The sequence below is a fragment of the Brachionichthys hirsutus genome, chromosome 11 (genome assembly GCF_040956055.1).
Source record: "Brachionichthys hirsutus isolate HB-005 chromosome 11, CSIRO-AGI_Bhir_v1, whole genome shotgun sequence".
Classification (NCBI taxonomy): Eukaryota; Metazoa; Chordata; class Actinopteri; order Lophiiformes; family Brachionichthyidae; genus Brachionichthys; species Brachionichthys hirsutus.
This window is the reverse complement of record NC_090907.1, coordinates 9542776-9646289: the sequence shown is the minus strand read 5'-3', so window position 1 is coordinate 9646289 and position 103514 is coordinate 9542776. Positions and strand designations below refer to the sequence as shown.

The 103514-nt window shown below is 39.8% G+C and overlaps 1 protein-coding gene across 1 annotated transcript; it reads right to left on the bottom strand.

The window, feature by feature from the left end:
* Nucleotides 1–6490: 6490 nt before the first annotated feature.
* Nucleotides 6491–102592, bottom strand: tenm4 (teneurin transmembrane protein 4). Its single transcript, XM_068745576.1, has 29 exons — nucleotides 102370–102592; nucleotides 101059–101331; nucleotides 84571–84792; nucleotides 77840–78089; nucleotides 75437–75535; nucleotides 74275–74510; nucleotides 67590–67754; nucleotides 65674–65888; nucleotides 64869–65079; nucleotides 61099–61200; nucleotides 60361–60555; nucleotides 58680–58880; nucleotides 55542–55727; nucleotides 50975–51121; nucleotides 49987–50203; nucleotides 44989–45108; nucleotides 41706–41967; nucleotides 40173–40440; nucleotides 39855–39998; nucleotides 36966–37215; nucleotides 33543–33775; nucleotides 32621–32775; nucleotides 25437–26314; nucleotides 21651–21823; nucleotides 18757–18992; nucleotides 15112–15408; nucleotides 12572–14186; nucleotides 10532–10674; nucleotides 6491–7249 (listed from the first exon to the last, which is right to left on the bottom strand). The coding sequence occupies exons 1-29, from the start codon at nucleotides 102590–102592 to the stop codon at nucleotides 6491–6493; spliced, it is 8475 nt and encodes a 2824-aa protein (XP_068601677.1).
* Between the last annotated feature and the right edge of the window lie 922 nt (nucleotides 102593–103514).

Below are 103514 nucleotides of genomic sequence, written 5' to 3'. Positions count from 1 at the left end.
GGAGGATAAGTCGCATTTTTGGGGAAAATTTATTTGATAAAATCCAACACCAAACAACATATAGCACAAAGAACATGCTAACACGTTTACCAAAATATCAGGTTTTATTCCGAATCACGAAATCCAAGGAAATCTTCATCCTCGGTGTCACTTTTGAACAACTCCCCCAACTCGGCAGGTAGACAAGACGCCGCTTCCTCTTCTACGTCGCTTACATCAGACTCGTCGTCAGTTGCAGTTCCAATTATTCCAGCCTTTCTGAATCCCGACAGGATGGTTGCGGTTGTCACTGAAGCCCATGCTTTGTCGATCCATTCAATGACTTCCAGGAAAGTTGCATGGCGCATTCTCCCGGTTGCCGTGAAGCTGTGCTCTCCATCCGTCATCCACTGCTCCCACAGGTTACGCAAAACTGACTTAAAGCTCCTATTCACGGAGATATCAAGTGGCTGGAGTATTTTGGTTAAGCCTCCAGGGATGATGGCAGGTATGGAGTTGAGAACTTTTAATTTATTTTTTAACTGTGGTGTGATGTGCGCTCTCATGCTATCCATCACAAGCAGAGCTTTGCGTGCTCTAAAGAAGCCATCCGGTCGCTTATTGTAGCACTTTGTGAGCCACAAGTTCATCATTTCTTGATCAATCCACCCTTTCTCGTTCACGGCGATTTCAACTGAGGAGGATTGGATTTTTGGCATGGTTTTTCGTTTGAAAATGACCATCGGTGGCAGTTTTGATCCGTCTCCACAACATGCCAGCACCACTGTGAAGTGTGATCTCTCATGACCAGTTGTAACGATATTCACACTTTTTTGCCCTTTCTCTGCAACACTTCGGCCCATGGGGATGTCAAAAGTGAGGGGGACCTCGTCCATGTTAATAATATGATCCGGTGTCACGTTGTGATCACTTACATGCTTTTCAATGAACGCGCGGAAACTGTCAACCTTGGCTTGGAAGTCCGCTGGCAGTTTTTGGGACAGTGTCGTCCTAGCTCTGATAGAGAGGCGTTTGCGTTGCATGAAGCGGTAACACCAAGAAGGTCCTCCCGCAAAGCCGTTTATATTCACCTCCCTGGCAACCACTTGGGCGCGGAGACGCAACTGCACCGTTGACAAACCTCTCCCAGCAGCACGTTGTTCAAGCACCCATGCGTGAACTCGTTCCTCCAACTGTGGCCACCTAGCTTGTCGCCCGCGATTAGCTTTCTTTGTTTTCTTCATTTCAGTAAGCATAACCTCCGCTTTTCGCCAGTCCCTTACAAGTTTTTCGCTCACTCCAAACTTTCTTTCTGCTGCTCGATTGCCGTTTTCGGCTCCATATTTCACTATCTGAAGCTTGTAAGCCGCGGAATATGACTTTCTTTTCGGCGACATTTTCAATCAGCCCTTCTAATTGGTGTTTTTAGATAACAGGTGTGACAGATAACTATGAACCTCCAGAAACCGCGACCGCAGGGACGACAGATTCTGACGGGTCACAGAGTTCCCTGTAACACCTGTTATAGAAATGTGTAGGCTACTGTCTCTGCGCTCACAGATTTTGTAAAAAAAGCATATATAAGTCGCTCCGATTTATAAGTCGCACCCCCGACCAAACTATGAAAAAAACCGCGACTTATAATCCGGAAAATACGGTATTTGTGACTGACTCTGGGTTTTATGTCAAACTGAAAACAGATATAATTTCAATTAATAATCATAAATGTAATAATTTTTGCCTTGAGAAAGCCAATTAAAATAACACACAACCTTTTCTTCTAATTATATATATATATATATTTATATGGCCTGCTGCTGCTTTACAGGATTCTATTATATATATTAAATGTAAATTTTCCCTGTTTTAGCCCTGACAACAGAGCATCTCTAACGAACCTCACCTTTGTAGACCGTCTTTCTCTCTGGCAGTGATTGTCTTTATTTCATCAGCTTCTCATGATGGATCAGATACAGATACAGATGTAGATTAGATTTTAAACGTCATGTTCTTTATCATAAATAATGCATCGAACATGCTTATTTTCTGAATATGATAAAACACATTTGAACTTTAATATCGCTGCTGTCCCGCTAATCACTGAAGAGGCCATGGCTGATTATTATACCATAGATAGAAATTACACTCGCCTATTTTTCCACGGACACAAAGTGCTACATGATAAGCTGTCCAAACACATTAAGTGTTAGCTGACCTTTCAGTCAACCCAAACACTTCGAATGGGTCTGATCATTTGCTACGGACAGATATGACCTTGGGTAAAATTAGACTAATAAAAGCATTTGTTATGCTGTCAATATGATTTGCATAATGTGGAAATGCATTTTTATTCCTGAACCCAGGAGGCGTGTGAGTGATTTGAAAATGCAGCAGTGACATTTCTCTGCGTCCTTTGTTCGCACCTGTCAGGGGAAATGTGACGGGAGACGGCAGCTGCAGCTGTGGCGTCTGCCTCCCGTGAGTTCAGCAACACCGCCAGGACCCCGCTGGAGTCCAGTAGACATCAACCACACACACACACACACACACTCACACACTAACTCTCTATATTTCTGGAACAAAAAGCAGCAGACAAAAATTCAATGCTTCACTAATGGGGTTAATTTCTTATGGCATCAATTTGAACATAATCCACAGAGGTAAACGTGTAAATAGAAACTGAGCTGTCATATATCATAGTTTCACATATTTCTATAAAGAATGACAAAAGGATGAAAAACACAACTGACTTACTGTACTGGTACTTTAAATTATTTCTCCCCAAAGGTGTTTTTCTTTTTCTTGTGTCTGTGTGTGGCAACGCTTCTTGTGGACATGCAAATTTCTTCATAACATATTTTTGCAACACTTGTCAAAAATCCCACTTCCAGCACGAAACGACAGACTGGGATTTTGTGATGTCAGGTTTGACGTGGCTCCGCTCCACTCCACCGATTATTGATTACCTCGGTGGTTTATCGCTGTAAAAAATGGTCTCAAGAATGACAGTCATGTAATCAATCTCTCTCAAACTAGACAAGAAAATGTGAGATTATTTCCCTACCATGGGGTCCAGGCTTTCTCACGCAGCTCTTATGTGTCATGTTTGGAAATGAAGGCCTCTCATATTACAAGCAAGCAGAGCTGTGCTGCTTAAAGGGTTAATACTGCACATTTGCCGTTAAGAAAATGCAGACCTCATTGTATAAGAGGCAACACTGGCCTTTGCATTTTGAAAACGATTGCCCCAGTTTCATTTCCAATAGTGTGTCTGTTACTCCTGTGTTTCATCGTCGCGGTGGTTGTCCAAATGAAACCTAAACCTCACTCGGCCTCACTTCTCTACGGCCAGTTGGTTTATCATTCCTTGCCCCATTAACTTTTATGATTGGTCCGCCATTTGCATAAATGGTACAGAGGGGAACATGGACCTGAATGATTAACGACAAAATCTGAGGCAGTCCTGTCCGTTCAGGCATATGGTGCAATCAGGCTACACAGCAGATGTGGACCATCACACCACAAAGTTATTTTATGGCTGTCGGGAAAACTTGTTCAAATACTTTGAGACATGGTGGTGCTTTTTTTTTTTGTCAGCTACATCACTGATTGTCAGGAAAATAAATGCAGTCGTTTGTATTTTAATTACAATACAGGCAATATTTCAGTGCTCGAACCGAGAGTCAACGTGTCAAAGTGTTTCTAAAACGGCACACAGGATTTTTCTGAGAGAATGGGTGGCTTTACATCAGCAGGAATAAAATTTGTGCTATGTTCAAAAGCAAACACCTTTTTTGTGGTGTTTATCTAACACTTGGGTTCAGTGTTCAAATGATCAGTGAGAAAAACAGTGTGAAAGCAACGCAAAGATGTCGCTTTGCATCACACTCAGCGCAGGTAATTGGAAAATATCCACGCATGGTTTTTATAAATGTTTCACTTCCTGTCAGTTGAATTCAGGCTAAAACCAGGATTTTTCTCTCACATTAGCTCCTTTCTGGCTCATATGACCCGGGTACCTTTTGTGTACCCAGTTTGAAATGTATCTGTTTGTTTGTGCAGCACCATGTTACTCGTTGTGATTTTAATACATTTAGGATTGAAACTGGTGGCAATTTGTGTTTAACTAAATAAGGACACATATTCGTATTGGCTTTATAAATGTCTTGTGTAATGTGCTGCAGGGAAATAATTTATTACGGTATGCTAGTTATACACTAAACATTAAAACGTTTAAATCTAAGTGTTGTAGTAAAGTGCATGTACAATAATGATTTTTTGCAGTATAAAAATACCTTTCTGCATCACAATAAAACAATATATAACAAAACACAACAAATAAACACAAAATATTCCCTTTATTTTTTTCCTACCTACACAGATGTAGCTCTAAGAGGTATCTACATTTGCATTTTATTTACAGCTTACTTTGATGTCTCCGTATTTACATGGCCAAAGAGAAGCGCAAAGAACACAGTGTTGAGAACAAACCAAAACTCAAGATGACTCCATAACTTTAGAAAAAGATACACGCTAATGACACAACATTTATGAGTGCAATATTCCACAATGCAAATATCCTTCATTCATATAATATTGAACACACATATTTTTTGGGGGGAACCCCCCCCCCCCAAATAAAACATCACTGCACCAACCAACCAGCAGAATAACAAATGAAACTGCAGTTTGCAGATTGGGACACTCAGTCATGCTGCCACCCCTACGTATGCAAACAAGCTCATATTTGGATGAGGAAATGGTAAGAAAGTCAGTGTGGCATAGTTCAAAAAGTACCAGAAGTCATATCAATGTCACATTTTCCAAAATAGTCTCGACTCCTCTCAGGCATTCACATGATGACATTTTGAAACAAGCTGATCTGTCCTTTGCAGTCTCCACTATGGAGAGCGGAGACATGAGCTCAAATGTGTCCACATGGGATATTTCCAAGGTTGGTGTGTATAAGAAGCTGTTTTTTTTTTTTTTGTCTATAAATGGGAACCAATACAACAACAGTTCCAATACATTTGATCCAGCCAAGGGACAGAGTGAAGCCCTATTCTGGAGAATGAAAGCACTTTCGATGCTGACCTGTGGACAGCCCTTTAGGGCAAAGGCAATTTTGTATCTTTCATTTCACACATAACACAATGTGAGGCCCATCAATCTCAGCATCCAGCATGTTAATGTATTATGTATCACTGACTGGTGTGTTTTGTATTTGCAGACTTACCTATATATATATATATATATAAAAAAACATTTTTAACCAAAGCTTTATTTGATTGGACATTATGGTGAGAAATACTGCCTGAAGCTCATTGATAAACAAACACTGTCTTTCATATGCAACTGATATCAGTAAAGGATAGTTTGCCTGATGAAAAACACAGTAACTAAACCACCTTTCATAGTTTGTGTTGAAACATCCTTAAGTATTGTTCAAGTACAACAATTAACAATAAAGGGGACAATAGTTCACATTTTTTTTAATTCACATTTGTTATACTGCTAATTCATGTAGCTATTTATAGAACAAAAAAATAAAGTGAAATTAAAAATCATTCCTTTAAAATACCATTTGTTGTTTAATACAGATATTAATGCCACAGTATTTTCTTACAGGGTTGGCTCTTCAGTATTTTTTCATAATGGAGTTGTTTCAGCACAGTCAGACATAAAATTAAATCTGTTTTCATTCTTTTGCAGAAAAAAAAGAATCAGTTAAACAATAAAATACATTTGAAAAAAATAAAAAAATAACCTCATATCCCTTTGTTGGCTTTACCATACAATTTAAGATAAAGATTTTGTTGATAATGCAGTTCATAAGAAGGTCATCAACAGGCACAGTCTGAGCACACTGAAGCCTTTCAAGCTCCACAATTGAGTATCCATCCTCTTATCACAAATTACAAGATATCGCACAAATGAAGGTGCTTTGACAAGTTCATCTGGGGTTTTGATGAAGGGCTCTCGCTCACATTATTAATGCATGACTGAGGCTATGAGGGTTTCAAGTATAAAAACAAGTGATCAAAAGAGAAGGAATCTCCTTGGCTGAGGTGCAGAAAAGGCAGAATGGAGCAAGCTTGTGAATAACAATCTGGAAGTCTGGCAGCAGAGAGTCAGCGACCAAAACGCATTACCAACGCTCCTCTTGGATCCCTTTGAAAAGAATCGGCAAAAGTAACAAGGAAATGGAGTCACAAAAGTGAGTCACGCACATCACAAATATTCGTCCTGTAGCAGTCGCACTTGGAGGGCAAAGACTGTAAAAGAATCTTTAAAACGAGAAGGGCACTCCTCAAACAATACAGTGTAACTGATTGCAACCATGTGTGTGTGTTTTTGTTGTTGTTGTTTTTTCATTTTTTCACAGTACATTAAAAACCAAGTTGAGCACAGTCAAAGAAAAAAAAGAAAAGTGGTCATGTACATAACTGTCTTTGGCAAGAAGTCTTATGTTCTATGTCAAAGTCTGTCACTCGAGAGCCACGTGTTCATGTCACCTTCGGCCCATTTCGCTCTGTCTCATGAAATGAATGTTGTTGACACTGTCTGCCAGCTCAGGGTACTGGTCAATGGAAACCACGTAGTATCCATCGTAGCCCTGCACCTTCCCCGTGCCCAGCAGCTGCTGCTTCTCTCCTTCAGTCCAGATTCGCAAGCCCTCCTCTCCGTCCCTCAGTCTCTGGCGCTCCCGGGCCCAGGCCTGGGTGACTGCTCTCTGCCGGGCCAGCTCCATCACGCGAGCTTTCTCCTCGTCCACACTGCTGCCGTAACGTGCATTCAGACACAGCGCGCCGTACTGTAGCTGGATGTCAGTGATGCGCCTAGTCCTGCCGCTGAGAACAGTGTTGACTTGGGACACAGTGACATTGACGCCGGTCTCGAGGGTCCGCCGGCCCACCGTCATGCCAATGAGAGACAGGTCTCCCTCCACTGAGCCCAGTTTCACAAAGTAGTGCGTGTCCACGCCAACGATGGTGAAGTGGAGGTCTTCAAGGTAGAACGCGTTGTTCAGAACAGCAGCCATGCGTCTGCCATCCTCGTTGGCTAGGCTGACGATGTCAGTGGTGATGCGACCTTCCCGGATTGCAAACTTCACCCCCTTGCCAAATATGGAGCCCGCAGAGGCGAAGACCTTGTCGCCTTCTGTTTGAGGACAGCCAGCACTTTTGGCTCCGTAGATCTGGCCAAAGCGCTCCAGCTTCACAAAGGCCTTCAGCTGCCGCTGGACTTCGCACTGAACACCCAGCAAAGACTGCAATAGAAAGACAATGCTGCTTAGTCACACAGCCCTTACAGCATCTACTGGAGGCCAGCTTTGTGTCTGTTGTTCTCTGAGCAAGGAAGTATATAAATAATATCCTTTGAATTGACTTTCTTCTAAAGATCTGTCAAAACATTCCGACCACGGTTTCTTAAATGTATTCGCCTCCGCATGGAGGCTGTTTTCTCATGTTTTTAAAAGTGGATTCATTCTACATTTGTGTTAAAGCAAGAGAATAATGTACTACTGCGACTGAAATCTAGACTAAATATAAGAGTTAAAAAACAAACAAACAAACGGCAACAACCTGTGGCTACAGGCTGGGGATTGGGCGGGGCCGTGACAAGCTGATCTGCCAGCTCTTTGATTTGACACAGCATCAAATCCTGCACAAAGAGGGAGCATATGATGGGAGGGGGCAGCTGTGTTGTTGGTCCCCTTGGGAGGCCTGGGGGGGGGGGCACTTCACACCATGCCACTCCATGTTTGTTTACCGTGCCAACAGTGTGACCAGGTCAGCTGTCCCAGGAGTGGTGGGGGAAGGGGGGGGGGGGGGGGCAAGGTCCTCCACTTCACTGAAACAACCTCTCGGGACAAATCCAGAGAGGCATCATTCACATAGCATGCGGTTCAATCAGCCTCCAGCACAACTCAGACTGAGAGATCAAGCCTCATCCGTCTGCCCTCTCACGACATTTTTCAATCTGTGTGCAGATTCAGCAGCATGGCAAAATAGGGCCTTAAATGAAGAGGGATAGGAAGGGAGGCACACTTTTCTCTTGCATAAAACAAATTGCCATTCGCACAGAACATGCAGACAGGTAGTTTTTAAAGCTATATATGCTTCAATAAATAGCATATTTAATTCGGCATTTCTGGCCATCTGTCGTGAGGGTCAGTCTGCCGGTCACAAGCAAATCCTCGTCTCCTCCTGTATAAAGATTAAAAACCGCGTATCTCAATATGCTCTTGCATAACTTCCATTATTTAGTCTAAGAGTGTGCTCAAAGAAGCGGTGCCTCGCATAAAAAAGAACTTTTAAAGCAGGGTTATCCTTTCAGGCCTCAGGTAGATGATTTCTACCAGTGTAACAGTGCATCTTGGGAAATTATTGAATGGCTAGGTTTCAAAAGAGGCTTTAGTGGTAAGAACTGTTTATAAAACTAGTGTCTTAGTATGCGCTAGTATTGATACCCTTAAAAAAAAAGATAAATTAGAACAAAATATAATCTTACCAATTTTTTCAAAAACGGTTAAACAACGACTGATTTAGTCAGAATTGCAACCGTACGTCTGCTGATTTATTCTTTTTAATCTACAGCACTATTCCAAGACATACAATCTCGGCGCTTTGAAATAGAAATGACTGGGTGTCTTTGGATTCAACTCAATATGTCTCCTGCTGCAGCTCCTTTGTAGATCGGCACCTTAATGGTTGAGCTCAGAAATGTTCAGTGGAATGTCAGGCGCACGCAGCGCGCGCAAGTCAAACCCAGCGGGCTCTGACAGTAACCTCTCCAAATGGTCCAGTCTAAATGAGAACATAACTGGGATTCCCGCTATTATAGTTTTAATCTTTGTTCGTGACCAGTTTCATTTTCATGACATATTATTGCTCAACTATGGTGTGGTGGGATGCCTTTCAGCCTCATTAAACACACATATAAAAAAACATGTGGATCTTTCCATATGATACTTTGGTCAATATTTTAATTTAATAATAACTTACTGCCCACTAGGCGTTTGTGTTGGTAACCGTGCATCCCTTTCTGTTGTTATGTTTCTAGTGTATGTGTAGTTCCTCATTAATACATCAGCAGTGTGCAGGTGTGAGGTTTGAGAATAGGCTAAAAATGCACTGACCAGGTTACACTGCTTTATTTCTCCATCTTCTTCTGTGCATGTATTGAAATGCTGTAAACAGGAAGTGCTTTCCAATGAGTATGTTGGATACTTGCGTGCCAGGATCTTCTATCACTGTACGAATATACCTGTGTGTGTGAGTGGGTGAATGTAGCACCTTTGGAAAGGTGCGCTGAAGAATGAGAGGAGTAGAGAAGCGCATAAAAATTCATTTGCATTTATATGAAGAGTTGGAGGTGTGTCTTTGCATTTTAACTCCAGTGGCACCAATGCTGCTGTGCGGAGGCGTGGGCACGATTATTTGAGCTTTAGAATGTAGCCTATTAATTGTAAAACTATTTATAAATATATTTAATTGATCTCATTTTCATAGCTTTAACGTCTGCTCCCTGACGTCTCGGGCTGGGCAAGGAACTGAAAATATATGAAAAATGACATTTAGCGACACAAGCTGTATTTATCTTGCTCATACTAATTAAACCCATTAATACTTTCATGCATTCCTTCACTCATTAATTGTCCTTAAAAGCAGACGTGCATTTGGTGTGTTATACGCAATATAAAAACAATAATCATTGTTTAGTAACTGACTGTTTTCTCACCTATGTTTCTTTGAATAAGGAAAGAGAAATACCAGCAAAGAATTCATGATTGTATAAATTCCTAATCTACTATATTTACCTTTAACCACTAAATACACTCTTAATTTCCATGCTACCTTTTACTGACATGAAAACCATATCTTACTGTAGAACTCTCAACATAAAACAGCATGTTTAAAACATAGTCAAGAACTCCACTTAGTTTTACATTGTGACCATTATGACGGAAACATGGATGTGAATCTTGCATTGCAGAGGAATGTACTACAATGTAAGATTAGCGACAAATTTAGATCAACCTTTAATGTATCATCGCAGTATCTTTAAAGCTTACAAATAAGCTAGAGGGAAAAGTATCACTCAATGCACATCTGGCCTCCTGATGGGTGGCAGCCGAGCTGTAACCAAAACTGAAGACAACAGTGACCTCTTCAATAATTCAGGGTGAGTCGGAGGCATCTTAAAGGGGCTGATAAATGTGGGAATCACAGCATGTCTACTACTTCTCAGACCTTAGCTAACGGTGTTACATTGAGATAAAATCAATGGCCAGTGGTAGAGGGAAAGTGATTCTCCCTAATGGCAGGACAATTACAAGAGCTGTTTAGCCTGACCCGGTTCCCCAAGATGAGGACCAGGCGCAAAGACTTGGATTATTGGCCTGTGTTTTTTTCCGCCCTGATAGCTGGTAGTTCCTCTGGGAGTCTGGCTGCACAGATAATGTGTATTGGATAATGATGCTGGAGACGAACAGTGCAGAGGTAAAATAAGGTGATAACTGGTAAGGTGAAAAGTAGGATGAGTTTACCTTGGTGCTGTCCCACTCCTGTGTCTTGATCTGGGTGCGGACTAACTCGTATGATGGTTCCATGGACTCTGTGGCTGGTTTGCGATATCCGGGAATGACGTTGTACAGTTGGAAACCAAAAGTTATCAACCAGCTGTTAACATCTGTGGCGAAAAGATCAAGGCATTGAAAGAGAGAAACAAAACAAAAACACAAACATTATGTTGATCAAATTTAGCAGTTAAGTGGTTGTCTCCTTAAAAATCGTATCCCTTGCTCCATGCATTTGACTCCTACAGGTGCCACATTGATGATACTGGATCCCATAAAACCCAAGTGAAATCTGAGAGTGTCGGCAGAGTTTGACAAATAAAAACTTCAATTTCATGTTTAAAAGGAGCCACAAATTCAAACAAGAGAGTTTGAAGACTGCGTTCTTCTGCAATACTTCTAATAAGATGCTGCAAAAGGAAAAACGAAATGAGCTTCCTGCGTAGGTTGGCTGGGCTCTCCCTTAGAGACAGGGTGAGAAGCTCCGTAATCTGGGAGGAGCGCAGAGTAGAGCCGCTGCTCCTCCTTCGCGTTGAGAGGAGCCAGATGAGGTGGCTCGGGCATCTATTCAGGATGCCTCCCGGACGCCTCCCTGGTGCGGTGTTCAGGGAACATCCAACAGGGAGGAGACCACGGGGAAGACCCAGCACACGCTGGAGAGACGATGTCTCTCGGCTGGCCTGGGAACGCCTCGGAAGAGCTAGAAGTGGCCGGGGAGAGGGAAGTCTGGGCTTCCCTGCTTAGGCTGCTGCCCCCGCGACCCGACCCCCCGATAAGCGGTTTGAAGATGGATGGACGGATGAACAATGGACGACCCATTATTATTTAGTGAAAGGAATAGAAATGTCAATGCCATCAATCACACCTGAGGTCGACCCACTGTAGTTTATCTAAACATCTGTTTAGCATTCAAATGCTAGTCGGCCAGATACAGTGGACGGATAGGCTGCCTAGGAATAACAGCCTAGACCACGACTGATTATTTTCCCTTCTCAAAAAATCAATGAGCAAAGGACAAATATTATTAAGCAACCACAAGGCAAATCTACACAGAGCATGAATCAAGCCATTTGTGAATGAGCTCCGGTTGAGTTCAGTTGGTTTAACCACAGACTATTCGCTGAACATCCTTAACAATGTTGTTTTCCTTCTAGCCAAAAAAACCCAGGTTGATTCATCCGGTGCTGACTGAGGAACCATTGTTTCATTTTCCACTGGTATGCTTTTCACTGCCATTTTCCTCCTCCTACCACACGGCAAAACAAAACAATGTGATATTTCTTGGAAGGGTTCAACAACAGAGGAGGCTTTGCTGTATGACATTGCTCTCTTTGAGTACTTTCAGAACGATATCCACTGGGCGCACACACCAGAGCAAAAACAATAACCTGAGCATCCCATTGAGTAAGCTCTTTAAAGCCTCTCCAATACACTGCTTTTCAATTTAATTTTGGCAGTGTTTGCTCTTCCATTTGTAGCTTGCATTTGAATAAAAAAAATTAAACAAATAAATACAAAACACCAAAATTTGAAAACCTGAAATAAGCATAGTTTGCTGAACTGCAAACAGCTGCAGTTTCACAGGGTTGAGATATGGAGTCTTATCCCACACACACACTTTTAATCTTTGCATGATAAATACAGTAAGTTAATATTTGCATCATTGATTGCACTAGACTAGAGGGACTCTCTAAACATCTGCAAACTGTTATTTACAGCATATACAGTTATTTACTTACTAAACAACAACTGCTATTTTAACTAATTGTTTTTGGTTAGTTAGTTAGTCTTCTTGCTCGTCTTGCAGCTTACAGCGCTCTCTCTGATAAATACCTAATAGAAAATATTGGTTTTGTCTGTGCAACTTGCCTCTTAGACGATAGCGACTATGATTTGCATCTAGAGATTTTTGAAACTATCCCCTATTCCTCTTTATATTAATGTTAGGAGATTTTACTTCCTCCAGTTTGTCTGATCTCTGTCAAATAGAGGTTTACTAAGTCAACTTACCAGTCATGTAGCATTTTATCTCCTCATTGTTGCTGAGCGGATTGTTATTCTTGAACATGTACAAGTTGAATGGCACGATGTGGTTGCTGTTCAGACGTTTCCATATGTCATGGTCAGGTGTTGTCCATCGGCCAGCGAGGACATCATAGTCCCGTCGGCCCATGTGGACCAGTCTACTGAGAGGCTCATACAAGCCTCCCCGGTAGCCGATTATGAGCTGGAGGCTGGGGTTGGTGTCAAGGTACACCTCGCCGAAGGCCGTATGGAGGATTTGCTTTATCATTAGGCCTGAGCCGCTGAACACAGCCAGAGGGGAGCCAATGTTGTCACAGGCCACATAAAACTCATCCCCGCTGCTTAGCTCCATGGCGAACAGGTGGCCCTGCAGGTCGTAATACAGCGATGTGATCTCAGAGCTGGAGTGATTGTACATATGGGTGACCCGAGTGGGGCTGGATAAGTCGGCGTAGAAGAACTGCAGGTAGTGGCTCATGCTACTTCTGCTGGACACCCTCCTTCCCAGGCCATCATAACGATATCTGATGCTCCAGCCACTCACTTTGTTGTACACCTTAACCAGCAGGCCTGCTGAGTTGTACTCAAAGTAGTCGTTCCCCCGCTGTTTGAGAAAGCCATCCTCATCCATTCTGTACTGGACATCTCCCAAACGAGTAATGCAGTCTCTGACGTCGTAGCGCAGTGGGGTGAGGCGGGCGCTGTTTCCTGGGCTGAGAAGGTGTAAGTTGCCATTCAGGTCATAGCTGTACCTCCACAGAGGTTTGTCATTGATGGACACGACCTGAAGTTGACCATCGGCGTCATACTCATATGTGTATCGCGTGGTGTTGGCATAAGGCCCGACCTTGAGCTCCTTGGCCACCACTCTGCCCATATTATCATACTGCACCATCATCCAGTACATGAGTGAGCGAAAGATCTCATACTGGACCTCCTTCACTCGTCCATAAGCATCAAAGTGCTTGGTGTGGGTCATCACTGCTGTGGTGATTATTTGATTGATGTCATAATAGATGACTCCAAATTTTCCAAACTGCTCTGTTTTGCCAGACACGTCGTCATAGCGATACAAGTCAATTGGCAGTGGGGTTTCATTTATGACAGCCTGCATACTAGTGACTCGGAAGCTGTTGTCGTAGACATAGTCAAATCTGGCATTGACCATGCCCTCTTCGCTGAATCTGAAAATCTGCCTGTCGATCAGTGGGCCAATCTGACGGTAGCGGATGGTGCAGGTGAAGCCCTCGCTCTGCAGGTTGACGGTCTTCAGCATGCCTGCCACCTCGTCATAGGAGAAGCCGATACGTGTGGTGTCGTAGAGAATCTCCAGCAGCTTGGAAAGCTTTCCGTATTTGTAGGTGACCCTGCGGCCTGTGCCCAGATAGGTGGTCTGCAGCAACTGGCCGTCCTCACTGTAGTCTTGGAGCACTGATGCGTTACCTTCCGGTGGCCGGTAGGTATTTCTGTAGTAGCCGATTGAGCGGGAGGTCTCTAGCGTCTGTCGAGCCACATTAGGCATTGTAACAGAGTACAGTCTGTCGTTTTTGTCAAACTCAAATATATACTGCCTCTGGCTGTAGAGCAGAAGTACCATGGACTGCAAAGAGAAACAGAAAGCAGCACTTTGAGGAATTTAAATACAGTGCAAGACTCATTTTAAGCATCACAAAGAAACATTTGATCAATACACGTTTGCTCTTCTTTGAGGACACTTTGAGGTTAAATTCAAACTATACTTTCATTAAAAAAAAAAATATATATATATATACCTCTCTTTATATTCTAGACTTTACATTTGCATGAACAATTAATTGTTCAACAATTGCATGAACAATTAACAACAAAATGACTGACTATACCATAAACAGATATTGCTGCAATTATTATTCAGACCAGATCTCATTTCCATCTTGAAAGTATAGTCATTGATATTGTATTGCCAATACAATATTCCTCTGACATTTTCAAGATTTCCCGAAGAGATGATTTTGCAAACATGCTGCCTCTTGTTTCTTATTTGTGGGCTCTTTTGAGCTCAATGCATGGGGGGGTGGGAGGGACTGATATTTTTAATGTTGCAAATCACAAAAAAAGGCAATTCACACCCTTCTTGTAAATTGTTGATAGACTATTAACAAGATGACTGGCTGCCATTTTCATATTATATGTCTAGGAAGGAGAATCACAGCTTTTCACCTTCTCATAGCAAATCTTGCCTTCAATTAGTTGGTAGGACGTGACACTTCACTCTGTTCCTCTCATCGGAGCTATTTCAGGTTGAACTTTCCTGTCACACTCCGCTAACAAAGCATAACATCTGCAGCGCACCAGGAAGCGTTTAATTATATTTCTCCTGATAGCTGTGCCACAGCCTGATAATCCAGCACCGACATGGCAACAGCATATTATAAGTTAACTTTTAAATGCATTTAAAAGTTAACACAACCACTTCTGCTAACTTTATCTGCACAAAATGTACCTTCAGCGCCATAAATAAACATGACAAAATCAACAATTCGTACCTTCTCAAGATAAGTGTAGGTCCACGATTTGCCATCAGCAAATATCTGGGAGGTGATTCTGCCGTTTTGGTCATACTCCATGCGTACAGACATGGTTCCTCTTTGGATACCTGCCACGTGCCCTCCAGGAGAATAGGTGACATTGACTCCATTCAGACGACTGCTTGGTGCCCAGAGAGTTGGCCGTCCAGCGTGGTCATAATGGATCCGTAACGTGAACTTCCTGTGGTCATCGTAGACCTTTTCCGTCCTGGTAATCCGATCAAAGTCCAGTGACAACAAGTTTCTGTTATGAACCTATAAACATGAAGAGCAGGTAGTTAAACACATTGAATTTCAACATATAAAATTTAAAGAGGAAAAATAAAATGACAGAGAGGAGCTGGAAAAACACGTGATAGCTCTCCCATCTTTGAATTTAAACAAAGCAGCGCTATCTTTGAACTGCAGGCGCTACTGAAGTGATGTAATTGTGTCAATAACCATATTTCTTTGTTTTGTGTAAAAAAGAAATGACCGGAGTCATGCAAGAAACATTAGAGAGCATACTTGATTATCAAATTCGCTTTTTTGCTGCTTACAGAAAGGAATCAGAAGGGGAAGATGACTGGCATTTTATTTTTTCCATTTATTAAATGTCTTCAACTGTATGTGAGAGCAATGATTAGATGAAATATGACTTGTTTTTTTTGCCTCTTTTGAAAGTGTGAGGCTGCACGCAGTGACACTTGGATTCACTCTGGTCGGAGCAGAAAGGCAGAGCAGTTTAATCCTTAAGGCCGCGTTCAGGTCAGCAGAGAGTCAAGCCCGCTGCCAGGCTTCACTTCGGAGGCAGCCAAAGTGCTGCAGCCAAACTAACTAACAAGTCTGACATTAGATTTTTCAGTCGGCAGACTTTTAAGCAGAAGCTCAAATCAAGAGGAGGGCAGAGTCTTAGGTGTCAGTTTGTATGAGTTTATCTCCACACAAACTGCTACTCAAAACAACATCTGGAAGATTTTGGAATATGGAGGCTTCTGGTATCAATTAAAGCCTGTTCCGGATTCTGTATGATTTAAAATGTTTGTTTTTCTGTTTGATTTAATTCTTATTAATGTCGACAGTTTCTGTTCAAACATGTTTCTCTTTCATTTAGTAAAAAGGCTTGGCACGACTTTAAAACATCTTACTGGAGAAAGCTGCTTCTGGCTACTTTCCAGACACATGCCAAGGTACAAATCGCAGCGGGGGCCTGCTGCAAAACCTCACATTGGGAAAAGCATGCTTAGGCCTCTCATGTGTAAAGCAACAATTACACCATTAATGTCACTGTGATACCTAATCAAGGGGATTATTTTAATACACTTAAAGCAACAGATTGATGAGGAACAGGTTCCTTGAAGTTTGGACAGACATAACGAATTTGAGCCCCAAGAGTGATTGGAGGTTTTGATTTTTTTATGAATTTAAGAAAAATCGAGCCAGGAGGCACTTCAGATAGTTGCTGGTTTTTCATTTGTTCATCACAGAACTAAATTAGATGAATACATAATTTAGTTAGTACTTGCTAGGGTACCTTAATTCCTACAGAAAAAGGTCAGGGTGTTACATAATGAGTCATCATCTGCTCTGTCATTTTCCTGAAACACTGAAGAGCATTAGAGATGGCAGGGAACCGGTTACAGGGAAAAGAAAGAGTTCCTCAAGCCAGGCTTCTGCTTGCCAAAGACTCAACACAGTGGGGGAAAAAAAAGAAAACATAATATAGCAGAGATCCCGTGAGAACGGAAACCCATTCAAAAGGAATTATTTTAAACTGTACTTTGCCTGTGAAAGGAAATGCTCAAAGGCAGTACATTACAGTGCATCTGCCCTCACATGCTACAATTCAAACTATCCTCAACATACAATGTCACTGAAACATCTTATCTCTTAATAGGTAGCATCAGCTTTTGTGTCAAATTACAACTATTGAAAATGCCTTTTATCAGCGAGAACGACTGATTCAGCCATTTCATTGCTACCTTCAATAATTAAACAGTTATGTTAACGCTTATGTTACAATCAAAGACACAAATTCTACCTTTTTATTCATTCAGAAATCATTTGAACACACATAGCGCCACATTAGGAGACATTATGTTGATAACAAAATGCTAATAAGGGATATTGGTTTTTATCTCTGCTTTAAAGTGGTTGACAATTATTGTCATGGCAGAGTGACAGGCTCCTGAGGAGGAGGATTTGGAAACAAGCAGATATTCTGTGACTCAGCAACAAGAATCAAGAATGTTGGGAGAAGCTGGGGGCGGGGGGGGGGCTCAAGTGGCATGTGCCACTGTGGATGGGGCAAAACGAGGATCAACAGTGACCTGTAATAAACATGTGCACGTGTCTTCTGTACTCGTGTACACAGTACAACAAACAAATGGAACCTAGACAACAACCGCCTGAGCACTTTTGCTATTATCCAAAAATCATTGCTCATTCCAAGAAGACATGCATTCAGAGCCACACAGCTGTCTCTCTTGCTCCATTTCTCATGCATCCCTCTGTTCTGTATGGGAGTCCCTCACACTCCCTCCCCACTTCCACACAGTCCTCCAGCCACCCACGTAATATCACTTGACATGCCACTCAAGGTCGCTCAATGATTGCAGCGCCGATCATCCCCTCTGTTCTTGCCATTAGGCTGCTCCCATTTCCTGTCGTACCCCTGGGGCCATTGTCTGTAACATAACTTAGAAGCTTTTTCTTCCATAGGGACAACAGGGCCATTAAATGAACAGCCAGTGACAGACAAACCGGCACCTCGCCATTAGCTGTCACCTCCCAGAGAATGTGGTAGACGTTGTGACCAAAGTTGTTCTTTGACTAAGTAAAAAAACACACACAAGATAATCAACAAATATATTTGTTATGGTAACTCACAGAATTATAAATGTTTCATTGTCAAATATCAGATTTCTTTTCATTTTGAACATTTTGATGTTTTGCATCTGTATCATCACAAAAAAAAAATCGTACGGTAATTTCCGAATTACAAGTTATTCTACACGGATTGTGTGGATTTAAGTAAGTAGCCAGATGATGCTGTATAACAATTAGTGGGATATTTCAAATTTGTCTGTTGCCATGGTTATCAGTGTCCAAATCGGCACTTAGATCCTCTAAAGATGAAATTTCCCCCAAAAATGGTCAAACAAATTCATCAGTATCTGACATATGCTATCATCCCATAAGCATGTAAAGTCTTGTTGAGTCTTGGAGCTAGCACGTATGTACACACACACACACACACACACCGCAAATCTGTATCTGAAACAAGAGATGACACTGGAGATGAAACAGGATGTATGACACATGGATTTTTTTATATTTATATTTTAAGAAGCCCGCACTTATATGGACATTCACTGAAACTCCTCCAGTCCCGAATGCTAAAATAATCTTCAAAATAATGTTAAACAGTGTAAGTTTCCATGTGACTTCTTATCTATAACATGTATTAATGTATGTAGAGTATGTGCATGTGGGCTTTAACAATTAAGCCATTCTCTTGGGAGCTTTGAAAACCTTTCAAATAAAACCTCAGGAAGTCCTAAAATGTTCTCTATCCTCTGATAGGTACTGTTTTGAGTGTGCATAAGCATGAGGCACGCTCACCCTTAGTCTGCGTCCGTACACGGTGATCTGCCCGCGAGCCTGCTCCTTCCTCTGTCTCCACTCCACCAGGTTAAGGCCATTGTCGATGGCCAGCGTTATGTTCCTCTTGCTGACTGTGGGGATGATCGTTCCAGCCAGCAGATGGGGCTCAGTGTGAAGGGACACCTCCATGCCGTTTGCCAACACTAGTCGCAGTGAGCCGTCCAGCCCAATGAAATAGCTGTTCCGTACTTGATCTGAGGATTTAAAATGGGGATTGTGCAAAAGGATCATACCAGAGATTTGAAGAAGTGAAACAATCAGAATCCGAAGAGATGAGAAGTAACTAAATCTAGCGTTCATCTCGGTGAGATACAAACATGGCTGCTCAGCAAAAAAAAAAAAAAAAAACCAAGAAGCTGTATTTAACAAAAACCCTGCAATAATGTGAGGCCTGTGACAACAAAGATCGATAGTAAGAGATTTCACAGAGCCAATAAAACAAAGTTTTACAGCTGTTGCAGCAGCCTCAAGATATGGGGGGGGGAAGAAAACTATCAAAGCTGCAAGCTTGCCTTTGGCCATGGAGAAGGCAGAGTTAACACACACACACACACACACACACACACTGTCTGCTACTGTCCCTAGGTAACGACAGCCTGTATTCCAGCTCCAGACCAATGACTAATGTTTCCACTGAACATCTCATGTACATTCATCAGAGAAAGCCTCCTTCTTGGCGCTTGTCCAGAGACAGTGCTCATTAAGAACGTTGGAAAATTAATGATTTGTCAAACATCACATTTATTAGCTAAATTAATTTTTGCTGGAAAAAAAATACAAACACTAATTCCCTCATGGTAGCCTGTCAAATGAGAAATGGGAATTGATTTATTTTACACACAGAATAACAATAAACATAATGTGAGTAGGTGACGTTTACATTTGTTTTGTGTTGTGCCTGATAAGACAAGAGAAATGGACTGGGGCAGGCTGACCTTGCACTGGCCCTTACCTCGCTCCATCATACAGACACGGCAGGGGTCACCCAAAGGCCTCGAGGGCAGACCTCAGTAAAGGAGGCCTCTGAGACCAGATGAAGCTGGCAACACTGCTGAATAGCAGACTTCCTACTAATGCATGCACACAGCTCAGCAGAGGAAGGATTTGCATTGCATTGACATTTAAATGGCCTCTAGCCCGCTTAAAAGAAAACAAGTCAGGAATGAGCAAAAGTGTAAATGTTTGACATTTGCATCTCTATTTTCATTACTATGTTATATATATATATGTATATATCATTGATTCATTAATTCACTATTATTCTTTGCTTTGTAACCTTGGAATTAGGTGATCACATAACAAGTGAAAGCACGCCCTTCAAGATTCTTTCCCCTTCTGCATGAGCGTCAAACACACCTCAATGTTCTTAATAATACTGTAATTATCAACAAAGTTTTGTTGTAGTTGTTGCAAGTCCAGAAGTGTAGAGTCATCAAGTGATAAAGGGAGGAGAAAAACACTGAATGACCAGAATGGAGTCTCGAAGGTAGTGCATCCACGTGATATGTGATCACCCAATAGCAAGCGTACAAAGCAGACAACAGAGAATTAATTACTGACAGAGTTCCAGGCGCCACTGTGCTCACAAACAGATATCCAAGACAAGGTCACAACGTGGCGGTGATCAATCCAATAAGCAACTGCGAGAAACCAGGGACTGTTATCTCCTGTTTCAGACATAGCGTTGTGGTGTGTACATTATCGCATCTCTGTGTGTGTGTGTGTGAGTGTGTATATGTGTAGCGGGCCTTAAAAAAAAAAAAATCAAGGGAGGTCCAGAAAGTTCAAAAGTATGAACGTGTAATCAATGGAATAATTGGGCAGGATACGCCTGCCGGTGTAAGACAAATCAGGTGGACCAAGACACATCATCAGTTCCGCCCTCTGCTTTCATCTCTGTCACTAAATTCCCTAAACCGAGAGGAAATCGGAGAGCCACCAACTTAGTAATTTGTAAGCGATGTCCTTCTGACAGAAGGTCAATACATGCTTCCATTCTGGTAAACGGAGTCGCACTACAACATTTTATACAGAAGACTAACAAGAGTCATATTGTAGGCAAAGATGTGAGAAGTTACATCTTCATTTGAAAGTCAACTCACCCAAGTCAACGAAAAATACATGATATTTAATTAATCCTTAAATATAGATAACTAGATTGTTGTTGTTGTTTCTTAGTTGCTAAGGATTTAAGATCCAGCAGCCTGAACCTCCGAAAAATACAATCAGAAATGGATTAAACATGATAAAAAAAAAAGGAAACAACAATATCCTGGTTATTCTGAATAACTGACTCACTGTCAGCTCAATGGAACCATCCTGCATCGTCCTGTTAAAACCATTCTGTTTAGCTGGCGAGGCTCACTTCCTCCGGTAAAATACAAACAGGGTTATAGATCAGTCCTTTAACCGACGCTAGTTTCTTGAAATATCGCACAAATATTTTACTAGTCCATGCAACGCAGCTTCCAGAATCAGGTCACACACACACCATTTCCACAATCAGGTGGGGATTCTGTTCCTATTTAACTTTCATAATCGTGAGTACAACAGCTACACATGCAGCTGAATTACTGTGAACCCAAGTCAAATAGAGGATTTTGCCAGAATATTTCTCTTATAATATTTTTATGAAAAATGTAAATACGAGAATCCCTTTAATAACATAACAACTCAAAATAAAATCATAATAAAGGTGCTTATAAAATATTTACACACAAAAATAAATGGCCAGATCTTTTTTCTGTTGGTATGTACCAGAAAAAAAACAAGCCTTTTAACACTTGGATCGACACAAAATACTTTAAAAATCACAGGTTCCTGTTGTGAGCTCGAGTAAAAAATCCACTCACCCTGCATAAGTGTGTAGAAGGTTTCAGAGGCTGACAGGTTTGTGGTGACGGTTATATCCTCTCTGTTAGAACCCTCTGTCTGGATGTGGACGGAACTGTCAGAGCCCGTTCGGTAGCTGCTCACTCGGCCGGTGGGGTATGTGACGTTGGTTAGACGCCCGTAACTGTCATACCTACAAAGAAATAAATTAATGTGAGTCAAAGAGGGCAAACAAAAGCATGACATCTGAAACTGTTGAAACAGTGAGCAAGAGCAGGATCACAAACGGTGCTGTAGTATTAAAAAAAAGAAAACGTCTGCTGAGACTTGAGATTTGTGGAATGAAATGGAAGCATAATAAATGCAGGTCAGGTATGCATAAATGGATGTGGTTCCATGCGTCTAATGAGTTGTGCCATCATCTAAGATTCATTGTAGCAGGAATTACAAGTAGAATTTGGGATTTATTTTTTACTTCTGCCGAGGCGAGGCGGAGGTTCTGTAATCGCCAGCGTTTGTCTGTCTGAAAACCCCATTTACAGATTCAAAAAATCTGTTAAAAATACACTTTTGCTTTTCATGGTTGGTGTAAAAAGATACCAAGAACAATTTAGAACCTTTTGGTGACGCTCCAGATCACCATGTGGACGGTGTGAATCCAATTAGGAGGGGAATGAGCTGCTTGGCGGAGGTGTGCGCTCTCTGAGTGCTTTTCTAGTTTCAAAAATATAATTTTATTTTTCCATCTTGGTGTCACAAATTGTGGAAATGTGTCAAGGCAACCAGTTCACACAGCTGCAAATCCATCAATGTTGGCAGCCTGAGGGTAACATGCTAAACTATTAGCTTTAATCAGTGAAGCACAATCAATACAACTTTTGTGAAGCAGAAATGTCTGCTGCAAATCGCTATTCATGAACTGAGACTCATGAGCAAACATAAGAGTCAAGCAAGTTTGAACTTGCTTGTCCTTCTGACAAGAAGATGGGGAAAGTGGCATTAACATAAATGTTACTCAATTTGTGAGTGAAATCACCAAGGACAGAAACATAAAAAATAAAATAAAATAATCACCAAGGGGGAAAAAAAAACTGTCATGCCAGAGGAAAAAAAAAAATCTAATATATTTTCCACATATGGAAAACTACTGCTTATCTTAAGAGATTAGAGATAACAACTAATCTCATTATGCAGTCTAAGAAACATGAGCACTGAGGTGCGACTACTTGGAGAAATGCAGCATCTCTCCGGCCTAAAAATCAGTCAGTTTATCACAGGAGTGGCCAGATTGTTTCATTTCGCTCGGAGAGCACATCAGCATAGAACAATTTGAAATCTTTCAGACTGCCCGTGTTCTAGAATGCGGTGATTGAATGCTACATTACCTGGAATGAAGACTTTTATCTGCACACTGAATACAGATTGGAAAGCCCTTTTCAGTGTTGCTGCCTGCCATAATAAAAGCTCTAATAAATTAGCTGGTGCCTGCTGGTTTTCTGATATTTCCTCAGTGCTGCCATCTCAAATATCCAATATGGAAAGGAAGAGTGGGAGAGGACTTTCAACGGAAACAAGACCGCAAGGGCTTTTTTGAAATGCTCCTCTTAGACAGGATGTTTGACTTTATTTGTACTGTAATACATGCTACTGTGTGACTGTACTTGTACTCTAACATTCTATCTAATAAATATATTCATCATCTTCCAGAGATAAAATGTAATCTGATATTATCTGTACTGTGATCAATAGATCAAACTCTTTCACTTAAGAACATACTAGATAGCATTGTAATGTATATTTAAAGCATCTGACTTCTTCTGATGACGTTTATATTTTCTCAACATATTTCCCCTGTGTTCATTATACAATGAAAGTTTCTGCAGAAAACACACATTATTTGCTTCACCCCTGTATAAAAGTCCACAAGATAGAAACGTCATTCTCGACCTGAGCGCTCTTTTTCAGTTAAAACCCCGGGCTCCAGCCTTTCCTCAGGCTTTACCACTGAGTTCTAATGGGTTGCCAGCTTGAACTCAGCTGTCGACCGGCTGACTTTTGCTGGACAAATGGGGCATGTAGGGGCAGGATGCTCAGCAAAAATAGAGGACCGCATTCCAACTGGATGGACAGAAGTTCATTCAATTTGAATCACCTCTGTGTCACAAACCGGACCCATGACCTTTTACGTTCCGCTCCAGCAATGGGCCATAATCTTGATATCAGCATCTCCTCCAGCATATCTTAGCTATATTCTCATGTTTCCACTTCCATCTGCTGCTTGTTGCTAATACAAGAGCAACAGTCATGGCATTGGCCCAAATTCATTAGCAGATTTATTTTATGTAACTTACCAATGTATTAAATAAACCTAATAATTAGCTTTAAACCACTGATAAAACCTAATTTTTTGCTCAGAATTGAACATTTGCATTGTTAACTGCCCCGTTAATCAGAGGAGAAATTTGGCAACCTGTTGTTACATGCATTATTGTTATTTCAATCTAAAGCCTTGTAAGAATTTAGTAGACACAAATTAGTATGGGTGAAGCAGCGAGCTTGAATTAAGCAGAAGTAAAAGGAGGCTCCTATTCAATTAATGATGGCAACAAATTATGATTATGATGCTCTGATAATGTGTGATTTTGTTTAGCAAAACAAAACTACAAATCAAACATTAACTCTGACTTGAATCATTCTACAACGTTCATGTCATTAACACACACACACACACACACACACACACCTCTACTATACGTATGTATTTTTGTACAGTGCCTTTGCTCCAATTGTCACTCAAGCTGATAATGAGGTGACTGCGCTTCAGTAAAGGTGTGACGTTGTGTTCATGAAGCTTTAATTTTCTTTTCCAGTCTTTTCCTTGGATAAAAGGAAGATAATCCTCAATCATGATATTCAGAGCGGCCCTTACATACACAAATTTGAAGAAAATAAGAATTCTGACCATACACTACATTTGTTGACGCAACAGGCAATTCACTTTACAATGATAAATGTCTACGTCACAAGTCTTAGTTGACTGTCAAATCAAACACAGGTGATAAATATCTGCCGTGATTGAACAGAGCCTCTGATTATGCGTGAGCGTTAAATTTATTCAGCAGTCTGCTTAATCACACGTTTCTGAATGACATCTCGTTAACAAAGGATTTCCCGGTACTCTATAATATGCTAAGGAACAGATTGTTCCGTAGCAGTCACAAGAACATGATGTAGCATGTGCTGCACCCCCCCACCCCCACCACGCACACACACACACACCTACACACACACTGGATGCTCTGCTTCAATCAATCGCTTCCTCTGCCGATCCTATTATGCTTATACTGCTCAGCCTTGTTATAGCCCTGTGGGTAAAATCTGCTTACTAGCAGATACACGTTGTTCATGTGCCTTAAAACTCCCAAACAGCTAGTGGTCTGCAGTGTGTATGTTTCAGGAAGGGTGCAGATGAGTCACATATCATCCTATAATCCCATTTGTGCCCATAATAGGATTACACCCATTTTTCCAAAGGACTTGTACTCTGAGCGAAATAGAGATCAAGGCAGAAGAAGGTGTCTCGTGAGCTAAAATACCAAATATAGACACCAAAGATGTCTCCAACTTTGAACATTCACCCATCAAAGCATCTCAGTATTCAATGTGACCATGAGCTGAATTGAATTCTGGATTTAAGAGATTTAAAATATCTCCTTAGTTGTTCTCTGTGCCAAAGCAGTAATCTATAATCAGCTCAACTGAGAACCAGGGTGTAAGGATTACAAATTAATTTAACAATTACTTACTCAAAGAAGGTGGTCCATCCATTTTCATTCGTCTTAGTTGCGAGAAGTCCCGAGCTTCCATGGTAGGTCATTACAGCTAACTCTTGACCCTGAGCGGCGACCGTTTTCAGGGCGCTGTTTGTGCCGATGGTGAACCAGAATGTCTGCCCATTGGGGACCATCAGCCACAGAGGCAATCCTGTTGTGTCTCGCCGAATGATCACTGTGTTTCTGTTCTTGTCAGTAATGCCGCTCAGACCTCCGACTCCGGTGTAGGTCAGATTGTAGAGGTAGTCTCCCGTCGTCAGACTTTGCGTGAAAATGTGGCTGCCATTTGAGTCAAACAGATAGAGTTCATCGCTAATGGGGGAGGACACCTCATACATGCTGAGGGGATTCAGATAGGGCTTGTTTTTGCGGACGTAGCGGATGCGAATGTTGCCCAGATCTGCAATATAAAGCTCTCCATCTGGACACACTGCCAGAGAAGAGGGCGCATTAAGTTTCGCATCCTTGGCATAGCCTTCATCTCCAGCGTAACAGTCACAATTGGCATCATTCTTACAGTCACAGCCACTCGGTGCTCCTGCAACTGGGGAAATCTCTCCATTGGTGGACACCTGTCGCACTCTGTTAATTTTCTTTTCATCTGACTCAGCAATGTACAAAATGCCATTGTTGGACACGGCAAGGGCATTGGCCGACTCCAAGGTGGCATGGATGGCCACTTTGCTCATGAGGAAATGGTCAATTCCAGGAACTTGACAGTGCATGGGCCGGCCTGCAACAATACGTACTTGATGGTTTTCTGAGATCTGTAGCACCACATTGTTGTCTAGAACGTACAGGGAGTTGTCCATGGGACTCACTGCCAGTGATGTGGGCCACTCCAGACGTACCTAAGAGAAAAGATACACCATCAGCTGCAGGTCACAAAAAAAAGGACCTACTTTTATTGATCCACACATTTTTCACTTTATCAGAGGAGAACAGTCTCTCAAGCGATGAATCATTGATAAACCCTCACAAAGAAGACGCTGCGAGATATGTTACGGTTTACACTGGAAGCAAAAATATGTTTTGAAAATGTTTCTTATCTGATAAGGAGGAGAGTAGCAGTCGGAATAGCTGTTAAAAGCTGAAACACAGGACATGATTTTATAAGATCAAAGATGATAACAGCAAGAAGGGTATAAGAAGGAGAAGTCTTTCAAATGATAGCAAAGCACATCAATTGATCATGATGCAGGACTGGGTTTTTGCATCCTTTACCTTCACTGAGTCACTGTTTTTCATTGCTGTGGGTTATTAATTTTGTAATTACAAGAGCGTGCATGAGTCCTTGAAATGAAACTGGAGCACATTTAGCAAATTAAAGCCTAGCATGCCTCTGGCCTCCTAAATTATGACTTATTGTTATCCTAATAATGCATCAAGCTTTTAACAAATTGAAATGATTGGATTCATTCAATTTGCTGGTCTCCTTCTGACTTGTGATCCCAGGAGGAAATGCGACATAAGGGGCTATATTTAAATAAAAGGCTCGGGACACCAACAAGAGACTGATTAAACGCTGGGTCAAAATACAAAGACAGTTTCATGTTTTGGGAAATCTATTAGATGAGTGTCCTCACTATTATTTGTAAAACCTTGTCCTACAAGTGGAATATGAGGGGGGTGAATTAATGAATGCAGTTGTTACTGGGTCTGAGTAATTTTTCATCATGACCTGGAAACGTAAACTGCATTAATCTTTTTCACTAGAATTAACTAGGGAGAAATCTGTGCATCCAGTCACGTGCATGTTAACAAGAAATGAATTGTTAGCTTGCCCTTCACAGCATATTTATTATGCTTTTCTGACAACAACCCCCAGTTGCATACTTGAGGTATAAGCCAAGCGTAGAACGCTAAGCCAAATAGACTAATTAGACGTGTTGGACACATTAGAGATGGTGGTGAACAGTACAGATACTATTTGGCTGCGAAGGAAGCATGTTCAACTGTTTGTATTGTAGACTGTAAACAAAAATGAACTTCAAATGTCATAAGAAAATGATTTCCACTGAAAAATGTGGGGAAAACGTCAAGGTTTAAAATGTTTCTGCTCTGTGTTACTAAAACAAAGCACAAAAAACAACAACACGATATTCAATGGTGCACAGACGAGCAAGGTGCTACCAGTTTTGTGCTAAAAGTACAGATTTTATTTACCTGATATCCGGGCATATGACCAATTTTGTCATTTAAAGGGCAAAATTGGTACAAAATGTAATATGATATGGGGATTCTATGAAGGTAATATTTTAGTGCACCTTCATTTAGTCTAGTTACTTAAAAAAGAAATTTTACCATCATATACATATTATATCCCACAAACCTCTCATCATCCCATAATCTACCACCATCATGCAGTATAAGAAACATATTGGGCCACATACAAACAACCACCATCATGCAGTACAAGAAACATATTGGGCCACATACAAACAATCGGTTGAAAATGCAATTACTTGGAAAATAAAGAGGATCTTCAATTTTTTAAAAACCTATTTCTTGTCAGCACTGATGGTTAAATATTTCATGAGACAGAGTGGCGTGACTCAGGGGAGCTGCCTGTGAGGAGGCTTTCACACCACTCTGACCGATGAGTGGATGTTTCTCAAGATGCTGTCCCTTATGCTGCAGCCTGATCATACCCGTCCCTTTATAACGTGTGGTAGATGACAGTGGTGCCTCCCTGGCACAGCCGTCGCTTACATAAAAAACAAGATCTGATTAGTCAAATAATCGAATCAGGAATTTACAGAAGAAGAAAAAATCCCACACGTTTAAGATTTAGTTTGTTATAGTAGAATGAATTACTAATGAAATTCTCAGTTGGATATTTTCCATTGATGATCGCTTCACTCTTTGCTCACTCTTTGTTTGACAACAATCTTTATTTAAAGACCTTTTGAACTGAATGCTGCATCCTACACCGCTAAAGCTAAATTCAAATAAAAAAAATGTAAGTGCACAATTTTATTTTGTTTATGTTTGAATTGCATAGGACATACATCGACATTTTTCATCAAACAAAGAACATGACATTTGTGAAACAATTATGTACTCAAGGTCTTGGTAGGAACACAATAATACATTTGCTTGAGGTCAAACTCTTGTCTGTTTGTATGGCTGAGAGAAGATAAAAGAAGGAAAGGTTGCAGAGTTAGATTTAAGAAGGAATTTTACCGCAGCATGCTCACTCACAGAGCAGAACCAGGGCATGGCGCGATAACAATGACCTTTTTTTGTTGGCCTGGAAGAGGCAAGGTGTGGAAAATGTAATGAGCATTGTGATCAGCCTTTTACAGTGAAACTCCAGTCCTGAGAGAAGGGCCGGGGAGTGCTTGAATTAGGAAGACGTGCCCTGGATTAATTTTTAATGGATGCTTTATACTGTCTGAGGCTGTGCTTGTGCGATTTTTCATTAATGTAGCTGCACTACAGTCATTCTGCTTCCGTCTTCACTGCTGTGGTGGTGAGCATCAACAGGCACATGTGTTTGTGTGGAGGGGGCAAGGGAGTGGCATTGTGGCAACCATGAGTAAAAGGAGGAATGGGATCTCCCCCGGGTTTTGTTAGAGACAGCTGGAGTGTTTCTGTGTTTTTTGCTCCCACAATACATCATTGTATTGTATGTATGCATGTATGTATGTATGTATTGTATGTATGCATGTATGTATACAGCATATATATATAAGCTCTGTTTGTTGTTCTCCTGTCAACCAAACAAAACTACAAAGCCATCTAGTAGAAAAATGTACATTAGTAGTAGTACTATTAATTGTCTCCTCAAAAATGACAACTGCTGCATCTCAGAATTTTTTCCACACTGCAGCTTTAGTTGGTGGAGGTGTTCTTAAACAGTGCTTCTCCCAAACAACAAATCATTACAGCCACTGAATGAGTGAACCTGCAAATAATTCAGCTCTGTGGCTGCTGAGCAGTTTGAACACATCTGTTTTTTGTTTTTTTGCTGCATCCAAAATTACAAATAACCTGAAAACAGCAATATATTATGTCACACAATGTTGATATGCACGTATCTCAATGTCATCAAGAATAAAATGTGTTCATCACATGATAAACATGTTACAAATCAAAATGTACATTGAGATTAAGTGTTGGCTAATGTGCTAAAGTCAAGATATTATAAGTCAGATCTTTTACAATATTCTATGCTCAGTTGAGCATGTGTTCACACACACACAAACTCAAACAGCTGTTACTACGGTTACTGCAATAGAGACATACATACAGACAGGCTACATGCAATATGGCATCAGACACTGAGGTATTCAATGCCTGAATCACAGTCCTGAAATGAAGAGGTAAAATGCATGCATTGATATAACGCAAGCTCTCACTGTCCTTCCAGATAATTGCCCAGCACAAATTCAAAGCAGCGACAGCAGAGCCACAGTATGTAAGATTTGCACAGATAAAAAAAGGTAAACAAAAACGTTAGTGGTTCCCCAAAGTAGCACAAAACTCAAGGATCAAGACACTAAGCAGTCTAAAAAAACCAATGCATCCCACCTGAGCAATACTAGAAAGCCTGCTGGTGCATGGGGTGGCCCGAAATGTCGAACATTTGAGTGTCCTTGGGTCAACTCCTTGGACAGTAATTATGTAAAGGAGGCTGCTGCCTGCTGAGCTGTTGATAGTCTTTAACCTTTTTCACAGCAGAACATTATTTAGCATCATTGAACTTTTTTAACTGATTGAAGACCCGCTACAAGTCACATAACATATATAACTGCACTGCAGCCACTTTTCATATTGCAAAAAAGCAATGTGTATTATTCACAAGCTGGACTTGGTACAGCATAAAACAGTTCAAGTATTATATAAAGCAAATAATTATGTACTATCACAAAACATATATATATAAAAAAACTTTTATGAGAGAGAGCAGGGCTATAACTTAAGTAGTATGTCAAATCTAAAGGTCCGTAGAATACGCACGACAAAGACAAGTTTTTGCATTACTGTCTGTGGAGTAAGACTGGAATAGATTGACTAATGAAATTAAAAATATGTGGAGTTTTTACTTTGTTTAATAGAAAGACACAAAGAAATGATTTGACAAGCGTACAAGGATAAATGACTACCCCAATCGCTCGTGGTAAGAGCAACATAATAATGTCATGACAGATTTGATCGAGCCCGGGATTCTTCTTGTGGCTGCTTTATTCCAAAAGATATGACTGCGTCTAATTTGGAATCTGTGTAACATCTTATCTGATGTAGGCGGGCATGTCAATTTTAAAAGTACTAAATGACATCAACCAATGCAATCGTGACCAATCTTGTCATCCTGATGGGATAATTAATGACTATTATTTAGCTATGCTGTTGTATCATAACTAAAGCATAAAATATAAAATAATAAGCACAAAATGAAATGCTTTTTCTTAGTTTTGGAGATTCTTCTGCCACTCTGAGTGGTATAGGCCTTTCATTATTAGTGTGAATAAATATATTATTTAGTAAGATGCGTTAATCTTTGTGTGCGCATCTACCAACTAAAACAAAAAAGCCTTCAGTTCAGATGTGGTCCTCCATTACGAAGAGAAAGCATAGCATGTACTAAAATAAATGTCTCCATTGAAGGTTGGCTGTGTTGTTGTTTCTCTTGGGGGATTTGCTTGGTAAGGCAGAGATATGTGATGGCGAGTCTCGTCTCTTATTGCATTAATAATAGCCTAACTTTAAGCAATACATTATCAAACTAGAAGCATAACTTAAGGAATTATTAAAATAATTTGTTGGCTTCCTCTGAATATTACAAATGCTAATTAAATGGGTCGAAAACTGTAATGTAGCCATGGTAATAATATGCAAAATGTGTCTTGTCACCTCCAAATGAAAGTCACCGAGTTAGAGGAAGAAGTGACCACAGTGCAGTCCTTGCCTGGGGGGATATGTTCTGTCTAGTGCCGTGGACGGGTACATGCGTGTGCATAAATGTGCATGTATGTGTACATGTGTTTGCATGCATCACTGAACATGTGAGAATAAATTCAGAGCCAGCAAGGTTGCAGATCATCATCATCATCATCATCCCCCTACAGCTATAGGTCAAAGGTCCTTCGCACTTGGGGCTGTGTGGTCACTTTACAGACACATCAATGCTCCCAGCACTGCAGTGTCACTGCGGCTCCAAATCTCTTTCTCTCTCTCTCTCTCTCTCTCTCTCCATTTGTAATTGCTCTTTGTGGTTACTTAACGTTTTAGAATTGACTTGTGTTTTATAATTCAAAAGACCGATGCAGCTCATAACATTCTAACCATTGAGATCTTGATTGGCAAATCCAGACATTTCTTGATATGATGCATTAAACTCCTCCTCTCTACTCCGAGAAGGTTTTGCAAGTATCAAGTGCAACATATTACATCCTCCATGTATTTCCTATTAATAGCAAGATTACACAAATATTGCCTGGTTGTTGTTTTTCTTCTTCACTGCCTTGCTGCTGAAAAACTTACTCTTGTACATTAATTAAGCACTGAACTATTTAATCGGATGTCATTCAAGAGAAAATAAGAGTAGGAGTGAATTATTTGCAAAATAAAATACAAATCATACAGCATTATTTTGACAGATAAAGCAATTAAACTCAGAATTTCAATGGATGATTAATGTAAATTTTTGCATCTCATTTTCAGAATTTCTTTTGTAATTAGTACCAAAGCAACATGTTCCCATGTCTACAGAAAATGATTTGTTGGCCAAAGCATTCCATACAAGCCATTTAATCTATAATATTGTTTTATCTTTATCCACAAACTGTTATGGATTTGATATTACACTTTGCCATATTCACATTTTGATAATATTTTGATTAACTGTTCAGGCTTACATAAACTTTATTGACAAGGGCTTGTGTTTCAAGAGAAAAAAAGCTTTCAGTGTCAAAGTTGCTGGCAGAATTCCAACTTAATGGTAATACATGTTGGTTCAACTACCTTCCAATATCAAAGGATTCATTCCACCTAATGTGAATCTAAAAGCTTGCATCATGCAGCTACTAAAATAAATACATAAATAAATCCCTAGATCCAGTTTAAGAGCCCACATGGGGATGTAAGCATGTTGGAGACAGCCAAAGGAACTGGTGCAGGCTGAGAGACAGAAGGACACGTGCTGGTCATACCTGAGAGATGTCCATCACAGCATCACAGCTGAGAGGTCGAGCAGAGGTGAGATCATTGAATCCCAGAAGAGTAGATATGATACCATTCTGATCAATCCTGCGAATCATGGTTCCATCCACAAAGAAGATTACACCGTATTTATCCACGGTAACGCCTGCAAATGAAGAGTCACCCAAAGGACAGGAGAAGAAAATATGGATCGGTTATTTTGCTTATCTGCAAGTCACAGTTACGAAAATAAAAGTGGATGAAATCAAGCACTCCTTACAGTAATAACAATAAAGATCACGGCAATGAAAGCTAATGTGATGGTGTTTCCTTTAAGAATTGCGGATGCATTTATTCATTTAGTACAAAAACTGTCATCAATGCAATAACTCTTTCTAACTCAAACAGGTGACACTAACCTTATTTATGTTTAGCACATATCTTTTATTGTATTTCAGGATCTGTGAAACATTACTTCTATATGAACACATAATATACTGCAGTTATTGCAAAATGTACTATTTTGAACACACTGGTAATATGCCTTGAATTCTGCACATTTCAGTGAGGCTTCAATGTTATTTCAGTACATGCAGTTCTCAAAATCACAAATGAGGACAAATTGTGAGCATGCATTCTGATGACTGATGCATCATCCGTGCACGGAAGCAACAAGATAATGTAGCTCTCTGAAAGCACATGGAAAGTCATGGTATAAAACACATTCTATAAAAATAAATGGAGCTTGTAAATTAAGGACTTCATGTTGAAGGGAAGATCGTTTAATTTAATGCATGAAAACGTATTGATCAAGTCTCTGGGAGTACTGCTTTTAAATAACCAGAAATCTAGTCGACTTGAGAAGGGGTAATAAAAAAAGACCCCCAACCGTCATGCAACAGCACATTGATTTTAATAACATCAATACAATACCTCTCGGGTTCGTCAGAGTGGCCTCAGTGGCCTTTCCTCCATCCCCGCAGCGAGTATCATCATAAGGAAGACACTGGTCGCCAGTTCCAGCCACCAACTCCAGATTCTTGGCCACATCTTTGACAACATTTAGAGATTTGACCCTGAACACCTTCCTGCTGCTGGTGTCCGAGAGGTACACAACACTGTTCACTGGACTGGTGGCCAGATAGTACTTATGGGCAGGGCTGTTGCTGAAGGAAGGGGAAACGGGAGGAGAAGCACACGTTGGTAAAGCTGGAAGGGCTACAGTGCTTTCAATAAGAAACTTTGGGTAATACAATTAAAAAGGATTCAAAATACATGTAGAGAGTCAATTTACAGTTTAGACAAGGAAGCAGGAAAATAGAATGAGATTAAACATGGAAAAAATAAAATGAGATTAAACATGGCAATTGTGGAGTTTAGAACCCGACCACAATACAGTCAGTCAGCTTAGTTAGACATCCCTGTTGTTAAAGAGAATGGAAATGCCATTTGCCTGAATATACTGCATGCGTATATTCATATACGTAGTACGCATATGTGAAAATACTGTTTATGTATTGGTGCAGATATTTAGCATGTTTCAAATTTCTGAAACACGTAATGCTGCAGGCGATCCAACATTAGAGACATCGAAATAAAAAAAGAGCCTAGTATTTCTACAAAGAACAACAAATTCCCATTAAACTTCCAAAGTAGTCATTCGTATCCCCAAGAGGTGGCCCAACCAGACAAACACCAAGTTAAAACATAAACTCCTTAGCAGAGGTAAAAACGAATCCTCCCGGGGTGAACAGAATTAATGGATGCACAAAATGATCATCTGCTGTAAAACCAAAACTTGAAAGATTCTAATAAAAAAGACCAAATGCTCACTGAACCTAGTGTCAGTTCATGACTAAAAACTACAAGGTGGGCTGATTTTACATTACAGTCAATCAAGACAGGCCTGTCCAGTGAAAGGAAGCCTTAGAGAAGAGCCGATGTGTGGTTGTGATACGTAATGGTAAAATAATTAACCCAACAAAATGGATAAACTAAGTATTAATCAGTACCAGTAGTCCAGTAGTAAACACCCTTTTTTAGGGGGCGGGGGTATTTGGCTGTTGTTGAGATGCAACAAGGGGCCAGCAGTCCGTTTGTCAAAGAAGTAGTTAGTGTCACCTTAAGAATGTCCAGTTATCAGGAATGAATGCCAGACATAACACAGCCTTATGGAAGAACCTGTCAGCGGGACGTCATTCAAAGTGGATTAAGAAAGAATTTCAACCTTGAAGCTTCTTTTACTGCAAAACAATGCCAAAATATACAGAACAGGCCTGTAGAATTGCAAAGTCCAGTACATAATTTTAATGACAATTGACCTTTAGTGAATCAGCGATTACAAGACGCTGCGACAAACCTCAGGCGCGCATGTCACAATGTGCCATCTTAACACTGATATTCCAGGCTGCAGGGTAGATGGAGTAGCTCGGTAGCAAGCTTCAATAACTGGATTCAGCTTTGCATTCTGTCTGACGCATGTATTCAGCCGATACCTTACTAGCTTCTAGTTGCACGTATAACGGTGTTAGTCTTACACCGTGCTTGAAACTACAGTATGAGGCGTTATTTGGTGACCTTGGGCTGTGGCCACGCACTCCGTCTATATTCACTGACATCTAGTTTGTAGAAGATAATTGGATTTTGCTGCATGCTGGCATGGCAATAGAGGGCACACATAGTTGGAGTGGATGGGGACATCCTTCGTAGGGGGTCAGTGAGCATTGTCTCGAGATCAACCACCTTCCTGTCCTATACTGCACGCTCATACATGAATGGGAGGCAGCCACCCGTTATACAGAGATGCATGCTGTGTTTTCAGGATAAATCTCCTCTCGATATGCAAATGTGTTTGGAGTACTGAGAGCAAAGGGACAGAGCTTTGATGCTCCTCAGTATTTTTAGTTGGCGTATTACATGCTAATGTGTTTTTTCTTTCCTGTACAGGGACATTTGAAAATATGAAAAGACAGCAGAGTGAGAGAGAGAGAGAGAGACATTTCAATAGTCTCTGAATGTTTGTTTATGTGGTAATTTTGGAAATTGCGGCCAATGGCCAGCTATTTTTGTCTTTTCTTCCGCAGTTTCCTCAGATAACGTCATGGCCCTATGGTGGAAAATGTATCAACACCCCTTTAACTAAGACCGTTAGCAAAACACGGAGATTTCCTTCACTGACACCTACTAAGCAAAACAAAGAATCAATATTAATATATTAAGCACTGATAAAATATTTCCCGAGTTGCCGTTTTGTTACGCTCACCAAGCTACAAAACCTTTGTGACACGCCATATAAAAGGGTCTTGCACAAATCATAGGGGTGCTGTCCATTTCTCGGTATAATTCAACTCTAAGGCGCCATAAACTTCACTCCATAACTCACACCGTAGAACTGATAGCTATAAAGTAGCAACACTCTGACACTAGTAAAAAAGAATTTGTGCGTTTCATAAATTTAGGATTTCTTGCAGCATGTTCGTGTTACATTGCAGCGGTTGTAGAAAGGTGTGTCTAAAACTATGTTTTTATCGTACTATAAAATGCTTAAATTCCTTGACAAATGGCAACCCATAACCCCTTTAAACCATGAGGTAAATCATAATAAAAAGGTTTAATATTAAATATTTAAAAAAAAACTAGAGGGGTAATAATATTACTTTTATCACAATGTAATCGGACCATCATTAAACATACCTCTAGTTATTCTATTATTCTTCCTTTTCATTGACAAACTCAGACGCAGACGAGTTTTATAGAACCGGGATCCAAGCCTCAATATTAAGATTCATGTAGTTGGATATTACAGACAGCCAATATCTCAATATGTGATATTTTAGCTCGTGCTTGTATGAAATTGGTTCCAATTGTAAATTCAAAATCAAATACGGACTGTATTATTTTCATCAAATCAATTTAAGCAAACACAGCATTTCTTACCTATGCCTGAAGTCTTTGTTTCTTTCAGAGAGAAAGCAGCAGAAAATAAGACAGGAGAAGAAAGGAGAGGACATTTTGGATCTTAGTGGATAGAATTAAAAATAGCTGTTAGCCGACAGAATTACCAGGAGTGTTATGACAAACTAACATTCCCGAGCCACTCAACCTTTCTTTGATGACTTTAACAAAGAGATAAATCGCTTTCCTAGAATGTCCTCCCTTGAGATCCCATTACAATCTCTTCAGTCCATATCAGGGCCAAAACGCCAGCTGATACAGGTGGATGAGAGGCAAAACTATCAATCCAGGGCCTTAAGGGCATTTCTGTTTCTCAATTGACCTCAGCAGTTTATGATCTGTGTGTAAGACCATCTGAGGACATGCTCCTGAGCGAATGCTTGTAGACTACTCCTCCATTACCTCAGCTCCAGGACGCTGGTGACATTCCCTGTGGTGAAAATCCTCCTCACGTAGTTGAAGTCGCCCACGTATAGACTTCCATCTGAGCCACAGGCCAGAGCCACAGGAGCCAGCAGCTTGTTTCCGTCAGCAAGGCCATTACAGCTGGGGCAGGAGATGCTGCGTCTGCGCCCGTTCCCCATCACACTGCCGATTACTGGAGGCTGCTGGGAAATGAAAATGTTCTCCCCATTGCCCATATGAAGAATACCTGAAGTGGGCACAGAAAACAAACAGGTAACACCTGCAACCTGTTTAGTTTGAGCAGTTTGAAAACAGGGCTCTATTTTTCCAAAATTATATGCAAGGGAAAATGCAAATAGTCGTATTTTACAGGAGATAGTGCCAATAGGTATGGCCGAAGGTTAACGGGTGTCTATGAACAGTATTTGTGACCAGATGTGGCCTCAAACAACAGGCAGTAAAATCAGAAGCTCTAATTATCGCTGACAACAAGACTGTTTTCTAATGTGATATGAAATGCATCCACGCCAGGTTCTCCCAAGATGAATTTCTTGCTATTTGTGGCAGCCAAATAACGAATATACAGTGGCTTGCAAAAGTATTCATACCCCTTGAACTTTTCCAAATTTGGCACGTTACGACCACAAACATAAATATTTATTTTATTGGAAATGTATTTGAAAGACCAACACATTTTCAAGTATAAAGAAAAGTATTCATTTTCCAACCGCTTTGTCCGTTAACGGGTCGCGGGCCAAGCTGGAGCCAATCTCAGCAGTCAATGGGCGAGAGGCGGGGTACACTCTGGACAAGCCACCAGTTCATCGCAGGGCAACACAGAGACAGACAATCAGCCACACACACACTCACACCTACGGGCAATAACTAATCCACCTAGGCTGCATGTTTTTGGTGGTGGGAGGAAGTCGGAGAACCCGGAGAGAACCCATGCAGAAACGGGGAGAACATGCAAACTCCTCACAGAAAGGCCACAAGTCGGATTCGAACCCGCAAACTCTATGCTGTGAGGCAACAGCGCCTACCACTGCACCACTAAAGAAAATTATACATGATTAAATTATTTTTATTTTACTTCACCACTGTGTGCCACTTTGTGTTGATCTTTCACGTAAAAGTCCAATAAAATATATTGATGCGACAAAATGTGGAAAAGATCAATGGGTATGAGTATACTTTTAATTTCATCATGAATTCACTAAAAATCCTCTCATCTGAGATGATGCACAAAAAAAAGCCTTTTTAAGGGAAAATTATATTTACTACATTTATTTACTTAGTTACTATACAACAAAAATAAGACGTGCTTCCAATAGTTGTAACATAGTTGTAACATTGAAATCACCAGCTGGTGATTTCAATCACCAGCTGGACATTGATTCATTCAATGTCTGTATTATGCAAAATGAAGGCATGAAATGTCTGTATTATGCAAAATGAAGGCATGAAAATTGAAGGCATGAAAATTGTTCAGCTTGCTCATGTTTGCGAAAGGAACCGATGCTAGAGGTTAAAAACACAGGCACAGATTCACAACAATGTAGGGACTAAGTAGAACATATCGGAGCAGGAACATTTGCAAACAAGACGCCGCTCACTTGCTCAATTGATCCAATTATCCAAACTTGATGTGCCCATATGAACACATCTTTCAAGTGCAATGAGAACATTTGAACATTTTTCATCATTACATTGTTGATATTTTACTGATGAAATGTTCAGTGGCTCGAGTGCAAGTTGTTAAAGGACTTACTTCAAGAAAAATGTCTCAAAATGATGACAACATACACCTGATTAGCAGTTAATGTCTGACTTCATGTTGGTTTTAGTTCATGGATCCAATGACCTCATGAGTTGACCTCAATGGTGCTTGCATTCTACCTTCATCTGAGCTATACATGACCAGAAATGGAGTCATTTGATGCAGGCAACATGCACATTAAAGTAATGCTTCAATTAAGAGTCAACTTCCTCTGGGAAAATATTCATACTGTACATGCAAGTCAAAGCCTTCACAAGCTTTCTGCTTCCAAATTAATGTAATCATATTTGAAATTCAGCATCTGCATGTCTGAGGTTGTTGTTTCTGCTTCTGATAGCACTTGGAGACCTGGGATTTTTGAGCAGCACAATATTTGGTCTATCAGAAATGATCATTCAAGCATCCACTCCTTAGGACGTGATTTAATCTAGGGGGGATGCTGCTGCTGCTGGGAGTAGCAAGACTGACAGCGATTAAATTAAGGATGATTTTAAAAATGCTGGGCATGAACAAGACATGGAGGTGCTAGAGGAAAGCCGTTCCAAAAACTGCACAGTGAGGGAGGTGAGGAAGGTGAGGGCACCAGCAGCAGCACTCTCATCCCTCTGGGGCATACACTAAATCCCAACAGGTTTAAGGTGACAGATTAAAGCACCATTTTGCTTGGCATTTTTCAGTTAAGTATGTCTTATCTCTGATTATTGCTACCAGACACAAATAGCCTAACATTCCTACATACTGACAGGCATTGTCCAAAGTGGCTCATCTTTCATCCCTACCCTCCTGCCTTTCAGTATGATTTTCCTGGTAATCGTAAGATTACGGCAACATGGAAATAATATAATCTGTTCTATCTAGCTGCTAATTAATGAGAACAATTGTTTCTATTGCAAATAAAAGTAATTGTCTTTATATTTCTTAGTACAGTATTAATTTTACCACGGTGATACTCTGTAATGTCTTTTGTGCCATGAGTAAAAATTCCTACTGGTGCAACGTCTCCTACAGCGTTTAACTTACAGAGATAAGTTAAAACAAGTCAAAAATTAGGAGTCTCTTAAAATTAATATTTTTCTGTATAGAATATGACCTTAAAATCGACTTACCACTCTGAATATTTAAAGCATGGTGCTTGTCTACAGTCCATCCTCCCAGTTTGGAAGCAGTGGTTTCATAGCCCTGTAGCACAGCAGTCCTCTTCTCCCATAGAATAAGGTCGGGACATGACTCATATTCAAACCCCACAGATACTGAGGAAAGAGGCAAAATATACATATATATGAAAGTACAATTAGAGTAAAATGAGACAAAAGAATGTGCTCATCTGGATGTTATAGATTACCATGACCTGGATGAATCCGAGTCTACACTAACATATTATATACAAAAAAATAAAATAAATACTTTTTAATCTAACCACTTACCAAAAGCTTCAGACAGGCCATAGACCTTTTGACTGTAGACGTCAGCTTTGTCCCACACAAAATCATACAAGATGTTGGGGGCAGCAGGAAACCACTTTCTGAACAACCGGCCTTCCACAGCCACCATGAGGTGAACCTTCATCAGGTTGAACGGGATTGTGGCGTGTGTGAGGGTCACCCTCAGTATAGACCTGTAACCTGGTGTCCTGCTGCTTAAGTAGCTGAGTTTCATATCGGTCCCTGGTATAGATACTTCTTCCTGAAGAGACTATGGACGAAAAAAGGCCAAAAAACAAATCTTATCAGTCACAGAAAGCAAGCATAAATTCTGAAGCAAACGGGAAGGACATGAAAAGTACGATAGTTTTGTTCTCCGCCCCTGCATGTCTTTATTTCCTGCAGATTAATAATCTGTCATTCCTCAATAGCCACCAAAACCTTTGTGATGCATTTTTGAAGACTTGCCTCGAAAAATTACAAGAACCCATGGTAAGATTAGAAACATCAACTAGAGGACATTTCTTGTGTTTCAGGCAATCCAATGAAAGCTTAGGTTTATTGTGTATTCCAGTGAGTATATTTCATAATTGATTTGATAATGGCAAAGTTCTTCATTGGGACAGTACTTTTCCCAGAAATCCATATGACGATGGCATCAAAGGCGTGCCCTTGGGCTGCTGGCTTGTGCAGTCAGATAATATATGGAATAATAAAAGTAGATCGCGGATGAGAATACCCCACTGCCTTGGTACAGACCTGCAACCTGTGAGCCGCTCAACAGCGACTCAGACGTTATAAGCCGTTCACATTTAGGAACAAGGGGCGACATCAACAGTGCGAATGATCAGCTCTTCTCTGTTCTAATTGGCTCTTCTATAATCATCATGCTCCACAGAACAAGACGTAATGAAACAATTAAAACAACTGTTACGAGTTTCAACTGGTATTCGCTTCCTACGGTATGTCACTTTCATTACAATGTGCTTTCTTTAAAATACTTAAAATACAGTAAAACAATATACCTGCAGTATGTCTTGTTAATGTATCAGTGTTCCCTTTGATGAGCTTAAGAGTAAACTGGATGAAGTCCCTGTAATGTACTGTGACAACTCAACTACTAGAAACAGAAAGCACTAAATCCTAAATTCAATTAGAGAAGGGTGCAAACATACAGCAGCAACACACGTTCAACTGCATCCACAAGCCCTTGGAAGTGCCTCCACCAACTAGAAATACGTATATGAATGAAACAGATGCAGTCGTGAAGTGCAAAAGCAAATCCTTTTCCAGTGTGTGCTTAACCTAGGCAACAACAGCCCAGGAGAAATTAAAAAACGTCTGGGCAGGCAGTTGTGTGCAATGCAATCATCATTACTCTGCAGTGAGACACGGCAATGTACATCACAAATGAACCCACGTCAAAAACACAGTGTTGTCATGAACAACTAACATTTGTGTGGCATGAATCATTTGGAGGAAAGACCCATGTGGATCACGACCTGCAGGTCCGGCGAGGGGATGCGGATTGGTCACCTGTATTTCAGGCACGATGGTCCGCCTTTCAGAGCAAGAGCCAGCAAATGCAGTGAGAGGGGCCGGGGACACCACCGGGCTGGGCCTGGTGAAGCTGCCGAGGTCACAGCTCGGGATGTCATTCTCCTCATGCCGCATGATGATGGTGTCCATGACAAAGAAGCGTCCCCATGGTAACCACAGAGTGTGCTCCTGAGTGATGAATGGAGCACGCTCAAAGTGCAGGGCTATAGCGATTCCCCCATTGGTCACCAAGTCAAAACTGGAACACAGATGTGCACAATGCAAGAGAATGAATGGTATGCACAGTGAAGATTATTTATATATTTTTTTCCAAGAAATACTGTTAAAATCCCCATTAGCAAAGCATGTAATCTGTTATATACAGATGATTAAACCACGCCACAGTTTTCTCTGAATATTGTGTCTATTTTCTAATGAAGTGTTATTAAAGCAGATCAAACAGTATTAAAATCACGTGTTAATAAATGAGAGCCGTCAAGAAAGGATAATACTTATCTTTAGGACACACAAAGACAGCAAATGCAATAAGATGAATACATCACAATCATTGGGTACTAATGTGTACTTTACATTAAGAATACAAAATAGAAGATGCAGGCTTTTTATTTAGGCCAGCTTCTCCCCCCCCCCCATATAATGCACTGCCTCTGTGCTTACATTTATATGTGTGAAAGAGAGATGTGTGCTGCAGGATGGAGGCAGCTGCTGCTTCTCTATTGATCCCTTAGATGAAGACTGTCCATTCTAACATCACTCTAAAAGCCTTGCAATATAATCTCATCCACTGCTGCATTTAACGGCCTCTGCCTCTGGCATGACCTTAGAGAATCTCAAGAAAAAATACTGCATTTCATAAGCGCCAACTGCTGCATGGCGACAACAGTACGTCTTATCCTGCACTGGATCATTGTTGCTTTTGCCACTTCTCTGTAAGAGCCAATTAGCGCACGGTCACAAACAAGCCCCTGGCACAAAGTTTTATCCTCACATGGCAACCGTTCAAAATTACAGGTAAAAAAGGAAGGTCCAGATAGTGACCTCTGACCTCTTGGTTTAAGCCGCTATATAAAGAATCTGCTCAATCTAACATGACGTGGTGATAAAGAAGGCTTTGTTTTTGCCCTCGGCTGGGTTTTAGTAGAGAGATTCGGTCCCTCAGTACTGAGGCCACAGAGTGAATAAGGGATGTGATAGTGGTACCCTGGTGCTGCTGCGATCAATTAGGATAGATACACTTGCTTGAATGAGTCTGCATGGCACCCTCAGAGGCTCAAGCTCTGCACACTCAAAACACTTCTGGACAGATACTCATGTGCAGCAAGGCCGATCAATGAAGTGATGCATTGGTTGATATTACTCATGACAACAGCTTCAAGCCATGTGACAAAAGATATTAAGCTACCTACAGCAGCCTTGCTTGTGTATGGCCACAATAAATGCATGGAGCTGAACGTGTTAACTCTGTCAATAATCTCTTAAAATTACAATATTGCTTCCAAGTCAATGTAAAATAGTAACGAAATGGACCTACGTGATGTTAGAATTACATTTCATCAGAGTGACTGTCTATTGCAGCTAAAATAACAACAATAAATGTATAAACATATAACATAAATAACAATAATATACACACAAACACTTTTATTTTATTTCTTAACCTCTTCACAGCTCCATTAGATCTTGCACACAACTAATTGTACATTATTTATAAAAGTAGATATGGGAACTACTGTCTCATTTCTCAGCCAGTCAAAAAATGGCTACACAGCTTAAACTAACTAACTAAACCTCTTTTATTTAACTCAGAAAACTTTTCAAAATAGTGGAGAAGGTAATTTATAAAACTAAGTCCTTGGATAATAAAGAACACATCACAAAAAATGAGTTGAGACAGCTTTTCCATTTCTATGTGGTCGAACAGGTGCATTTCTGATTTCACGCTGCACTGAGCGAGTTTACAGTGATTGCAGAAGAGCTGCAGGAGCCTGGGCATGTTTACAGGGGAACCTGGGAGATGGAGTAGTGTTTACACATATGCTGGAAGTGAGAAAAAAGTATAGAGTCTTGTGCATGAAAAAAACTAAGTTCTATAGGAGAAAAATGGAACATGCACAAATTGGAGAAAAAAAAATAGTGGTGATGAAAAGTCTTGCTTTGGACCTGGGCTCAAGGAAACTGCAGGAATCAAGCGAAAGAGTAGTGTGTGACTGTGGGAGAATGGAGGAAGGATAGGTAGAAGGGAGGGGGGGTCAATGAAATATGTGTGGAAGGTGACGATGATGAGGTTGAGATGGGAGATTTTTATCAAACAAGAAAGATGAGTGGATTGAAAAGAAGATGAAAGCAATGAGGAGAAACATAAAAGATCAAAATCAACCCAGCAGCAAAACATGTGGGCCTTTAGAGTATCAGTGACAGATTCAAGTGTCAGGGGGAAGTGGGGCTTGGAAGGCAAACAGCAATTCACGCTGTGATGAGATGCACAGGGAAATTGGGAAGTTGTGACTGCATATGGTATGTGTGTGATATAATAGTAAAGAACATGAAAATGTAGTTATACAGAGACAATATCAGCCTAAATATCAGACTTTTATTTTTTTTGCTCTGAGAAAATATATCTTTTTTTCATTCTGAAATTGTTGTATGGATTTCTCATTACCACAATGCAAGAACAAGAAGTGACTGACAATATTTCCTGTGTATATATATATATAGTCAGATTAAGAAGTGGTCGGATCCACATCAAACACTGCATTAAGGTTTATTAAATCAAGCGCACATATTAAAACAAACACAAGACTAGTTATACCTAAGTTAGGAAATATATGTCTAAATTAAATTCATGACAAAATGTAAAGAGGATAGAAATGCAAAACAAAAGGTGTGTTGCCTAAAATTAAACTTAAAATCGTATACAGTGAAATAATGAATGTCCATCTGAACTGTTTCCTCGTCCCAGTGGTTTGAATTGGCATATTTTATTCTTTCCCATCCCTGCGGCTACTGAAGCGTAACTTAGCAGTAGACCAGGAGCACTTTGTTTGATTTATCTGGGAAGTGAGCCGGAAACTCCAAAATTGGACCAATAAAAGCAGCGAGCAGATCAATGGTGACACAGTTTGCAGTGGCAACAGTTTTTTTCTTCTTCTTCCTTTCCCTACTCATCGTTACAATTCAGCACAGCTACATAAACATTAACTAACAGTACTATAACGATCTGCATATTTTTGTAAGAGTCAACAGCATCTAGATTCCTTACCTTCCATCCTGCCGGGTAATTGTGTAACCATAAGATGGGTTGTTGATGAAACTAATGTTGACTCCAACCAGTGGCGTTGCATCAGAGGTCACTACTTGTCCACGAATGACACAAGCATGTCTGGACCAGAGGGAAAAAGCAGAATCACAGTGTCAAAACACTTTGTGACCAAACTTTCTCTAAAGGTAAGTTACGACAAAACATGATAAATGGGAAACAAGTACAAATTCAAATTAAATACAATAATCCTGCAGTGTCGCAAAACATACTTTGATCCGTTCCTGATTTATTCTATTCTTGTGTGTATCTCATACTAAACTGAGCCAAATCTTCAAACAAAATTACCAGGAGCATCAGCTCCAGATGTCATGAGTACAAATGTGACTTAAATCAGCCTGGAAAGGATAAAAAAGCAAACAAAAACAAAAAACAACTAACTCAAGCTATGTCTAAGCCTCTGGAATGTCCCACATCTACAGTGCGAGACATTGGCTTATTAATCTAAATGTATGAGCTTCCAAAAATCCTGCAGGTAGGTATTTTGGTTGAGGTACAGGAAGTCAGAAAGGTTCCAAGCACATACACCTGCAACTGCATACCTCCCTAACCTCTATAAAGGCCGGCATTCAATGCTTCAATAATCAAAGGACACTACAAAAATTCCAACTCTTGGAGCTCGGCTAGGTGAAAAGCATTGATTAGAAACAAGAAGGATCCACTTGAATTTTGATAAAAGACACATTGACAGAGCTTTTGGGAGGATACTCTACGGACCAGTGAGTCAAATGCTGAACAGTTTGGAAAACCGTGGTCTGGCTACATGCAGGCATAACCCAAACACAGCATTCCATAGAACAACGCAACAAACATTTTGTCATGGAGATGCTTTACTGCTTCAGGGCCAAAAGGACTTGCTATAATTGAGAGAAACATAAATTGCGTTCTCTAACAAAACATTGGAAAAACGAATGTCAGGTCATCAGTTTGAGTTGAAGATCAAATTATATTGGGTCATGCAAGCAAAACAATAATCCCAAGCATAAAATTAAGTCCAGGTAAATGGAACAAAAGGAGTAAAATTGGACTGGCCTGGTCAATGTCTGGTCCTAAATCTCTCACAGCGTAAACCTGAAAAGTTCATCTTATGCTTACAAATATGAGCATGAACACAATGTGGTTGCATAAAAAGCATTTCTGCACAGAAGAGTGGGCAAATATTCAACAGATGCAATGTCAGAGCTTCATCTCCAGTCATCAGAAGCAAATGGTTTCCAATATTGCTGCTAAAAGTGACACAGGTAGCTATTAACACAATGAACATATATTTTAATTTCATCTAATGTATTAAATGTATAGGGGATGAAGTTTCTAACATTGGTGATTTAAGTATCGGATAACCTTTTTTGCTTTCTTCTCAAATACATTTATAATGTTAAAGTTACATTTTGCTTTGTTTTTCCCCCGCATGTTTTTTGTATCTAAAGTTCTGACACAGTTTAGTTTGAACTACGTGCAAAAAATGAAACCAGGAGTAGGTCAAATAAATTTTTGCAAGACTGCACGTGTAAATAGAGCACAGTTTGATGAACAGTAAAGTTCAAAAACATACAGGAAATATGAATGTTATCAAAATGGATTACTGAACACAATAGCACTGAACATTCAGAAAATGTACTGACTTGCACCTCCCGAGGTGTTTTTGAGGGTGCCTCGAGTCAGAACGGAAGGATAATGAGATAAGAAAGCTTTGATTTGCTTTGCTTTTCCACTAATTAAAAGAGGATGACTTATCTTTTCTATTACAGAACACAAGAGAGAGAAACAATAGGGCTACAGATTGCAAGACTTGCTTGGCTGGTTAGCAGGACCCCAATAGATTTCCAAATTGACAGGTCTCCACAAGGAGCATAAATTAGATCTGATCATCAGTCCCTACCAATCAATGGGAAGTCATCCAAATTCCCGCCCTAATATTACTGGACTGAGAAGTGGAGGTATCACTCTGCTATGTCTCTGCTGCTGAGTGCTGCTCTTGTCTTGTCAGGGCCCGAGTCTTGGTAGGCCATTGTTTCTGTACACATTTGCAAGAAATCCCTAACAATGCCTGCAACAAATGCCTTACTGCCACTTCCTCATTAGACCATAGCTATTTTGAATACATTTGGGTCTTAAAAACTGTCATGGACTGGAAACAATTAACACTTGTGTGTTCGCGGCTTCCCTCAAAATGTCCTTACCAGAGGCAAGATCATTCACCCCATGATACCCTCGTCCCTTGGAACCCAGTTTTATGTTAATTAGGCCAGGTCCCCTTCAGAAGACCTTGGCTGTCCACCGCTGCACTGTAAACAAGCAAGAATATACTGCTCTGAATCCTTGGGCCCTACCCTAAGAATCATTGGGATGCGTTGACATAGAATTACTCCTACAGTTAACCCAGCGCTGGCCTTGCCGTCTGCGATAAATCATTCATGCCAAGAGTTTATGTTAGAGTCTTGTTTGAAGAGACAATGACACACTTTTTCTATCACTTTCTTTCCTCTGCGAGCCACATGTGGCGATGATTCCTTGCTGTCAAATACAGCAGAGCCGCAAAGGAAGCATATGAAGCATTTGCTGCAGGAACGGCCTCTCCATGCGAGATCTGACTAGTCCAAGAGGATACGCAAAGTCACAAAGGACTTCATATCACCAACCTCCCTAAAACCTCCCTAAAAAGGATTGTAACATCCAGTCCCATTCCGGTATGCAGTCAGACAAGTTTGGCTCAGGGATGAGGATGCCCCTGCCGTGCAGAGTCCAGTGCACTTTGGGTAATAACACCATAGCCTGTGTTTGTAAAACCAACTAACAAAACTGAGAGAATTACTTTTCTGATTGTTGGTTTTTCGAGTGAGCAAACTTGTTACATATTTTTTTGGAGAAAAATGAGGTATGGTATTAATATAAGATATGTTATTACAAGCCACTAAAAGCATTTTAAATGTAAAAAAAAATCAGCAGTAGATATGGCAGTTTTATGATTTGTTGGCCAAACTTGTCGCCTACTGACGCCAGAGCAGACTAAGTTTCAAGAGAACTGATTCTTTGGAAGGAAGGGTGCAGATGAATTTTTCTTGATTACATGGTAAACTAAGCAAATATAATCTCCTGTTTACCTGCTTATAGGCTAACAAGCACACTGAAGAGTGTAAAAAAAAAAAGGATGCGGATATTTATTGTTTTGCTCTTCAAACCCTACAATGAAAATGATCGGATTTTGACGTAATGGCCTAATGCTAATCAAAGAGTTAAATACAATAATAAAGCAGGCTAATGTGTAAATGCGGTGAATGGTGGTCCTCAATCTTTGTGCTCAATTGTTTCCTACTTCATGCTCTATTCAGCATTCACTGCAGGGCCTTGGCAGCCTCTTGCATTACGTGTCACGGTGGAGAGTTATGCAGTGGCAGATGCTTTATTCAGTGGCACGTCTGGAGGTTTTTGTGGTGGCAAACATCAGAAATAGCAGTCCAACATGTCTACCAGCATGAGGAAGTGGTTAATAAATCAATAAAGACGTGATCAAGTGACCGGGGCAAGAATATCAGAAGGCTGCTGAAACTGCGGCTGTAAGGCTCATCTAAAGCCCAGAGCCCCCTGTCATAACTACTTATATCTGTCTGTGGGCGGGGAATGAATCCCAAGCATGAATAATAGATTACCACTGATATTTTTAGGTGTCAAGGCCTCCAATCTCGCAGCTCATCTCTGGATTCTTGATTTTACTTATTTATGACTGCATCTTCTTGTGAGAGAGACACGAATATTACTCAGCCCCCTACTCTTTTTTCTCTGTCCGATGATGAACTGCAAAATGTTAAGTGGTTCTCGAAGACAGTGAAAATGTCAATGACAAGTGCTTTTCTCACGTATTGACTGGCACTCCCGCAAAACAGTCAAGAACAGGTAGAGATTGTGTTTTCTGATTGATTTGACACTGATTCACATTTTTAGTCCAACTACAAACCCAATGATGACTAATGTCCCGCAGAAGTTGACATTCTAAAGTTAAAAATGCATTTTATTGAATTGGTTTGTTGATTTCTACACCATTTTATTCCCAAAGACAAATGTTCGATCAATGATTTTTTATTTTTTTGACTGCTGTTTGTTCGTTGCAAAGAAGCAACGCAAGAAGATCCACAAGCCAAGCGGGATGCAGATAATCCAACAAGCTCTGACAAACGATTAAAGATGAAAAGAGAAGGAGACAAAGGAAATGAGAGGCAGTGGAGTCTTTTGGGACTCTAACAGTCATCCTGTCTCACATGAAACCTGCTCATATTCTATGGCCGCGGTGTCATGAGGTGTGCCTCTGGGAGTGAGCCTCAGATGGATTACAGTACAGGTAATCACAATATATGAATATGAGATGCTTTCCATGCCGGGGATCGCTCTTCGCTTGTTGCCACATTCTGTGTCTATCCATCATCATCTGTCTATCATCTGTCTAGATATGGGCACCATCAGTTCTTTCCCATTTCAGCCTCTTTTCACTCCATCACACACACATTTTGGTCTGGGTTCAAAAAAATAAGATATTTTTGCATGTGCCAAGATCTGTCAGTGTAAAAACCACAGCTGTGTAATTGCACTGACCTACAATAATAACGGGGCGAAAAAGAAAGACACTGAATGATTTGTCCTTTCAGCTGAAAATGTCAACATTAAAATGCAGTCTAGATCATTGTTAAATTCAATGGAAAATGAGCGGCGCAGCACATTTGTATACAAAAATGTCAAACACATTAGATCGGAAAATTGCCAATTTAACTGATTCAGCTGGAAGCATCTGATCTCTCAATATAACCGAAATATGAACAATATGATGATGCAGGAAAAAAAGAGAATTCAATTCAACACTGTCAGAAATTCATTCCCAGGAGAATAATAGCTCTTTGTTACAGAACGCTGAATCGGGTTGTGTGTGCTGGGAGTAGTGCACAAGTGACTCACTTTCCATCAAAGGGGTTGGCACCAGGAATGACGTGGGTGCTGTCCCTGCCCACCAAGAAGTGCACCCGGTCATAGAAAGTCTGCAGGTTGCTCTGTGCAGAAGACATCTGCGTCTCCTCGATGATGTCCAGGGGGTCCGGCGAGCCCACACACAGGGGGGTGGTGTGACAGGTTGCCTGCAGACAGCAGTCTGGATCCATGCAGTCCACCAGGCCATCTGACAATATCAAGCAAGTCACATGCACCCCCTCATTAAACAAAAGCCTGGACAGGCACCTGGCAAAGAAACTATAGTTATATATTTTATTTTAGTCAAAGGCTGTTATTTTAACACATGAGCCTTATCTTGGAGAGCATTTCAACGCCACTAGCTGTGCTTGTGGTTCTCTAGCTGTAATTTAAATGAAATAGAACAAGACAGACCAGGCAGCTGCGCAATGCACTTTAGTTTGCTGAAGTGGGTCACTGGACGCCCTACCCTTCATTTGCAGGGCCTATCTGGCCAGATGGGTGATAAAAATAAACTCTGCTGTCAGGAGTCAGTCAAATCCCCAGTAGCATCCCATCGTTGCCAGTGAGAGTACGGTGGTCTTTGCACAGAGACAAACAACCTCTGCATGAGTCAGGGACGCTAGCACACAGCCCAAGCCCAGAATGAGGTCCGGAAGAAAATAAATCACATCTTACATTTGGCCTCAAGAGTGGTGCAGCCCCTGGTGGCTTCTGTGTGAGTGACTAAATCTGCTTGAGGCTAGTTCGAGGCCAGACCAGGAACCTTCTCTTGGGGCCAATGCATACTCCAGGCCTCAGGCCAGCTACTCTGCTCTAGATATAGATGTGAAAACCTGTTGTCCAGGCAATTGGCTGGGAATTATTCTAACATACTTAAGAGGTACCATTGAGCCTGGAAAGCATGAAGCAGTTTTAGTACATTCTCAAGTACAAAGTTGATTAATTCTGTCATATGATGAGTCCCTGTTCATTTTACCTCCATCATTGTCCTTGACATCACTGCAGGCTGTTTCCATTGAGGTGTCACACCCAGTGCCCCTCCAGCCAAGCCGGCATACACAGAACCAGCCATTGTTACCCAGAGTGCACCTACCATTTCCATTGCACAAACCAGGACAGCCCTCTGTACAAATAAAGGACAAAGACAGAGTTTGGCACAACATATCGACTAAAACATCTTTAATGCTTAACAAATAAATGCTGTAAATGTTATCGCATCAACAGTTTTTAACAATAATAATGTTAACATTAATGGTGTTAACAGCTGCTTGATAGCAATGGGGTGGGGTGGGGTGGGGGGGGTCTAAGAGATTAAATGTGTTAGGATGGAAATAATGACCCTAAACTGAAGTTGATTTATTTGATAGACCTATTATCAAGCTTCTAATATCCCCTTGTAGTAGAATAAGATAAAATGGATCGATAATCACTCATTACTGCAGTATATTGGCCTCCTGTATCTATGCAGATACTGCTGGGTAATGAGTGTGCAGCGGTGTGTGTATCGGCATTCCCGCACATAATTGCATCCATTTTTATATGATTTTTGAACGAATTATGACGATGGCATCACTGCATCACTGTCACACTCATCATTATAGGAGAATGAGCTGCAACAAAGGCACATTAATTCATGGGGAAAATGCCTGTATTATTGTTACCCATCCTTTTTGATTCATTCTCTCCAGTCACTTCTAAATATGTATCCGTCAGGTAAAGTTTATGTTTTCAGGAAAAGCAGAATACCAAACGAAATAGTGGGAAGTGGATGAGGCTGAGCGCTGTAGCATTATGCAGGAGAGGACTGCTTTGCACTAACTGGCAAGCGACCTCAGGGGACATAAAAAGCAGACTAGAGCAGAACGACACGCGAGACATTCCTGTTTCTTCCTGGATAGGTCTCCATAAGGGCATAGATGAGAGGATTAGCTTGCTTATTTTTCTGTGGCTGTTTGGCATTTATCTGGTACCTTATGATTCCAATCCCTTCACAGGCAGAGTCAGATGGTAACATCTCAGAATATCAGGCACACAGGTCTGTCACAGTTTGCTGTATGTAAGATTCAGTGATAGGGAGAATGTTAAGGCGACTCATTTTATCAACTAAACTAGTCGCAACGCTCCTGCATTACACAGTGAGAATAATAGCAAGACAATTAAAGAAAAAAACAAAGAAAAAAGATGAGTGCAGTGAATGGTAGACATGTAATAATGGTAGAAATAGGTGTCGGGGAAAAGACACTGTGATATGGAATTAACGCAGATAGGGCAATTGTTTAGAGAGTCAACATATTTAAGCAGCACCAAGAACAGATGTGATTTTGATCACGTATTGAGTTATGTACAAATGCAATTTGGTTACAATACAGACAAAGGAGAATATGGTGACATGTGTTGCCGGGGTAAACAAACCATCATAACAAACATACATACATAGAGTAGAAGCCTTAAAAACCATGAATGGGTAGTACTAGTCAAATGTTTGGACATCTTTCTTTGTTAAATGGAAAATAAGAAAGAAGCAACCACCACAGAGCCTTTTAAATAATAATGATACATTCTGAAAGCATTAAAATTAGCAAAAAAAACCCCAAACTAATTATTCTAATCTCATCTCTATTTTCATTCTCAATGTTGGAGACTAATTTCATTTGAGAATGCTCTGCTTTGCAGACACAAGAAATTCTGGTTGAACCAGTGGAGACAAACGATTAGTAAACTTCAAATGTTTAATACCCAGATAAATAAAGATCCGCGCTCTGTTGGAACTGGCACAACTTAATTGACAGCCTTTTCAGAGAGGAGTCCCTGCTGAGCCCTGCCCAAGCCTGCCTGAATAAACTCAAAACATGAGGCTAAAAGTGTTCGAAAGACTCCTCTGGCAGCCGCTGTCATGCCAGGTGGTCCATTACCAAGGACACTGTAAGAGTGAAAGAGGATGAGGCAGAGGGGCTGGGCTGCTGCAGAGCCTACACCCACCGCTCGCCCTGCACCAACCAGACCATGAACTCTTTTAATTAGAGAGGATGCGGCCTCAGCACCCATCAAGCCATGTTCACAGCTGCATACTCATCCATAATGGATGGCACAGGTTATGGAGCCCCTTTTCCCCCACATCACTCAATTAATAAAGAAAGGCTGAATACAAAACATTTAAAGAAAGCAGCACAATTGGACTTGCCAGGTGCGAAAGTGCTAAGTGGGTATTACTGTGTGACAATATGACAAAAACGTTGATGAAAAATGGGGATCTTTTGAGTTATTTGGGGTAACAAGAGGTGTTATAGTGTTTGAATATGCTATGTAGGGGAAGAGCGTGGTTTACGTGCGTGATTTGTTAATGCTCGCTGGAGTTACAACGGGAGGTGGGCAAAAGAGAAGGAGGGATGCCATACCTTTCACTACCTTATCCAGATAGTGAGCTTGGGAGATAAAAGACAAGACATATAAGGGAGGTTTGAACAGTGCCATTTTCATGACAAGACAGCAAAGCATGGTGTTAGTTTACATGACAAAAGTGTTTGGTTTTTTTTTAAAGGAAAAGTGCAGTCATGCATTACGAGCAACACAACGAAAACAGTCCAAACAGGAGGGACAGGGATGGAGGCTGAAAAGCATTGAGGGGTGGGAGGGGTGTAACATTTAGAAAGAGAATCAGGGATACAAAGAAAAAGATGTTAAAAAGTGATATTTTCAGAAAGAGCATTTCAATCTGTCCCTGTTTATCAGCTGCTGGGATTGGCAGAATAGCTCAGGGGAGTAATTCAAATCATGATTGATACACAAGTTTGCAATGTCAACTCTCTCAAGCAACATCACACAGCGTCATTGTTCAACAGAATGCGCTTTTAGCCTTCAAACACATCGACAGACAATGAGGTTGGCCGAGGCGTTGGTAATGGTGAGGCCACTGGATATCTTGTTCACCACTGTCTTTGGGTTGGGGCAAAGGCAGAGCTCTCAATGTCGAAAATGTATTTAATTTGTGATCCTTGGCATCTTAATGGATGACACTGAGGAATATTCTTGTCAAGGGAGTGGGGATCTCAATATGGCACTTATAAAAGGGCCATCAATAATGTAAGGCCAACACATAAAATATTCACAGACTGAGTCAACGCTCTGTACGGAGGCAGCTCTGCGCCAAGATATGCATAAAAAAACCTGTTAGAAATATTATCTTCATCTATTTTAATAACAAATGTAGCTTTTACCAATAAGACTTGTGTTTTCAACTTGTCCATTGACTCAAATATATGGCAGTTGGAAAATTGTCTTAAAATGCTGTGGTGGAGATGGAAGCGATTTGTGTTCCCACACTCTGATGCTTCAGTGGTTAGATCATAGAATGATATTAGGAAGGAGCAAAAGAGAAATGCTGGATCATTTACATGTATTATTTGACTTGTAAAATAGTACTAAGGCAACGCTGGTCGATATGGAGCTAGTTTCAATATTTATTCTGTTGAGCAATTTAAAAATCTAGGAAAAAATATATACTGCTGACTGCTAACTGTATTCATTCATATAAATGTCGACTGAGAAATAGCAATTCATCTTGACATCAAACTCATATTTTAGTAGAAGTACTACTTGAGTAAATGTATTCAATTACTTTCTACTAATAAATCAGATAAATAAATGATAAATTGTTAACCTTACAATATTCCAAGTTTTTTTTTTGGTATGGTCTTATTTGATGTTTGAAATGACAGTCATAATATTAAATATAGATTAGCTAAATGTGACAAACACATGTCTCAGTGGGCTCAATTTACAATTTAACTATAAAAATGTCAAACTTCCAATGTGTCACCATCACGGAAATATATCTTGATTCTGTCCTTTTGACATTGATTAGAGTAGAAATAACGCAAACACAGCCCAAAGTGCTTATTTCTGAAAACATATTTGTTGTATTTGTTGTTGTTGCCACTGTATTCACTAACCCCTTTAAGACTAAAAAATGTTGCCACTTCAGGACCTTAAAAATATTAACTGTTGTGTGTGCAAGACAAATTAAATTAACTACACAAAAACCTAACGACTTAACTCCGGTAATGCAAGGAAAATAACTTCTGGACTTGAGTGAGAAAGGGTTTTCCATTGAGCTCTTCTGATTAAGTCGCAGTCTTGAAAACATATCGTCTTCAAGTGTTTACAGAAGAATAACTGCTAATAGTGGTGATTGACCTGTTCACAATGACTCACAAATCAGGGTTTCAAATTAATCGTAAATGGGAGGGGAATAAAGAAAAAAAGATGACGAAAGGGATGAATAAAATGAAAGGACACCTTAGCACATTCCCACATTAAAATGCATGAAGGCAAGCCTCAGATCCTTGAGTAAACCTGTTCATGCTTTACTGAGTTGCACAAATTCAATTAAGCATGCTTTTTCCTCTCCAAGTGCATATCTCCCCTTACACCTAGTGCTTCACACAAGCAGGCATCGGACGGCCTTTGCCTGCGTTGTAGCCCCCCAAACAAAGACATGTGCACCCGGGGCCCCAAACAAGGCTAAGATCTATTCCCCATCATACCAATAGTGCAGTGCTCTCCGTTCCAACCAGGACTGCATTCACATTTGCCGTCCTTGCAAGTGCCATGTTCGTTGCAGCGAGGGTGACACGCCCTTTGGTCACACCCAGTGCCCATCCAGCCGTCGTGACAGCGGCAGCTGCCCGACACACAAATGCCACGGCCACCACAGTCCGCTGCACAAATCTCTGTGGGAGACGGGGATCATAGAAAAGGACAAAAAAGAGAGAGAGAGAGGGGGAAAGACAGAGAGGAACGTAGGGGGTGGAAGTGGAAAAGAAAGGAAAGATGAGGCAGTGATGGGACAAGGCAACAAGGGTGAAGAAAAGACAAATCCAAGAGTTATTGTCAAGGAAAGGCTGCCACGCTCCACTACCTTGTCTGGCGGCAGTTGAAAAGAAATTCCTGCGTATGGGGCAATCCTTTCTGACAATACAAATCTAATAAGTTCATTACAACAAAAATGCATGGATTTCAGTGGCCTTAGCAGACGGATTCTTCTTCGTGCATCTTTGTTTTTACAAATTCACCTCTTTTCTGCCACAAAGAAGGTACGGTAATGCATGGAAACACAATATCAGCACCACCAAAGAGTTAGAATCTAAATGCTGGCGTATTTCATTGAGATTTTGTCTTCACATATTTGCTTTACTGCTGGCTACAAGGAGGAGGTAAAGCTCCACAGAATGATTCAGGGCATAGGGCGATGATCTTATTTTTATTCTATATAAATGTGGAGAGGAAGGCATATATACATGGAATGAAGGAAATTTGACACACACAATAAAGCAAAGGTTGGCTGGTGCTATTGTGTGGCAAATATAATGCCTCCCTAACAGGCTGCAATGGGGCCAGGGGCATTAGCCATAGCTCATGAACTCAAGGGGGAGTATGGAAAGACCAAAGCTCGAAGAAATTAAACACTGGCAGATTTATTGTCAATCTGACTGAAATGTTAACCTCTTCATTAAGTACTGTGTTATAAAAAAAGGCCTTTGTAGTATGAAATAAAAGACAGCCCAAATCAAATATGACCACAAGAGATTAAACTGGAAGTAAAAGTCAGTCCCTTCTTGTACAGTGGCTGTTTTATCATTGTTAACAATTACATTTGAATCATGTTTTCACTGCACAAATGCATACAATTACATTTTCAGCTTCATTAATAACTGTATGCTTAAATTTTTTTTTGACTATTGGTTCAGCATATTACGTCACAAACACACATACATGATGAAGCAAACAAAAAAGGATTTAAAAAAAACATGACATGCTCATGCGCATTATATGTACCGGTACTTTATGTCATGGTGAAATTCCTTTAATGTTTCATAAACAATATTCCCACAGTTAAATAAGTGACAAGGAAAATAATAAATATCTTGGCCTATATCATTACAAAAAAAAAAAACTGACCACACCAGTTCCTTTTTCAGATATTTGAATAACAGTCAGAGAAAACGGACTTTCAAACTGACTGCGAGACAACTGTCCACTTGGAACACAGAAAAAAATAAAAGACAACATGATAAAGATGCAATTACACCCTGCAGACAAACTCTCATTATCTGTGGCCTGAGGAGTCCACGGTGAGAAATACTCTCATCCCCATGATGGCTGTTACCATTTGGACTAAAGGGCTGTGTAAACAAACTTTCCTCTGGATAGGAAACTGGCAAAAATGACATAGAAACACATATTAAAGCACATAAAACCTCAGGCGTTGTTATACAGCTTGTATTCCAGCCGGTGGTGTATAGCCAGGTTCTGCTGTTCTAAAGCCACACAGAGAATATTAGTTCCTGAATTGAAGGTGTTGGGGAGGGAGGATTAAAGAATCTTGAACGACATATTGAAAGCTTGCCATCTATTCTCCTCACCAGACCGCTAGCCGTGTTTCCCCACTGTCAAGCTTAGAGTTGTATTAGACCACAGAAAGCTCTACAATGAACAAGATAAAAGAGGATGAAGAGCCAACTCATCATCATTTACAGAGCACTTTCTCTGCGAGGCAAACTCAGTCTAACTGCCCATTTCCCTGAAAATCCCTGGGATTACCCGACAGGTCGCCGTGTCTGCTTGGAATATAAAATAATGCACGAATCCAAGTGATGACTGGACTAAAACGCTTACTGCAGATGTCTAATGTCTAAACAGAAAACAGAGTCTATATGATGGTTACCAAGGCATTAAGGACTGGTTGAAACATTTATCTAGTTAGTATTACTTAATTTTTCCACACCAATGAAAACACAAATATAGTTTCGTAAGAGATTCTTCATGTTGTTTGACAGTAAAAAGAACACTTCGGATTGTTTTTACACCTGCCGTCACTGCATCAACGTCTTATTATTGATGCCTCTTTAACAGTCTATTACTGAATTTAGAGAGCATTCTGTAAGCAGGCTACTGTCACAGCTTCTCTGCTTTAAGGAATATGACATGACAAAGCCTTTTATTCTCAATCTAAACTGTAGATAAATCATTATCCTTATACCTTCAAGAAGATATATTCTAGCTGTAAAAACTGTATCTTATGCTCAGCCTGTTCTCGACTATCAAGAGCAAACATTCCCAAAAGAAGACATTAACACAATGGCTACAGTTGTCCTGAGTATAACTAGCTATCATCACTTTGGATCCTTGTGCTAATGTGAGTGCAGCGAGAACTCAAGGAATACAATTGGGTTGTGTTGGATCATGCATCTCATAATATCCTTCCCATGAATGTTTCCCTCTTTTCTGTGGCTGTCAGACAGTTGATTGGACCATTCATAATAAAAAATAAATTTCGCTCAAAATAAAGTTTGATTGCCTCCAGGTAATCATAATAATTGAGGCTTTTACGTGAGCAATTTCCTTCGACAAAATCGGAAATGGTTTTCTCTTTGAGGAGTCGTGGAAATATTTTATGGAATCAACAGAAAAGCAAGGATATCATTGCTGACATCAATGTTTTTACATGTTCTTGCTGTCCATTTTGAGAAATTGCTAAAAAACCTACATTCAATACTATTGAAGGTTGAATTTATTTAATATTTTCTGAGATTATCTGCTTTTTTTCGGGAGCTATAAACAGCAGTGGGCCATAGAAATGAATTATGTCAATGTTCACTCTCATTGGAGACAAAAGAACTCACCTGTGGAGCAGTCATAGCCTGTCCAGTTGGGATCACAGCTGCAGGTTCCACTGTCCGCCAGGAACGCTCCGTGTCCCGAACACTGATCCATGCAGGATGCCCTGGGGCTTTCACATCCTGGCCCACCCCAACCCAGGAAACAGTGGCACTCTCCCTGCACACATACCCCTCGGCCTGAGCATGTTGGGTCCAGGCAATCCACTAAAAGGGTTCCAAAGCACAGTTTTAGACACAATAGTCATCTGCTGATTGATTCTTTCAGAGACAACCTGCCATTTATATTTAAGAACCTGAGTAGAATGACAACTGCAAGTGTGCCAGCTCAGCTTGCAGACCATTTTTTTCCCCAAAGGATGTGCAGAAGGAAAATAACATGAAGAATCTCACATTTTCTAAAATGGGAAACACAATTTACAAGCAAGCAAATGAAATGGCTGTTTTCACACTAGGGCTTATGGCACCAAACTACACATACTGCCCACGCTCCTGCTGGCACTTTCTCATACCGTAATTACAATTCCTCCCGAAGAAGGAAGGCACCTATACAAAAGCATGCATTTCTGCATTGAAATCCACAATGAGAAATAGTTCAATATTTGAAATGCAAAACCGAATACTAACAGATTGCATAGGAGAAAAAGGAGTACAGCAAGGAAAAGCCCGGTTCAGCAGTGCTTCCTATGCAAGAGAGGATGTCTATGTATGTTTTAAAAATGCACTATTTCCTCACTACTGCAAACCTTTTATGCATTGGATCGGTGTGCATCAGGTCAATTGGAATGTTCGTATTAATTGAATGCCTCACTTGGAAAGAAACAATAGTTTTATAAGCATGTGAACATTGCGTCCGGGAGACACTATCTATGTGGCACACACAGATGGGAAATGAGCGCCAAGGAGGAGTCATGTCTATCCAAAGAGTGCAGCCGGCCACTCCATGGCATCTCCCCTTTACCATGACATAAATGAATATAAAGGCTGCTATAGTAAGACAAACAAGATCTCTCGCCTCTTAGCAGATGGCTTTGGGAACAACATACAAAGATCAGAGGCTAACTGACAAGAAAGTCTCTCCTGGTAATTAATCATTGTGACTGAAGGTCGTATGGAAGAAAGGTAAAAGTGTAAAATGGGCCTCGTACACATCCCCCTCTACTCCTTATGGATACCCAAAATAGAATGGGGGCCTATGGATGTCACAAACCCCCATTCATCAAACTCTCAGGGTCCATTTTTCATCTTGAAATGAGATGCCTTCAAGAGCTGACAAGCACAATGACTCATTCAACCTTATCTGCTCAAGCCTCATCCAGCATCATGAATGCGGAGTTCCTAATGGATTAACATAAGACTTTATGTCTGAATTTCAGACAATAAATTGACTGTTGCGGTTAGCATAATGCAGCATATCAATGATTAATAGAGCAAAAGTCACCTAGGCTGTTTAGTGCAAAGTGTTATGGTTATAAGGCTCTTCATTATAGAGGGTGTCCTGCCTTTACTACCAAACACTGTAGCCTATTATAGCAGCCATATCAACCTAATATACATTCCCATTATGAGAATTCTCTAAAAATGTCAAGCACTAACTTACTAAAATGGCAGCTAAAGCAGGAATGCTATGTTGGACTTTATATGCGTATGTGTTTCTTTTTCTTTTCTTTTTTTTAAAGACAATCACCTTCTTCACAGTTTTCCCCTTTGTAGCCTGGGTTGCAGATACAGGTTCCCACGATGCAGGTTCCACGGCTACTGCATGTGATGTCAATGCACTGGTTGGTGGGAACATCACACTCAGAGCCCTTCCAGCCACTGTGACACATGCAACGACCTTTAAGGTATTGACCATTCCCACTGCATAGCACTGGACAGGCAGCTTGGAAAAGAGCAGACAACATACACCGATTTGAATGGACCTCTCCAACCACAACTTCAAATAATAGTAAAGCTTGAATCCAACACACAACATGCAGTAGAAAGTACCGGTACTGTAATTTACCATTAATTGTATTGAGTTGTCAACACACACAAGTCAACACTTAATTAACATAAGGCAATGCACATCATATAAGGACAACATATAGAAACTACAAAAATTTGATTTTATGTTACTTTAATCTGGTCAAAATGACTTCTGTTAACGAACAAATTTAATTCCAGCCATGCAACATAAAACTCTCCTGTCACTAATGTTACTCAAGCCTTATTAAATGTAACTAAATAAAACACAGAGAAAGAGATACAATTATTTTTTACAATAGTACTGCATAATTTAATTGTGTAGATCTTACATTTCAATAAAAAAGTAATTGAAACGTATCTGTGTTGTTCACAGAGTGTCAATGATTTAATCACAATCTTTAAATGGATCTGAATGGCGAAAATCAAAGAAGACATCAAAACTGAGGCCGTGACTCACCTCGCCCACAGTCAGGTCCTTTGAATCCTAAAAAGCAGCGACACGTTCCAGAAACACAGTCACCATTTCCAAAGCAGTTACTGGGACAGTCATCAATAGAATCTGCAAGACAGCGATCAGGTACGTTCCTGAGTAACATGCTTTGAAAAACGGCATTGGATTTAACAAGCTACAGTCATATTGTGCAACAGCACACAGCTACAAAGCATTTGAACATTCATTCTGGATTCATCTTCTAGAAGACAAGGCAATCAGAATCGCCTCATCTTCAGCCGCTTATCTCAGTCCACGTCACGGCTTACGCTCGGAGCCTGTCCCAGCTGAACATGTGCGAGAGGCAGGGCGCACCCCGGACAAGTCACCAGTTCATCGAGGGGCCACACAGAAGGAAAGACACCCACTCACGCTCACACTCATACCTACCTAGTGACCAGTTCAACTAAGGTGCATGTTTTTGGTGGTTGGAGAAAGCCGGAGAACCCGGAGAGAACCCACACAGACACGGTGAGATAATGGCCCCAGGTAGAATCGAACCCAAGACCTTCTTTCTGTGAGGTAAGAGCGCCACCCGATGCGTCACCGTGCTGCCCACATTTGAACATGATGTTGAATTTTGTCACCACCATCCAAATTGTCATTATATGCAGAGTTTCTAAATAGTTACAACTGAATAGAACAATAATGAAAACATTTTGGGGATAAACTTATGTGTTTGCGTTCATAATATATAATTGAATTAAACGAAAATGACCAGCTTCAGAGTAAATTGCAAACCTTGGAAAAAAAAAGTCTCACACTTTTATTTTTATTTGGGATTTTTTGGAGCCAGGAGGGGGGCGTTCTTTTGTGAGCCAACTGTTTTAATACGAGTCCATTTTACTTATAATATAATTTGTTCATAGTCATGTGTGGTTGTATCCTTATTTGTTTGACAACAAACTGGCAGTTGTTTTTGCTCGTTTCTCTATCATTTCCTCTGCAAATCAAAGACATTGACAATAATGTATATTACTATCATCTGACACTCCCTTTCATTAGAGAAAAAAAAAGATATCTGAGACAGAATTCTAAACATGATGGTCTCTAAATCAAATCTGATTTAGAGTGCTGAAAAGCAAGTCAATCTTGTCCTTTGACTTCAGGCTGAAGATGCTCTGAGGCAAAACTTACTGAACAAAGAATCTCTTGTGCTCACAATGGGCTAGAAATGTGAGCCATGGATTCGGCTTCCCTTTACTCTGGAGAGTCAATCATCACTGAGGGTGCAATGCAAGACGGAGGGGGGGGAGGCAGACCAGAGATCCATAGAAAAGAGAGAGGGGCAGTCGATGAGCTGAGGAACAACACTGTTTTCAGCACTGCAAGCCTTTGCCATGTTGGGTTAGCGAGGGAATGCAGTGGGAACTGCTCTCTGGGCTGGTCGAGGCGGATTGGAATTTTGTTGAGATTTTGATGGATTCTTTAAGAAAGATTAGCCTACAGTTGGAGGCCTGGCCTTTTTGGCTCACAGCTAGTGAGTTTGACAATGGTCATTAGAACTATCTCCCAGAAATAATGCAATTATGCAGGCAGCTCCTAGTGGAATCCTTACAGTTCAAATATATAAGGAGAAAATAAATATGCAAGGATGCAATTTGTCATTTTCCATTAAAGGACAGTAGAATTCGACAGTAAACTGCAATCTAGAGACAAATCAAGCTGGATGGATGTGACTCTGGTTAAGGCTGGCTTTCCCTTATCTATAAAGGTTATGCTATGTTTAATTGTATGCTATGGCAAACAGCAAGCCTTCAAATAGTATTTATTTAATTGAGTAATCGTAAAGGGTCTGAATGCTGACACAGTTTAGAGACGATGCACTCTCCTCGTCTATTGACTGTTTCTCCTGAGAGCCAGCAAGGGATGCCATGAATATCTTTTAGCTCCTCACTTGACATAGGCCAACGCATAAATCACAGACTCAAGAAGAGCTTCATTGAAATTCATTACCCTTCATATCAGGGGAGCTAACTATTGTGAAAGTCTCTGGAGTGAGGACAGAGCAGCGTGTCATAGGCAGGTTTAATCAGTGCCTTGCCACACTCTCAGAAGGTGCTCAGCTGCTCTGAATGATGGGCAGCCGTGTACAGAGAGCCGCCGCTATACAGCGAGGCAGGATTTAGAAAAAGGCATTAGGTAATGGGTCTTTGCTTTCCTTTGCTCTGCAGTCCCGGGAGCTGCGTCTTGGTTTAGCATGTCTGCCACTAGGCAGCAGGAACAAATGGCTTCATGCTCCAGAGGGCTGCGATACAAAACATTGAGTAGGACACATTTTAGATTGCCATGGATCCACAGCCAAGTAATGAGGAGCAGCTCAGATAAAAAGAAATGGCACTGCTCCACCCCCCCACCCCCCCAGATACATTATGGCACGACTATGTGCACCAAACAGACCCTCATGTTAATATACACAAAAAACAAAGAGATGTCCCTCTGACAGCGCAGCAACACATTTATCCTTCGTATATTGGCACCAAAAACATTTGTATTACTAGTGTAGTATAAATAATACTGACTTGAGACAGGACTATTCTGGATATTGTTTACGTATATTTATATTCCTGGGCCACGCTATCTGAAGGTTAAATCCATTCCTGCATTGCTCAGTGCAATTCAGACTGTTGGTGAGATTCAATTTCTGCTGAAGGGCACTTAACCAGTGACCCGTTTTAGAAAAGGCCTCTGTGCCTCCTCCTGAGGTACTGAGAGCAGATCAGCTCAGATACATAATGAACAGGCAGAAGCAGAATTCTAGATCTGACTAACCCGGTCACAATCCAAACAAATCCAGTTTCCATTTGTTACCCATAATACCTTAACTAGCTGCGTTTACTCCGATGCAAACCACAGGTGTCCCTCGTGTACATCCTGTCAAGAAGAAATAAGCGAAAAATAAATATGCTGCCCTGACCTTATTCATGTCATATCACATATTAAGTATTGAATTACAGCTGTTGTTGGCACAGACAGGGGGGCACCTCTTGCCTGTCTCCACTTAGTGTTACATTGGTGCTGAGGACAGCTTCTCATCGATCTGCTGCCTGGCACAGCTCGTGTCACAGATGGACTCTGGCCCAGGAGCTTTTAATTAAAGAGCATGTGAGAACCGCTGCCAGCTGCCATCCCTGTGAAAGTCGACACCTCGGGCCCTCTCACACCTTGCTTGATACGGCAGCGCTAATCAAAGGCGCTTAAGGGAGAACACAAAAGAAGAAGCATATAAAATCAGATTCCCTCCACAATGAGGGGGCGTGTGCTTGAAATATAGTCGTGTGCCAAACGGAGTTAGTCGAAGGAGAAAAAAAAAAAATCTTCCCTCCTTTGATATATGGAAAGTAGATGGAAATTGGAACAAGTCATGATCAAAAATGGCACGAGCAAGATGGTAAAATGATACTTTGAATTGTATGCAAATGGTTCTCAGAAGTTGGACCCCTGATTCGCTTGGAGGACACTCAGGGTAATGAGAATATTATGATCTCTCAATGCCCTACTCAGGGGCATGGCAGGATAGCAGCGATGTCCTGATTTTTGTAATATTAAACTTCACCTTGATTAACCCGCACTGAAATCAGCTATTAAAATCTGCTGCAAGTAGAGACTGTCGCAGACCCAAGCCCCCGAGTCAGGCCTGCTTGTTGTGGAGCGCTGCCTGTTGGTATTGTGGGGGGGGGGGGGGGGGTGTATTGCTGTTACACCTTTCAGCAGCAGTTCATGCCCAAGGCACTCACCCATGGCGGTTGTAAGGAAGGAGACAGTTTCAGTTTCTTTCCCATCATTGTAAATGGCCAGGTGCCAGATGCCCGAGTCCATGTACTGGATAAAGCCTGTGTCGTGTGTGGTGAGGGGCACCAAGCTCCGCTGCAAACCCACGGGACCCGCCAGACCAGGGATGTCCTGGGATAGGAGCCGGCGCCCATCCAACAGTTCCACAAAGTCAAACTGCAGACAGACACACACAAAAGGTGAGAGCGACTGATAGATGGACCGCAGACACACCATTAGAGTGACACATGAGACTTGAGAGCTTTCAGGCCTCTTTATAGCAGAGCGTTATTTGGTCAGCAACTCATCATTCCAGTGAAGCTCGAGTAAGTCTTGGCAGACCGTGGTTGTAAGTGCAGTAATAATTTCCCAATTCACACGTCTTATGTGAAAACCCTTTTTCTTTTCTTTTTTTTACTATTCTAGGGGTGAAAAGTGGATGAAAAATGTCAAAGTAATGCTTACAAACATCTGCATACATTGCTTCAGATCAGTAGTCTTCCTTTATCGATTCTGTGCCTCACATTGTTTGATTCATGAAACTGAAACATCAATTCATAAAAATATGCTTTCTAATAGTTATTTATAATACAATGTAGATATTTATGATTTGGTTGGTATTCTTGAAACACTCATAAAATTTTAAATATACATTTTGTTATTCAGTTGAAGAAGACAAAGAATGGAGAAAGAAACTGAAAACGTGATTGTCCAGTATTTCACACAACATCACATTAGCAATATGATTCAATGATAGTCAATATTTCCCACCTGTGTGTGTGACGGAGGTAGGCCTCTCCGCCCATAGATTCCTACTAAGGCATCTTTGCTCAGGGACACGTTAAACTTCAGATACATAGGATGATCAATGAAGACCTGGGACCTCCAGAAGACACCAGGAGGAATCTGCTGCCCGACCTTACGGCCCACGTCAATCTCCCCCATGTCAATGTAGCTCTCATCTGGGAACAAGCTGTCCAATTTGCCTGGATTGCACACAAAGTACATCGGTCAAAGGGATCTCATCATCAATCTAGCACGTGTAAGACAGAGCGAGTCAGTCTGCTGAAGCACGGCAGTCTGACCATATCACGGGTATTCAATCACATCCCTGACAGCCAACAGAAAAAAGGTCATGACTGACCATTGCCAGGAATTCAAATTCTGATTTCAATACAAGAGACTTCAATACTGGGGTACAATTATTATTTTTTCAAAGCAATGACATCAAATCTTTAATGTTTGTTAGTTATTTAATATATTTATTCATAAATGTTGCTTATTGAAGTAAATAGTGATAAGATGCTCTAAATATATACACTTAAAACAATGAGTGTGAAAAAGAGGGTAAATCTGTGAGAAAAGAAAATTCAATCAAAGTAATATATTAAAAATGGTTATTACAATAGAGAGATTACAAACGTTTGAAACCACTCCAGTGCCAGTACATCCATTGCAATGCATTTTATATTGGGTTCTTTGGAAGTGGCAACATCTATTTTCACATGTAGATGAGCAAATGACGTCTACTAAAGCAGACATCTATTCAAAGTGCCATCAGGACTTTCTGGCAGACACAGCTTTGGGTTACACAGCAGATGGCTGTCTTCTCAAAAGTCTATCCGTGTCATTGGATTTTATCAGGGCAGACAAGCCACACTCTCCCAGATCTCATCTTAACATAACGCTACAACACACGGGCTAATTTTCCACATGTTAGGGTATGTTTGCATTTATGTTGCTCATTATTGTTGTCGTCATCATCAGTCTGTTTGAATGAAAAAATAATTTGGGACCAGTGATAATGAGAGTGGCGCGTACGGCAAGCGAATCTCAAATATGATGCTCAGATGGAAAAGCAAGTCCCACAAAGAGTGAACTATGCTGGATTTCAACTTGCAATTTCACATCTGCATCACCTTAAAAAAAACATTAGATAGCTCATTATTGTTTCTGTTGACAACACTGCCAAATGAGTCTTATTTTGAAAACTATGGCTATTGATTTCCTATCAGCAGCTGCTGCCACACAGTCTGAACTCAGCCCTAGTCGTGTTTGTTGTTCTTCTGTTTGGCAAATAAAAAAAAACAACTCCTGGACTCATCTATATGGTAATAACCCCATCTTATACCTATTGTAGACCGCCAGTGGCAAATCACGTGGTTATATTGGAACCCATTGCTTCGCGTCTGGAACAAACTTTCCTCAAGTTGAGTAGTTGGTACTGTGGGGTGAGCACATGCTTTCTTTGGCTGCCAGGAAAGGCAGCCCAGACTGGGAGATGAAAGGATCACATCCGTTCTGAAGAGGACAGAGTGGCTAATCCTCCTCCGCCCCTGGATACTCCATCCTTTAAGCTGGCCCATTTTTTTGCCTCCAGGAAAACAATAACGCTTTCTTACAACAACTTCCTAAGGATTACAATGCCAATCTCTTTGCATACCAAGGAGACGTGCAAACACAATGTGAAACTGGGCAACACAATTATAACAAACTTGCTTGAACTCCAAAATGTCATCCATTAACTTCAAGATTTAAAAAAGTTATTTTACAATGTTCTTCTTTTGTAAAGTGAGCGTGTCAGTGCTTCACAGTCAGCAAAAAAGTGGAAATAATCCCGAATAAACATCAGCTCCATGCCGATAATGCCAAATAAATTATCTATAGTGAATGCAAATTCAACTTACTGTCATCTTTCCCCTTCCGGTCGGGAATTTCCAATCCTGTGTTGCCTAGCGGTGGCAAGCTCAAATGGGTAGGAAAAGGTAGGCCACTTGTATTGTCCTCCGATAGCTGGTACATCTGTCTCTGCATGGGTTGTAGGTGCCAGTTTAATCCAAAAAGGTGCATGGCTGGAATGTCAACATCAGACAATGGAAGAATTTAAGTCAATAAGATTGCTTGAAATTGGTTGGAGTTAATTTTATGTAAAAATATATATATATAAAAGAAGAGAGCGAAAAACATACATTACATACAAAATAACACCAAAACTGAACAAAGAACTTTAAAACCTGGGGTGACAGCTGTAAGATAGAAGAACGGAAAGTAACTTTCAAATAATAAAGAAGAATAGATGTTAATGGTCCATGGAATTTGTGCTGATGAGTAAGATACGAAGATGAATGCTATCCTAAATTTGTGGGGCAACATCTGTTTAGCCACACCAACAAAGCCATGGATTTACCCCCCCAGTGCCTGTGATTGTGTTCTTTTTCCAAGCCCAATTACCTTTCCATTCCCCTACAAAACTGGGGGGGGGGGGACAAAAGAAAAAAGCACATCAGCAGGAAGACACCAGGGTTGTTTCAATGTGAACACAGTGGATGAGGTATGCTGATATTTTACAAGGTCGACAAAGGAAATGTCCTTTGCAACAATGGCAGCCGAGTGCAGAAAAGAGGAGGAGGGGCAGACCATGACAGATCACCAATAAGAGAATGGACAAGATTAGCTTAGCAAGGAAAAAGCCACCTTGGAAATCAACAGTCAGCAGAAAAAGCTATGGGAACTCAATATAGCTATTTTATTGGTTTTATTTATTTCCTTCAAGCTCCTGAAGAAATTAAGCATGCAATTTAATTATAAACATAACTGTCTGGGTTTTCAACTGCAGCTGAGAGACTATGTTTTCATAATTGTATTTTTATGAGTATGTACACTACTTAATGTCACCAACAAGCCTTTTCAATGAGTATTCAGACAACAGAGAAAAAATCTGCTTGTAATAAATTAAATAGAAAAAAAAAACATGTTGGTGGGGCATACTAATCTATCACTCTTACGATAATACCACTTAACAAAATGTATACACATACAATAGCTGACAATATACATGTTTTTTTCAAAAGCAAATTTCCATTGGTTTGCTTTGGACATTCTTTTTAATTAATGAGAGCATGACACTTTTATGTAACTTTTATTTGCTTACCATGTTTGAGACTGTTGGGAGAGCATGACTTTATTGTCTTTATCTATGTTCTCCATTGACAATACACACAAGCTTGATGTCAGGCCCTTAATAAACTCCCAAATGAACCCAGACATGGACATTATGAATAAAAAATATTCTGGAAATGTATTTCTTACATTATAGGGTCTGCTGGCATCTGCTTTAATGGCACCTTCTTCACATGAACATATTTTTTGCTAGAGGATAATAAATTGTCTATAGGAAGAACTTTGGGGGAAATATTCCTATATGTAATGCTTGGCATTTAATCTTTTTATGTTTGTTTCTTTATTTCGTTTTCTATTAATATTACACACAAAAAAGAACAGCATACTGTAGACGGGATTCGAACGTTAGTAAAGATCTAAATCAAGAACTGTATCCAAAAATGATTCTTTAATATTGTGAGAGCCCTGTTCCTTATTTTGGCTAATAACTTTAGAACAAAAGGATGTCTATCAAAAATTACAGAATCATCAGGATAAAAATAAACTTCATTAATTATCATGTACCCAAACTGCAACTTAAAGTAATTTTATCAAACAATGTATATCATGAATGTCTATGGTGTAAAATCATAAGTGATTCCAGAAAGTAACTGAAGGTTTATGACTTGTCTCAGCTATAAACTTTAAATTGGCTGAAAGCCCCAAATAAATGTGACAGGTGGCAGTTCAGACTATCGTTTCTGATTAATGGAAAACAATGGTTATTCCCAGAAGATACTCTATCAAGAACAGATGTATTAGAGAACCCTTCCCTGCCTGATTCCTCCATTTAGACGTATCCATAAGGATGCAGTGCAAATTTAATTGGCCTTTTTTTTTCTTTTTTAAAAACCGGATTTGTGAAACATATTGAGGAATGTTAAATAATTTCACGTTTGGGAAAACACCGCCTAAAATGATGAATGTTCACCCTCAAGGCCATCATCTGTTTGGTGTCTGTCCGAACTAGGAAGATCACTTTGTCAGCAGAGGACAAACCGTTAGGAGCCAGATTTCTTTATTTGCCATTTTGTAAGATCCAGTAAGAAGCTGCTTTTAGATTCTACCTCAACATACAGGGTGATACATACACATACAAGGACAAGGTGTCATTCCAAGACTCTCATGCTTTGTTCGAAATTCCATACTTCCCTACACTCAACCTGGCCGACTTGAGTATATAACTACATTCACGCTACTAAGTATGTTAATGAAGAACACTATGAATCCCCAGATAAACAAAACTGTCCAAGAGTTGAGTGTGAAATGATAAACACTTCTCAGCCTAAGTCACAATCTTGGCCATAGCAGAAAACGCAAAAGCTTCCAAGACTGTTAATGTTTTTAGAAATGGCGGCCAAGAAATTGACAGTTAGGACGGAGAACAAAGATAACACTGAAATGCAAGTGTCAGCAAAACAATTTCACATAAAACAGAGCATAAAATCCTTCGTTTTCAGTCAAATGAAAAAAGGCTGTCGCTGTTTTTAAAGTGATGTGTTATTCACGGTGAAACCTTGTGGCTGTCATTTCCTACAAGTGCACTGTAGCACCATTCTTATTCGGCTAACACTGCACTGCTGAAATTCACACATTATGCAGACTAATGGAAATATGCAGTTGGAAGACAGTATTTCACACGTCTGAGGTCTATAATGGAGGGAAATGTTCATGTTCATAAAGATATAGTTGAACACCTTCCTGGGACTGAATCGACAATATGCATAGTGTTGGCATTGAATCACCGAAAAGCCTCCTGATTTTGTTTTGCTCACTTTTCAAACTTTGGCAACATTTCACAATGATACTCAGAAAAGCTGTTGCAATTTGCCACACAATGAAGACTGGCAGTCTGTACAAATAACAAGGCACTTTTAATGAGATGGCTACAGGCAGAGACACGTTGTGAACGTGTTCCTACCACGCCACTGACCTGTCAAAAGTGCTGAATTTCATAGCATCATCCAGTTTTGTCTGAGCACCTGATGTGCCCTACTTTCGCTTACCTCTTGGCAGGAAGTTGGGTCACACCATGTGCCAATTAGGTAACGGGGGGGTACAGTAGTACTCTACTGCAGTGTAGACTTTTCCGCCAATATAAGAAAGTCAGTGCATATTACTGTGGGTCATCTGCCAGCCTTCTTATTCTTCTGTAATCTGATCTGTACTTTCCAACTGGTGCACACTTCAATGGATGCTATGATGAGTATAACATCCCCATTTCTTGTCTCACTGTTCAAAATCATCAAATGCTGTGAGTATTTAAAAAAAGGCAAATTATTCTACGTGGGTTTTTTTTTTCTCGACACAAGCTTTTCACAGAAAAAATATTAATACTGGTGTATGAATGTGTGTATGTGAATGGGTGACTGTGAGGCTTTGTAAAGCACTTTGGGCACCACAAAGATGTAGAAAGTGCTATATAAGTGCAGTCCTTTTACCATTTATCATTTTAATCTGTTCCAAGAATAAACATAATTGAAGTGAACATGGCAGCCAGCAATATCTAACCTTGCTGCATTAACATGTCCAGAACATTGACAAGTGCATGTTCATTGTTTGAATTGATAGTTTCCAAAAACTAAACAAGAATCATTTAAATTCATTTAGATCCATACATACATGAAATAGCATGCTGACATGTCAGATAGAAAAACAGCCTGTGACAGAAATGTTTGCAAATGTTGGCAAAACTGGGCATGTAGTTGTGCATTATTGCATGAGAATACTGTTGAAAATGAGAGCTTTATTGATAGAAAAAGAAATACTGTTGTTTAGATTAAGATTAGAATTTTGAACTTGCCTAACTTTTTATATATATAAGACTGACTTAATGGTAAAAGCAGCATTTCCTAAGGATTAAAAATACCGTATTTTTCGGACCATAAACTGCATTTAAAATCCTTTAATGTTCTCAAAAATCGACCGTGCGTCTTATAATCCGGTGCGCGTTATGTATTAATTATGGTTTTGCTTACTGACCTCGAACCGATTTTATCTGGTACACGGCGCTCAAAAATTGGTCAAAATGTTTAAGTACGACTTTGGTAATTTCGGAGCCGAACCGCTTGATGGATTGTCGGAGCGTTATGGCTACCGTATTCAGGAGCCTCGTGGAGTGATGAGTACCTGTCCTGCGCTTCAACATAATATTATGGTGTGTTTGTATAAGGACCACAAAATGGCATTTGTTAAGAGACATGCTCACGAAGCGGATTTCAAAGTCAAGGCTGTCACTCACACAGTAGAATAGAAATAGGGAATAGAGCAGCAGTGAAAGAATCCAACATTAATGAATCAACTGTACGGAAGTGGAGGAAGCAAGAAGATGACTTGCACCAAGTAATCTTCTGCGACTGCGATCTGAAACTCCATGCGCATCCATCTCACCCATACTGTCAAAACCCAAGTGAAGCAAACCAATTCGGAGCTTGCCATCACCCCAGGTGGTTTAGCCAAAGAACTCCAACTCCAAAGTTAAATTGCGAGCTGCGTGGGAGCGTTGGATGGCAGAAGGCGAACACACATTCACTAAGACAGGGAGGCAACGCCGGGCGAGTAAAAATAATAAAGTTTGACTTATCGGACTGTTCTGTTTTGCTTAATGCATCTTATAACCCGGTGCCCGTTATGTATGAAAATAGACCCGTTCATTGATGTTGTGCGATGTTGCACGTTATAATCAGGTATGATTTACGGTCCGAAAAATACGGTAAGACAATTCACAAAACTGTTACAAATATATAATAATAAATATATATATATATAAAAAAATGCTTCAAGTCAAGACATCTGTCATGAGAGGTAATTGGGTTCATTAAACATCTCACCCTAAGTTTCCAATTACAGACCTCAATAATTAATGGCACTTGAAATTAAATGTATTTTCTCATCAGCCATTAATTAAACATGGTCCTGGTTCTTGATTGGAAATTCCGATCGACCTTAGGGCGACGTCTCTGACATGTTTACTGTGTTGCATCGTGAGATGGTAGAAGTTTTGCAGGGCATAATTACACAGTCTGATTAAGCACTATCAGGATGATGGGGCTGTGTGACTTTTGGCCAAGTTGAATGCAGTAAACGAAAGACATACACCCTATGAACCCTGTTATTGATTTCAAATTGCTGGATAGATAATTCTTAGATTTAGGTTTGGATAATTATAGATAATTAAAAGAAGGAATGATAGCTTCTGTGATGATTACAGTATAATGCATATCCATAAGAAATGTCCTCATTTAGCTCACTGATGAAGACCACAGACAATATCTGGCAGCTCATTCGTGGACTTAATGCTTATACACTGCCGTGTTCTCACCATTACTTTTTCTGTGCAAAACAGAATTGCACTTACAGCAATTCTTTAATATTAAGACAATAATGATAATATTTAAGATTATATCCTTGGAACTGCCTGCCAATCAACATAACAATAATTTTGAAAAATATCTAAATCCATACCTTATAAATACATACAGCATTACCCATCACAGCATTATTTCAATGATCATGTGGTTTAACCAACCATACGCAACAAAAACTCTGTCAATAGACTTCAAATGGCCCACATGTCCAAAAACTGCTCCGAGGCTATGCTTTACTTAGTTTCATTTATTCTCTGAAAATACTAGCCTCTCCGGTTTCTGTTGCAGGTATCTTAGGTCGTTTTCACACCTGACCAAGTGGACGGTTCAATCGGGGAGCTTGAAAGTCGCAACATTGTTGCATTTATCACTTGCTTCGGTTTTGCTTTCACACTGTGATTTTTAAAGCGCAGCAAATTTTCTGAGCAGCACCTGCCCAAAAGAAGCAGACTATCCGAGGAAACGAACTCTGGTCCATTTAAAGCGGACCAAACAGTTCTGGTGTGAAAGTGAACTTACTGTCTTGATTGTATGCCACACCCTGATTGTTAGATTCTCTCTTATTATCCTCTCCTCTCCCGTGTTTGGAGCATGTGTCTCTCACTGTGTACGAGTTTGTGTTTTTCTCTTTAATGGGCATTTATTTCTTGTGTGCTACTCAACAGATATTTATTTGCTACTTTCCGGTCCGTTTATGAGCATAACCCTTACTCCCCACCCATCCACCTGCTGTGTTCAAAATGTGAACACAACACTTGTGTCCTTTTAATCTATTCTTGATCTGGCTTCTTTACAAAAGCAAGACATGGAGGGCCTGTCCATGTAGGCTTTCCATATTCAATCCCGTCTATGAATGTCAGTGTTATTTTGAGCAATGGGCATGGGCCAGGAGTCAATCTATGCGTCATATAATTATACTCATGCAAGGCACAGAATGTAGATTCAACACTGTTAACTCAGGATATAGAAGTGACTCAACAGGGCATGGACTCCTCTGAAGTTTGTGTTGACACGTGGATTGATAAATGGGGTACCCTGGTGTGTAGCCGTCTCAGAGGTTACTCACCAATGAAGTAGGCCAACAGGAGCAGGAGTGTTACTGAGATAAGGATGGCACTGAGAGCAGCACATTTCCAGTTGCAGTGCTTGTATGGTTTCTTCAGGCTGAAGGCAGGTCGGGAGAAGGTGTTCCGGGGAAGAGGGCGTGGAGGAGGCGAGTACACTGTGCTGGAAGTCAGAGGGTATCCTGGTGATGTTGTACAATACATTGGTGATGTTCCACCTGGTTTGAACAGGAAGTGCCTGGGAAAAACACATTTTCCTATTGGCCTCAACAGAAATACAAATTTGTCAGGGACATCTATCATATTAGTGCAGAGGGTTATTGCCTATCCAAGTGCACTTCCTTCCACTGATAAATAATCCTCTTTCAAAGCACATTCAATACCATTACCGTAGTCAGTTGTCTACTAGATTTGTGACTATAGGCTACTAAAGCATATTGGGTTGTGCTCAGATGAAAATGTGAATCAATATCAAATCTAATGTACACAAGTGACCACAGCTGGCTCATTTATGTATTCCCACCAGCATGGAGAAGAGCAATTCCTAGTAACTGTCAAGGCTGTTCGCTAAAAAAGATATGGTATATAAGGCTGTAGCATAGGCTAGAGCTGATTTATTTGTCCATGAACAAACATGGCTGGCTATCTCTGAAAACACATGTAGTGCTGCATGTCCAAGAGCCTTATGACGAGCCCATCAGAGTCAGCGGCAGCAGCTCGGTTGTCGAGGCTGTTTTTAGCGACAAGGTTACAAGAAGCTCCTAAGTGACAGTGACATGGATGTGATTGAATGTCACAGTACAATGTATGATGTGGGAAGTCACTGAGGACATCATTTATTTATAAACATCAGGACCAATCTCTGGCATATCCTACTGTAGAAATAGGATATAGCACATGCTACTGTATTTCATAAAGCATAAAGTCACATTTAACATAAGTGAAAAGCAATACAATCCAAAAACGCTACTTGAAAATTGTTAGTTGCATTCGACAAGAAAGAGACAGACAATGTTGAAGCAGTGCAGGAAACACACATTGATGATTGACAGCATTTCAAAACAGAATATGTTCAATGAGAAAACAGCGCAGCCATCACTCTTGTTTCTGTGGCAAAGCAGATTGTGACAGTAGTATGAGCCAGATAGCAAACATGCAACATACCCGTCATTGTATGAGGCATCGTGGCCTGCTGATGCCAGAATGTCCATCTCAATGAAGTTGTCCTGTAAAGTCTCTAGGAATGCCTGCTTTGCTATGTTTCTACACACAGGTGGAAAAATGGATGTGAAGCTTGTGTGAGATGTCCGTGCAAGGAACACAGAAATGCCAACCCACTATGTGATCAACCAAACAACGTCAACAACAACTGACAAATGAAGACTGATGGTGTGGGACAAAGAAACCAAGGCCCTTATGGAACTACGTCTACAAAAGTGTGAGACAAATAACATCAACCTCTTTTACTTCCCTCATTTGGACACTGGCATACCTTGTTTTGTACGAGCCCTGCCCTTCTCTGCAAGCGTCTTGTTCCTCTCTGATAAACATTAGAGTATTTTGGCTCCTTTAAGGTTGTGGTTGGAAGAAAACAATGCATCACTTACAAATAAAAAAAACCTTAAGTCTTAAGGTTTGTAAAACATATTTCAGAGAAGTTTTTTATAATCTTTATTTCAAATTTAATTGCAATGGAACTTGAGAGTAAAGTTTCATAATTTTAATGATGGATGGCATCTGTCAGTATAATTGCTTCTTTTTTTGTCTCTATTTACATCTTGTAAAAAAAAAAAGAATTCCATTTTAGCTAATGCTCTACATTTTCCACGTGCATGCGTCTCATTCTTATGATTCATTCTTAATGGCAAGCGATCCATTCCATAAGAAAATACTCTAGTACTGTGAAAAAAGGACTGTCCACATGCATCGGGCAGGATAAATATAATTAATTGATACAAGAGAAAAGCAGTGTTTTAGATCCTTGATCTGTACATGGCCTTACAAGTTTAGGCTTTAAAGAATAAAACTTTTAATGAAGAGCAAGATATATAATCTGGTGAGGCTGAACAGGGCCAACCGACTCCTGGCATCTCTCCAGTGGCAGAGCAGGATAAGACCTCCCAGTATAGAATTTATCAGGCTCATTACATTTTATAACAGTGAAAAGAGACCACCATTGTAATAGTATTAACTAAGTAAAGGTGAACTATGACTATTATTACAATATTTTTTTTGTCTGTGAAGATAAAACAAATTGTTTAATTACTGGAATTTGTGAAGGAATTGGGTGATAAAAGCGTTATATTTCCTTTAAGCAGCAGTCTTGCCTGTTGCATCGCTTCTCAAGACCTGTTTTCTGCTCCACAGGGAATACCTGATCAGGTAATCCATAGCCATTAACTGTCCTCACACCAGATCAGACTGAGACTCATTTTTCTGTTGACTGAACTATTTCATAATAACTGAATGAATTTGACAGCGATTCCAGTTAAAGTTTGCTCCTTTAGCCATGGCGATTTAGTGATCAGCTATTTTCCTGTCATCAGTCATCATTTATGGCAGCAATTTTCCTATATGCGCTAAAGACATGCGTGTGATATAAAATGTGTATTGGGTCGCTTTACATATGATACAGGGGGTTGTCGACTTACGACCTATGCAACAGTTCTACTTTACGACTGCACTGGTCTGTTGATTTCTTGTCTGTTTAAGATGTGATTTTACAACACACTGGAAAGCAAACGAGCGAATCGAGTGTACGACAGTTTCTGCGGTCTCACCAATGATGTCTACCGAGAGGAAATTGTCTCTTTCTCCTCCTCATTTACAGACGTGACGCAGCATAATATACTTGTGGTAATTTACATGGCCCGGTTTACGACGAAACCCTCAGAACGAATTGATCATAAGTCCACTTGGTCGTAAGTCGACGATCCCCTGTATTTATTTTTAATTGTGGCCGGGTCACACGAGATGTGGGGCTTTGTGAGTGAGTTTGTTTCACTGCTGGCAGAGTGATGTGAGTATTACAACCTTTTAGATCATTTGCACCTCTCTTGATTTGTCAGCCTTACAGTAAGACCAAGCCAAAAAACAGCATCAGGTATTCCCTTTGCTGAAGAAAAAAAAAACAACACTTGACAGACATATTCATACAAGGGTCTCCTATCGCAAAATGTACTCCAGAACTGATTACAAATTAATGAAATAAATAAGACTCGGGACTGAAGTGGAGGAGTGATGAAGGCTTCTTACGAGAAACTGGATGTAAATTTGTAGCTTCCTAAGTGATTACTCTTTTGTCTAAATTCAATAGATTCCCCTGTTAGGAATTCTAACATTAGATGAGGAAACAAAAACAGTGCTTTTCCCTTTTTCCACAAAATCATACAATCACAAATGTCAGCCTATGTGGGCTCTGGCCTATATAATCTCAAATGTATGCCTTTGCTCTTAACCTTGTAATGATTTAATATGGAGCAGAAAAGTTGTTTTCAGTGGCACAAGCTCAAAATCTTTATCATAGATGCAGCATCCTCATTGTCAGAGAGGCTATTTGCACAGTACCTTGTTTCCAGGGGGATGTTGCTGTTGAGCAGCCAGTTGTCCTGCACGCTCCCAGAGTCTTGGCCACTGGCTGGGCCCTCTGGGGGGACGGAGCTGTCTGTGGGTGCAGGACTTGGGTTACTACGTGGTGTATAGTTGCCTCTATTCAAGGAGTTAATGGAGGCCGTATGGTGCTGATGGTTTGGTGAGTGGGAGTGGGAGAGAGGCAGTGGAGGCGTCTTCAGCCGCGAGTGGTTTTGAAAGGCTCCATCTAAAAGCAAAAGAAGTGAGAAATAAAACACATGAGAAACAAGCACTTCTGAAAAATAGCTGCCATTTCGGCCAGGTTTCGCAAATACTCTTATGTACAAATGTACACATCCCGAACTGTTTACATGTAAAAAAAAAACAAAACTGCAAGTCAATCAGAGCATTAAATAAATACTATTACTGGTATCTACAATGTACATTTTCAGAATTTACATTTACATTTAAATATCTCTGAGATCTGATGCCTTACTGGTTCATAAGCTAAAAATAGCAGCACATTTAATTTTGAGTATTCTGTGAATCGTCCTCTTATGGGATTATTTTATACTGTATGATACAAAAGCACCAAGCATGCTGGTGGCACTGATGACATCACCATAACACACACAACAACAGACCAAAAGGATTGATTGATTTAGGAATCAACCTTTAAAAAAAAAGATTAATTCATTTAATTAATTTCCACATGTGCTCAGACATTCATCAATCAATATACTCCTAGCTTTACACAGAGAAAAAGAGTGTTGTAGCAGTGAGACTTCATTATTCACAGATATGCACAATGCAAAATTGCCAACTTGTGACAAATCGAGCCGGACATAGACACACAGAGAACTTCTTTCGACGAGTCAGCTCTTTAATGAATTCAATACTAAGGTAGTCACAAATTTAACAATTCTGTATGTTTCACTCGGGGACATGCAGAAGACAACACTCATTTTGACCTTAAGACTTCATAATTAAATCAGATCACTGCAACAATTGGCGCATATTCTATAAGATGAACCAATAAAAAAAATCATTCTTCTTCATTTGTGAGAAAGTGCTCCATCGTGCATGTGCAGACACATCAATCCATACTGAGCACACTTTTGCACATTGGTGTCCTCATATTTATTTGAGCCACAAACAGAACTGCACCACGGTCCCAATGAACGATACACTGGTGTGAGGTAAAACCACCCCTTGTTTGATGACGGCCCTGCTGATTAGTAATGCACCTGATCCCCAAAGTCATTAATAAGACTATGTAAATTCAATGCAGGGACAAAACAGATATACGCAGTAAAATGTATCACAAGGACAAATGCGTTCCTGCTCTGGAATGGATTTGGTGCTCAGTAAACAAATACTTCCTAAGATAATCAAGCAAATGTGAAGCTTTAAGTGATTTCTTTTTCTAACACGTGACACAAACTTGAATATATTTTATGAGTCATACTACTGCCCCAAGATTTAGCACAAATATGAATAGAGTTCTGTTAATTTTATCACCGTTGACCATTTCAGCTATTATTAATGGATGTCCCAGGCCCCTGTGTGGGTCCATCAGTACTCCTCAGTATTCGCCTTAGACCCAAACACTTGCATGGCATGCATTTTTTATTTATTTTGTCTATTTGGGGTGATTTGGACCTGATGAGTGTAAAAACAATTAATTATATTTTATCATAATGTTGTTTCTGAGAAAACTGATGTGCAAATCTCTTTAATTTGGTGCCTGAACAGTATTGTGGTCTTCTAGACAACAAAACAATGTTGCTGAACCATCTATGTCTATGTATTTGCATGAAATGTATAATAGAGCATATGCTACAAAAACAAAACAGCAAAAGCATCACTTATATATATATAGTACTTGTCCACAGCCTTTCATCAATCAGGTGGATACTGACTGTTCTTTTTTTTTACTGAACCGTAAGATGAGGAACAAGACATTTAAAAAGACAGAGAACCACGACCCCCACAGATGTGGTGATTCAGCAACAATTATTCACTACTAGAGAAAAACAAATGTTTTTTCTATAGACCTGCTTTGCACAACAAATTGAAAAGAGAAGGAGAATCATTTGTTATCAGAGAGACAAAGAAGTAGGACTTTACTACAAGAGCCAAATGTTCGAAGGGCATTCAAAACAGAGACTGAAAGACACCCGTTCTGTCTGGGAATGTGGGTTTTTCATTTTTCTTTCTAGCAGATTGGTGAAGGCCACTCAACACTATTCAGAGAAGTAATTAAGGCAAATCCACTTCATTAGCTCAGATCTCACCATCCTCCCTCGAGACAACAGCAATGTCTGATAGTAAAGATAGAATTACGCTATAATTACAGGGACAAAAATGTGTAACTTGTGTTAATATTTAAAACTAGGTAACAAATTAGAGGGAAAAAAGTAATATTTTTGAGTATGAAAATTTGAACGTTTATAATTAATACAACATTTAATTTAATGAAGAAAATACAATAAAAAAATATGCATTCTATAAAGCTTTTATAAAATTGTAGCTTTAAGGTAGATTCCTGTTTTCTAAACATTAGTTTAACTACAAATGTGTGATGATTAACGATACAAATAAGTGTTATTCCTGCAAAACTCAGTTAGTCATTAGACTATTACAGCAGTTGCGTATGTCAATAGACAGGTAGCTACCAGATAGTGAGTAGCACCTATTTGAATTGGAAACTGTTTTTTGAACACATTTGAGACAAAGGTTACTGCCAATTAGTTAATTTAGCTTTCAATTCATAAACATTTAGTAAGTTGCGACATGTTGCTACAGGATACTCCATTGAATATCTAATACCGACATACCACACACTGGCATCTGTTCCAGTTACATGTGGAAGAACATTGAGCTTTGGCTTAATTTACCACTCTGTGTTTTGTCCAGGGAGACTCTGTTTCTGAAAAAGGACAGTAAATAAAATCCACAAATTAATCACAACACCTGACAAAATAAAGAGATATGACTTGCCCTATAGACACCTGATCAGTGCAGTGAGGTGTGAGCCATTCAATACAGAATTAATCCAAAGCTATCCAGCACTTCAATAAATCATGAATGCTTGCTTACTGCCACAGCCCCTACGGCCAATCACAGCAGCACAATTTCCTGTTGAGTAGCATTTGTCTATAAAAATACAAATAGAATTGATCATGAAGCCAGTGAAGCTTCAATCGCCTGGCTCCCTAAAGCTGGCTCTCTCTGCTGCCATCGCTGTTTCCTATACCATTAGAAAAGTCTGAAGGGAAGAGCCATTTGGGAATACTCGCTGTCTTTCCTGGACTCATTTCAGAGGTAACCGGTACCACAAACAACACATGGTGGATATAACGCTCAGTTCTCCACTGGGTCTCTCGGTGGGAGTAAGGGGGGCAAAAGATCTGCTGGAACCCAAACATAAGCTTATTATTACTAACCAGAGGAGGGCAATGCTGTTATTGTTTCAGTACACAACATCCTCCCTCCAGCTTTTAAATATACATCAAATGAGGTATGTAAATATAAAAACATGTTTCAATAAAAAACAAAACTGTAACTCAAGCATTAAAGGAGTAAACTTAAACATAAGAACTAGTTTGCAACATTTGCTATAAACTCTGTCTGCATCGCATAAGCTGCAAAATTTGTACATATATCTGAATGCATTGTCCCTGCCAAATAAATAAATACATTTCCGTCATTCTTTGAACCGCCGTAGTTCTGTTCTGTATGTCACCCTGCTGCATATCAATCAACAGGTCGAGCATTTTGTTAGACAGCACAGATGGTCCACAATTATCACTGAATGAAAGCAATGCATCTCAATTTATGTCAATGAAAAGAAGATACATAGGTATAAAAAATACATTGCCCACAGTGTCTGCACTGTCAAACAGCATGTTGAATAGAACTGGACAAATTGTCTGCTGGCTTCAGATCATTGATGACTCGACGTCACAAGAAAACGATTTCTTTTGATATGTTAACTCAAAACTGAATTTTCAGTTCTTCAGACAAACACGGGACGAGATAGAGGTTTATTCCTCGTGGTGTCGAGGGATTAAATGGAACAACTACATGTCTGCCATCTTTGCGGTAATAGAGGGATGATTATAGAGCAGTTCACATGAAGACTTGGAATTAACGAACAAAAGCCTTCTTACCAGCTCGGGATTCCTGCTTGGTCAGCTGCAGTGGCGGTTGTGTGCTGTCCGTTTCCCCAGGGAACCCAGCTGCATTAAAGCCAACCCTGGCTGACCACATGCTGCTTTGCATTAAAAGATGCTAATACTAGGAAGGCTGCAGTGTGTCAGAACTCGCAGCTCAGCATGGCAGTGGACTCCCACTGGCAGTCTCCCCAGGAAGAAGACCCTCGGAGAAAGCCGAGGTTCCACAGCGAAACACATGCTTCACAAAATGACTGCAGGCTTCTGCGAGGAGCCTCGTCAGCCGCACAGAAACCCTGGCTCAATGTTCCTCTAAAGGAAAACAGGATCCTGGAAAAAAAGAATAAACATTGCAGCCTTGAAGGCTACTAATGCGAATAATGATATGCTGAGAGCATTAACTTGTTTAAAATCCAGGGCAACATTTTAAGTCCTGCATGTGGGCTCAAAGATGCCCTCGAGCAAATGTAATCTGAAGTGATAAAAAGCCACCTGTTTTCCAGTGCAACAGACACACTGGAGCCAATTATTTTAAGCACATATCATTTCCTGTGTGTGTTTAAAGAGTAAAATAAATTCAACTTTCCGACACCAACAAGTCAATTCAAAATTAGAATGTACCTGATTTGATATTCCAATTTTTTTATTTTACCAAGGTGGTTTTTAAATGACCATTTTGCTAATGTTAATTCTCCTAAAAACCTGAGATGCATACTTAATTCCAGATTACATTAGGCAACATGAAGTATGTTTTTTTAATCAGACTTTCAACCTCTGTAGAACTAAAGAAGAAAAAACAGGAATTAATTTGCCTTAAATTTGAATTGCTTACATTATGCATATTTTCTGTGTAGGTGTGACGATATCTCAGCAGCATATGTCAGTCTCGACACAAAGTATTTGACTTAGTCTAAGATGATGTAGCTGAAAGAAGTGGTGTCATTACACATAGTTTTTTTCATTCCCCGCGATAGTTAAATTACCCTGGAATAACAAAACAAATTAGAGCTATATATTAATTTATCAATTGTATTTAATATGTATGATATTAATATATAAATCATTAAAGTAAAGCAGCTGCTGGAAAGAATAGTTAAGACAATTGTGTTACTCATTGAAAATATATTTTAAATTAAATTATGCAAGATTTCAGTAAATAAAATCTGCAAAGTTATAAAATTATTGGACGCAAAGTGAAAAAGGTGCGTGAAGGCATGGAGCAATCCCACCAGGTAAAGGTAAAAAAAATACTGAAAGTGGTTTTCTGTTATCAAGAGAACTGGCTTTTGTAACTGAGTTATACATATGAGGAATTCTTCTATGCTTTCTGATCAGGCAGTTTGGAATTTGTGACAAACATTTTGACCTTATTCAATGCTTTCAACAGTTAACTTGGAAGATTGAGCGATAACTTAGCCATTTTATAATATGTGTTGTGTCTGATACCTGTGGGATAAGCACATAGCTGCTGCGACTGAAAGGTATCATATGCTCTATGTGTATCATAGAATAGCATATTCAGCATACACGTTTAGGACTTATGAGAAATACACAACATGAATTGCTGAGTCTAAATGACGACATATTATATTTTTTATTGGAAGAGGAATAAAATATAGAACATTTAACCAACTTTCATCATATTATCCATGATGGCATAAAGCCCCCCCAAGAGCTCAATAATGAAACCACAAGAGTCAATTTCATCCAGACCATCCAAACTAGGTTCTCTCCCACACAAAACTTCATAAGTCGCCATAGAGACATTTTCAGTGTTCAGCCTGCCACATGCTCTCGCTTTGCCAATGCACTATAGATGTTTTCGAGTCACAAAATTTCTGTCAATTGTCTGCATGTTTGCAGTTTGAACCCAAACCTCATTTTACCAGACTGTATCAGTGTTAAGAGAACCGTGCCAGACCCTGAAAGTTTTTTAAAAAAACTGACCAGCTGACATTTATTGATGAGAAACTACACTTACCAGTTTTAAAACATAAAAATGACTCATCTTGAACTCTTATTAAAATAAAATACAACTTCAGTATGGCTTTCATGGGGACAGCAGAGCTTTAGATGCAACTTCTCATTGTCATTCCTTACTTTGCGGTGATATGATGATGATGATGATGATGATAATGATAAGGAGGAAGATAAAATTGCACTATAAAGTATCTATCTGTATTTCTTACTTCCTATTGCAGGTGTGCTGATTGCATGTAGTCAGTAATATGTGAGACGTCTATAGAAGGCTTGTAGGTGGTTACTCCCACCAGCATGCGTTGGAACTGGAGAAACATCTGTGACACATATTTCACCAAAATCATCCATCTCTTTGAGTGAGACGCCAAACTTTGCTGACCTTGCCTCATCAAATTCTGTGTATTTCCTGAGGCTACATATCGACTGAAATGTTCAACGTGCTCTCATGGTGCTGGGGGTTAAAGCAACATATTCTTACCCGTAACCATCTGCCTGAACTTAACACAATATATTCAGAGGAAGGGGAAGGGTAGCCTCCAGAAAGCAACAGTAGTTTCAAAACAAACTCACCATCAGCAGCTGCAGTGGCAGGGGCATACAGGTTTCCTGAGCCAGTTTCAACTAAGAATGAATTGGGGCCAAACTCATCGTCAGAGTCAGAGTCCTGGGCTGGTTGAGCCGCACAGTTACCTAGCAACCCTCCCTGCCTGTCATTGGTTGCAATGGAAGGGGGAGGGTATGGGAGATGCTCAACCGTAGTGGAGGAGGCGGATGAACAATGCAGCGGAGGACCTGTGGACCACAAACAGAGACAACACATGGGTGGGGGGGATGAAACACACCCACATCAGAACACAGCAAATATGCAAACACACCCACACACCCACAAAACAAACAAGCAAGACTTTGACACTTCAAACACAAACAGGGACACATCTGCCTTTGCCTCTGCCACCTCAACCCAGTTAGAACAACACAAAAACCTCAAATGACTTTGACAGAGAACAGTAAGGACCTGGCGCTGGTTCAAAGAAAAAAAGCACCAACCACATTACACATTGTGAGGCCGTTAAATCTGTTATAGATTACAATGCAATATACAAGTTGCTCATATCTGCTCCTGTGCAAACAATGACTCCTACCAGCAAAGACCTGAGTCCAATCAGCGAACCGATCCTTTATGTTTTGTCTGTACTTGTTGTCCATCTCTGCACTTCTACAATTATTAGGGCTTTGTTTCTCCACTCAACGTTGTTATTTTAGCGAAACACAACCTTCTTACGAGCAAAGATCCTACGATTTCATCTTTCAAGGCTTATTGGCTACAGTTGGACCTTCAATTCTCCGGATCTCTGATTACTGTGTGATTAACTTTTGACGCAGCACTGAGGGACGCTGAAAAAGGGCTACTTAAGTAAGACAACCACGGCGAACACAGACACCGTTTGGTGCTCTCCCTATTTTCCATCAGTCTTGATTTCGAAATCCTGCTGACTCCACCATCATCCATCAGGCAAGATAAATTTCCTCTCAATCTTTAACGATCCCTGAAGAGTATTAAAATATGACTCACTGGCTCGCATCTAATTAGGGAACAATTAGTGATACTAACATAGCCACATTCCTATACAAGCAAATGTCCACTGTCCCTGAAAGTCAATGCTCGCGGTGTAACAGATACGAGACACTTCATTTCTCTCTTCCTTCTCTAATGCTAGTGCAGGTGATGGGTGCAGAGGCACAGCGGCCATGCTGTGGGTTAATGGCTGTGAAACTGTTGTGCTTGAATCTACAGCAGCGTGCAGATGAGAGAAGAAGAAACAGAGCTGCTGAAAAGACCATGATTAAGTCACCTCCCAGAATCCCCATGAGTTTATGAGAGTCTCCTATTGTTGATTAAAAAAAGTTTATAAAATACTTTCCTTTGCATTTTGAAAATTCTGTTACTCTGTGGAAAATGTCCTTGTGCACAAAAATCTATAAAAATAATTGAAAACACTGGACTGTGCCTGTCAACAGTGTTACTTTTTAAAATCGACACCAGAGAAGGCGGTGGGGTAAAGTTACACTGGATGAGGGTTAATAAAGGCAGAGTCTGCAGCACAAGTGAAACCAGATAGCCCACCATTGTTTTTGTTGTTTTTCTGCCCATAGGATGCAACCTACGCTGTAAACATGAAATCTGTGCACAAACTGGTGCCGTGTCATCACAGCAAGTTTACAAGGTAACAGCAATGGTCAAATTTACAAAAGATTACAGCTTTCAGATGTTTGCATTTTTCCCCAAAACTCTACCCTTCAATCCATTTCCATGTAGACGAGACAACCTCAACTTGCCATGTCGGCGAATAGAAAAAAACGCAACATATCTTCAGTATTTGATATCCTGTAAATGATACACGAGACACTATAGGCATACTAAAAACAATACTGAGCAGAACTCATAAAGTAAAGATTAACATATTTTAAATGAAAGACAAAATTGAGCAGAAACATTTTCTAGGATAGAAACAATAAAGAGACGAGCTATTAAGCTATAACATAAATAAGGTCAAGGCAATCATGCTTAGCAGTGCGGAGACGTTTTGTTTATTTCTATGTCAAATGCACCTCAAGTCACAGACGAGGTCTCTGCAGATAAGAAGCGATAGTTCGAAATGGCAAAGTTTGTCTAGCTGCCAAAGTTGATAGCCTTTACCGTTGCTGACTATATTACTGCAGCAAAGGGGGACCTTTACTCTGGTGTTTTTGTATCATGAGCTATTGCTTAAGTCCTTCAGGCAGTGCCAATTAGTGTCTGTTTAGCTGACTGCAAACAGACCAGCGCTAAATTAAAGGTCCTAAATAAGTCCTTATGAACCCAATTAAAAGACCGGATAGTTCGTTAAACAAGTGCATATGATCAGTAGGTAAGGATACCTCCTAACTCTACAGCAGTATACAAACATGCTAAAAAATTGCTCCACTGCCTTTTTCTTCTTCTTTGTCTTTATTATTTACTGAGATCCCTGGGAATTTCCACAAAGGTCTTGTGACCCTTTCATGACTTTATTTTAAATTCACCCATGTATGAAATCCACCAGCTTGCATCACTAGAATGCTGAAAATAGTTCGTTATACACTAGTAAAACATTCTTATCCTCTATAGTCTGACAAACAGTTCTCTGCTTCTGGATGTGGTTTTTTATTGACCACTGAGGCCATGTACACACGTAGCCGGGGTATCTCCAAAAACAAAGATATTTGTCTACGGTTTGGCCGATCATCCACACAAAACTTTCACTAAAAACTAAGGTTTTTGAAAACTCCGGCCGAAGTGAAGATTTTTGAAAACATTTACAAATGAACTGTGAAGAAAAATAATCACTTCAGCGGCAGACCTTCAATAGCAAGTGATGCCATGTAGCATACAAAGCATACAGGACACAGAGGACTGACTCAGAGTCTCAGCAGAAAATGCGTCATCGCCACACTGCGACTCTGGTAGATTGTATTTAATCCTGTGCTGCAGGGTAAATGTAGCTAAAGTTCCCTTATTTTCATTTTCATTTAGTATTAATGCTAAATTCACTTCAATATTCAATATTCTGCAATCAAGTCAGGACAACCAGGAGGAAAAGAAATTGCAACACCATGTGTTATAACATTTGTACATGGGTGAATTTGGCAGATCAGTAAAATGTTGCATAATGTCCCACTTTTGTCATCCAATGTAAGTGGAGTGTGATTTATTTCAAGCTGTTACAGCATGTTTAAAAGCTTTGTCATTTTTTATTTATTTTTTGCTGTCATTCCTTTTTGATTTTGTGCTTACTATAGCCATCAGCACCATTTATTCAGAACCTTGAAGTTTGTTTAATTTTAAAATGTTAAAAGCTTATAGAAATTCTAACTATTACTTATTTTATGTAGTGGCCACATGTCTTTCTTTGTGTGGACTTTTGTTTATCATATTATTGGCAAACTATAGCATTACAATTTCAGTTTGAAATAATCACAACATGTTGTGCAGTGCAGAGTCTCCTTGCTCGGACCAAGTCAACAGCCCAGTATGCTTAGCTCATGCAGCGGCTCATTTGCATTTCCATGTTGGTGAACGTGCACCACTGAATTCTCATGAAAATCCCAAATACAATTACACTACAATTACACTACTAGGATTTGCTCCTGTTATACAGTCTTCAATCAGCTGTCATCCACTTGCAATGATTTAAAAGGAAAACAAAATATTATGGAAGGAACGCTAGAAAGGCATTCTTCAAATTAATGTCTGATGTCGCCGTCTGTCAGCCACAACAGCTTTAATGTATGAAGACCTTCCCTTTCAGACAATTAACTCTCTTTGAAGTAAATTGAAAGCAACAGATGCATAATTATGCCAGGTCCACTGGTGACATTGATTACATATAAATTCCAGTTTATTGCGAAATCAAGAAACTCATTTTTGCATTATTGCGTATATGAAACTTGTCAGGTATATCTCAGCATACTTGACAGAATCAATATTGGCGACTGGAACATCCTCAAGGCCTTGCTGTATATGCATAACTACAGTAATTGTTATTGATGATGACTATGTTATTGATATCCTGGAGTTACGGCTTGGGTAAAATGTGTTTTCATGTTGCTCACTAGAGCATGAAGTAATAGTATCTAATTCAAACAATTACAATGAAGAGTGCATTGAAACTGACTTAAATTAATCAATGAAGTCATAATTATATCAAATCTATTATACAAATAATGAGTGTAAATACACACTAGAAAAGCACTTGGCCAAGGCAATTTTTAACTGATTCTTGAATCCCTAAATTAGGTTTTCAATGTTAAAATGTAAAAACATTTCCTAACCTCATTCTGGATCAGATCCAGAAGACATTTTCCATGATAGTGCATAGAGGACCCCTTTATGACTGATTTTTGGTGGGTGAATTAAATGCATATTTTACAAGATATTATTTTTTTAAAACCTCAATTATAAGTAAATGGGAAAATCCAGATTTTTTTTTGTATCCAGATGGGTATTCGGATTGCTCTCAAGATCCATCAAGCAGTTTTCCCATCCAAGAGGCAGACAAACAGACAAACGCTGTCAAAAACGGAACCTCCTCAGCAGAGGTAATAATGGTCTATTACATGAGTTATAGTTGCCTGTAAGTTACTTTTTGACCCCTAACGTTATCCTTTTGCTTACCTCTAGTGACCATGGGTATAGAAATGTACAAATCAAGTTTAAGTTATCCATGAAATGTTGTGTAAAAGCCTCTGAAACCAGGAAAAGAGGTTTGATGGCCTTTTTGAAAAAATAATTCTTCTTTCATGCTGGCAGCATTTGAGCGCTGCCACGGCAGATTAAATGTGCTGACTGCAGCACTATTCTTGGGTTGGAGTGAATTTCAAAGATTGGAAATGCGATGTTAAGCCTTCCTTTGTATCACTGACAGTCTTGGATGTTCAACATCTTTATCACCACAGGAAATACAGCTGGGTAGTGGTGTTTTTACAATATTACATGATGAATTATGGGTTGAATATTAAACTGACAAACAGGGCTTGGATTTGGTTGCATTTTAATGTACTGTATATGGCAGTATGATGCATCATCAGTCTAATATCAGCTATTTTCTAGTAGTTTCTTCATTATTAGTGCAGGACAAAATGTCACAAATCACAAGGTAGGATATATATTGATATATATTCAAAGGCTCAAATCAAATTCCATATGAAATTACATTTCCAGAAAATGCACATTTAATGATACTTGACTTGAAAACAGCGATGTTTAGCTAGTTGATATCGGCCATCCTGTTTTAGCCCATGAACCAGTGATAAAATAAACAAATAATTGAAAACAGGAGGAAATTTCAGTCTTAAATCTTTTCTCAATGCATTTGGCTGGAGTTACTCTTTAGAGAAAATTACTTGCGGCCAGAGCCGGCTCTAGGCATAGGCGAACTAGGCGGTTGCCTAGGGCGCCACCAGCTGGAGGGGGCGCCACTCCAAGCCTCGAAAAAAAATTATATTAAAAAAAAAGAAAAAAAAAAAAAAAAGAAAGTAAACTAATAATAGTTATAATTTATAGCCCCAACGGGCGCCCTTTTCTCATGCTCTGCCTAGAAAATAAAAAACAAACAAATACAGAAAAAATTAAAAACACCCCCCCCTCCCTCGTTGGTTGTGCCTTGACCGTCCAAGGAAAGGGGGGACGGGGCGATTTATCAGTGCGCACCTCAGCTAGACCGTGACAGTTGCTGCTGCAGAGAGGAGCTTCTCCAAACTAAAGCTTATAAAAACTTACCTGAGATCCACGATGTCAGAAGAGCGTCTCAATGGACTTGCTTTAATAAGCATAAATCATGAGGTTTCAAGACAGGTATCATTTGATGATACCATCAGTATCATCAAATGATACTTGTCTGAATGAAAGTTGTCTGAATCTGAATCATCGATGCCTTTGCTGCAAGGAAGTCCAGACGTGTAAAATTTTAAATGTAAGCTATCATGGCAAAATTATTTGCTCTGTATCTGTTTTGCATTGTTTGTGTGGAAGCTGTCAGGACTTTTAATTTCCTCTTAATCTGAACAGTAACCCTGTTTTTATTTTATTTTATTTTATTATTTGTATTGTATAGCGTGTGCTAGTTGTTTTGAAGAATAATTAAACTTTTAAGGTCCGTCATATGGCTGTTGTTATTAATGTTTTATATATATAATGTTTGCCGTGTATGGGGGGGGGGGCGCAAAATCATAATCTCGCCTAGGGCACCAAAATGGCTAGGGCCGGCTCTGCTTGCGGCTACATATTCTATACAAGCAGTGTACCAAATAGCAATGTTCAAATAGTTAATAAGTTAATAGTAAGACTAAGACTCGATCTTATTTCGTCAATTTTATACCAAGTGAATTGATATTTTGTTTATACGTTTGTGTTTTGGGGGAACACTGACATACTTGTAACCTACCGGTGTATGTGAGCAGGTAATAATTACACTCGTCAGACCTCTCCATGCAATATGAACAAAATGGCTCAATTGTTATTTTGCATTATTAGGATTCCCAGATTGACATGTTTGTTTTCTATTGCAAAGCTAGAAGCCACACTTGGCCTTTTAATGAGATGAATACTCGGTATGTCATTTCCCCTCTGTTATAATATACGAGACAGCATTCAGCACAAAGGGACAGTTTTTAACAACAACAACACATGCCTCAAGTGTACGTGTCATAAATATTCCTCACGTCTTTGGAAATAATTTGTTTTGTTTTTCCTTTAAAATTAATTAGCATTTGTTATTTGACAGTAGTTCCTTTAGCATTAAAATTGTATATTTTCATAAATCTGTCAGAATAACTAGAATTCTAAGGAATATTGTCATAAAGTACACAATGTAACACAAACAGACACAGAGACTCACTGACAAAGAAAGTAGGAAATGGTCATTTATAAACAAGCATTGGAAAAATGATAAAACCTTCTCTGACTTTGCTGTTTACCTGCTAGAAATCAATACCATGATAATAGAGAGTGAGCATAATGCATGATAAGGCCGAATTTTTTTTATAAGAATACATAAGTGAATCTTTATAGACGTAGCCATGATTGAGGTATTGGAAGTGATATGTCTGCAATAAAAAGTATTTCTACAGAAGGCATGATTCCATTTATAGCTGACCCTCAAGAAACCATGAAAGCTGAACTGGAAATAAATAATTCAAAAAAACATGAGCAAAGAACAGCAAACAAATAATCACAATTTCGGATATTTTGTTGTTCGTATAATGTATTGGATACTACGATTAGTTAGAAGTGTTGGCATTGGATCAAATTAACAATGGTCACAATGTCGGCTAACCGGCTGACAGGCCGTGGGCCCTAAATAGATCAAACCTCCACCCCACTCATTAAATTACACTAATTTAAGGATGCAGTTAATGAGTGCTAATCTTTTCATCTACACAGAAGAGGGAAATATCCAACTATGATGAAAAAACACAGCAGCGGCACAAAAGCTTTAGCACACAGCAGCCTACTGTTGCCAGTGGCTTTCAAGATTATCACCTAGGAAGAAGAAAAGGAGGCCCAAACTGCAGAGACTAGAGATGGATTTTCCTCCCTGTGCGACCAAAAGCACAAATTCCTCTCATCCACCCAGTCAACTACATGCCTCTCCCTTGGAGAGACGGCATGTCCTGAAATGCAACCAAAAGTCACCGTCTTGACATCTCTGACTAAAAGACAGAGGAACTGAAATCATTAACAAACTGAATGGAAAATCCACTTTAAAGCGAAAGTCCAAAAGACCACATTTTTCATAGTGTATTCTGATTATGAAAGCTGACCTGGGAATAAAAAAAAAAACACAGATATGTTTAACCATGTCAGGTCAACAGCTGATTTCAGTTTTCTGCTAACGGTCTTCTTAAGTTTCCATCTGCAAAAATATTTTGTCTTAAAACCCACGCTCAAAATATTTTGTTCTTTACTTCAGTCGTCTGTTGAATCAATGTTAGCTCTGACAAGCTCTGACACTGCTAAATTCCTCCATGCAGCCTCATTCATGCGTCCCTGGGGACTTTCTTTGTTGTAGGATGAAAAGCAAAGGTTCCGAACTCCTCACCTCACACTCTTAACATCCCGGAGGCTTGTGAAGGCTGTGTTTAAGGATCTCTTTTCTAAATATATAACCGATATCCTGACAGCATATCTTCATCAGGACATCCACACATTTGACAAGTCTTCTGCAGAGCAATGTGGACTTCAAAATAAAACACACGAGGCTTCAAATGGATGATTCGGCAGCTCTATCTTGACCCCATAACCAACTGAGACAAATTAAACCATGGCTACAAAAAAACAATGCTAATAGAGGATAAGTATCAACTTTTACTCTGCCTACACTAGCTGTTGTATTGCATACCCCATCACACAAAGAGGGTAGTGAATAAATACAATGGCATGAATAAATAATGATCCCCTGAATCCTCTTAAGGTCTCCGAATAGCGAATGGGAAAAAAGACAAAAGTTTACTTTTGGTGTTTGAGAGCAAGCTGAGCCTGAAATTGTGAGCAACTCATTAGGGCTTCGTGTGGCTTGCCTGGGGGCCTTGCTGAACAAAGATGCCACCATCCCCATCCTTTCATTCCTCAATGCACTCTAGGCCTGGCCTGATAAAATTCTTAAGTATACCCTTAAGTTACAGCTAAATTCCCAATAAGAGAGCATAAGAACTGCAGTAAAAAAAAAATGCAAACCTTCAAATATTTTCAAACTTTCTCTTGGAATGAACATTTTATTAGACTGGGCGGGGAGTGCTGAGAAGGCCATTTTTGCTTCATGTGTGTCCGGATAGCTGTGTTTTTTGACTTGTCACTTTCAGCTCCAACTGGAGTGCATGACAGTTCAAAAGACTGAAAACTTGCTGTCAACGGGCGTGAGATTCTAAGTGCTTATATAATTTATAATTTGGCAAAACTAAAGCAATTGAGAGTTTGCAAGTCTGAAAATAAGTTCATTGTTTGTCAAAACCGCAGTTCTAAGAATCTCAGGGTAACATAGCATAAAGCTGACAGCATCACTTGGACATTACCAGCGATTCTGATCTTTCTGTAACGTTTGGTAGATATTTGGGTATGTTGCTAAATTTACAAATTCGCTCACACACCAAGTTTCCATTTACCGGCAGTAGTTAGATAAAATGAATAAAAAATGTACACAAATAAGAATACAAATAATATATAGCAGCCTGTTAGTGCGCATGTGCTGTATTTTCCACTAGGATGATGAAATGAGCCACAACGTTTACCTCGAAATCCACTTTTCATTCACAAACCAGGGTTAAAATCAGCATCTAAATATCAAACATATTAGTCTACACACACACATGCACACAAGAAAAAAATCAAATTCACCATTTTGTGTAGTGGTTGTTCATAAGGCGCGTTTATTGTCCCGAGATGATCTGCAGAATCAGAACTAAAGTCCAATCACCTTTTTAATGGAGCAGTAGCAGCTCTATAAATCCAGAATGGTTCGAACTTATTTACTGACAGACATTTCAGTTGGTATTCTGCCATGAGAAATATACAGTCTCAATTATCTGACAATGCACAACCACGCTCCTTTTTAATTTCACTGTATGTTTTTTTTATTTTAGTTGTGTTACTTACATTGTAACTCTCGTTCCTTCTTTATTTGCACTCAGAAATGCAGCATTCACCTCGGCATTATAGTCTGGTAACTGGTATACACAAAGTGATCATGTAACAGTCAGAAATTCTCACTGAATAGTTCCGCAAATAAATGGAAAAGGCTTGGCCAAGTCGTGTTCTGCGTCCCTTCATCAAATACATGTTTAATTGTTTTGCAAATGTAACTGTTAATTTTGAATTTACAATCTTAGTCTGAAGTTGCATCAGGCGCAGATGCCATTCCATTTTTCTATCTTCACGGCTGCAAAATGAAGCAAACTGAAGCAAACTGTGTTTCATGCAATAATAACATCAATGCAATATAGTACAGTCTTGACAACTGAACACAGATGCTTTAAATCTGCTGCAGGATTGAAATCACCAATCATCCAGCTAGTAATGCACATTAGTTTTATCCTGTGGGCTCGGTGGAAAATAAAGAGGTGATTCTTTAAGCCCACAAATTGAAACTTAGTTCTCAACTTTCTATAAATAAAAGTTACCAAGGGCATCTCTCAATAATGCAATTTACTGATAAGAAAAGGGTAAGGAACCCTCCTCTTGCTCCGGTGGGACTCTGCACCAACTGCATCCCACCTGGCCCTCGGTGGGGTCAACTGTGGCTTCACCTGCTGCTACGCTCCTACCAAATGCCCACGCCTATCAACTGCTGTAGATCTGTTCTATACAAACAACTTCTATGGCGCCTCTGTCCATAGATAACTGTCCTCTTGTCCCCCCGCAACAACACGGTTCGGACGCATATATACGTTTTGGTATAGAATGAGTTAAAAAATAAATACAAGAATGTCCAATTTTGCGTGGTCCAGTGCCGCTGTTCACAGACAAATCACTTTAACAAGCAGCTTTGAAATTTCTATACATGGACTTTTATCAAAGTCTTCAATGTGGGGAGTAATAATGAGAAACAGCTCAGCTTGGAAGTGTATCTGTATTTATAGTTTATTCTCCAATAAGAGCAGCTTGCTCTTTGTTTCATAACATAAATTAGTCTGGTATGGGATCATTTTGATGACGGCAATATAATGATATACTCATACACATCTGGAATATCAAATCACTATCTTGTAATTTGTATCCAAATTAGCACAGAGTATTTTCTAAAACCAAAGCAAGCTGCATGCAGCATGGACATTTGAGAGAGGGACAGAAGTTGTTTGAATGGTTTAAGATGAGCCTCCGTGGAGAATGGCTCATCCGCCTCCATGTCATGCTTTAGGCTCCATCTAGGCCCCTGAGACTTGGTGGTAAGATGGACCCTGATGTGCTGTTGGTTTAGTCTGTCAGAGGCACTGGCATGAAGCTGCTATGCAACACCACAGATAACAGACCAAAACTGTCCACAAGGGCCTCTAAAACCCAGCAAATTAGCCCGCAAATGAGCCAGAAAATATCACTGCTAATCCACAGATTGAGATGCTGCCAAAAAAGTCAACAAATAAATAACTTCACAAGAAGTACTGTGGGTGGAAATAACCACGGGTACAAGTTGGGAAGCCACTAGTGACTTCTTTGAGGCATCGCTTTGCCTGATATTCTCCTTCTATGAATATTTCAGAACAAGCTTCCATGTTGTGCTTAATGTGAACACTGTGAAATTACAGAGTTCAAAACACTGCCCCCCACAGCAGATGATCACAGTGCCTGCATTTCTGTCACAGATGCCAAATGCAACAAAGCATCAAAATACTCCTTTTAAATATTTAACAAAAGCTATTATATTTGTTTCTGCAATAAAACGTCTATCGAATCAACTGTCTTATTTGTTATTATAATATTATATTATATTATATTATAGAATGTTATATTATAGAATATTATATTATAGAATATTATATTATAGAATATTATATTATAGAATATTATATTATAGAATATAATATAATATAATATAATATAATATAATATAATATAAATGTTGTTCCTTATTTAATGCCCAAATGAGTACAAAATATGTCTGTCAATGAAACCCACTTGTTTGCCTATAAATCTAACTTCACTTTGATATTGATTATTTAACATATCCAGTTTAATTTTGTAGTTAGGGTTTAATGTTTAAATGTGCCCATAGTTATAGTCCACTGGAATGCTTAGCACTTTGGATGATAAATGTTAACTTTTTTTCATTTACTGAAATGACAATAATATCAAATAATTTTACATAAACTTTTAAATGCTACTAAAGCCTATATTGACAACATGTTACGTGTATTATTATAATAAGATTGATGCTTATTGTTTTGTTGAATGGGAATTTCTTTTTCATCTTATTTCAAATAAAAACCAGACACACTTGATTACAATATTGCTAAAGTGATTTTCCTATCATGGCAACATGAAGTATGAACATGTGTCTGGTCATGTGTGTGCAACATGCAACTGCTGCTTCAAGGTCACAATAGGAAACCTCATCTCTGTGGTTCTACCACAAAGCTGTAACGCATACCCAAATGCTTGCAGCCCTGTCACACAGGAAACATCTTGTCGAACATCTTGTCGAACTGGAGCATCATTTCAGGAGCCCCATGGGCTCCTGAAATGATGCTCCAGGGAATCAGTTAAAAGACAAAAACATTTAAGATATTTGCCTAATCTTCCTCAGGAGGGCATTGCCATCAGCACTCATATTTCAGCATGAGATGACGTTTGAGATTAAATTGAATGCATCAAAATGTTAATTTTTACTATGTAATTTCTTTTAAAAAAATTAATGTGTTTCCTCATTCTTCGGATGCAACTACGTAAAATGTCAATCAGCACATACGTGGAATATTAATGTCAAATTAATACTACAATCACTTAAAATAATAAAGAACGTTCTTTGTATACAACTTGGATAATATGTGTTCATGTTCATAAGATTAAATTGAGGGCAAGCACATTAAAAATAATAAAAGTATGTAGCTGAGGCATCAACATCGCCTCTCAATCATCGCTTAAGACGCAATAGAAGTGAATAGCAGTAATGGACATTCTGTTTCCAATTTTGTCCTTATTTTTCCACATTGGGGACGTCTCTGCATATCAGTCTCTGTTATTATTCACAGTGGGGTTGTGACCCCCTACCAATAACAGTGCTCAGGGTTTGAGATCTGGCTATATTCTAAAAATTTAATGGTTTCTTTCTCCTCTTTGCATCAATTTATCTGTCATGGATGTATGAAGAGCTAAAAATATGTGGCTGCACTTTGACTTCAAAAAGCTGTGGCACAAGTTATGTGGCTAAGAATGTCAGTATCGTGAAAAACTGCAGAACCGAAGTACCGGTATTAATCTACGGCTCGGTAGCCCACTGCTACTCACACAGGTTGGGGACGAGAAGTCTACGTTCAAATCATCCCCAGTCATTAAAAATGTAATGTGTGTGTCTACCCCTTGATTCAGATCTGCACCCAGCTCTTCTTTGCTCAAGCATACTCTTCCACCATGATTCAATTGATTCTGATAAGTAGTTTTTCCTAACACAGAAAAACAAACTGGACCAAAAAACATGATCATGGTAGAGGAAATAAAACAAAAATCTGAATAACTATGTGCTAGTGGGACAAAGTGCATTGCCACTGTACATAATCAATATAGAACAGATGATGAGTATTTCCCATGAGGAGGATGGGAAAGACAAGTTACTGTACACAGCTAACCACTGACTGGATGCAATTACATTTTGTCCACAGAAAAGTAACAGTGTCAGTCGCATAATAATGTATATATCTACAGGAACTGTGCAGCCGTTAGCTGATTAAAAAAAAAAAAGAGTTCTGCAGGTTTTGAAACAGAAATAACAACAGTCCTTCAGCAAGCTTTTGCAGGCACTGCTGGTTTTTGTGGTTAAAGAAGCTACAATAGTCCAGCCATGACAGTGCATGGGAAAATTGGGATTAGAAAACAAACCTGGATAAAGTGCAATAGAGTAAATGCCAACAACAGCAGTCTCCTGCCAAACCCAGCAGGTTGTGCCGTGCCGCCCAGCCTCTGTGAGATGTGCAATGACTCAACAGTGTGTCCCCAACAGGCTTCCAAGTGACCAGAGGCACACTGATTAGAAGATGCGCACATACCTGTGTAGAGTACAAATGCACATTCAACACAACACAGTGATTAACATGTGGTGTTGCAAATAGCTGCTACCTTGATAGAGCAGTCTAATCTAATATACAAAGTCTATTGCTTACCCATATGACATATATTACGATACATAATGCACTACTTCTCTAACCTGCAGGTCAAAATGTAGGTGGCATCTCAGCTGAATATATTATAGCTGGAATAAATCATTATTAATGCACAAAGGTATTTTATTCCAAAATACAGGTTGTTGTAGAAACACTTGAGCTTCAAGAAAGTTATTGCAAAAACACTATTCCTCATTTGCATGCATTAAAATCATGGTCAAGTAGGTCACATATGAAGAGGGAGCGAACCACCCAGCATCTTGAATGCATTAAAACAGAGCAAATGGTTTGTTGATATAAAGAGATTAGCGCACGCACAAGCAGCCCTACTAGATGGATTTTAATTAATTTGCCATATATAAATTGTTATCAGGCATTACTGAATTAAATGCTGAATACAAGTGCTCTTTCTGCTTGGGTGAACTGAATAAAAATCTACTTAGAATCTCGATTGGGTCTCCCAGATATAGTATGACTGTGTAGCTACGGGAGTTCTGAATAAGTTCCAGCATACCAAACCCTGAACGGCCAACCAAGAGGATTCTTTATAATTATGTACAGTACAGCTAAATTCAGTTCTCCTGGCATCTCTGATGATCAAGCAGAGGAATGCCATGTTCTCTCCTTGAGTCATTCAGGCAAAGAGTCACTTCTGTTAGTTATAATAGGAAGCTAATGCATAATGTGGCACAGCATGGAATGCAAAGCTATTCATAAGATTCTCTGCAAGGCTGTGCAGGGGTAATTAGAATTTTTGCTGCAAGGCCCTTGATGAGTTCCTATATCTCCATAGAAGCCTGGGAACTGGGAATATGCATGGTACTGTATAGGTTTGTGACTGACTTTGCATCATACTGTGTGTGTTTGATGACACACACACACACACACACACACAATAGTAATAAATATATGAATGAAACGAAAATCTAAGGTAGGTCTCATTTTTTTCACTGTAAAACATCGTGAGCAAAGAGAGCAGTACTTGATATGAAAAAAGAACAGGACACAAGGAAGTAAGATGAGGGAATTGAAAATACGAGCTGTTAAGCAAGGAAACAAAAATGACGAGGGCATTTATTAAAAAAACAATGAAGGAGATGCTCGCCTTGCATTGTATATTACGGTACATTTATATTAAAGCTTTGTAAGCATGCATTTTTTAGCATTCAAACTTTATCAGGAGCCACATTACTATCATGATGTTGTCTTAGGTGATGTAATGACACACTTCAAAATCTGCATAACATGCCACTGAGAAACTCAAGAGTATTATTTTTCATCAAAGGTAACAGATGAGTTACACAGTTATACAGTTATTACTGTATATTAATGCTTTTTTGCAATGAGAAAATGTATATATTAAATAACAATAATATTGGGTGCTTCTAGATGCAAGTGTAATGTGTAAAATTTTGTAAAAAAATAAAATAAAAAGTGGGAGCAAACAAAGCCACCAGAAACACAAGCTAACAGCCTGTCAGACATGCAGGCATCTGTAATTCTTTATTGTAGACATGATGAGTATAATGGGTGCAGTTTAACTATAGTTGTCCTCATTACTTCATATATGAATAGAGACATTCATGCTTATAAAATGATTTGTTGTTATTATTAAGATTAGTGATCAAATGTGTGTCTATGTTGTTAGCAGGCTACCTCCTCTGGTTGAAATTACAAAAGGTTAGATACACATTTTCTAAGGGATTTTAGCAGAGGACCCCAAAACTGCCATGAGAACAAATTTTCGATGTTTTCTACTCACAAAAGTCCTATGTCGATAAAGGACGCCTGGTTCTGAGGCACGGCCAGCACATTGGTGTTTTTCATTCAGTGCACACACTGCCTACGCAATAACCGAATTGCAACTGAGTTTACTGACAAGAATAAGAATTGGAGACACAAATAAAATTTCAGATTACAAACATAATTCTGTAATCTCTTAACTTTACAGCACACCTATCTAAAATGTCAGTATCTTCAGCAGAACTGCTATTGACAAGGCTCAACGTTAGCGTAGTCCCCGACGCTTGGATGACCTTCTGAACCAAAACACAGGCATACCCAGACCACGAAGGAAAGACATCAACCCACAGAAAATGAATTCAATACATGTAGCCTTATGGCCTATATCACCAAAACCTCCCAGACCAATTCCTCGAAGTATAAACAAGATTTATTGCAGCAAAAAAGGAAAAGCAGAAATGAAATGATGAGGGAATGATAAACAGCAGAAGTAATGGTATGTTTGCCAAGTGTGCTGCACTGGTGACTGTCTCGTTTTCAAGAGGTCAAATCCTAAATGCGTTGGGCTACGGCCAATTTCTGTATAAATGCAAAACAAAGATTTGAAGACCTTAATGAAAATGTCAAGCTCAATTTTGTCGGAGAGGAATACCGTGTGCAGAACAAAACAGAAAACGCAACTCGGCTTGTGTTAGTAAGAAATGCAGTCAAAAAATGCCCATGGACATAAGCATGCTTCAGTCTTACAGGATGTAATGTGGGTCAATTCTGCTTGGCTCTTTTGCTATTAGAAAGCCATAGCATGTCAGCCTGCTCCTGAGTACAGGGAAGTGCTTTTGAATGAAAGGTGCCTGGGGGGTAAAGGTACCAGCACCTAGAGGCAAACAGGCTAACTAATAAAGAAGGGTTGAGTAAAAGGGAACTGTTCCCTACCATTTTCTGTGTTCTCGTGCTCGGTGTCCGTGAGCGTCAGGTTGGAATTTGCCCTGCTAGAGAGGCACGAGCTGCGGCCTGACTTGGTGTTGCTGCGGCCCCACAATCTGACCGCGTGCTCTGGTGACATGATGCCATCTGTCTCTGTGTCAGCATCTGAACCCACACTGACTGAATAGTCACGGTGTGGCATCCCAAGGTCAGTCCTGTATGTGGCCACGTGTGACGGGAGAGCATCTCCAAAGCCGAGGTTCCGAAGGGAAAAGTCTGCTCCTGCAACAAGACAATAAATTAAAAGGGCCGGTGATTAGATCCGCTACTTGCGTCATGATCAGTTGACTTTAACTTCTTTTTTTTATGTGTGTGTGTTTGTTTAGGATGGTCATTAATATTCTGATTTGTTTTTCGTAGTGTATTTAAGCAAGGCTAAATTCAGGATTTTAGGATATCAAGGGGCATTTATTATACAATGGACTAAACCGTTTATATGAAGTAATGAGTTTAAAAAATAATTATTAATAGTATATGGTTCTTTTTAATGATGTAAACGTGATAATGGATACTTGGTGTGATAATTGTGAGGTTGATGAATTAATGAGCTGCTCAAGATGATAATGGGCTGGCCTCCAACACAGCTGTGGACTATCTTGCAATTATGGGCTGTATTTCTGTGTCACTTTGTGATTGAAAATGTCTTTGTGACAGAAATATAAACCTTTTTCAATCAGTTGTAATTTATTTTTCATAAAAAAAAATATTATTTGTATTTTTAATCAACCTTTTTTTTTTTTTACATCTTTCTAAATCAACCTTTTTTAAATCAGTACCAGGGTGAAAAGTAAGTGCATTGACGTACTTGTTCTTTAGACTTGGATTTTATTTTTTTTTGGAGCAGAAATTACACACCCCATATATTTCTGAGCAAGTGCTATGTGCTGCGTTCTACACAGCTTTCACTTCAGGAGAGCCATTATATCTGCTGAACATAGGTAGCAGTAATAATGCAGGTAAAGGTATCCATGCCTTCCATGCAGTTTTTAACACTGCATGGTTAGTTCAATCCTTTACACCCCTGTTAAGAGTAAAACAATACAGAGTGACCTCTACAGAGACTGAATGTGAATTATACTGACTGGGTAGGAGTCATAAAAAAGCAATGATGTATAAAGACAAGGCACTAATGTATTAACCTATTAAATAATTTAATGTCATTGTGCACTATTAATATTTTTGCAGGTGAACCATCCCGATACTTTTTTGTATTGACATAATACCGCAGAATTCACTAAACTTGTCACTGCTACGACTGACCTTGCCGGCTGAACTCATCCACTTCGTGATGAACCATTTCCTTGATGCGACTACCGTAGGCCATCCTTGAGTCATGGTCAAAGGCCTTGAGTGTTTCGCTGGAGCTGTAGGATTTGGGGTTGCTTTTGCCATCCTCGCTGTCAGCTGAAGAGCTGGTGTAACGGCGTTCCGTATCCTGCCGGGCAGTAAGGGAGCGGTATGGTCTGCGTTCCTTCACTTCCATGGCTGGATCCACACAATTTTCAACATCAAATGTGGTTCCAGTTAAGATTTAATGATTCTGTAGAAGAAAAACAAACAGTAGTATTCATTTTAACATCCTCAAAGAAAATCCTCAAAATGCATTATTATACATAAACTCACTTCCAACCACCTTAAACAATAAATAAATTATTTTGTGATCCCCCCCCCCCCACACACACACACTCTTAGCAACAGGACAATTAAATGCAAGTTCATTTTTCCTAACAGCAGCGTATGTATGGCACTGCATATACAGGAGTATGTGGAACCACCAAGATTAGATGTAATAAAACATGGCACAACAATTCTTGCACCTTTAATGTTTGCGGTGCAAGTTTCCTACAAATATAATAAGATTTGATGTACTCCATAAAAACAATGGACATCCCACATCTGTACAAAAAAAAGGCAGGTGCCCTTCCATGAATGCTGTATCTGTTACAAATCTTCACAAGTTGGAAACTGAGGATACAAACAACTTTAGGACTACTCTGAAACAGCAGAGATGATTAAAGTCCTAAACATAAAATCCTAACTGTCAAATGACTCAGCAAGCAAAAGATGAAAAACGGGAGGAAGGTTTAGCATCTGGTTATGTGCTCTGTTTTAACTTCTTGCCTTGAAAGACACAATCCTAAAGTAGAATAAAGGCTCTAATACAAACATTTAGCTTTAATTTTGGCTATGACGTTATATTTTGTCAATGTAGCAGACATTAGTGCAACGAGATGTAAATTAATGTGCCAATATTACAGCAGTGAACTAATGGTGCATTGCGAAGACCTCATTTTAAGTAATCACGTGGTTTACAGATATTGAGTTGGATTAAATATAGTCAATGTGGATACAGACTTGATTAAAGGCTTGGTCACTGTTTATTCTGAGGGAATTATTCAGCCAGA

What these genes read in the sequence shown, in the direction of transcription:
- tenm4 (XM_068745576.1), bottom strand. Translation starts at nt 102,592, where the DNA reads ATGGAAGTGAAGGAACGCAGACCATACCGCTCCCTTACTGCCCGGCAG. An exon ending in ATTACCCGGCAGGATGGAAG is followed by an intron (nt 41,968 to 44,988) that starts GTAAGGAATCTA and finishes TCTGTGTTCCAG; the next exon opens with TTTTGACTTGGTGACCAATG. An exon ending in GATAAAATGCTACATGACTG is followed by an intron (nt 10,675 to 12,571) that starts GTAAGTTGACTT and finishes TTTTCGCCACAG; the next exon opens with ATGTTAACAGCTGGTTGATA.